This window comes from Heterodontus francisci, chromosome 11 (genome assembly GCF_036365525.1).
Source record: "Heterodontus francisci isolate sHetFra1 chromosome 11, sHetFra1.hap1, whole genome shotgun sequence".
Lineage (NCBI taxonomy): Eukaryota > Metazoa > Chordata > Chondrichthyes > Heterodontiformes > Heterodontidae > Heterodontus > Heterodontus francisci.
In genome coordinates this window covers 32,735,003-32,879,181 of record NC_090381.1, presented here as the reverse complement: position 1 = coordinate 32,879,181, position 144,179 = coordinate 32,735,003, and the positions used below count along the sequence as shown (strand labels likewise).

General features: G+C 44.6%; 2 protein-coding genes and 1 non-coding gene across 7 annotated transcripts in view; all 3 read left to right on the top strand.

The window, feature by feature from the left end:
• LOC137375181 (autophagy-related protein 16-1-like) overlaps window positions 1-20,179 on the top strand; it is a 112,380-nt gene extending 92,201 nt beyond the window's left edge. For all 4 annotated transcript variants that reach the window (XM_068041948.1, XM_068041947.1, XM_068041950.1 and 1 more), the window contains 8 exons: window positions 328-398; window positions 1,016-1,087; window positions 6,036-6,156; window positions 7,198-7,303; window positions 8,612-8,761; window positions 10,475-10,522; window positions 14,999-15,100; window positions 16,484-20,179. In XM_068041948.1, the coding sequence (XP_067898049.1) occupies window positions 328-398; window positions 1,016-1,087; window positions 6,036-6,156; window positions 7,198-7,303; window positions 8,612-8,761; window positions 10,475-10,522; window positions 14,999-15,100; window positions 16,484-16,577 (764 nt within the window). In that variant the 3' untranslated portion in view covers window positions 16,578-20,179. The remainder of the gene's footprint in view (window positions 1-327; window positions 399-1,015; window positions 1,088-6,035; window positions 6,157-7,197; window positions 7,304-8,611; window positions 8,762-10,474; window positions 10,523-14,998; window positions 15,101-16,483) is intronic.
• Window positions 1,589-1,850, top strand: LOC137375526 (small Cajal body-specific RNA 6). Its single transcript, XR_010976015.1, has one exon. It is a non-coding gene; the product is annotated as a small Cajal body-specific RNA 6 (non-coding RNA).
• Window positions 20,180-23,898: 3,719 nt separating the features above from the next.
• LOC137374834 (S-arrestin-like) lies at window positions 23,899-79,004 on the top strand. Of its 2 annotated transcripts, none has more exons than XM_068041377.1 (15): window positions 23,899-23,974; window positions 27,207-27,307; window positions 31,196-31,256; window positions 35,916-35,960; window positions 39,668-39,864; window positions 40,399-40,458; window positions 52,483-52,550; window positions 53,779-53,914; window positions 57,209-57,293; window positions 61,732-61,804; window positions 68,171-68,308; window positions 71,497-71,574; window positions 72,573-72,596; window positions 73,946-73,992; window positions 77,886-79,004. In XM_068041377.1, the coding sequence occupies exons 2-15, from the start codon at window positions 27,242-27,244 to the stop codon at window positions 77,987-77,989; spliced, it is 1,182 nt and encodes a 393-aa protein (XP_067897478.1). In that variant the 5' UTR covers window positions 23,899-23,974; window positions 27,207-27,241; the 3' UTR covers window positions 77,990-79,004. The 2 variants fall into 2 exon arrangements, with proteins under 2 accessions (XP_067897478.1, XP_067897479.1); XM_068041378.1 differs by lacking the exon at window positions 23,899-23,974 and adding an exon at window positions 24,750-24,809.
• Window positions 79,005-144,179: the final 65,175 nt, after the last annotated feature.

Sequence of the window (144,179 nt, the reverse complement as noted above, 5' to 3'; positions counted from 1 at the left end):
GAGTGTTCACAAGCTGCAGGATGACTGAATTGCCTGGCAGATCTTTAGCTCCCTAACCCAGGCACTGAGGCCAATTGAAGTGCACCAGTTCCTGGGACATCAAACAGAGAGTTTAACTCTGTATCGAATGCATGCTGTGTCTGGCCTGGGAATGTTTGATGCTGAGACTGGGTGTCCAAAATGGAAAGATTTCATTTCTAGCACTGAATCCCTCAGCATGAATACCGATGCATCCCAAAATATTAAATAGAGAGAGAGAAGTGTTCTGGCAGGATTCGGATGGGTTGTGATACTAAGTACTGATACATTGCTGTTTGTTTCATACAGGAAGGTGTGAATTGAAGGGCTCCCTGACTGGCAGTAATGCTGGAATTACCAGCCTTGAATTTGACAGCATGGTAAGTGGATGTTCATCAATTTTAATGATTTTTTCTCAATGCTTGCCAAAGCTACAAGTTTTTTTTTTTTTACTTTTTACAAAAAATGTCCCCTGCTCTCTAGATTTTATAAGAGTATTGCCAACTCTGCAGTACCTCAACTAAGTGGCCATTCTTCATGTGTGAGCCAAGAGAAAGTGAGTCTGCAGGTTGTTTTACCATGGGGGGGACATTACTGCTAAGCCTGATCCTTTTTACTTGTCTGCATTGGCATTCACCAAGATACTGATCAGGGCCATGAATCAGGGAGTACTTAATGAGACAGTGTAGATGGAGATCAGCAGCTGAATTTTGTGCTCCCGTCTAAGGCAGGTTCAGTGGCATGGGGTGACGGAGAATTGTCGTACCCCCGTGTACCGATTATGTCAGAAGCAGGCAAGTACCGTGACAGCATTGATGCCCGGACACGATAGCAACCTCATTTAAATTGCTGAAATGTTGTTTAGCATTAATTTGAATGTAATTATGTGCAATTTTACAAATAGTCCATTATTTTGTGGCTGACATGCGGCACTCTGTTTTAGTGACGTAGCTCAGTTTGTTTGTACAATACTGAAGATAATGGTCTTTGCTCTCAGGGTGCCTATCTGCTAGCCGCCTCCAATGACTTTGCCAGCCGAATCTGGACTGTGGATGATTCCCGGCTACGGGTAAGTTTAAGTGCTTGAACCTGCACTCAAACTAACCCTGTTCTTCTGACCTAGAGGCGTGGAACTTCCTCCGTACCCTCGTGTGTATAAGGTCTTGTGATGCTTTGTTAGCGATAAGGACTGAAAGTAGGGTTATGTTCAAGTGATAAACGTTTACCTAACTTCTAAAAGATAAAAATGCTTAACGGCCTCTGTTCCTACATGGCTCCGTTAGTGGGAGATGTTGAATTCATAATTTTTAACATCTTAGTTCACCTCTTAACCTCCTTTCTTCTAATGAAAAGGCCCAGATCCTTTAATCTCTCCTATAACTGAAGCCTGTCATCCCTGGCATCATTTTGGGATATCTTCTGCATCTTCTCCATGACCTTGACATCCATCCTAAAGCAAGGCCCAAAATGGAGCACAGTATTCTAACCATGGCCTAACCAATTATTTTGTAGGTTTTTTGTGACGGTTATTTTGATTGACAAATAAAACTGCAAAAAGCTGCTATACAGAGGTCGGTGATGATAGGTAAAAGGTCTGACTGCACAGGGCATTATCCCCACTCCTCGCTTCCAGGAAACTCTGCAGTTTCCATCCTGCTGCAGACGTGCTGTGATGGTACAGGGGTTCCTGATAGTAATTGATGCTGCTGCTTTAGTCTGTTTGAGAGATTTGGAGCATGTCTGCAGTGAGCATCTGACAATTATTCACTTAGGAGTGTTCGGTGCTGTGGGATTTGTCTCTGCTGCCTGACTGCAAACTGTAAACTGAGACCTCGCATCCTAAAATTAGCATCGAAGGGAATTCTTGCATCTATAACATGTCTGATGTGTGACTGCAATTTTTTGTATATATTTTATGTCATGTGTGTAGTATGTGCTTTTTGTAACACTTGCCCTGTCACTGTGTGCTGATTTTACTGAGCAAAATTTGTCTAATCAGTCGTCTAAATGTGTGGGCAGAGCACCCCATTGCTACCATCCTCCTTCAATGCCTCTCCACCATTGTCCAGCTGGGTGGGACTACAGTCGTGTGGTTCCATTCTTATCTATCTAATCCTAACCAGAGAATCACCTGCAATGGCTTCTCTTCCCACTCCTGCAATTACCCCTAGTGTTCCCCAAGTATCTATTCATGGTCCCCTTCTATTTCTCATCTAAGTGTTGTCCCTCAGTGACAACATCCAAAAATACGGCTCATTTTACACATGTAATACCCAGCTCTACCTCATCACCATCTCTCTCAATTCATAGAATCATAGAACGTTTGCAGTACAGAAGGAAGCCATTCAGCCTGTCATGTCTGTGTCAGCTCTCTGCAAGAGCAATTCACCTAGTCCTACTCCCCCACCTTTTTCACACAGCCCTGATTATTTTTCTCCAGATAATTATCCAATTCTCATCCGAATACCTTAATTGAATCTGCCTCCACCACACACTCAGTGCATTCCAAATCCTAATCAATCGCTGCATAAAAAAGTTTTTCCTCATGTTGCCGTTTGTTCTTTTGCCTATCACCTTAAATTGGTATCCTCTAGTTCTGGATCCTTCTGCCAATGGGAACAGTTTTTCACTACTCTGTCTAGACCTCTCATAATTTTGAATACCTTTAGCAAATATTCTCTTTGTCTTGAATCGTTCTCGTGAATCTTTTCTGCACCCTCTCTAATGCCTTTACATCCTTCCTAAAATGTAGTGCCCAGAATTGGCCACGCTACTCCTCCAGTTGAGGCCGAACCAGTGTTTTACATTGGTTCATTATAACTTCCTTGTTCTTGAACTCAATGCCCCTATTTATAAAGCCCAGGATTCTGTATGCTTTATTAACTGCTTTCTCAACCTGCTCTGCCACCTTCAATGATTAGTACACATATACCCCCAGGTCCCTCTGCTCCTGCACCCCCTTTAGAATTGTACCATGCACTATTCTGCATTAAATTTCATCTGTCACTTGTCTGCCCATTCCACCAGCCTGTCTGTGCCCTCTTGAAGTTTATCACTATCTTCCTCACAATTCACAATACTCCCAAGTTTTGTGTCATCTGCAAATTTTGAAATTGTGCCCTGTACATCAAGTCCAGGCCATTAATATACATCTAGAAAAGCAGGGGCTCTAACACCGACCCCTAGGGAACCCCGCTGAAAACCTTCCTCCAGTCTGATAAACAATCATTCACAACTACTCTGATTCATCTGCTATCTCTAAATTGTCAGACTTCTTGTCTGACATCCCAGTACTGGATGAGCAGAAATTTCCTCCAATTAAACATTGGGAAGACTGAAGCCATTGTCCTCAGCTCTGCCACATCCTTGTTTTTAAATCCCTTCACATCCTCGCCCTCACTATCTGCTTCTGGCCTCTTGTGTATCCCCTAGTTTAATCACTCCACCATTGGCGACCATGCCTTTGGTTGCCACGGCCCTAAGCTCTGGAATTCCCTTTCTAAACCTCCATGCTTCTCTTTCATTTAAAACGTCCTTAAAGCGTATCTCTTTGACTGAGCTTTTGGTCATCTGCCCTAATATCTCCTTAAGTGCATTGGTATCAAATTTTGTTATTGCTCCTGTGACGCACCTTGGAATGTTTTCCTACATTAAAGGCACAATATAAATACAATTTGTTGTTATGAAGCTGTGCATCTACCTCACAATGAGCAATGCCACAGGTCTGATAAATTTGCTTCAATCACCCTTGGCAATGTTTGCAGTGAGTTGGAGGATATGTTTTATTCCATGTAATGTGCAGTACATTTTAGGGGCCAGTGGTTTTACACTGATGCAAGGCAAATTATATTTTTAGTACGCACTTTTGCATCAGTGTAGGTATTTTGGGGTTCAGTGTGATCATGTTCATAGTTTGAGCAAGTTATAAATCTATATTAAAACAAGAAATGCTGGAAATACTTCATTAGAACTGGTCACTGACCTGAAACGTTAACTCTGCTTCTCTCTTCACAGGTGCTGCCAGACCTGTTGAGAATTTCCAGCATTTCTTTTTATTTCAGAATTCCAGCATCTGCAGTATTTTGCTTTTTATTATAAATCTGTATCCCTTATGATTGTTTATTTGCATATTGGCCCAGTTTTAGGTCATTTTTTTATTAAGTCCAGAAGATATATCAAGATGGTAGGAGAGATATTGCAGGAAGTTGAGAAGCGTGGGGAAAGAATGAGGGGTTTATGTAGTTCGGGAACAGAGAGAGAGAGATGGTTGGATTCAGGAGTGAAGTTGGGGTGGGGTGGGGGAGTGGAGGAGGTGGTGAGGGGGTGAAGGGAGTTACAGGGGAACTGGAACAAAGGGACACCAGAAATCCTAACAGTGGGATGTGATCACATTGGAAGAGGATGCAGGACTCCTGGGGAATGGGTACAGTGCAAGGAAAGCAGTTCTGGGTGCAGTTTATTTGGATCTGAAAGTAGAGAGTTGGATAACGGGGGATGCTGGGCTCTGGGAGCATGGGGCAGGCGAGTGCCTGGACATGGGCCTCCTGTGGGACAAGTGTTGGTGACTGGGACGATTGGTTGAAGGTGGATGAGGGGCGGGGTGGGTGGATGATATCTGGAAACAATGGGGTATTTGCAAAATGTAAGTGTACCAGGGTGAGGGGTGGTATGGTGGTCTGGGAGGATTGTGGAAAGGGCTTGTGAGGTCTAGAAGCATGCAGGGAATTTAGTAGGGCGGGGGGTGGGTGGGATTTGGAGTTTGGTGCCTGCTAGTAGCTTGGTTGGGGAGGAGGGGGTAATGAAGAACGATGGTTGCAAGCCTTTGTCATTTCGTTCCTGGAAGTCTTAATCTAACCTGGAAGATATTTAAAGGGTTTGCATTCTAATCACTACTTGGGCTCATGTAGAGAGGGATACCTGGGATTTGCACCTGGTGAAATGCTGAATTTTCACAGTCTTCAGGTGGCTGACGCTGTAGAGAATGGTGCTATCCTGCTTGGAGTTCTAAATCAAGAAGTTTATTGGAACAAGTTCTGGAGTCAATCAGGTGCAAAAAAAATGAGTTGATTAGATGCGCAATAAATTGGCTTGGAAATACAAAAGGCAAAATACTGCAGATCCTGGAAATCTGAAATAGGAACAGAAAGTGCTGGTGATATTCAGGTCAGGCACCATCTGTGAAGAGAGAAACACAGTTAATGTTTCGGATCTGTGACCCTTCGTCAAAACTAGAAAACTTTAAATAAAAGACTTAGAAAATGGGTAGTTTCGACTTGACGCAGATGCTGGTGGGAAAGTGTTGCAGGAAATAGTTGGTTTACACAAGACTTTATGCATATATTAGTTAGTCTCGTGGAGGATATCCTGTTTTAGAATAAGCATTATAGCATTGAAAACAATGTCGTCTGCTGAAGTGTAGGTATTGTCTTTAGTGTTTTTAAATGAGTGCAGTAGGGGTTTATTTAAAGGCAGTCTTGCTCCTGATCTGGCTTGGGAACCATTTGCAGTTCACCTGTCCTTTATAGTGACCTCCAGCAGAATTACTGCTCCACATGTCTCCAGACTTGCATTCACAGTCAGTACAATATTGACTGAGTTGGGATTTGGTGCTATCCCTCTTTTTTTTCCTATCCAGGAAAGGAGTGTTTTTGGTATCCAGGGTTATGCTAGCTTCCAAGTCAAAGAGCCCCATCAAAATAGCACTGAAGGTTTTGTTTTTGTTTTACCGTCCCATGGGGAAGTGCCTGACTTCCATACAAGAGTCCTTGGTATGACCAAAATCAGACTCTGCTGGAATCATGTGCTCGGTCAGTCCTGTGTCCCATCACTCCTGAGAGTGTCTTTTGAGTAAGACTTTGTCTGAATTTTGATTTTCAAGCAAAGCTTTTACAATGCTTTGGAGAAAAGGCTGTGTTCTATTATTGAGGGTAGAGCTGTGCTGGAAGCTGATTGCACTTTCTGTACCACATAGTTTAAGGTTGACTTCTTGCCTCTTGTGCCTTCTCTTTCCATAACAGCACACATTAACGGGACACAGTGGAAAGGTGCTTTCTGCGAAATTCCTTCTGGACAATGCCCGGGTAGTGACGGGCAGCCATGACCGAACGCTCAAGCTGTGGGACTTGAGCCGTAAGATCTGTAAGTAGGGGCGATGTGAAGGGAAAGCGACAAACAGTTTATAATGCAATGCTTCTCTTTCCTGTCCAGTGCAGCCGCAGGCCAAACTGTGTTCTGGTTTGAAAACGGCTTAAAATAGCTCATTCAGTGGCACTGTAACGCAGCCATAACCACCAGAGGGTCACAGATTTCATTCCCATTCACTGTTCAGCTAGCTAATTTCAGCAATTAGGGCCATACCTAATCTGTGGAAGGAGAAAAACAGCCATGGTCCCTATTTCTGATCATAGTTCAGTTACTCCAGCTAGATTGTGCTTGTGTGAAAATGAGTTGCAGGGCAGGATTGGGCTTGGCTGTAATGCTTTCTATGTTTCATAGCCCACTGTTGCTTGCTGTTGACATGCAAGTTATGGGAAGACCACTGGTGCCTGCGGAATGTTACCTCAGTAAGGAGTAACACCTTCAGTGGAGGAAAGAGCCAAATTAGAAAATAATTTGGGGGAAAGAAAGGAAATACATAGCAACCCACCATTGCCTGAAGAGAAAGCATTCCAAGCAAAAAGCCTTCAGTAGAACTCTAAGGGTTAACCCCCAAGTGCTAACCTTTTTTTCCCCTCATGGACATGTGTGCATGTCCAGCAATTTCTGTACAGATTTCTGGCACTTGTGCCTCCTTTTCACAAAATTGGAGTGAAGTGCCGGTTGAAGACAATCTGCCTTCCTTTCCTTCACTGCCCCACTCCCCCAGTCCACCATCTACAGGGCAGGAGAGTAAGACTCTCACTTGCACATCCAGTAGGCAGTTCATCAATGATTGGCAGATGCTTGTGAGCAGCAGATAGGGTGAAAGTAACAATGTGCAGTGCAATGATTTATAGAAAACAGTTGGCTGAACAGTGAAGTGCAGTTTGATGCTGACATGAGGAAGTGCTCTGTTTTTCAGCACCTTGAGGTTCACCAATGTTAACACACGATATTGGAAAAAAAATAAAATAGGCTCTTCAGGAATATTGCTGTATCATATTTCTGTCTCTTTACTCCATGTTGACCCTTCTCTTCTAGGTATAAAGACTGTATTTGCCGGCTCCAGCTGTAATGATATTGTTTGCACTGAGCAATGTGTTATGAGCGGGCACTTTGACAAGAAGATTCGTTTCTGGGACATCAGGTGAGATGATGGTGATGGATTTAGCTCCAGAATCACAGTGATACAGGTCCAACTCAAGATGATGTTTGATTTGGAGGGAAACTTGCAGGTGGTGGTGTTCTCATGCGTCTGCTGTCCTTGTCGTTCTATTTGGTAGAGGTCACAGGTTTGGAAGGGGCTGTCTGAGGAGGTTTGGCGAGATGCTGCAGTGCATCTTGTAGATGGTACATTCTGCTGCCAATGTGTGCTGGTGATAGAGGGAGTGAATGTTTACGGTGGTGCCAGTCAAGCAGGTTACTTTGTTTTGGATGGTGTCAAAGTTCTTAAGTGTTATTGGAACTAAAGCCTAGCTAGGGTATAAAATTAAAATTTAGTGTGCTTCTGAAAAGTTATCATTTTATGAGCCCAAATGCCACAAGGCAAACTGTTGTCGACTGGGCAATTTACGGACTGTTTACTCGGAATAAGATCTCAACGAGACTTTTCTCCAGGTCCTTGAAAGAGTAGACGGATTAAACCCTAAGAATATAGTTGAGTTTACCACAAATTGCAGAAGCAGGACCAAAGGCTTGGGCTTAGAACAAGGAAGTTGCACAGAAAGTTGTGCAGAGCTTGGTGAACATGTGGAGCAAACTGGCCATGGGGTTAGGTAGTGGGTGCAGATAGTCTGGAGAATTTAAATGCAGGTTTATTTGAGAACATAAATAGCAGCAGGAGTAGTCCATACGGCTCATCAAGCCTGCTCCACATTCAATATCATAGCTGAACTTCTGCATCAACTTCACTTTCCCACCCGATTCTTATATTCCTTGATTCCTGAGTGATCTCAGTCTTGAATATACTAATCAACCAAGCAACTGTAACATTCTGGGATAGAGAATTCCATAGCCCTCTGTTGAAGCAGTTTCTCCTTGACTCAGTCCTAAATTGCCAACCCCTTATCCTGAGACTTTAATCCCCTAGTTCTAGAGACTCTAGCCAGGGGAAACAGTGCCTCAGTATCTACCCTATCAAGCCCTCTTATAACTTTATACGTTTCCGTGAGATCAACCCTCATTCTTGTAAACTCCAGAGAATATGGATCTATTTAGATAGATATTTAAGGGAACAGCCAACTGAGAAGTATTAGTTTTGGTACTGGCAGAGTTCAAAATCTTTTCCAGTTCTGTACTTTCCCATATAATTGAACACATAACAATACAAGCTTCAGTACTGAATGAGCACAGTGTGAGACATCCGAGGTCCAAGAATAACCTAATGCTGATCTCCACAATCCTGGGACAGTATTAATTTTTGTGCATTATTTTATTTTGTGTCTACTCTTCCCAGGACGGAGAGTATTGTGCGTGAGGTGGAACTGCAGGGTCGTATCACAGCACTTGATCTCAGTCCAGAGCGCACAGAACTACTCACCTGCTCCAGAGATGACTTGTTAAAGATCATTGACCTGCGCTCGAATGTGATCAGACAATCCTTCAGGTAATTGTAAGGGTGTTTCAGGCTTCAGCTATTTATACCTGGCAATTGGTGTCTGCCTTCCTGTTTATATCTTTAAGCATTACAATATAAGACTGTTTACATTTAGGATCACTATGTTTCCATGTGTTTATATATAGGGATCAGTTCCCTTTTTTTTATTCTTTTATGGGATATGGGTATTGCTGGCAAGTCCAGCTTTATTGCCCATCCCTAATTGTCCTTTGAGAAGGTGGTGGTGAGCTGCTTTATTGAACCACGTGGTTTAGGTACACCCACACTGCTGTTAGGAAGGGAATTCCAGGATTTTGACCCAGCGAAAATGAAAGAACAGCGATACAAGTCCAACTTAAGATGATGCATGATTTGGAGGGGAACTTGCAGGTGGTGGTGTTCTCATGCGTTTGCTGTCCTTGTCCTTCTAGCTGGTAGAGGTCACAGGTTTGGAAGGTGCTGTCCGAGGAGGTTTGGCGAGTTGCTGCAGTGCATTTTGTAGATGGTACACTCTGCTGCCACTGTGTGCCAGTGGTGCAGGGTGTGAATGCTTAAGGTGATGAATGGGGTGCCAGTCAAGCAGGTTGCTCTGTTTTGGATGGTGTCGAGCTTCTTAAGTGTTATTGTATCTAAAGCCTGGCTCGGGTATAAAATTAAAACCCAACCCGGGCCTGACCCGACCACAGCCAACCCGAGCCTGAGTCCTTGAATTTTCTTCGCCCCTGACCTGACCCGACACGAATATCCTTCATCCATTCCGGCAGCAGGCTATTCCTTCAGATGGAGTGGTGGGGAATCATGGGTAAGCCTGATCCCATGACTTCCCGGAAGCAGCACTGTCCAGCCCACCCCGACCCGACCCAACCGCTGGACTCTGAATATAGACCTGACCTGACTTGAACCCCACACGTAGTTGGGTCTAGTCTGGTTCAGGTCGGGTAGCCAGGCTTTAATTGGAACTGCACTCATCCAGGCAATTGGAAAGTATTCCATTGCATCCCTGGCTTGTGCCTTGTAGATGGAGGATGGGCTTTGGGGAGTCAGGTGGTGTGTTACTCGCTAAAGAATTCCTAGCCTCTGACTTGCTCTTGTAGCCACAGTATTTATGTGGTCGGTCCAATTATGTTTCTGGTCAATGGTAACCCCCTAAGATGTTGTGGTTGATATGTGTCCATTTTTCTGGCCCCCTTTTTGTTTGGTTCATTCATGTAATGTGAACTTCTTTGGCAAGGCCAGTGTTTATTGCTGATCCCTAATTGCTGTTGAGAAAGTGGTGGTGCACAGCCTTATGAAGCACTGCAGTCCATATGGTGAAGGTGTTCCCTCAGTGACATTTTCGTAGTGGTTTGGTATAACTGAGCAGTTTGCTAGACCATTTCAGAGGGTAGTTAAGAGTCAACCACATTGCTGTGGGTCTGAAGTCACATGTAGGCCAGACTAGGCAAGAACGACATGAGTGAACCAGATAGATTTTTATGGCAATCCAGTAGTTTCAGGGTCACCATTACTGATCTTTTTTTTATTCCAAATTTTTATTTAATAAACTGAATTTAAATTTCACAGCTGCTGTGGTGGAATTTGAACTCTGGATCATTAGTCCAGGCCTCTGGATTACTGTGCCAGTAACATAATCACGATGCTGCTGTACCCCATTAACTAATGTGGTTGATTGGTGTCCATCTCTCTGCTGTTTTGACTCTGTACAATCTCTTTTCTGCACAGCTCACAAGGATTCAAATGCGGATCAGATTGGACAAGAGTGACGTTCAGGTAATTGAGCTCTAATATGCATTAATCTGTGAACAAGCAGACATTGATTGTGTTTTGGCAAAGGAAAAGAATGGAGGATAAAACACTGCACACACATTCCAGGTGTTTGGGGATGGGAGGGGGGTGGTGAAGGTTAATGGTGCTGGACAGCTCCAGATGTGTCGAGGGGTGCTGGATGATTCCAGGTGTGTTGGGCGGAGGTGGGTGGGTGATGGGTGCGTGCTGAGCACCTCCAGGTCTGTCTGGTCACTGTGGAGGATTTGATTTAGGGAAGGTTCATTTTTCCTTGAAATTTTCACAGTCCTGCAAATCTCTTATCTTAAAACTTCAATGGCTGTGTCAGAGCAACATTAAAGAGAGGGCATCTCTTAAATTTGTACCGGTGTTGGAATGACAAGTTATACCCTAGAGGTCCTCACCATTTGAAAGTTAAAAAAGCTTCTTGGCATTACATTAAATATCTGCTCCTGATGATTAGAGCACTGAACGGCAGCCTTTGGTTTAGTTGACCATTGCTCCTACTATGGAAAGCAGTGGTGCTTCACTTCCTGCCTCCAACCTAAGCTGACAGCTGGTGGCAAAGCTAAACAGGGCCTACTGGCATCTGATTGAGTCTGCTGTCTGAGATCCGAAGCATCAGCCAACCTGGCCAGATTGTGTTGTGCTTACTGCTGATGGCCTGCACAGACATTTCAACAGCTTGAAGTAAAGTGGTCAGAACCACTGGCGCAAGTAGAATTGATTTTGTTTTCTCATTGCTGTTATAAATGAATATAAAATAAATAAATTTAAATAGTCGTTTGGTAGTACAGAACTTGACTGTTGCTGAAAACAGAGACATTTTGTCAAAGCTTTTCATCTTGCACTCATCAGGACAATTCACAAGAATACCAATGTAAGGGAAAGCAACAAATTTATACTGTATGAGAAGAGAGTGCTGCTGGTTGGTAAGTGGACTGTGATTGGTAGAGGCATAGCCATGGAGAATGCACTAGTTTATGGTGACTGACAGTTAACTGCCAAGCTTTGTTTGATATTTAAACCTGGCAATTTGACTGAGTGGTCAAGGCATTGCCCTGAGGAATGAACCAGTGAATGGCTGTCACTTACTTTGTTTAACTGAAACAGGCTCAATGTGTGTACATGTTCTTTCTGTCTACAGAGAACAGGGCCCTGTGCGAGCCCGACTGACCATCTTAAATTGGTCGTCAGCGTAATTATTAGCACGCTGAGGATTATTTAGCAAATGTTGTCCAATCGCAGAATCACATCTAACGTTGAACACTTTTGTATTTTGCACGGACTGGTTGGGTACGGTCTGTACCTTGCCCATTGCGAACAGCGGAAGGGACATGCTGTTTGATACAATCCGCCAGTCTTTGGGACGTACGGCCTATATACCTAGCATCACACTGGCATTGAGATTCATATACCACATTACTCATTTGTGTGATAGGCAGAATGTCCTTTTGGCTTGATGGCAGTATCCTGTTAGTGGCAAGCACTACATGTGTTGCTGCTGCATAGTAGCAGCATGAAACAGCTAGTTTCACCTGTTTCTCAAATTTTGGGATCCATTATCCTTCTATGGTAAACTGAGCACTTTTCAGATCCGAAAATGATGGCCTTAGGCCCATTCATAAGTTTGTGCGATACACAGCGAGAAATAATCTGATCAGGGTAACCATTGTCACGCAGGATGCCTTTGATTCGCCCGATTTCAGCATCAAGCTTGCATGGTGAGCAAATGGCTCGGGCCCTATTTACGCGGTTGCCAATAAAGCCAATCTGATAGCACGTGGTAAAGTGTGTCGGGTTCAGGTCGGATCTCTCTTCCGAGTCCAGCATTTGGGCTCGAGTCGGGCTGGATGTGGATGGTGCTGCCTTGCTCCGGGAAGTAATCTTCAAATGAACATTCAAGACGTCAAGGTGGGAAACGTGCAGTCTGGACTCCGCACTCTGCATTTATGCCTGGCTACCTGACCAAACCTGACTACATTTGTCGGGTTCGGGTCGGGCATTTAAAAAAGTTAAAGGTCTCGGGCCCGGGTCGGGTTCGGGTTGGCTGTTGTTGGGTTGGGCCCTGGTCGGATTTCAATTTTATACCCGAGCCAGGCTTTAGTGCATGGAACTGTAAGAGTCCCAACGCATGTATTGACCAGTGAAGGTAGGCTTGCAGTAGACCGTGGTAGAAAACCCCCAAGCAGATTTCTCAATTAGTACGTCAAGCAAAGTACGTCAGCATTTGACTGCTCCATTTTAAAGGTGAATTTGAGCGCAAGATGGATCCCATTAAGACGTGTAAGGAAATTATTGAATGCAGCTGCGAATTCAAATATAGCAAACGTTTCATCTACATATCAGAAATATGCAAGAGGTAGGAGGTTCGGTGTCATTCCCTCGAAGACAAGTTTCTCATGGAACCCAACAAAGATGCTCGTGAAAGTTGGGCCTAGAGGGAATCCCATGGCAACACCATCTATTTGGGCATGCATGGTGTTGTTAAAACTGAACTCAACTGCACGAGTTCGTAAGTTCAATGAATACTGATTCACGCAATGGTGGCGGGTCTAGATCGCCACGATATAATGCAGCAGCGCAAGTGTCTATGACTTCCTTAAGTGGTACATTGGTGAATAAGCCAGCAATGTCAAATGAGCACAATGTCAGGTCATTGCTATTGATATGCAAATCCTGTATGGTCTTCACAAATGTGAAGGAATCCTGCACCGTGTGTGCGGAGAACTTGATCGAAACTGGTTGTAACAATTCGTCCAACCATTTGGCCAATTCATGTTGATTCTCGCTGTATATCGTGCAAACTTATGAACGGGCCTAAGGCCGTCATTTACGGCTCTGAAAAGTGCCCAGTCTACCTCAGATTACCCTGGAAGGGTAATGGAGCCCAAAGATTTGAGCAACAGGTGAAGCTAGCTGCTTCACGCTGCTACTATGCGTGGCGTTTGCCGTCAAGCCAAAAAGGCTTTCTGCCTATCTCACAAATGAGTGATGTGAGAAATTAATTTCAATGCCAGTGTGATGCCAGATATATAGGCCGTACGTCCCAAAGACTGGCGAATCGTACCAAACAGCATGTCCCTTCCGCTGTTCGCAACGGGCAAGGTACAGACGTACGCAACCAGCCTGTGCTTGCAAAACTTAAAACACAGTGTCCAACATTAGATGTGACTCTGCAATTGGACAATGTTTGCTAAATAATCCTCTGTGCTAAGAATTACACTGACGACCAGTTTAAGATTGTCATTTGGGCTTGCAGTGTAATGCATTTGCACATATTGACAGTTAAATATATTAATACACAGGGACCTGTTCTTTGCAGACAGAAAGAACATGAATGCACATTGCGCCTGTTTCAGCTAAACAAAATAAATGACAGCCATTCGCTGGTTCATTCGACAATGCCTTGACCAATCAGAGTCAAGTTGCCTGGTTTAAATTTCAAATAAAGCTTGGCAGTTAACTGTCAGTCACCATAAACTGGTGCATTCTCAATGGCAACGCCTGTACCAATCAGCACTCTCTTCTCATACAGTATAAGTTTGTTGCTTTCCCTTTCATTGGTATTCTTATGAATGCTCCTGCTGAGTGCAAGATGAAAAGCTTCGACAAAATGTCTCTGTTTTCAGCAATGTTTAAATAAATTTAATATTTTAGCAACAAAAGATGTAATCTAGTGCAGGCCAGTAATGTAATGGAGACATCACACTCGTTGAAGTTTGAGATGTGCGTGTGATCTGGAGATTCCTAGCCCATTTTTGAGTGTCATGGTGATGATTGATGGATACATGCTGAGTATATGACCAGCCTGTGACTCAACCAGCTGAAAATCGGCAACACAAGGCCATTATTTTCACCCACTTCCAACAGCCCCACTTACTTTTTTTCTTCTCTCTCGGTTGTGGGCATTGCTGGTGGATGTTGCCTGGACCCTTCAGGCAGTTAAAGACTCAGCCAGGGTGGCTTGAAACTGGAATTATATATGGGCCAGACTAGACTGGTAAGGGCAGCAGGTTTTCTTCCATAAAGAACATTAGTGAAGCTGTATTTTTTTTTTACATGGCTTCATGGTCACGTTTACTGATATCAGCTTTGTATTTGTAAAATTTGTTTAATTGAATTCAAATTCTCAAACTGGCGTGGCAGGAGTTGAATTTGCATTTTCTGGATTAATAAATATTCCAGTAGCATAACCACTACATTACTGTACCCCTTTCCTGTTGAGGTCTCCTGAGGCTTTCATTATACTACAGCTCATCAAAATAAACAGCTGTGTCACTGCTCAAATTGCATGACACCATCAGCAGAGCCTCTTGAATATCACTCTCATGTTTTCAGTCACTAACCCTGCAGTGTGGCAGTGCCCTATAAAAATGCGTGCAATGTGTATTCGGGGGGATCCAAGAGTTAACAGCCCTCTGAAATGATTCATCACCAATTCACACTCTCTCTTTCCAGCCCGGATGGGAAGTTTGTGGCTGCTGGGTCTTCAGATGGAACACTTTATGTGTGGAGTGTCGAATCTGGGAAGATAGAAAGAACTCTGGGAAAGCACCACAGGTTTGTTACAGACTAGCTGCTGAGCATGTGATGTAATTGTTGTTTATAATGCTGCGCTCACCTTCCCAAGTGTGATGATTGAGGGACCTTTCGCTGCCCTCGAGCGGTTTGTTGAGGGACCTTTCGCTGTCCTCGAGCGGTTTCAGGCTGCCATAAGTTCAGCTGTTTGAAGTGTTCATTCTGCACCATTTTATTTGTGTCCTAATATCCTGTCCTCACCTGAAAGATTCTGGCTTTCGCTGGGGGCCAGTGCCAGAACCTTGCCCAAGTGGCCATTCTTCATGTGTGGGCCTAAATTGCCAGTGTCCAGTAGAGTTTGAAGGGCATTACACCTGTGGCAGGCATTTGCCAATGGGAGTTGGTAGATATTGATTCAGAGGTGTAATCCTGGCTGATACTTAAATCCCATCCACACCCTCGCCCGCCCCACCAATTATTTTCTGAGGATATTACTGGAGTTTAACCACTTCAGACAGTGTACCGAGCATTAGTGACAGGCCTAGTCTTCCAAGTTCAATCAGAGAGCTAGGGTAGCTATCAGGAGCATCCAGGAGTACTGTGAACTTGCCTGGTTCAGGGGTAGGATTGCATGGGGTTCACATGTTCCTGATCTTCCAGCGCTAGGTCTGCCATGTTGGAGTAACCTGAACCCCAAAGGTATTCTGCTTACTCCTCCCTTCCCCTCACTCCCAAAGGATGATAGTCACTCAGTCATCAGAACATAAACCCAGCACCTAGGCGTGCTTATTTGCTCCATTTGCCCTGCACCAAAAAAAAAATGATCTAAAGGCGCTGTGCGGCAACATCACTGGTCAGTCAGAGAACAGCTGCAGAGCCCGCCTTTTCTCCTTGTGCCTTTCATCCCCCTCTCTTTGTCTGATTAATTATGCTGTTTACTGTAGGACAGATGGTGCTGCAGATATTTAAAGTGCAGTTTTCCCTCTTCAGTTTCTCATTATGCCAGCTTGGCTCAGTTCACGGCTCACTGACCTCTGAGTCAGATGGTTCTGGGTTTGAGCTCCAGTTCACGACTGTGTGCCAAATCTAAAATTAAGTCAATTGCCTGTGCTGCACTTGGGGAAATCCTGATGACATGAAAGGCATTATGAAATTGCAATTTCTCTTTCTTTTCTTTAAGTGCCATTTTTCAGACTTCCTCCCTTGCTCTCCTGAAGCTATTGGGGGACATTTAACAAGTGAACTGACATTTGGAGCGAGTTAGCATTCGGGCAGCAGAGTATTAGATGAGCTCAGGTTTATGGAGGGCATATGGTGGGAGACCAGCCGACTCAGCGTATGTGTTACAAGGGGTGATAAAGTGCTAAACAGAATCTCTGACCCTTGTTCATACTTTCCTTTTGTCCTCCTCCTCCTCCGGTTCAGCTCCTCCGTAAATGCAGTGTCATGGTCGCCATCTGGGGAGCATGTGATCAGTGTGGACAAAGGAAGCCGTGTGGTACTTTGGTCAGAGGCTTAATTTAACATGACCGGAAGACGGCCAGGCGGTGCCCTTGTACAGGCACACCTTCCAGCCACATACAGGACATCGGCCCATGGCACGCGGTGTGGCAGAGCGAGCCCTCCTCCCATATATTAGGGCCACCGGAAGGGCATTCAGACAACACGATCATTCATGAGAAGCACGCTCTCTACCTGCTGGAGTATATCGCTTTTGGAACTATATGGAAGGTCTGTGCTGTGTTCCAGCTGCTGTGATCAACTTTGGGACATGGAGCCATCCTACTTGACCTGGGTTAGCCACGGAAGGCTACTCTGCCCACTGCTTCCATTTTATTGCTGCCCCGTCAAATGGCGGGGGTTACTGGCATTGTGTCTGCTTTACCACCCTCCCTTGCCCCTCCCCTGACCTGGATAAGTATGTTGATCTTCATTTCTTTGGAAGACACGGGAAAAGAATGTTCTGATAATGTGGAGTTGTTACCGATGGTATATGTTTGATTATTAAGTTCTCTGATGAAGTAGCTTGAAGTGATGGATAGATGTGTTGTGATGGTGGAGGGGTGGTATTGTGTAGTTTATTTTGCCTTGAGGGAAGCTGTAAACCACTTGAGAATGTTCCCTGAAAGAGCAAGTTAATGCCTTAGGAATGAGAGAACAAGCATTTTCTTTTGCATTTGTTCTTTGCATGTGGGCGGCACTGAAAAGGCTACATTAATTGCCCATCCCCAATTGCCCTTAGCCTTGAATCGAGGCATCCATTGTGGGTGATGGTACTGCCACAGTGGTGGTAGTTCAGGGGCATGAATCATCCATCAGTGATCCCAACAAATGGGGAACTTATGCACAATTGCACTGATAGAGTTACACAATCCCCCTCTGTTTATCTTCAGTAATACACTGATAGACCTTGCCCCAATCTATTTAATCACACCCTCTATCTTCAGTAACCATTGATCAATTTCCTTCCTCACTCTCCTTAATCTTGCACTCTTTTTTTCATTAATTTGCCCTAAATTGACACTGTTTGCACTCGGAGTGAAGATCGAACAATATGTTACTGTTTATGTTTAGTAAGTCCATCTCCCCATTCTCTATTTAATTTGTACAGAGGGCCAGGTTCCAGGTTTTTGCATTTTGGAATGTGCATCTCTGGAGCAAGCCAGAGCAGTGTCTAGCCTTGTGTTCCAAATGTATCCTCCGAAGATACTGAGAGCACTGCCAGCATGTTGCTAAACTATACAGATGAGAAGGTCCCAGGGTGAATTCTCAGTTTGCACTCTTAGCCAGTATTTGAGGCATCGGTTTGGATCCTAAAGTTGGCCTTAGTGCCCTGGGCTAAGTAGAGGAAAGATCAACCAGATTTCCTGAGCCTGATCATTGCACAGTGACTCTGACTTGAAAGTATGAAAGTGGAGACTTTGGATGGGGTGGAGGGAGCATTTAGCTTCATTGCGATGATCCCATGATTTCTAGGCACACACATATTTAGGCTGAACACTAAATGAAGATACTGCAAGCTGCCTACGGGACTGAACCCCAGCAAGAAGTCGGCGCCTTGAAAAGAGGAGCAAAAGAAAGCTGTTTTTAAAATAAACGTACGCTAACTTCAAATACACATTATATAGATAATAAATATAAAACAAACTTGGACAGGAAGCTTCAGAAGATGCGCACTCATTATAACTTCATATGCCTCATTCTTAGATCCACATTTTTTTTGAACTGTGTAATCCACACCAGTATCACCTCTCATTACTAAGCCTATGCCAAACTGAAGAGGAACCAGCACTATGTCCTGTTAACTAACAATGTTTCCATTATTAAGCACCTGATTCACAGAGTATCCATTTTATAACAGCTACAGATTGTATTTTATAAAGATGCTCAATGATTGACCGAGATAAAAAGAGAAAGCTGCATATTCACAGCAGGGCCTACAGTGTCATAGAGGAAGAATGTGCTTGTTGGTCACTATAGACTCTATCATAACACACACAATTGTTGGACACTAGATTGTAGTCTGTGATGTGAACTTTTGGCATCTGGATTCCAATCTGGTTCTCACCAATGGGATGAGGGGTAGTCGAATGGGTTTTGTATAGAATGGCAGCCCAGCTGCTATTGGCTCTGAGGCCATAGCAGAATATTACCCATAATTTGCACTGAATTGACAGGTTGGGAAAAAGCTGATGTGAGACATGGGAAAACTCAGCAGCATAGTGGCGATACTCCATCCGAGATGGTAGTGGAATCATTTTGTTCACATCTAACCTGTGGGGTACCTGGCTCAGGAGTGTATGGTATCTGACCTGGGAGTGTTTGGGACAATGCAGTGGGATCTTTATTGTACATCTAACCCAAGTTGTACCTGATCTTGGAATGCTTGGGGCAATCTGCAGGGAGCCATACTCTATCTAACCTAGGAATGCTTGCTGTAGTGTAGCTTTACTCTATGCTGAACCTGAGCTGGTTAGGTACTCAGTTTAAATATGGTGTAAATCTCCCTCTGTTGTAGTGTGTTTCAGCTTTAGTCTTGATCTGTGCTAACAGCACGGGTGGAAGACCGTGCAAACTCATTTCACGAGTTTAAATTTTACAAAGGGACAATCTTGCAAGTTTTCATCCCATCAGTCCTGCTGGATTTGAACTCTGGTTAATATAGGCCAGTAGCTAATCTACTGCATCATCCAGTCCCCCAGTTCTGGCTTTTTTTTTTATATAGACGAATTGATCAAAATAAAACCTTCAACAACAGTCCCTATATATATTCACTAGAGGCGCCTGAAACTGCCAGCTCTGCTGCTTGCCCATCACGATGAGCATTGGTAAATTTTATGGGGCTTTCCATTCTGTGGGCATCAGCCAAGTAGCTCTGTTCCACGTGTAAAAAAAAAATGCTCACATCGAGCAATCTTTGAATCTGGTTTCTGGTCCCATCTTTGTTGCATTGCAAGCACATTTATGCCTGTTGAGAGGTAACCCTGTTGAGGTCGGGAATGGGGCTCTGGATGAGGTGGTGTGCTCGTTAACACCTGGAAGGTCAAGGCTTCATACTTTTCCCCCTTAGCTGCACATTAGATGCTCAAACATCTGGAAGTTCTCATTTACCATTGATCTGCATGGAAGAGTTCTCAGTATTGTTATGGGTGCCCATAGCCCGGGCAACCTATTGTCAGTGTGGCCTACTCAAAGTTGGGAAGAGAACAAACAAGTGTCTTCTGCCATAGTTGAACACACAGATCCAGTACATTCGTTGGCTACTACGATTTTACCAAATGTGCTATTAAGAATTTGCTTGCGCTGTGACTGCAGACTGTCCTAGGGTAGAGAACAACGATGGCAGGGTCCGACATTTGTTCAGTGTGTATAGTTAAGTGGTATGTTTCAATTACCTCAATTGTATCAATGCTTTAAGAGTGCTCTCCGGAAAGTCTTATTTGCACTTTATATTTTTTTCCTCAAGAAGGCGGCATTAAACTGTCTAGTTGCCTGGCTGAGATTCGGCTCACTCATCGCGGCTGAATCCCATGTAATTACCAACGACTTTGCTCTGTAAATCTGCCAGTGCTGCTTCGTTACAAATGTTTTTTTTAAATAAAGTGAATTCTAAAAGCTGCATCTGTGTCAAGTTCTGAATTGCCATCTCTCTTGCACAGCTGCGGATGAAATGCCACTTTTCAGATGAGATGTTAAAGCGAGGCGCAGTGTACCCCTGGATGGATGTAAAAGATCCTATAGCCCTATTCAAAGAAGAACAAGAGGAGTTTTGCTGGAAATCTGGCCAATGCTGCTGGTGTAATGTGATGGAGATTACAGATGGGGAGGGGGGGGGTGGGTATGGCATTGAGGCCATGAAGCAATTTAAACACGGAATGAGCAGGATTTGGTGCAGGAAAGAATACCCGCAGCAGAGTTTTGGATGAACTGAAGTTTGTGGAGGAGAGCCTGACCAGGAAAGCATTGAAATAGTGATGTCTGGAGGTGACAACAGCATTGAAGCAGCAGATGTGCTGAGATGGGGGTGGAGACAGTTGATATGGAGGTAGAAGTAGGCAGTCTTTGTGTTGGAGACAATGAGGTCAGAAGCTCAGTTTGGGGTTGAATAGAGCGTTGAAGTTGCAGTCTGGTTCAGGTAAGGATTTTTGAACGAGCAGGAAATAAAACCTGATCGAAAAAGTACTTCCTAAATTGAATTCCATGTTTCCACTCCCTTGTCTCCAGATGTGGATATCCCAATCAGCCCATTTCCTATGTGATAGCAAGCACGGCCCAGTTCCAGTTCTTTAAGTTGAGTCCTGCAGCTTGAGCCCTGATCAAGTTATTAAAAATTTCAAGCAACTTTATTTATTTGGCAGAGTATTTGTCAGAACTGGTGCCTTATATTCCCCCCCCAATTACACATCTTACATCATGAATTGCCATGTTACTCCTGGTGTTCCTACTTGTCTTCCAGTCACTTTCTTTCTATCCTGCCGCATTCTGGCTCTGTCTCCTCTCCTGTATTTTATGCTCTCTCTGGCTCTCACCATCCCCTTGTCTTTTACAGTGCGTGCCTCTTGTCTAATCCTAACGTCCTTTACATCCTATCTCTCTGCAGCTGCCACTTGCCTTTCTCTATTCAAGACTGATTCCCCCTCCTCTCCACATTCTCTCTTGGTTTGTTCATTGTTGCTCCTCTTCACTTCCATTTTACAAATGCCCATACCTCCAGTGCAGGACAGCACCAAGGATGAAAAGATACCAGGAAACAGTCTTTGTTCAGGACAATTGAAGGAAGAGTTGCACAGGTTGGAGGCCCTGGGAACAAATAAATTGGAGTAGGAGACAGTGCAGTGAGTCTTGATTGCAACATGGGAAATACAAAGCATATTAGGAAAATCAAGAAGGGAAAGTTCAGAGGAGCAGTGAGTATAGTCGCATTGATGAAATAGAAAGTTTGCACTGGGGAGAGGACAGCTTCTTTTAACAACGCTTATGTTGCTGCAGGTCTGTTTACAGTTGACAGGACTTTCTGTTCCCGGCAACGTGATGAATTAAAATTATTCCAGTAATACAGCGACTGATGAGTCAGGTAGATGCTGATTACATGCAGGATTATAGAGATTCTCAGCTTTACCAGATACGGATTTTGTTCTCTGATGGATCCCGATTCCTGGGAGAGAAAAAGAACGAAATTGATTTAATTTATCAAGCATTTTTAAATGCTGTTCAGCCCCACAGCCTTCTGAAACCCCTTGGATTTTTCTTTTCAAAATAGTGGGGAGTGAGTGAGGGGGTTAATTGCAGAAAATCATCAGAGTACAGAGATGCTGTGTTGAATTCCTTCAATCACTGCTCCGGTTTCCAAGCTCTCTGATGGTTCCTGACTAAGACTCCCACGTTTTACCATCCCTAAACTTGAGGCCATCCAAGCACCTGCTGTTTGTGTCCTGGCACTAAGTCCCATTCACTTATCACCTATGCTCACTGACCTACATTGGCTCCCAGTTAAACAATACCTCACTTTTAGTTTAGTTTTAGTTTAGAGATACAGCACCGAAACAGGCCCTTTGGCCCACCGAGTCTGCGCCGACCATCAACCACCCACCCATACCAATCCCACACCAATCCCATACTCCCACCACATCCCCACCTGTCCCTATATTTTAAAATGTTCAAATCCCTCCACTGCCTCGCCCTTCCCTATCTCTGTAATGTCCTCCAGCTCCACAATCCTCCGAGATAGCTGCGTTTATCTATATTCTGGCCTCTTGAACATAACGGATTTTAATTTCTCCACCACTGTGCCTTCAGTTGTCCAGACTCAAAGCTCTGGAATTCCCTCCCTACGCCCCTCTACCTTGCTTTCCTTCTTTAAGACAGTCTTTAAAACCTAATTCTTTGCCCAAGCATTTGGCCATCTGCCCTAATATTTCCTTATGTGGCATAGTGCCAAATTTTGCTTTATGATGTTCCTGGGAAGTGCCTTGTTTCTTTATATTCTTGTATTGTGGGCAGCGCTGGCGGCAAAACCAGCATTTGTTGCCCATCCCTCATTGCCCTTGAACTGAGTGGCTTTCAAAGCCATTTCAGAGGACTATTAAGAGTCAACCACATTGTTGTGGGTCTGGAGTCACATCTAGGCCAGACCAGGTAAGGATGGCAGATTTCCTTCCCTAAAGGACATTAGTGAACCAAGTGGGTTTTTACGACAATCAATGACAGTTTCATGACACCATTACTGAGTCTAGCTTTCAATTCCAGATTATTAATTAATGGGATTTAAAGCAGTTTACCATCTCCCCCGGTGCTACATAAGTACAAGTTCTTGTTGACTCTATGATCGGCTCATGGAGAGATGGGGCACCAGTTATACCCCTTTGAAGGGGGAACAATGAAGAGCAGACTGTTGGTGCACATAGTGGGTGCAAGATTCTGCATTCAGGACATAAAGCGCTATTCACCCATGTACGGCAAGAAGGAAGAGACTTTTCTGCGTTTGTTTTTTTTTTGTAAGATTGTTCATACTGTACAATGTTGAATAGAGGACTGGGATTCAATCACCTCCAAATTTTATATCTTTTCCAAGACCCATCCATATATGAAATACACCAATGGGATCTGACCAACCTCACCCCTTCCCCCAACTGCACTCCCTAACAAATCCTCACATATGTGTCTCCAACCCCTGCACTAAGTTTGCTTCTCACTCAAAAGTCTTCAGGCACTCTTGGAGGGAGACCTAGAATACCAGATTATCGAACCTTACAGCCCAGAAGATGGTCATTCAGCCCAGAATGCCTTTGCTCTCTCTGAAAGAGCTTTCCAATGCCCCTGATCCCCTGCTCTTTCTTCACAAACCTGCAAGTTTTCTTTTTCAAGTATTTATTCAATTCCCTTTACAAAAAATGATCCTAACCCTATCAGATCCACCATTATACCCCCAGGTTCAATCAAACTTTACTGTCAAATTACCCAAGTGTACAAAAAGTGCAGTCTCTACCAGCTGTACATTGAGGCAGCTACCGTGTGGACTGTGTAAGGACAAGGTGATTAAATGCACAAAGACTTCAGCAAATCTATGGATGTATATTTTCCTATGTAAAATAAAATGCGATCAATTAACATGAGCTCCATTAAAAACCAAACCACAAACTGCACGGGTTCCATTACAAACCAAACCATAAACTACATGAGTTCCATTACAGACTATAAACCGCAGGTTGCAAGAGTTGCATTACTATCTTAAACCCCAGGTTGTGGGAGTTTCCAATACACACTAAACCACAAGATACAAGATCTTGAATATATACTAAAACTAATTTTTCTCTGTTCCTCTCCAGCAGGTCCTGACTTACTGTATAGGTACAGTCCTATATCCCTACATCTTGGATACGCTTTGGTACCTCACTCAAGCAACCATTCGCAGACCAGGTGAGATAGTGAATGGTGGCTGACCTTTCACCTACAGTGTTCACCATAGCCAACCCTGAATTCATTCTTATCCAATGTCCACATGCACATACCTCCAACGGGAGGGGGGGGCGGGGGAGGGGGTGGTGGCGGCGGCTCCTGGTTCAGTGATTTCCCCTCCCTGACCCAATGATGGTCTGGCCAGTTGAGCCCCCTCAACTGATGCCTCACTGGGGACCAGTTGGCTCGGCACAAATAGGGGATCTAACTTGAAGCTGTCTGGTCTGGTCTGGTCGACATTATACCAGGTGGTGCAGTTACCAACTTGAGCCACCAGGAGTGCTGTACTGTTGTTTAATTGGGTGGACCCTGACCACATGAGTGACGTTTTCCTGTGATTTGTCAGGTGTTAATATATATAGTTATGTATGATGTTGTAAATCTATTGAAGGATTCGACAGATTATATGTACTTATTAAAAGATTTATCACATGAAGAGGTGTAACCTTGGTGAGAATCTGCTGTGCTGACAATGCCCTGTAATCTTCTCAGGCTGACGGCCTCCAAAGATTTACTAGACCTTGTCAAAAGATTTCAAAGCTTGAACACGTGAATGGGAAACACGAGCCTCCTTCCGACAGCTTAGGGATGGTCACAGCAAATCACTGGACTATAAATGATTCCAGCTCCCACTTGTGGATACCAGTGTTGGGCTCACACAGTGTGTTGAGAGGAAGATTTCCTGTTTGGGGTGTCGGCCGGCCAAGAGAAGCTTCTTGTCCGAAGGGATTGTCCAGGAGATGCTGAAGGATATTGACTAGTTGACATCTGTGTCTCAGTCCTGAGGCTCCTTCAGGTACTCACTCAAAATGCTTCCATTATTTATTTTCATTATTTTTTAATTTAAAATTATTGCTGTGACCAAAGCAGTTTTGGGGAAAAGCTCCCAGTAGTCAATTTGGTTTAAAAACATCACCTCATTTTGATAAGTCTCACTCTTAAAGATAAAACCAGCTCCCTGTGTTTAGTCATGTCTCTGATCTGTCTCACTCTTTCTGATGATAAATCTCACTCCCAACATTTCTCCGTGTCAACAACTTTATCTTCTATTTCTAATGCCGCAATGTTACTCTGCCAGTAATAGTGTTGAATTCTAATACAGCATTATAATGCAGCACAGAGGAGGCCTTTTGAACCATCGTCCCAACCAGTTTTTGCTGTTCAAGTATTTATACAATTCCCTTTTGAATGTTATTATTCCAAATGCTTCCACCACTCTTTCAGGCAGTGCATTCCAGATCATCATTTGCTGAATAAAAAAATATTCTCACGTTGCCTGAGTCTTTTGCCAATCACCTTAAATCTGTGACATCTGTTTACTGACCCTTCAGCCACTGGAAACAATTATTTACTGTATCAAAATCTTTCCAGAGTCTAAGCGCCTCTATCAAATCATTTCTTAACCTTCTCGGCTCGAGGGAGAACAACCCCAGCTGCTCTAGTCTCTTTACATACTTGTAGACTGAACTCTTTCATCCCTGGTATCATTCTAGTAAATCTCCTCTGCATCCTCTCCAAGGCCTTATCATCTTTCCTAAAATCTAGTGCTGAAACCTAACCAGTGTTTTATAAAGGTTTAGCATAATTTCCTTGCTTTTGTGCTCTATGCCAGGGATCCCATACTCTTTTTACGAGTCTTCTCATCTTGCCTTGCCATCTTTAAAGATTTGTGTAAATACATCCCCAGGTCTCTCTGTTTTGGCACCCCATTTAAAAATTGTACCATTTTGTTTACATTGGCTCTCCTCATTTTTCCTACCAAAATGTATCACTTCAGAAATAAAAACAAGAAATTCTGGAAATACTCAGCATCTGTAGAGAGAAGCAGAGTTAACATTTCAGGTCAGTGACCCTTCATCAGAACTGACAAATATTAGAAATGTAAAAGGCTTTAAGCAAGTAAGGGAGGGGTGGGGCAAAAGATAACTAGAGAGAAGGTGTTGATAGGACAGGGTCACGGGGAATAACTGACCAGAAGGTCATGGAGCAAGGCAAATGGTATGTTAATAGTGTACTGAAAGACAATGCGTTAGTACAGAGAGGGTGTTAATTGACTGAAAAATGAACAGTTCTGGCCCCAAACACAAACATGAAAAAAAAAACAGTGGATAGGCACAGTAGAAACAAACTAAAATAAAATAAACAAATAAAAAATAACTAAAAATAAAAATAAAATGGGGGACCCATCATGCTCTGAAATTATTGAACTCAGTGTTCAGTCCGGCAGGCTTTAGCGTGCCTAATCGGTAAATGAGATGCTGTTCCTCGAGCTTGCATTGATGTTCACTGGAACACTGCAGCACTCCCAGGTCAGAGATGTGAGCATGAGAGTTGGGGCGGGGGGAGGGGTGCGGGTGTTGAAATGGCCAGCAACCAGAAGCTCGGGATCTTGCTTTTGGACTGAGCGGAGGTGTTCCGCAAACCGGTCACTCCATCTGCATTTGGTCTCCCCAATATAGAGGAAACTGCATTGTGAGCAGCGAATACAGTATACTATATTGAAAGAAGTACAAGTAAATCACTGCTTCACCTGAAAGGAGTGTTTGGGGCCTTGAATAGTGAGGAGCGAGGAGGTAAATGGGCAGGTATTACACCCCCTGTGATTGCAGGGGAAGGTGCCATGGGAAGGGGACGAGCTGGTGGGGATAATGGAGGAGTGGACAAGGGTGTCGCAGAGGGAACGATCCCTTTGGAATGATGACGGGGGTCGGGAGAGGAAGATGCATTTGGTAGTGGCATCACGCTGGACGTGGCGGAAGTGGCAGAGGATGATCCTTTGGATGTGGAGGCTGGTGGGGTGGAAAGTGAGGACAAAGGAACTCTGTCGAGGTTCTGAGACTTCTGTGCATTAAATTTCATCTGCCATGTTTCTGACTATTTTCCCAGTCTGACTATGACCTCCTGAAGTTTGTTACTATCCTGTTGTTTACTACATTTCTGAGTTAGTGTCTAGTTCTAGTGCAGCAATGCTATGTGAAAGGACAGTGTCTGACCCACTGTCCCACCCAGTCCCAGAGTGTGAAAGGACAGTGTCTGACCCACTGTCCCACCCAGTCCCAGAGTGTGAAACTGGTTAATCAGTGTACAGTGCTGATTCCCAGATAGTCCATTGTTTTGTTATTTTGCTGTTCAGGAGATATTTTGTTCTAGATGGAGTCAATTAGTTTTTTTCTCTGCCTTCTCGTAAACCTAGGTCCCACACTTACTGACAACCCCACTGCAGAAAGGATGAGTGCAACCAGCAAGAAATCCAAGAAGGATGTTGTCTACAAAAAAGTGTCTCGTGACAAGTCGGTTCGTACTTTCTCTTTTCCTCTTCATTACTCCATTTCCTTACCAAGAAATCAGAGAACAAGAAAAGTTCTTACTCTGCCCACAAAACCTGTACAGTCTACCTTGTCATGATCCTTACCGCACTCAGTTCAGGTTCAATCCACCTTATCATGGACCCTATGTTGGCATAATTCTTAAAATCATTGAAAGTTTAATGCACAGAAAGAGGCCACTTGGCCCATCATGTCTGTGCTGGCCAAAAAACAATCCACCCATTCTAATCCCACCTTCCAGCATTTGGTCCATAGCCCTGCAGATTACGACACTTAAGGTGTATATCCAGACTCCTTTTGAATGAGTTGAGAGTTTCTGCCTCAACTACCCTTTCTGGCAGTGAATTCCAGACCCCTATCACCCTCTGGGTGAAAAATGTTTTCCTCATCTCCCCTCTGATTTTTCTACCAATCACTTTAAATCTATGCCCCCTCGTCACTGACCTCTCTGCTAAGGTGAATAGAGCCTTCACCTCCACTCTATCCAGGCTCCTAAAAATGTTGTACATTTCAATCAGATTTCCCCTCAGCCTTCTCTGTTTCAAGGAGAACAACCTCAGCCTATCCAATCTACATTTATGTCAAATCATTAATATATACCTGAGAAAGAAGGGGACCCAGTACTGAGCCTTGCAGAACGCCACTGGAAACAGCCCTCCAGTTGCAAAAACACCTGACAACAATTACCCTCTGTTTCCTGCCACTGAGACAATTTTGCATCCACCCTGGTGCATTTCCCTGGATTCCATGGGATTTTATTTTTTTAACCAGCCATGCAGGAGCTTGTCAAAAGCCTTGCTAAAATCCATGTGGACCACATCAGCTGCACTACCCTCATCTATCTTCCTTGTTAATACTTCAAAAAATTCCATCAAGTTGTTCCAACAAGATCTTCCCTTAACAAATCCATGCTGATTATCCTTGATTAAGTGCCTTTATAAGTGACAGTTTATCCTGTGTCTCAGAATAGATTCCAATAATCTACCCACTACTGAGGTTAGACTGACTGGCTTGTAATTATTTGGTCTATCCCTCGCTTCCTTTTTAAACAAAGGTACAATGTTAGCAGTTCTCCAATCCTCTGACACCACACCTGTATCCAGTGAAGACTGGAAAATGATAGTCAGACCCTCTGCTATTTCCTCTCTTGCATCTTTCAACAGCCTGGGGTACATTTCATTTGGCCCTGGTAATTTATCAACTTTCAAGGATGCGAATCCCATTAATACTTCCTCTATCCCTATGCTTATCACATCAAATATTTCACACCCCTCTTCCTTAACTACAATTCTTAACCTTTTTAATGACATTCAGAAAGCTAGAGACAACAAGATGACAATTAGCTACATTTATTATTGTTTCAAAACATTCACCGTAGATGACAGTAGATGCAGTGCTACATCTGGAAACCCGTGTACAAAGAACTTGCATGGAAAGCTTTTTGTTAGTGCCTTGGATGTGAATGTTGCTGGCAAGGTTAGCACTTGTTGCCCTTCCCTAATTACCCTTGAGAAGGTGAGCAATGCCTGTTCAGACCATTCACAGTAGCTCACCTTGAAGGTACTCAGAGTTCCTAGTGGGTGAAGTTTTGTATCTCTCTGTATACCATGTTAAAACAATCATACATTGTCCAATTTTTGCTGAGTTTTAACTTTGGTCAGTTTATAGCCCTTAGGTCATCGACAGATTGCTGATCACACAATCGTTGCAGGCCTCATATACTTCTCAATATCCTGTTACATTGTCTGAAGTTTTATGCTATAGCAAACAGGTATTTGACCTTGAGTGTCATTGTAATTAAGATCAGACAGTGTTCTGACTTTACTCTGTTTTTAATACAATGTAAAAACATATCCATACTCTTACATCCTTTATATATAGTCTCCCAAACATGCAGGGCACGCCAGGGCCCAGAGCGCAGGACACCTCAAGTGCATGGGAATAGCTACACGAAAAAGACCATGGTCCATCTAGTTCGCCTTCTGCCATTCTGGAATTGTATGATGCAATGATAATTGAGTTACTAACTAATCATGGCAATCATTGTCTATCAACTTGTCAATCAACCCAGACATGAAGCTTGGAAAATCCCAGTGTTGGGAACCATAGCTCCAAAGTTACTTGTTCCTCCCAAGCATGTTACACGTATCATACTTACAAATTATTCCTATGTTATATCCCTAAATACAATTTTCCAAAATAAATCATTCTAACTTGCAATTGAATGAATCCGTTCTAACTGCTTCCATCCTCTCCCAAGGGAATCCTTTCTGCAGATTGAGAAAAGACTCGCTGAAATAATGTTCCTGCACATTAGTTTTGAATTTATCCCCTCTGCAAACACAGGCTCTGAATCTACTATTCTGAACAAGGTGAAACAGGGCACAGATTGCAGGGCACCACATGAGCTACATTGCAAGGCAGGAAAGTGAAAAGATGAAAAGGGAAACAAGTAATAATTACGTGACCGTAAGCTTGGGTTTTCAAAGCCTAAGTGTACGAGGAAGGGCAAGTGATGAATAGGAGTTCTGCATTTTGCATGCTGTAGCAAAGAATGAGTTGGAGTGGGAGTTGATGCATTGCGTCTTGATTTATCATGTTGATGATGCAAAGGAGGGGTAAGGAGTGACTGGGATGGAGGATTTGTAGCCGAGGAGGAAGAAGAGAATCAAGAGGAATACCAACCATACTAGTTTCATATGAAGAAAGGAACATAATAGGACTAGGCCATTCAGCCCCTCGAGCCTATTCCTCCATTCAGTTAGATCATGGCTGACCTGTACATCAATTCCATTTACCTTCCTTTTCTACATATCTCTTGATCCCCTTACCTGACAAAACTCTATTGAACTTAGTCTTGAAAGCTCCAATTCACCCATCATCCAGAGCCCTTTGAGAGGGAGAGTTCCAGATTTCCACTACCCTTTGTGTTAAAAAGTGCTTCCTGATTTCACTCCTAAGTATGAAATTGAAAGATTGTGCTCCCCTTGTTCTGGATTCCCCCACCAGAGGAAATAATTTCTCCGTATCTACCCTATTGAATCATTTAATTTATCATTTAAAGACCTTGCTTAGATCAGCCTTCAACTGTCTAAGCTCAAGGGAATATAAATCAAGTTGATGCAATCTGTCCTCCTAATTTAACCCTTTAAGCCTCTTAATCATTCTGTTGAACGTGCGCTGTACCCACTCCAAGGCCAGCATAACTTACCTGAGGTACAGTGCCCAAAACTGGATGCAGTTCTCCAGATGGTGTCTGGCCAAGGCTCTATGCAACTAAAACATAACTTCCTCCCTTTTTGTATTCCAGCCTCCTTGAGATAAGCGACAACTTTCCATTAGCCTTTTAATAATTTCTCATACCTGTGCACTCGCTTAAAGTGATTTATATACATCAACACCTATAACCCTTTGCTCCTCCACAGTTGTACTCAATCTTTCTTAGAACCAAAGTGGAAGACTTCACACTTCTTCATATTGAACTCCATCTGCCATTGTTTTGCCCTTTCCCCATCTCCTCTTTACACGGTTAGTTTAACCTCTACACATTCCCTTCCTGCTCCTCTATATGTTGGTTAACTTAACCTTTACACTACCCCTGTCTCTATACATCAGTTAGTTTAAACTCAGCACTACCTCTGGATCTATACGCAAATCAATTTAAACTCTACAATGTATTTATTTTTCTATATTCTTTTGACATATCTTTATCTGCAATTTTAATAAATACACCTTTGGATTAATTGACAACAGGTTAAATGGTTGAGTTAAAGCGATGGGTCGAGCATGACAAGAAATTGTTCGATAATATTGACAATTATTTCTAGCTGTAATTTCTACTTTAAATCTTTCATAGATTGCTGCCTATTTGAGCAAAAGAGATTTTGTGGATCATGGCAGCCATATTGACCCAGTGGGTAAGTATGCATCACTGACAGTTAATGTACTCCTCACACAGTAAAGCTCACAGGGAACTGGTTTCTTTCCTGCCCCACAATAATTCTGCCATTTACATTTTTCCTCTGCTTTCGATCCCCATCATAATGGCAGTAAGAATTCCTCCTGTAGGAATCCAGTCAGTCTCCCTGCTCACAGACCTCACTCCACAGTGGCACAGTGGTTAGCACCACAGCCTCACAGCTCCAGGGACCCGGGTTCGATTCCGGGTACTGCCTGTGTGGAGTTTGCAAGTTCTCCCTGTGACTGCGTGGGTTTTCTCCGGGTGCTCCGGTTTCCTCCCACAAGCCAAAAGACTTGCAGGTTGATAGGTAAATTGGCCATTACAAATTGTCACTAGTATAGGTAGGTGGTAGGGAAATATAGGGACAGTTGGGGATGTTTGGTAGGAATATGGGATTAGTGTAGGATTAGTATAAATGGGTGGTTGATGTTCGGCACAGACTCGGTGGGCCGAAGGGCCTGTTTCAGTGCTGTATCTCTAATCTAATCACACTCTCAACCAGCAGGAGATACCAGAAAGCACCTGGGAAGTCTGAATCTCTGGAGTAGTGTCCCTTGCGCTGGGGTGTGACTCTGAGATAGTGTCCCTCACTCTGGGGTGTGACTCTGAGGACGTGTCCCTCACTCTGGGGTGTGACTCTGAGGACGTGTCCCTCACTCTGGGGTGTGACTCTGAGGACGTGTCCCTCACTCTGGGGTGTGACTCTGAGGACGTGTCCCTCACTCTGGGGTGTGACTCTGAGGTCGTGTCCCTCACTCTGGGGTTTGACTCTGTGAGTTGGTGTCCCTCACTCTGGGGTGTGACTCTGTGAGATAGTGTCCCTCACACTGGGGTGTGACTCTGTGAGATGGTGTCCCTCACTCTGGGGTTTGACTCTGTGAGATAGTGTCCCTCACACTGGGGTGTGACTCTGTGAGATGGTGTCCCTCACTCTGGGGTTTGACTCTGTGAGATAGTGTCCCTCACACTGGGGTCGTGTCCCTCACTCTGGGGTTTGACTCTGTGAGATAGTGTCCCTCACACTGGGATTTGACTCTGTGAGATAGTGTCCCTCACACTGGGGTGTGACTCTGTGAGATAGTGTCCCTCACTCTGAGGTCGTGTCCCTCACTCTGGGGTGTGACTCTGAGGTCGTGTCCCTCACTCTGGGGTTTGACTCTGTGAGGTAGTGTCCCTCACACTGGGGTTTGACTCTGTGAGGTAGTGTCCCTCACACTGGGGTTTGACTCTGTGAGGTAGTGTCCCTCACACTGGGGTGTGACTCTGTGAGATAGTGTCCCTCACTCTGGGGGGTGACTCTGAGGCCGTGTCCCTCATTCTGGGATGTGACTCTGTGAGGTACTGTTCTACACTCTAGGGCTGTGACTTATTGAAGTGACTGTGATGGTGCAATCTCATATCATAACCATGCCGATGCCCCAGTGGTTCACAAATACAGGGAGGTTCACTTTACCAGGATCCACTGGAGGATAAAATATCTCATTGTCAGGACCCAATGAAGAGGAAAACCTTCATCATCTGCCTGAATATCAGGGTCATTGAGAGAATGAATACTGGGCAACATGCAGTTAGGTGTTGAGTCCTGGTTTATTCTGACGGTTTTCTCTGGTGTCTTTGACTGAGACCTAGTCCATGGTGGTTGATGTCGGGTTGGGTTTTGAGACTAACCTGGGCTCCGAGACATTTCATCTGTTAATATCACACTATTCTGTTTGTAATGTCAGCATTTCCTCAAAGCTGGTTCAGCAGCATTCAGTGATCTGTGATCAGACTCTCTAACAGTCACATCCACGAGGGGCGTTCTCCCTGGGTGGAGAAACAGAGTTAATGTTTCAGGTCGATGGTGTTTCATCAGAACTGGAAAAAGTTGAAAATGCAACTGGTTTTACGTAAGTACAGAGGCAGGGAAAGAGGGGAGGGGTGGAAGAAGAACAATAGGGACGGTCTGTGATGGGATGAAAGGCAGGAGAGATTAAATGACAAAAGGGATGTTTGCGCAAGACAGAAGAGGGTGGTAATGGGACAAGTAAAGAAACAAAGGATGGGTCTGGAGTAATGTAAATGTGCAAAGCAGAATAATCACCAACAGCTACTGTCCGATAAAATAAAACCCCCAAATAACACGATAAAAGAAACAAAATGTGAACTGAGATTATGATCTGAAATTGTTGAACTCACTGAGTCGAGCATACTGTAAAATGCCTAATCGAAAGGTGAGATGCTGTTCCTTGTGCTTATTTTGAACTTTATTGGAGCAGTGTAGGAGGCCAAGGACAGAGAAAATGACAGGTGACCAGAAGTTTGGGGTCATGCTTGTGGCCTGAATGGAGGTGTTCCACAAAGCGGTCACTCAATCTTTGGGAACACGTCCATTCAGTCCACAAGCACGACCCCGAGCTTCCAGTCCCCTATCATTTTTTTCTCCATCCCAATCCCACTCTAACCTTTCTGTCCTTGACCACCTGCACTGTTCCAATGAACCTCAACGGAAACTCAAGAAACAGCATCTCATTTTACGATTAGGTACTTTACATCCTTCCAGACTCAACATTGAGTTCAACAATTTCAGATCCTAACCTCTGCCCCCAATTTTTTTTTTAATTTTCGGATGGCAGCTGTTGGTGATGATTCTGCTTTTCACAATTACACCTCCTCTAAATCCATATTTTGTTTCTCTACTTGTCCCATTACCACCCACTTATCCCTTGCACCATCATCCCCTTTGTCATTTAATCTCTGCTGTTTTATTTTTTTTTATTTATTTATTTAGAGATACAGCACTGAAACAGGCCCTTCGGCCCACCGAGTCTGTGCCGACCAACAGCCACCCATTTGTACTAACCCTACAGTAATCCCATATTCCCTATCACCTACCTACAAAGAACAGTACAGCACAGGAACAGGCCATTCGGCCCTCCAAGCCTGCGCCGATCTTGATGCCTGCCTAAACTAAAACCTTCTGCACTTCCGGGGTCCGTATCCCTCTATTCCCATCCTATTCATGTATTTGTCAAGATGCCTCTTAAACGTCCCGATGGTACCTGCTTCCACCACCTCCCCCGGCAACAAGTTCCAGGCACTCACCACTCTCTGTGTAAAGAACTTGCCTCGCACATCCCCTCTAAACTTTGCCCCTCTCACCTTAAACCTATGTCCCCTAGTAACTGACTCGTCCACCTTGGGAAAAAGCTTCTGACTATCCACTCTGTCCATGCCACTCATAACTTTGTAAACCTCTATCATGTCGCCCCTCCACCTCCGTCGTTCCAGTGAAAACAATCCGAGTTTATCCAACCTCTCCTCATAGCTAATGCCCTCCAGACCAGGCAACATCCTGGTAAACCTCTTCTGTACCCTCTCCAAAGCCTCCACGTCCTCTGGTAGTGTGGCTACCAGAATTGCACGCTGTCTTCCACACAATGTTCCCTTTTGTTCTTTCACCCCTCCCAGCTTCCCTGCCTGTGTACTTGCTTAAAATCTGTTGCATCTCTAACTTTTTCCCGTTGTGATGAAAGGTCCTCGACCTGAAATATTAACTCCGTATCTCCCTCCACAGATGCTGCCTTACCTGCTGAGTATTTCCAGCATTTTATGTTTAGATTTCAGATTTCCAGCATCTGCAATATTTTGCCTTGTATGAGTTTTCTCTGGGATTGGACCATGGTGTTTGCCCAATGGCTTATCCTGGAGGAGATTATGTTGCTTTCAACTGTTGATTAGCTGTCAAGGATATGAAAGCCCTAGAAAGGATGAAGAGGAGATTTACAAGAATTATACTAGGGATGATATTTGTTACGTAGAGAGACTGGAGAAGCTGGGGTTGTTTTCCTTAGAGCAGAGAAGGTTAAGGGAGATTTGATAGAGGTGTTCAAAATTTAAGGTAATTGGCAAAAGAATCAGAGAGGAGATGAGAAGATTTTTTTTTCCCTCAGTGAGTTGTTGCGATCTGGAATGCACTTCCTGAAAGGTAGGTGGAAGCAGATTCAATAGAAACTATCAAAAGAGAATTAAATGCATACTTGAAAAGAAAAACATTTTGCAGGACTATACAGAAAGAGTAGAAGACTGGGACAAATTGGATAGCTTTTTCAAAAAGCCAGCACAGGCAAGGTGGGATGAATAGCCTCCTTCTGTGCTGTAAGAGTCAATGACTGACTGACTGTTAACTTATTTTCTTCCTCTCTGAAAGCGCCAGCTCTTGCTGTGGTATGGGTTCCACTTCCACTGGCTGTCCTTCAGTATCTGACTCAAGTGGCTAGCCTTTACATGCAAACCTAGGCAGTGAGCGTCAGCCAAATATTCTGCTGTGGAGGGCGCCATAGCTAAACCTAATGCCGCCTTCCCCCAAAGTCCGCACACATGTTCTTTCCAGCAGGGGTTCACAGAACAAGACATCAATTGTGGGACTCTTTTTTGTGGCCTCAAATCCGACAGTATCTAGTGCTGGTGTTTAAATCCATTGGAGGTGCGTCAACTTGGCATTTGCAGTTTGCAGCTTTATCCTGGGTTGAGAAGAGCTGGTTCTGTGGACCTGTGGGAAGTTATAAATTGCCATTATGCAATGCATGGGTGGCATGTAAAATCGAGTAACCCAACATTCTGCTTCTTTCCATAGATGGTGTACTGTTGGTGGACACCGGTTACATAAAGGGTAGAAAAGGTGAGTTCTGTCCTGTCCGCAGTATGAAAAGAGCCCTCTCCTCTTCTGAAGGGAACCAGTTGACACAGTGATAACATCCTCACATCACCAATTATGAGTTCTTACAGACTTACTGTTCAGACTTCTTACTAAAAAACTTCTCCAAATAAAATTTAGTCCAAAAATGCTCAGCAGCCCTTTGAAAGTGGAGTGGACCAGATTTGGGTCAGGTTTCATTTTCATTAGAGAATGGGACCCAGAGCTCATGTTTCTGATGTTCAGGAGAAATATTTTACTCACTCACCCATTTTCCTTTCATCCCAGTTTAGTGGAAGTGTCGATCTATTTAAAATAACTCATTTTTTTCTTATTCATTCTCAAGATGTTGGTATTGCTGACAGGTCTGGCATTTATTACCCATTCCTATTTGCCCTGAGAAGGTGGCAGCAATGATGGGCCTTCATGAGGGAGTGCTGCACTATCAGAATGGATGAGATTTGACCTCGCAGATGGATGTAGAAGATCCCATGGCATTATTTCGAAGAAGCGTAGGCGAGTTATCCCTGATGCCCTGGCCAAATCTCTCAATCAAACATTGTGAAAACAGATCATCTGGTCATTTGTGGGACCTTGCTGTGCACATATTGGCTTCCCACGTTTCTTACATTACAACAGTGACGACACTTCATTGACTTTTAAGTGCTTTGGAACACGCTGTGTTTGTGAAAGTTGCTAGAGAATTTTTTTTTTTTGCTATATATAAATGACTTGAACCTTGCACTACAGAATAGAATCTCAAAATTTGCCAATGACACCAAACTTGGAGGTGTGGCAAACCGTGAGATGATAGGAACTGCCTGCAACAGGACATAGATAAGCTAGCAGAATGGGAAGAGAGGTGGCAGATGGAATTTAATACTGAGAAGTGTGAATTGATGCATTTTAGCAGAAGGAATAGGGAGAGGCAATATATACTTAATGGCACAGTTCGAAAGAGTGTGCAGGAACAGAGGGACCTGGGAGTGCATGTGCATCGATCTTTGAAGGTGGCAGGATATATTGAGAGAGTGGTTAGTAAAGCATATGGGATCTTGGGCTTCATAAATAGAGGCATTGAGTACAAAAGCAGGAAAGTTATGCTGAACCTTTATGAAGCTCTGGTTAGGCCCCAACTGGAGTACTGCATCCAGTTCTGGTTACCACACTTCAGGAAGGATGTGAGGGTGCAGAGGAGATTTACCAGAATCATTCCAGGGATGGAGGATTTTAGTTGCAAGGTTAGGTTGGAAAAACTGGGTTGTTCTCTTTGGAACAAAGGAGATTGAGGAGAAATTTAATAGAAGGGTACAAGATTATGACAGGCTTATCTAAGTTAGACAAGGAAAAACTGTGCCCATTAACTGATGGTATAAGGACCAGAGGACACAGATTGAAAGTCTTGGGCAAGAGATGCAGTGCGAATATGTGGAAGCACTTTTTTAATGCAGCGGGTGGTAATGACCTGGAACTTGCTGCCCACCAGGGTGGTGGAAACAGAGACAATCAATGACTTCAAGAGGAAGTTGGATGGCCACCTGAGAGAAATAGACTTGCAGGGCTAGGGAGATCGAGTGGGGGCGTGGGACTGACCGAGTAGCTCCGTGGAGAGCCGGCATGGACTTGATGGCCCAGTGGCCCCCTTCTGTGTCGTAAATGACTATGAATCTGAGTGCAGCTCCATCAGCACGCAAGAAGCTCAACACTATCCAGGACAAAGTAGCCCACTTGATTGGCACCCCATCTACAAACATTCACTCCCTCCGCCACCGATGCACAGTGGTAGCAGTGTGTACCATCTACAAGATGCACTGCAGCAACTTATCAAGGATCCTTCGACCGCACTGTCATGAAGACCCCCACCTGCCACAAATGAGGCATATTAATTTTGTCACATGAACATTGATTTTTAAACAGTTACTGGAATGAAGAAATGACTTGTTCAAAGAGATCAGCAGTGGCTGGAAAACATTTACGTACTAAGAGATAGTGCCATGAGACAATAGAATGGCTCCCTGATCCAATTAACCCAAATGGATTTTGATCACCAGACATTGAATGTGTAAGAGAGCCAGCATTCCAGGGTGTCTGCTAAGATGGAGAATCCACAAATGCAGGAGTTTGTTAAAAAAACAACTAGTCACATGACTAACCTGCTGACCCAGGTTTTTGGTTTTGAACTGCTCACAGGACAGTTTGGGTCAGATTGCAACTGAACTTGGAAGAAGAGAGCCTCTCTCCTGGCTAGCTCTCTCTCTCTCACGAATCTCCGGATCCACTGAAGTCACTTAAACATCAAGAAAGAAAAGACTCCTACATCGAAACAAGTTTTAAAGCGTGCACTGGGCCCCAACGAAACGACAAGACTTACTGGCAATCAAAGACTTTACATCGAACTCAAAGGACCGTAAATAAATCCCAGCTATTGCCTCAAATTTTTCCCCTTCATTCTTTCTACTCTTCTGTCTCTATCTGCGAGTGTGCTTATCGAGTATGCGTGCTAGCATGGCCGCATCGCGTGTTCGTAGTTGTTAACCAAATTGGAGTTTTAAGGTTAATAAACTTCCACCTTCCTAGTTTAAATCTAAGAAAACCTGTCTGGTTGATTCCTTTGCCTTACAATGGGAAAGCAGTGAACAATGATTCACTGAAGGGAAGCTAAAAACACAGTGTTTTTAAAGTTAAACCCTGTTACGGTTAAACTAGGCAAAGGGAACCCCTAGACCCCCCTTTCTCACCTGGTCGTAACAGCACCTTTGAAACCCGTGACCTCTACCGCCTAGAAGGACAAGGGCAGCAGATACATGGGAACATCACCACCTGCAAGTTCCCCTCCAAGCCACACACCATCCTGACTTGGAACTATATCGCCGTTCCTTCACTGTCACTGGGTCAAAATCCTGGAACCCCCTTCCTAACAGCACTGTGGGTGTACCTATACTCTAAGGACTGCAGCAGTTCAAGAAGGCAACTCACCACCATCTTCTCAAGGGCAATTAGGGATGGTTAATAAAAGCTGGCCTAGCCAGCGATGTCTACATCCCCCGAATTAATTTAAAAAAATTCAGAGGGCAGCTAAGAGTCAACCATGGAGTCACATTTACCCCAGACTGGGTAAAGATGGCAGGCTTCCCTCCCTAAAGGACATTTTTCCTTGACAATCATGATCACTTTTTATTGATTTTATTTCCAGATTGTTCGAAAACTGAGTTCAAACCGGGTATCTCTGCCAGGACAGGGGAAATCCAGGCAAACCCACTAAGGATTAAATGGTTCAATCTCATAGCGGAATTTCAGGGCTGGCATTTTTTTTTTCTCACACTACTGAGATATGATTAGCTTCACTGTAGAGTTCACAAGCGGATTACAATGAATAGCATATTTGTAGAAGCTGCCTCACCATTCAGAAATAATCCACACTTGTGTGTAAATTGCCCCACTCTTGGGATGCTGTGGCTTCAGGTAACAGTGCTGAGGAGAAGAACATGCAGGCAGGCAGGCAGAAAGTTTGGTCCTGGACCTCCGCCAGCAGCCATTTTGGAGGTCGCTGAAGAAAGTGAAGTGTTGCCGACAAAGACTGGCCCCACTTGTTTCCTGCAGATCCCAGCTGCCCTGCTGTGTATTTCCACATTATCACTTCTTACTTCAATTCTTCCTATCTTTCTAATCTTCTGCTTTTCCTCTATCCTCAGTTTATTGCAGACTGAGCTGCATTTTTCACTATGGACCTGAGGACATCGAGATGGTTGGACATGCATTTAAAAGGGACCTGTATGTGTCCACAATCCAGCTGTACCCTCCAACAGATGGGGAACCAAAATCCCTGACTAAGTCACAGGAACGCCTCGTAAGGAAGATTGGAGACAAAGCTTTGCCCTTCTGCTTTCAGGTGCGTTTTGCAACCTGCAGTAACAGCAGAAATGACTCTGGTTGAGAGTGGCACCGGGTGGGAGGTGTTGGTGGGGCGGAGGCTCAATTTTATCATGGTCATTCCTACTAAAATGAGCTCTGAACCTCTCCAACTGATCAGTACTGCATCCAGATTCCAGTCCAAAACTGCAGCCAGTATTGTGGACAATCACTGAGTCAAAAAGCTTCCCAGATATGGGAGCAGGGCCGAAGCTTCAGACACACTTGAGTTTTACAGAGAATCCTGAGTGATTGAGTGAAAAGTAGTGCTTGGCATAACGGCAACCGAGCATCTTTTAGGCAGCTTCAGTAATGAAGGAGGTGTGGGCATTCTATGTGAGGTCAAAGGAGCTTCACCAAAAATGTGACCGGATGAAGAAGGACTAAGGGTGAAGCATCAAAATAAGAGGGAGCAGTTGAATGAAGAGGAACAGGAATTCAGTGTGGTTGCTGCTTTGAGTGTTGCTGATGGTCTGTCTGCTGCAATTAATATTTCTGTCCTTTCCCTTAACAGTTCCCAAACCACCTGCCCTGTTCTGTATGTCTTCAGCCTAGTCCCAATGACCCAGAAAAGGTAAGATCTATAAGTTCTTCTTATGATCCAGAAGAAAATGATGCACAATGTGGTGGATACATATTCTACAGATAGTTTAAAGGAACTCCTTTTTGATGCCATTAAAATTATTTCTAATAACCTAACAGAAAAATCATAAGTAGAAGTTGAAGATAGTTCAGATTCCAGTTCTGGTTCTGATCTGAATTCTAGTTCCCATGTTAGTCTTCGTTCTGGTCCAAATTCTTTTCTGGACTTTGGTCATGAAAAATAGGCCAAATTCTAATTGAAAAGTTTGACTGGCCTACATGTAGAGTGAGTTACAGGCTGGTATCCAGTTGAAATGTTTGGGTGGTTTATATGTCAAGTAACAAGTACAGTGAGAGCAGAGAGAGTGAGCCTGAGGCCACAGTCAGAGTCAAACATGAACTGAACACAGAACAGTGATGAAGAAATTCAAAACTGCTGCGGAGGGAGTGGATTGGTGGTTAACTGGTAAGCGTTAGTTTGTTTCGTTGATGGTCATTTCCATTGTGTTTTAGATTGATAAATATCAATTCCAGGGTCTTTAGTTAACTTTATTATTTAATATCTCAGTCTTTAGAGGTCAGTCTCTTAGAGTTTTACAGTTAAGGGTCTCATTATCTTAGTTTTTTAGAGTTCTGTTTCAAGTGTTTTAGCGGTCAGGGGTTCAGTGACTTAGAGGTTAATGGATTGACTAGAGTTGCTTGAAAGAGGGTTTCTTATTGCATGCAAACCTTGGTCTGTGTGGGAACTCACAATGGAAACAGTTGGAGTTACTGTAGTACATCCAGAAGTCTGAGGATGATGACTCCTTGGAGGAATGCAGTAAGAATTAAACTGCCGGCACTGTGGCTGCTCAAAGTGGAAATAGAAAGGGTAGAAATGCAGTCGTCAGAGGGGATTCAATAGTTAGGGGCATAAACAGGCATTCCTGTAACTACATACATGATTTTCGAATGTTATGTTGCCTTCCTTTTGCCAGGGATATCACCGAGCGGGTTCAGGATGTACTACGAGGAAAAGGAGAACAGCCAGATGTTGTGGTCCATGTTGGAACCAATGGCAGATGTAGAAAATGTGTTGCGGTCCTTCAGGCAGAGTTTCAGGAATTTGGAAAGAGTAGTAATCTCAGGTTTACGCCCAGTGCTACATGCTTGTAAGTATAGAAGCAGGAAGATAGTACAGGTAAATACATGGCTGAAGAAGTGGTGCAGATAGGGAAGAGACAGTTCGGGGACAAACTAGACATATTCTTTTGAAGGGAAAAGGAACAGCATCCAAAGCTAATGTTCCCTGGATGACAAAGGCAATAAACTGTAAATGGTGGCTTATTCCAAATGTCAGGAGCAAGATTAGTTAATAATGAGGAAGATTATGAAAAGTACAGGAGGGAATTTGAAAATGTTAATATGGGTGCCAAAGAGAGGTTCTGAGAAAAGATTAGCAGGCATATTAAATTGAACTCTAAAACATATAAACATATAAAGTGCAAGCAGTTAAGTAGGGAAAAATTTGGACCTATTCAGATCCACGGGGAAATCTTCATACAGAGGACCTGACAAAAGTATTAAATGTTTACTTTGCATCAGTCTTCATAAAGGAAATATTTGATGTGGAGCTTACACTAAAAGAGGAGAGGGAAATTGTGGACAAGACAGTAATAGATAGAGAAGACATATTAAATAGATTAGCATTACTGAAAGTTGGTAAGTCACCTCGCTCAGATGGAATGCAACCTAGGTTGCTGAGAGAAGCAAAGGTAGAAACAGCAGAGGCATTGGTCACAATCTTTCAATCCTCATTGGATACAAGAGTAGTGCTGGAAGTCTGGAGGGTTACTAATGTTATACCACTATTCAAGGAAGGGGTGAGGGATAAACCAGGAAACTACAGACCAGGCAACCTAATATCAAATGTGGGGAAGTTACTGGAAACCATTATCAGGGCAAAATAAACTTTCATTTGGAAATGCATGGGTTAATCAAGGAAATCCAGCATGGATTTGCTAAAGGAAAATGGTGTTCTTTGAGGTAACAGAGAGCCATGATCAAAGTAGTCTAGAAGATGTATATATGGACTTTTGGAAGGTATTCAACAAAGTGCCACACTGGAGACTTGCTAAGAAGATGGAATATGAATTAGGAGAAAGTGGCAGTATGGATCCGGAATTGAGTCAGTGACTGAAAGCAATGGTGTTGGTGGATGGATGTTTTTCAGATTGGGAGGTGGTTTGCAGTGGGGTTTCCCAAGGGTTAATTTTGGGCTGGGGGGGTGAGAGGGCTGGTAAAATGGTGATGAAAGGCATTGGGAGGGAAGCCTGACGTCTTCCTGCCACCATGGGTATAGTCAACAGCAGCAGCTGCTCGGCTGCACGCTGACTGCAGGTAGATGGCCAATTAAAGTACTTAGTGGCCTATTAATGGCCACTTTACATCACCCAGCATTTTACCAACGATGAGACAGCCCACTTACCTCGTGGGGAGACTGCTAGGTACATTGAAGCAGCCTCCCAACGGATTGCTGGGGTGGAGGGGAGGCTTCCTTTAACAATGCTCAATGGCCCATGGAGGGGCCCCTCCAATGGCAATTGGCTTCAGATGTGGCTCTGATCCGCTGCTGGCGGGTTCACCCCTCTTATCGCGGGGCCAGCCTGAATGGCCCCGGCACATTGTAAAAACTTCTCTCCGGCCCTTTTGAGAGCATCTCAAGATGAAGGCACTCTCTTTTTCCCTGCAGTCTCAGCAGTGGCCACCTCCATCAGTGACTCTGACAAGGCTGCAGAGCTGTTGGTCCTCTGATTCAGCTGGCAGATCGGAGAGACAAGTTGCGGTCCTTAACGGGACAGCGGTCCCGCCGGTAGACTCTTAATCAGCCGTCATCGGTAAAATCCCTTGCCATGTCCTGCCATTCGCCCACGCGGATTTGGGACCCTCATTTGGTGCCAACTGTGGGACCTATGGCGTGCCGGTAAAATTCTGGCCTTACGGTCTATTACTGTTCAATTTTTATAAGTGACCTATAATCAGGTGTAGGGACCAGCATCATAAAGTTTTCAGGTGATATAAAATTTGACAAAGGAATAGATCGTGATGAGAATAGTTATAGACTTCAGGATGCCATAGACAGGGTGGTGAAATGGGCAGAAGCATGGCAGATGGAGCTCAATGCAGAAAAGTGTAATGTGATGCACATTACACACTGAAAGGCAGTATACTATAAATTGCATGAGCAGAGAGACCTTTGAACATATACACAAATCCTTAAAGGTGACAGAGCAGGTTGATATCTTGTTTAAAACAAACCCATATGGGCTACTTGTGTTTATAAATGGATGCATAGAATAGAGAAACAAAGAGATCATGCTGGAACTTTATAAAATACTGGTTAGGCCTCAGCTGGAGTATTGTGAATAATTCTGGGCATCACATTTCAGTGAAGGCCTTAGAAAGGGTACAGAGGAGGTTGATCAGGATGTTACCAGGGATGAGGAACTTCAGTTATGAGGGAAGGTTGGGAAAGTTAGCATTGTTCTCCATGGAACAGAGAAGGTTAAGAGGTGGCCTAATACAGGTTATAAAAATGATGAGAGGTTTCGATAGAGTAAATAGTGAAAAGCTAATCCCTCTGGAGAGTGGGTCAATAACAGAGGTCATAGATGTAAAATCATTGGCAAAGGATCTAGAGGGAGGTGGCAAAGGCTTTAAACTAGTAATATGGGGGGAGAGGAGGAATCTACAAGAAATGAAACAAGCTTAAGTGAGAACATGGGACAGACTAAACTAAGGGAAGACATAAATGAGCAGGGAATAAATAAAGTTTTAGATCTAGTGAGTAAAAAGATGGTCAGAAATAAAGCAAAAGGAACTTCTGTTAACTAGCGGTAATAATACATCATGAGCAACCAGATATAGTCGAGATTACTGAGACATTGCTAATAGAAAAATCATGACTGGAAATTCAGCATTGCAGGGTATAAGAGCAAAGTACTGTGAACTCTGAAAATCTGAAATAAAACCACAAAATGCTGGAAATGCTCAGCAGATCTGGCAGTATCTGTGAGAAATAGTTAACATTTCAGGTCAATGTCATTTTGTCAGAATATTGGCAAATAATGATGTAGAAAAGCAATGGTAAACATTTAAAATAGGTGTGCAACAGAGCTCAGGAAAAATATATTCTGCTTAAAAATGACACCATTGGATGAATGAAGACATAAAGGAAAAATGGAGGTTAAGGAAAGGAACATACACTAAGTGCATGCTGAGCAAGAGAGAACATGACAAGGGAGAATATGAAGAGCTGAGTCATAAAGAGATACAGCACTGAAACAGTCCCTTCAGCCCACCAAGTCTGTGCCGACCAACAACCACCCATTTATACTAATCCTACATTAATCCCATATTTCCTACCACATCCCCACCATTCTCCTACCACCTACCTAGACTAGGGTCAATTTACAATGTCTTTGGCTGCAGGAGGAAACCGAAGCACCCGGCAGAAACCCGCACGGTCACAGGGAGAACTTGCAAACTCCGCACAGGCAGTACCCAGAACCGGGTTGCTGGAGCTGTGAGGCTGCGGTGCTAGCCACTGCACCACTGTGCCGCCCCATAAATTTCGCCATCTGCCCTGGTCCCCAGAGCATTAGCCTAGGCTCTAGATTACTAGTCCAGTGATATCACCACTACACCACTGCCTCCAAGGAGAGAAGTCAAAAAAATAGGGAGGCAAAGAGGAACTATAAAATTAAAATATCAAGCAACATAAAACAAGATAGTAAAATATTCTATAGACTCATAAATAAAAAAAAAAAGGAAGGTTGGGATGGAAATATGCCGATTAAGGGATGGTCAGGATAAAATTGCAGGCAGCAATAATGAAATGGATTTTGGGTCAGGATCCCGAGGTCAGGGTCAAATGAGGGTCACAACCCTACACTGTTTGGGACATCTGGCTGTGATTTTCTCCAAATTGGCCAATTAATGGCCAGAGGCCGGGCTGGTCATTAAGAATGACGAACAAACTCTCAAAGCTGGAGGACCAACTAGAGGCCTTCCAGCTCGGAAGGAGGCAAAGCCTGCAGTTCAGGTAAGAGAGAAAGAGGCCACCTCCATTCTGAGGCACCCTCTCTCCAACTTTGAAATTTAAAAATGGAATCAGCAGCCAGGCCCCCATTATGGAGTGGTAAGCTGTAACCAAGCAGGCGGAGAGGGCCTCAAAGCCTGCCTGGAGCACTGGCCCCCCCTCCAAGTAGCTTGCCTAGTCTCCAGTGACTCGAGGGCCATATAACCCCCGAATTGACTACCTATTGCTTGCAGGCAAGCAGCCCTGCTGATCCCCATCCTGCCTCCAGCAAAATGGCCAGGGGCAGGAGGCTGCTGGCAAACCAGCATGCCAACAAGCAACACAAATTTTCATCCACCTCTGTGCTTGTCCCCAATGGGGGCTGAAAATCCTGCCCTTTGCTTCACTATTTACCGGGGAGATGGATTGGGTGGACATGACATCGGAAAGTGGGATTAAAAACGATGTAACTGCAATTCAAATAAATGGAGGCAAAATATTGAATAACCTCATCAAATTCAAAGAGGAAAAAGCCCTTAGTATGGACAGATTGCATTCGGGCATTTTACAAGAAACTAGGGAAGAGATAGCAGAAGCATTCATATACATATTTAAAAAGGTGTAATGCCAGAGGACTGGTGGATAATTAACATTATACCTAATTATATTTATATATAAATTATATTTGAGAAGCATGATAGAACATATACAGGGAACTATAGACCAGTCAGCTTAACATCTGTAATAGAAAAGGTAATGGAATCCTGACTAAAGGAGAAATAGAACAACATCTAGGCAACAAAAATATAATAGCAAATGGTCAACATGGATTCCAAAAGGGAAAATCTTGCTTGATCAACTTCATTGAATTCTTTGAAGTGATAACAGAGAGAGTGGACAAGGGTAATACAGTAGATGTAGTACATTTAGATTTTCCACAGACCTTTGATAAGATACCACATAATAGACTAATGAACAAGATTAGAGCATGCATTGTCAGGGAACAATTAGCAGAATGGATAGCGAGCTGACTGACAGACAGAAAGCAGAGAGTAGGGGTAAAGGGCAATTCTTCAGTGTGGCAGAGGGTGGGAAGTGGGATCCCACAAGGATTATATTAATGACTTAGACTTTGGATTCAAAACATAATTTCTAAATTTGCAGACGATACCATATTGGGAAGAATAGTCAATACTGAGGACTGCAACAAATTGCAAGAAGACAGTAATAAACTTGCAGAATGGGCATAAAATTGGCAAATGAATTTCAACATAACTAAGTGTAAGGTATTGCATTTTGGTAAGAAAAATAAAAGGGTCACTTATTACTTGAATAATAAGAATCTAAATGGGGTACAGAAGCAAAGGGATCTGAGAGTACAAGTGCATAAATCTTCAGAAGTTGTGACACCGGTTAATAAGATCTTACAGAAAAACAAACCAAGTATTAGGATTTATATTAATGGAATATAATTGAAAAGTAGAGAAGTTATGGTAAACCTGTATTGAACTTTAGATAGACCATACTTGTATCATTCAGGTCGCCATATTATAAAAACTGCCTATTGTCTTGTTAAAAAGAAAGAAAAAAAACATAGAGGGAGTGCAACAAAGATTCACCAAACTAATTCCTGGGATGGAGATATTATCCGATGAGGAAAGATTAAATAGACTGGGCCTTTATTCTCTGGAGTTTAGAAGAATGAGAGGTGATCTCATTCAAACATACAAAATTCTTACAGGGCTCGACAGGGTAAGTGCAGGAAGGATGTTTTGTCTGACTGGTGAGTCTAGAACCAGGGGACACAGTCCCAGAATAAGGGGTAGGCCATTTAGGACTGAGATGAGGACGAATTTCTATAAAGAACAAAGAACAGTACAGCACAGGAACAGGCCATTCGGCCCTCCAAGCCTGCGCCGATCTTGATGCCTGCCGATACTCAGAGGGTGGTGAATCTTTGGAATTCTCTGCCCCAGACGGCTGTGGTGGCTCAATCATTGAGTATGTTCAAGACTGATATCAATATATTTCTACATATTAAAAAGACTGCATTTGCTGACAACGCTACTGCTAGGGGGCGCTGTTGTGGCACATGCGCAAAAGCTGCCAGGACTAAAGATGGCACTGCTCAAATAATCACACGGAGGCAACCTAACAAACACATGTCAGCACACAATGGCTGGAGTGAGAGAGCGAACGAGCTGGCCGGGGCAAGGGCCGGGGAGGGAGGAAGGAAAGGGGGCAGCGGGCCGGGGAGGGGGGTAGCGGAGCGGTCGGCGAGTGGGCGAGCGAACGGCCCGGTGACGGAGGGTAGTGGAGCGGTCAGCGAGTGGGCGAGCGAACGGAGCGGGCCTGGGGGGAGCGGAGTGGCCGACGACTGGGCGAACGAACGGCCCGGTGACGGAGGGGAGCAGAGCGGGCCTGGGGGGAGCGGAGTGGCCGACGACTGGGCGAACGAACGGCCCAGTGACGGAGGGTAGTGGAGCGGTCAGTGAGTGGGCGAGCGAACGGAGCGGGCCTGGGGTGAGCGGAGCGGCCGGCGACTGGGCGCGCGAACGGCCCAGTGACGGAGTGAAGTGGAGTGGCCAGAGACAGCAGCGTGGGGGGGGGGGTGCGTTTTTCTACGCATGCGCCATAAATTTGCAACAGCAAAAGACTTACCCAACTTACCCGCACCCGGTGACACCAAGGTCTTCAGCCGCTCGCTCCCCGCGGCTCTCTACGGCCTCTCGCTTCCGGCCCCCTCCATCCGGCCGTTCTCTCCAGCTGCAGATCCCCCATCCAGCCGCTTTCTCCCCTACTTCTCAATTGTACTTCAGGCATTGCAGCTCTCTGGTCCACGCGATGACGTCGTCGGCGCATGCACTAACCAGTCCTGGCAAGCCGGAACGCAGCGCATGCGCAGAGAGCAGGAGACCGTCTGCGCATGTGCGCACCGTGGCGCAGCCTGATGACGTCAGTGGCATGCTGCGTTGTCAGGAATCATTTTGTATTAAAAATGTCAAGGGAAAGGGAGATAGTGCAGGAAAATCATATTAAAGTAGAATATCAGCCATGATTTTATTGAATGGCAGAGCAGGCTCGAAGGGCTGAATGGCCTATGCCTACTCCTATTTCTTATGTTATGTTCATAAAAGGGTATAGAGTCACTGGAGAGGGCACATAAAAGATATACAAGGATAATACCAGAACTGTGAGGTTATACCTATCAGGAAAGGATGACCAGGCTAGGTTTCTTGAAAAGATATGGCTGAGGGGTGACCTAATAGAGATCTTTAAAATTATGAAAGGCTTTGATACAGTAGACTCAGAGAAAATGTTTCCACTTGTAGGAAAAGCAAAACTAGAATTCATTAATGTAAGATAGTCACAAAAACTAACAAGGAACTTCTTTGCCTAGAGAGTGGTGAGAATGTGGGACTCGCTACTACACGGTAGTAGTTAAGGCAAAAAGTATAGATGCATTTAAGAGGAAGCTAGATACGTATAAGAGAGAAAAGGGGAAAAGAGGGTTGTGCTGATAGAGTTTGATAAGGAACGATGTGCGGAGGTTCAAGTGAATTACAAATGCCAGCACAGACAGGTTGAGCTGAATGGCCTGTGCCTGCGTTCTATTTAATTCTATGTGACCTAGAATGAGTCAGCATCCATGGATCTGTAACCTAGAATGGGTTAGCTCCCATGGACCTGTAACCCAGAATGGGTTAGCATCCATGGACCTGTAACCCAGAATGGGTTAGCATCCATGGACCTGTAACCTAGAATGGGTTAGCATCCATGGACCTGTAACCCAGAATGGGTTAGCATCCATGGACCTGTAACCCAGAATGGGTTAGCATCCATGGACCTGTAACCTAGAATGGGTTAGTTCCCATGGATCTGTATCCTAGAATGGGTTAGTTCCTATGGACCTGTAACCTAGAATGGGTTAGCTCCCATGGACCTGTAACCCAGAATGGGTTAGCATCCATGGACCTGTAACCCAGAATGGGTTAGCATCCATGGACCTGTAACCTAGAATGGGTTAGTTCCTATGGACCTGTAACCTAGAATGGGTTAGTTCCTATGGACCTGTAACCTAGAATGGGTTAGCTCCCATGGACCTGTAACCCAGAATGGGTTAGCATCCATGGACCTGTAACCCAGAATGGGTTAGCATCCATGGACCTGTAACCTAGAATGGGTTAGTTCCCATGGATCTGTATCCTAGAATGGGTTAGCTCCCATGGACCTGTAACCCAGAATGGGTTAGCATCCATGGACCTGTAACCCAGAATGGGTTAGCATCCATGGACCTGTAACCCAGAATGGGTTAGCATCCATGGACCTGTAACCTAGAATGGGTTAGTTCCCATGGATCTGTATCCTAGAATGGGTTAGCTCCCATGGACCTGTAACCCAGAATGGGTTAGCATCCATGGACCTGTAACCCAGAATGGGTTAGCATCCATGGACCTGTAACCTAGAATGGGTTAGTTCCCATGGATCTGTATCCTAGAATGGGTTAGCTCCCATGGACCTGTAACCCAGAATGGGTTAGCATCCATGGACCTGTAACCCAGAATGGGTTAGCATCCATGGACCTGTAACCCAGAATGGGTTAGCATCCATGGACCTGTAACCTAGAATGGGTTAGTTCCCATGGATCTGTATCCTAGAATGTGTTAGTTCCTATGGACCTGTAACCTAGAATGGGTTAGCTCCCATGGACCTGTAACCTAGAATGGGTTAGCATCCATGGACCTGTAACCCAGAATGGGTTAGCATCCATGGACCTGTAACCCAGAATGGGTTAGCATCCATGGACCTGTAACCTAGAATGGGTTAGCTCCCATGGACCTGTAACCTAGAATGGGTTAGCGTCCTTGGACCTGTAACCCAGAATGGGTTAGCATCCATGGATCTGTATCCTAGAATGTGTTAGTTCCTATGGACCTGTAACCTAGAATGGGTTAGTTCCCATGGATCTGTATCCTAGAATGGGTTAGCTCCCATGGACCTGTAACCTAGAATGGGTTAGCATCCATGGACCTGTAACCCAGAATGGGTTAGCATCCATGGACCTGTAACCCAGAATGGGTTAGCATCCATGGACCTGTAACCTAGAATGGGTTAGCTCCCATGGACCTGTAACCTAGAATGGGTTAGCATCCTTGGACCTGTAACCCAGAATGGGTTAGCATCCATGGACCTGTAACCTAGAATGGGTTAGCTCCCATGGACGTGTAACCTAGAATGGATTAGCTCCCATGGACGTGTAACCTAGAATGGGTTAGTTCCCATGGACGTGTAACCCAGAATGGGTTAGCATCCATGGACCTGTAACCCAGAATGGGTTAGCATCCATGGACCTGTAACCTAGAATGGGTTAGTTCCCATGGACGTGTAACCTAGAATGGGTTTGCTCCCATGGACGTGTAACCTAGAATGGGTTAGTTCCCATGGACGTGTAACCTAGAATGGGTTAGTTCCCATGGACGTGTAACCTAGAATGGGTTAGTTCCCATGGACGTGTAACCTAGAATGGGTTAGTTCCCATGGACCTGTAGAATGGGTTAGTTTCCATGGACCTGTAACCTAGAATGGGTTAGCTCCCATGGACCTGCAACCTAGAATGGGTTAGCTCCCATGGACCTGCAACCTAGAATGGGTTAGCTCCCATGGACCTGTAACCTAGAATGGGTTAGTTCCCTTGAACCTGTAACCTAGAATGGGTTAGTTCCCTTGGACCTGTAACCTAGAATGGGTTAGTTCCCATGGATCTGTATCCTAGAATGGGTTAGCTCCCATGGACCTGTAACCTAGAATGGGTTAGTTCCCTTGAACCTGTAACCTAGAATGGGTTAGTTCCCTTGGACGTGTAACCTAGAATGGGTTAGTTCCCATGGACCTGTAGAATGGGTTAGTTTCCATGGACCTGTAACCTAGAATGGGTTAGTTCCCTTGAACCTGTAACCTAGAATGGGTTAGTTCCCTTGAACCTGTAACCTAGAATGGGTTAGTTCCCTTGGACCTGTAACCTAGAATGGGTTAGTTCCCATGGATCTGTATCCTAGAATGGGTTAGTTCCCTTGGACCTGTAACCTAGAATGGGTTAGTTCCCTTGGACCTGTAACCTAGAATGGGTTAGTTCCCATGGACGTGTAACCTAGAATGGGTTAGTTCCCATGGACCTGTAGAATGGGTTAGTTTCCATGGACCTGTAACCTAGAATGGGTTAGTTCCCTTGGACCTGTAACCTAGAATGGGTTAGTTCCCATGGACCTGTAGAATGGGTTAGTTTCCATGGACCTGTAACCTAGAATGGGTTAGTTCCCTTGGACCTGTAACCTAGAATGGGTTAGTTCCCATGGATCTGTATCCTAGAATGGGTTAGTTCCCTTGGACCTGTAACCTAGAATGGGTTAGTTCCCATGGACGTGTAACCTAGAATGGGTTTGCTCCCATGGACGTGTAACCTAGAATGGGTTAGTTCCCATGGACGTGTAACCTAGAATGGGTTAGTTCCCATGGACCTGTAGAATGGGTTAGTTTCCATGGACCTGTAACCTAGAATGGGTTAGTTCCCATGGACCTGTAACCTAGAATAGGTTAGTTCCCATGGACCTGTAACCTAGAATGGGTTAGTTTCCATGGACCTGTAACCTAGAATGGGTTTGCTCCCATGGACCTGTAACCTAGAATGGGTTAGTTTCCATGGACCTGTAACCTAGAATGGGTTTGCTCCCATGGACCTGTAACCTAGAATGGGTTAGCATCCATGGACCTGTAACCTAGAATGGGTTAGCTCCCATGGACCTGTAACCTAGAATGGGTTAGCTCCCATGGATCTGTAACCAAGAATGGGTTAGCTCCCATGGATCTGTAATCATCGAGAATGATTCAGAGCCAGTGGACCTGCACCCTACCCTTCCCTCTGGATAACTGTGATTCCTTATCTTTCTGCTTTTTCTGCAGTTCTGTTCAGTAGATTTTGAAGTTGTAGCATTCTGCCTGGAAAATCTGGAGGAAAAGATTCATAAAAGGTAAATAAGAAGGAATATGCTACAATCTGTAAGGCAGTTGACCCTGATATATCCCTCATATTCTGTGAAAATAGTCTCTAACAACATTGTGATATCAGTAACACATTCACTGCAACACTAACACATTGCTACCCGTCATGTGCAGCTCACAAGGTTCCAATTGACTGCACCAATCTGTTCAATTGACTGTTCGAGCATTACCAGCTGATGGGTAGATACATAGAATTGTGAGCTGTCACTCAGTGAGCCTGTAGTGAATTCTTGATATAAACCTCCTGCTGCTACCAGTACAGTGTAAAGCACTCACCTTGAAGCTTCATCTAGTTACTGACTTAAAAGGGACTTGGTAGTACAGGGGGGTTAGACACTGACCTTTAACCACAGAGACTATGGTCAAATCCAGCCCAGGCTGAAATTGGGATGAAATTGTCCTTTTTTAGACAGGGTGTTAGTGTTAGTTCTGTTCACAGGAGGCAACAGCCCATGACACTAAACTGTCCCTAATTCAGTACCAACGGGCATTAAACTGGCAATTTTAAGAAGCCACATATAGTGATGTGAGAAATGGAAAGATATTACATTGGCCTCTTCAACATGTAGCTGAGTAACAGTGTTAGGACAGTGTAGCGAGAGCCTTACTCTGTATTTATCCCATTCTGAACCTGCCCTGGGAGTGTTTGATGGGACAGTGTATCTAAAGTGTGCGATTTTAATCTCTTCCCCCATTGGCTGTTATTCCATCAGCTGCTAAAGCCCTAAGCTATGGAATTCCCTCCCTAAACCTCTCTGCCTTTCTTCTTTCCTCCTTTAAGGCAATCCTTAAAACCTACCTCTTTGACCAAGCCTTTGGCATTTACCCTAATATCTCCTTATGTAGCTAGGTGTCAAATTTTGGTTGCTAACAGTACTCTGAAGCGCCTTGGTGATTTACTATGTTAAAGGCACCATATAAATGCAAGTTGTTGCTGCTGTTGTGCAGTTTAATTTAGCTTTTAATTTGTTCTTGGGATGTGGACATCTAAGGACATTAAGAGTCAACCACATAATGTGGGACTGGCAGATCAAGTGAGGATGGCAGGTTCCCTTCCCTGAATGACATCAGTGAATCAGTTTGGTTTTTATGACAATCCAGCAGCTTTTGTGGTAATTGTTTAAAATCTTAGTGTTGGTCAGGTTTTGTGTGAACTTCTTGTTGCTCACTGATTTTGTCCCCTCTTTCTTTTCCTAGAAGCTCTGTGCGTCTGACTATCCGCAAAGTACAGTATGCTCCAGATCGTGCCGGGCCACAGCCGACTGCTCATCTCAGCAAGCATTTCCTGATGTCAGACCAGCCACTCCACCTCAAGGCATCTCTGAATAAAGAGGTGAGGGAACACCTAATAGAAGCTACTTATTAAACAATTCTGTACTCTTTGAATTGTGAAGAAAATGTGTTTCAGAATCAAAGAGATACAACTAGGAAGATAGGATAAGGATTAGGCCAATTAGATCGTGGCTGATTTGCACCTCAACCTGATTTGCCATCTTTTGCTCCGACCCCTTAATATCATTTCCGAGCAAAAATTGATCTTAGTCTTGAAAGCTCCAATTGTCCTCGTATCCTCACTAGTTCCGGATTTCTACTACCCTTTGTGTGAAAGAGTGCTTCCTGATTTCACTTGTAATGGCTTAGCTCTGATTTTAAGATTATGTCCCCACTTTCTTGATCCCCACCAGACAAACCTAAATTGAACTCCCTTTGCCATAGTTTTGCCCACTCACTCAACTTGTCCGTGTCTCTTTACAACTTCCTGCTCTCATCTGCATTATTTACTGTCCCCACCCCCCCAACTTCACAGCAAGTCAAAATACAGTGTGATAAATTTTGATCAGATTCAGGGTTAATCAGTATAATTCATTTTTGTGTTATAACAAAAAATAATGAGCATGCTTCTACATAACAGTGCCTTAAACAAAATCTCCCCAAACTACTGTATTCTCCCTCTGTGCCTCGCCAGAGCTTGCCCTCACAGCTCTCTGAATAACTTGGTAACCTTTGTAACTGATTTCCTGGGTCTTGATCTCTGTCTCTTTTTTATATCAGCATTACCTTTCTTCACAGCCAAAAGAATCAGCCTTCCCAACACAATGGTTGTCAGGTCTTTATTGAATGTTGAGACAGGCTAATGAACTGCTTATAACTTGCAGCCTTTGAGAACATTATATCAAAGCCCAGCTCTCACAAGTATGTTAACTTTCTGTCACCTCAGTGCTTATATTAAAATAATATGTATGAATACACTTTCTTTTAAAACCCCCAAAAATTAACATAATTCTTTTCTTCACTAAAACCTTTCTGTGGAAAAATAATTTTAAAAAATCCCAAAAAGTGACACCCTCTACAATGGGTAAGATATATAGTACAGGTATATCAGGTACAGCATGGCTTAGATGCATAATAGAGCTTCTCCTACACAGCCCCAAATATTTAGCTCAGCTCTAACCTCGGTAAAGCTCTTCTTATTCCTTCAAGCGTTATAGTTCACAGCAGTCATCCTCTGCCCTCTTTGAGCGTGACAATGAGCAGCATCTTTTGATGCCCACATCAGAAGCCCCATTTGCAGTGGATGACTTACTGGGAAATTGTGGCAGCCCTTGATTTCCTTGATCAGCCAACTGCTGCATGCAAGGCCCTGTGTACTTCATACCAGTTTAGTGTCAAGTTAGGGGTGAGGGGAATTTTTGTGTTGTGGATCCATGTCCAGGGATAGGCACTGACATGTTGCACCACAGACATTTGACAAAATTATAGACTTAGCCACAGAGATGGGTGCAATTAATCTGTACATATAGTGTATAGCCAACCTATGCCATCTAAAAACATAGTCTGATTTAAACACATTTCTCCCTATTTAGTGAGATACCTGGCATTGTCTTTGCTTGCACAAGTAGTCAATGTCTTCCCGCACACTTGATGTGCGATGAGGAGAGTTCAGATACATGACATCTGTCAGCGGTTATCTGGATCTCTTTCTCTCTCTCTCCATCCTTCTTACCTCTCCCTCTCTTCTCTATGTGTCCATCGCTCTTCTTTCTCCCTCTCCTCTCTGTGTCCATCCTTCTCCCCTCTCCCTCTGCCTCCCCTGCACCCCTACCTTTCTATCCTGCATGCCTCCCTCTCCCCTCTGTCCCCCTCCCCCCACCCCCCTCTCCCACACCTCTCCGTCTCTCTCTCCCCCTCACTCTCCCCCTCTGTCCCCCAGCCCCCAATGCACCAGGAGCGGAAGCACATTGCTGCTCGGCACCAGCCCCACACTCTGCAAGAAACCAGGGCGTTTGGATAACTGAGAATGTGGATTGTCTGCCTAAAAAAAAAAGCTTGGTCTGACTCAAAGAAGTCTTCATTTTCCAGAATTATCATTGCTTTCCTGTGTGTGATCCTACCTGTTCCACTCACACCAACACTCCCCAGGGCTGATTCCGCAGGTCAGACACGGGCAGGGAGCACTTGATTGATGGTCCAGTCTTCCCAGGGAGTCCCACATCCCCTGCACTCCACCAGCATTGCCCCACTCCCATTGGTCAACACCCCGTGATTGATGGTCCAATCTTCCCAGGGAGTCCCGCCTCCCCTGTGCTCCACCAGTGCTGTCCCACTAGCACTGCCCCACTCCCATTGGTTGACACCCCGTGATTGATGGTCCAGTCTTCCCAGGGAGTCCAGCCTACCCTGCGCTCCACCAGCACTGCCCCACTCCCATTGGTCAACACCCCGTGATTGATGGTCCAGTCTTCCCAGCGAGTCCCACCTCCCCTGCGCTCCACCAGCACTGCCTCACTCCCATTGGTCAACGCCCCGTGATTTTAAAACACAAGTTTAAAGGCTTGGAGGAAGATATTTAAAATTATCACAGACCTCAAAAGTTTTACCACAGCCACGTTGCCGACCCCTGCCCAAGTCCTGACAATGTGTCTGCAACAATTATGACAGAAAGGACCAGCCTTCACCTTTTCTTCAAGATGTAAAGCAGAAGGAAGCCCAGAAGTCTGTCCCTCATACAGAAGGCTGCTTCCCCTCATTCTTCTTAGTTGAACTTTAATTTGGGTCCCATGCTGCACAGCAGTACTCTAACCTATTCTATCTCCTTCCATGTATTATACTTAGACTATAACTCACGCCCTTCCTTCTCGTCCCATTAAGAAAGGCGGCTTGACAAAGTGGTACTGACAACCAGTTCAATGTATATATGTGGCCTTGCTAGCTTGGTTGGTGAAGCCAACATCTAACTGAGCCACAAGAGGTCTCAGACTTGTACTGAGTTAGCTGATTTCAGACAGGGGAGTGGTTGGAGCACTATTAATTGGCCTGATTACCACTGGATTATGGAGGGAAGAATTCAGCTTGATTGCCTGCTCACAGTCACTTTCCAGTGATTCTTGCTGGAAGGTGTGAGCATGAGGCTCAGGCAAGAATAGGACTGGGCTTGGCTGGGATGCCCCAACAGTTGAATAGCCTAGAAACGCTCACTGGGCTCAGATATGAAGGGTGGGACTTGGATGAGGTACTAGAGGGCAGGCAGCATCTGGGAGCCATGTTCCCAGAAAGAGTCTGTGCTTCCAGAAGAGGAGGTTGAAACCAAAGGGCACTATTTGCGCTAATGATTATATTCCTTCCTCAGATGTACTACCACGGGGAGCCCATCAACGTCAATATTCAAGTGACTAATAATTCTAACAGGGCCGTGAAGAGTGTCAAAGTATCAGGTATGGTGGTGTCGTGGTTATCAACTAGCAACCCAGAGGTCATGAGTTTAAATTCCACCACAGCAAGTTGTAAAATTGAATTTGATAAATCTGGTCATTCGTGGGCTGGCATCAGGAAAATGACTGAGAGCTGCCAAATTGCAAATAATAACACAGCTGGCTCCCTGGGGAAGAAAACTTGTCACTCTAATTGGGTGCAGCCTACATTTAACTCCAGTCCCACACTACAGGGTTGAATTTTAACATCCTTAAAATGGCCTATCAGGGCACTCAATTGTACAAACAATTGCTAAGTCCAAGAAGAAGGATCACCACCTTCTCAAAGTGACTATGAGTGGGCAGTAAATCCAGCGTTGCCCATGTCCCAAGTACAAATTAAAAAAACAGCTGGATTATACAAGACAGGACTTGCACTCTGAGATTACCAGTCACTCTCACTGACTTTCAAAACACCCTCCCAAAGTTAAACATTTCTCCAACTTTGAAATATTGGGCTGGATTTTACCAAGTCCCTGAAATCGGGCTCCGTGGCGGGTGGGGGGCAGGGGGGCAGAAAGATAGTTGCGGCAGAGGCCCACCACGGAGCTTGACGCTGGGAGGCCTGGCCCAATCCTACCGGTGGCGGCGAGGCTCTGGGGTGGTCCTCCCGCTCTGGGCGATGGTACCTGGATTTAAATATTTAAATTAATGACATGCATAAATTTAAATCAATTTATCTTCAATCTTCCGGACCTGCCGCGATCATTGGTGTGGCGGCCAGCACTCCCGCGCCTTCAATTCCGCGTCCGGGGAAAGCCGTGTGACACTGGTGGGGAGGGGGGAGGAGTTAAGATTTTCAGTGCAGGAGTGTGGGGGGGGGGGAGAAACGGGGTCAAATAAATGTAAAGGGTGTAGGGTATGGTGGGAAGGGGTGAATTTTAAACTTTGTGCAGTCTTGGGGTGAAGGTCAGATTTAAAAGGTAAGTGTTTTGGGGGGGGGAAGGGTAATTAGTTAATGTAATTGTTATCGGAGGTGGAAAAGGGGCAAAAGAAACTTATTTGATAAAATTTTGGGACATAATACTTTAAAAATTCAAATTGACCGGCAGGACAGGCTGCCCTTTAAAAATGGCATCAGCACCTGCGCACAGGCAGCTGATGTCGTTGCTGGTGACGGACAGCCCGCCCCCTTCCATGTGATTGAGAGGGGCAGGCCACCCCGGCTATTTCAATGAGAAGTTCGCAGGAGATCGTGTGGCACGTGCGTGTGGGCCCTCATTTTTTGAACTCGCTGCCGAAATCAGCGGCAGGCTCTTAAAATCCAACCCATCATTTAGCAAGAAATGACATTGTGTGCAAAAGCCAAGCAACATTTAAGCATTTAAACCAAATGATTCCTTTAAGATGTGTCTGGGTAAACTGTGCTAACTAATGTGTCTCTGAGTAAACAGCGCTAACAAGTGAGTCTCTTGGTAAACAATGCTAACTATTGAGTTTCTGTGTAAACGTTGCTGGACTAGTGAATCTCTGAGTAAACAGCGCTAACAAGTGAGTCTCTGGGCCAACAGCGCTGTACATGTGAATCTTTGAGTAAACATTGTTGGAAAAGTGAATCTCTGAATAAACAGTGCTAACTAATGACTCTCTGAGTAAACAGTAAACCTAGTGAGTCTCTGAGTAAACATTTCTGCACTAATTACTCTCTGAGTAAACAGCACTAACTAATGAGTCTCTGAGTAAACACTGCCACTCTAGCAAGTGCTTTGATATACAGTATCATGTAGCAATCCTTGGGAGAAGAGGCTGACAGCAAATGCCAAGCTAGAATGGGTAAGCAGGTAGCAGTGCAGTAACTTCAGTATTGATTCACCTTGTCATGCAGACCCCCACCTGCCAAGAATGAGGCATATTAATTTCATCATATGAACATTGATTTTTAAACTGTTGCTGGAGTGAAGAGATGACTTCTTTGAAGATCACCAGATGCTTGGCTGGAAGAACATTTGCATACTAAGAAACAGTGCTTGGAGAGACAAAGGAATTGTTCACTGATTCAATTAACAGAGATTGGTCTGGGCAATGGTAACCCACATCTTGTCAGTAAGAGACAGCCCTACACCGCCCACCGAAAGCTTTGAAATCCACAAACGCAGGAGCGGTTAAGCCAGTCAGTCACATGACTAACCTGCTGGCCAGCTTGGAGCTTTGAATTGTGCCATACAGAAAGGAACAGAAGGCAGTTTTGCAACTGAAGCTGGAACAAGCAAGACGCTCTCTTGGCTGTCTCTCTCTCTCATTTTCTCCCAAGCCACCGGACCTACGGAAGACATGTAAACCTCAAGAGAGAAAAGACTCCGACATTGAAACAAGTTGAAGTGTGAACTGGGGCCCAATGAACAGCAGGGCTTACTGACAACCAGAGACTCCACATTGAACTCAAAGGACTGTAATTATAATCCCGATATTGCCTCAAACTTTTCCCCTTTATTCTTTTCTACTTTTCCTGTCTCTATCTGCGTGTATGTTTATAGCGTATGCATGCTTGCGTGGTTGCGTCGCATATTTGTAGTCATTAACCGGTGTAGAGTTTAAGATTAATAAACTTCCACCTTTCTTGTTTAAATCTAAGGAAACCTGTTTGATTTCTTTGCCTTACAATTGGAGCAGTAAACAAGGATTCACTGAGGCGTGGAGCTAAAAACACAGTGTTTCTCAAATTAAACCCTGTTATGGTTAAACCAGACAAAGGCTGAGAGGGAACCCTAGACCCCTTCTCACCTGGCTGTAACAACCTTCTAATTCTGGGCATGTGCTTGGATACAACCACTGTGGAATCCTGGCAGTTGGGAAATAGTCCATTTCAAACATAGGGATGCAATTCCCAATTCCTTCCTCCTTTTCGCGCATCCCCTTTTACATAGAACTACATAGTACTTATAGTACAGAGCAGGCCATTCAGCCCAGTAGGTCCATGCTGGTATTTATGCTCTAGGCAAGCCTCCTCCCACCCTTCTTTGAATAAACCCACCAACATATTCCTCTATTGTTTCTCCTTCATATGTTTATCCAGCTTCCCCTTAAATGCACCGATGCTATTTGCCTCAACTACTCCATGTGGTAGCAAGTTCCACATTCTTACCAGTCCTTGGGTGAAGATGCTCCTCGGAAATCCCTATTGGATTTCTTAGTGACTATCTTATATTTATGCTCCCTAGTTCTGGTCTTCCGTACAAGTGGAAACGGCCTCTCTACATCTACTTTAGCGAACCCTTTAATAAACTTAAAGACCTCGATGAAGCCAACCCTCAGTTTTCTCTTTTCTAGAAAGAAGACCTCCAGCCTGTTCAATCTTTCCTGATCGAATGAAACCAGAACTGAGAGGTTATACCTATCATTTGATGTCAGCCGTGGTTCAGTGCATAGCACTGTGACTCAGAAGGCAATGGGCTCAAATGCCACTTCAGGGACTCGAGCACAAAACCCTAAGCTGACACCCCAGTGCAGGACTGACAGAGTGCTGCACTGTCGGAGGTGCCACCCTTCAGCTGGGACATTAAACCAAGGCCCTGTCTGCCCTATCAGGTGTATGTAAAAGATCTCATGGCACTATTATGAAGAAAAGCAGAAGAGTTATTCCCGCCATCTGGCCAAGCTTTATCCCTCAATCAATATCACTAAAGAAACAATTATCTGATCACTATCACATTTGTTTGTGGGAGCTTGCTGTGTACAAATTGGCTGCCGTGTTTCCTACATTACGACAGTGAGTACACTTCAAAAAGTACTTAGTTGGCTGAAAATTGCTTTAGGATGTCCTGAAGTTGTGAAAGGCGCTATATGAATGCAAGTCGTTCTAATTCTAGAAAATCGTTTTTGCACCTTTTCCAGTGCCTCTATATTTTTCTAAAATATGGAGATCAGAACTGTGCACAGTACTTCAAGTGAGCTCTAACCAATGTTTTTTTTTTATAAATTTAACATAATTTCTTTCTTTTCACTTCAATCTCTCTAGAAATGAGCCCAAGTGCTTTGCTTCCTTGTTTTTAATGGCCTTATTAATCTGTGTTGTTACTTTTAGCCCCTTGTCTATCTGTACCTCCAGATCCCTTTGCTTTCCTACCCCATTTAGATTCTTATTATCCATGCAATATGTGGCCTCCTTATTCTTCCTACCAAAATGTACCACCTCACATTGAACTATATTGAAGTGCATTTGCCAAATATATACCCATTCTGCAAGATTATTAATGTTTTCTTGTATTTTGCCACTGGGTATTAACTATACCCCCCAATTTGGTGTCCTCTGCAAATTTTGAAACTTTCCAAAGGGCCCAATTTTAACTTACTCAAAACCCATTCACTTACACAAATCAGGCCCTTTGACTCGGTATGTTAAACATTTTCCCAACTACAAATGCTGTGTGTTCAGTAAGTCTGAATATCTTTTCTCTCTTCTCAGTTGAACAAGCGACTAATGTGGTGCTGTACTCGAAAGATACATACGTCGAGGAGGTTGCTGTGGAGGAATCAAAGTAAGTAAAGCACTTTGACAGCTCAAGAAAAGCCTCATTGGATGGCCAGGGATTCTAAGAATCCTGTAAAATGGCCTGAGCTCTGTGGGACATCCTAGACTCTACAGCATCATCAGGATGATAAGAGGCCTGTAGAATGGCTGGTGCCGAATACAGTAGCCTGGGCCCTCTGTATGGCTGGAGCCTTGTAGAGTGGACTTGGACCTCTAGGAATAACTGGGGCCTTTAGGATAGTGAGAATACAATAGATGATAAAAGCTCTACAAATCAGTTGTAGCTCTTTGAATTAACGGGGCCAGTGTAGGATGGCTGGAGTGCAACAGAGTGGCTACAGTAGCAGATCAAAGATCACACTCCACCCTATTCCCAGGTTAGTTTGAGGAGTTAAAAATCACAGGGACCTGATGTAACAGGGTGTAATATTTCTGCAGGGGTTCTCCCTATCTCTGGCTGGAAGTAACAAGTCAGGGTAGGAAGGGAATCATCTATGAAGCTGCATTTGTTTTACTGGCATGCCTGTACAGGTACCAGTGATTTGGACCAAAAGGGTAACACAGAGGAGGGTAACCATGAGTGACATTGAAGCAAAATTGGTTACGCAGATGGATAACAGAACTGGTGTTAAGAATAGGTGAGTGATGATTGTGGGGGTTTTGCAATTGGGAGAAAGAAAGTATCTCTCATAACATTTCCTGTGTCTGCCCCTGCCTTAGTCCAACTGCTGCTGAAGCCCTCATCCATGCCTCCAGACTCGAGCATTCCAATGCATTCGTGGCTGGCCTCCCACCCTGCAACCTCTGAAAACTTGAGCTTATCCAAAACTCTGTTGGTCCAAAGCTCGTACTAACTCGCTCGCTGACCGAGATTGGTTCCTGGTTCGGAAATGCCTTAATTTTAAAATTCTCATCCTTGTTTTCAAATCCTTCCATGGCTTTGTTCACCTTATCTCTGTAATCTCCTCCAGTCCTACAACCCTCCCTACACTCCTTCAATTCTGGCCTCTTGTGCATCCCTGATTTTCATTGCTGCAGCATTGGTGGCAGTGCCTTCAGCTGCTTAGGCCCAAAGCTCTGCAGTTCCCTCCCTAAACCTTTCTGCCTTTCAATTTGTTTGTCTCATCTTTAAGATGCACCTTAAAATTTACTTCTCTGACCAAGCTTTTGGTCACCAGTCCTAATATCCTCTTATGTGCATTGGTATCAATTTTTCTTTGATAGCACTCCTGGGATGTTTTATATGTTAATGACACTATATAAATAAAAGTTATTGCTGTTGCTACTCACATGATTCAGAGTATTGAATGATGTGTTCTTTCCCAGGTGACATGACAAAGCGAATACAGAAGCCTCTGAATGGGAGGACGAGCAGTCAGAGGTCATGGTTGTTGTGGGAACCAATGATATAGATAGCAGTAGGTTGGAGGTTCTGCAGACGGATTTCTGAGATATCAAGTTCTGGATTAAGGAGTGGAACCTCCAGGGTACTAATCTCTAGATTACTTCCAGTGTCACATGCTGGACCAGGCAGGGAGAGAAAGATTAGGATTGTCAACATCTGGCCGGAAGGATGGTGTAGAAGAGAGAGTTTTAGATTCCTGGGACCCAAGGAGCACTTTTGAGGCCAGAGAAGGATGTACAGATGGGGTAGCCTTTATCCAAACCAGAGAGGCACCTGCGTCCTTACAAAAAAGATAAATAGGATAGAGGGGAATCTGATTAAGAGGGTAGAAGGGAAAAATCCCACAGTACATCATGAAGTACGAGAAGACCAGCAGGACATATAGGCAGAGTGATAACTATTAAATTCTGTGCATAACTGGATGTAATATACAAAATGAACAGCTGAGTTAGAAGCACATTCAGCCAAAATGTATGATGCAGTTGTCGGTACAAAAACTATTGGCTATTAGTTGTACATGATTAGGAGATAAATATTCCAGGCTGTAAGATCTTTGAAAAGTACAGAGAAATTGGGAAAGGAGGGGGAGTATCAATATCGAGAAAATACACAATTGTAGTAGTAGAAAGAAGGGAATTCAGTAAAAGCGCTTAAGCAGCGGAAACTCTCCAGATAGTGTTAAAGAACAACAAAGGATGTTAGTCTCTGGTTGGAGTTGGCTATAGACCTCCTGATAGTAGTGATGTTGTGGGGAAATGAAAAATTTCAGGGAAGCATGTAGAAAAAAAGTAATGTGGTTATAATGGGAGATCTTAATTTTCACATAAGCTGGGATAAGCAGAACAGCTCAAGTAGTAAAGTCAATTCGTTGTAGAATGTGTTCAAGACAGTTTTCTAGAATAACAGCTCAGATTTTGCTGCTAATGACACTCACCGTTATTTATGTGTAAATAGTACAGAAACTTAAGGCAAGAGGCATATGTGAGGTTAGACCTCACCTCATATTCAAAAGTTGCTGAGCAAGTTGGTAATTGGTTGGGTTTGTAGACAGAGAGTAAGGCTATAAGGAACATATGGTGGGATATGACAAGTGGCGTTCCTTAGCCAACTGTATTGGGGCCTCAACCTTTCACCATATATATTGACTTGGGATTTGGGATGAAGGAATAGAGAGTTGTACATCCAAGTTTACAGATGACACTCAGTAAGTTGTGTTGAGTAGGAAACTATAAAGGGACATAGATGGACTATGGAGTTCCTCAGGGTAGTGTCCTAGGCCCAACCATCTTCAGCAGCTTCCTCAATGACCTTCCTTCCATCATAAGGTTAGAAGTGGAGATGCTCAATGATGATCGCATGATGTTCAGCACCATTCGCAACTCCTTGGATACTGAAGCAGTCCCTGTCGATATGCAGCAAGACCTGGTCAACATTCAGGCTTGAGCTGATGAATGACAAGTAACATTCGTGCTACACAAGTGCTAGGCAATGACCATCTGCAATAAGAGAGAATCTAACCTTGACAGTCAATGGCATTACCATCGCTGAATCCCCCACTATCAACATCCTGAGCTTACCATTGACCAGAAACTGAACATAAATACTGTGACTACAGGAGCGGGTCAGAGGCTGGGAATTCTGCGATGAGTAACCCACATCCTGACTCCCCAAAGACTGTCCACCATCTACAAGACACAAGTCAGGAGTGTGATGGAATACTTTCCACTTGCCTGGATGGATGCAGCTCCAACAACTCAAGAAATTGAACACCATCCAGGCCAAAGCAGCTCACTTGATCAGCATCCACCACCTTCAACATTCACTCCCTCCATCACCGATGCACAGTGGCAGCAGTGTATACTATATACAAGATGCACTGCAGCAACTCAGCACACCTCCTTCAACAGTACCTTTCAAACACGCAACCTCTTCCACTTAGAAGGACAAGGGCAGCAGACACCTGGGAACATCACCACCTGCAAGTTAAAATGAACATACGAATTAGGAGCAGGAGTAGGTCACGCGACCCCTTGAGCCTGCTTCACCATTCAATAAGTTCATGGCTTAACTGATTACTCCACATTTCCACCTACCCCCGATAACCTTCCACCCCCTTGCTTATCAAGAATCTATCTACCTCTACCTTAAAAATATTTAAAGTCTCTGCTTCCACTGCCTTTTGAGGAAGAGAATTCCAAAGACACTCAACCCTCTGAGAGAAAAAATTTCTTCTAATCTCTGTCTTAAATGGGCAACCCCTTATTTTTAAACAGTGACCCCCCCAGTTCAAGATTCTTGCACAAGGGGAGACATCTTTTCCACATCCACCCTGTCAAGACCCCACAGGATCTTATATGTTTCAATCAAGTCACCTATTACTCTTCTAAATTCCAGCAGATACAAGCCGAGCCTGTCCAATCTTTCCTCATAAGCCAGCCCACCCATTCCATTAGTCTAGTAAACCTTCTCCAATGCATTTACATCCTTACTTAAATAAGGAGACTAGTACTGTATACAGTACTACAAATGTGGTCTCACCAATGCCCTGTATAGCTGAAGCATAATCTCCCTACTTTTCTATTCAATTCCCCTCACGATAATCGATAACATTCTAATTGCTTTCATAATTACTTGCTGTACCTGCATACTAACCTTCTGCGATTCATGCACTAGGACACCCAGATCCCTCTGCATCTCAGAGCTCTGCAATCTCTCCCATTTAGATAACATGCTTTTTTATTTTTCCTCCCAAAGTGGACAATTTCACACTTTCCCACATTATACTCCATTTGCTAGATCTTTGCCCACTCACTTAACCTATCTATATCCCTTTGTAGCCTCCTTATGTCCTCACATCCTATGAAAGAATAAAATAAAAGTGAGAAGGCAAAACTGTGGCAGGTGACGTTCAATGTGGGGAAGAAAAACAAATAAGAATATTTTCTTAATGGGGAGAAACTAACGTTATGGAAGAACAAAGGGATTTGGGTGTTCATGTGCCCTGATCATTAAACACTAGTGCACAGGTCAAAATGTAGTCAAGAAAGCTAATGGAATATTGACCTTTATCTTAAGGGAGCTGGATTACAAAAGTGAAAATCTGATGTTTCAGTTGCAGAGAGTCTCTGTCAGGCCCCATCATGTCAGTTGTGTTCAATTTTGTGCTCTGAACTTCAGGAAAGATATGGATGAGATAGTGGAGGTGCTACCGCACAGATACACCAGAATGGTTTAGTTTAGTTTAGTTTAGTTTAGAGATACAGCACTGAAACAGGCCCTTCGGCCCACCGAGTCTGTGCCGACCATCAACCACCCATTTATACTAATCCTACACTAATCCCATATTCCTATCACATCCCCACCTGTCCCTATATATTTCCCTACCACCTACCTATACTAGGGGCAATTTATAATGGCCAATTTACCTATCAACCTGCAAGTCTTTTGGCATGTGGGAGGAAACCGGAGCACCCGGAGGAAACCCACGCAGACACAGGGAGAACTTGCAAACTCCGCACAGGCAGTACCCAGAATCGAACCCGGGTCCCTGGAGCTGTGAGGCTGCGGTGCTAACCACTGCGCCACTGTGTACTGGGCTTAAAGGGTTAAATGAGGACAGATTGTTCAAACTTGGTTTGTATTCCCTTGAAACTATTTCTTCTGGTCATGGAATCAAGAACAAGGGGCATAAACCTAAAATTAGAGCCAGGCCATTTAGGAGTGAAATCAGGAATCACTTTTTCACATGAAGAGTATTCGAAATCTGGAACGGTCTCCACCAGCACCCCCCCCCCCCCCCCCCCCCCAAAAAGACTGGGGTCAAATGAAATTTTCAAGACTGAGATCGATAGATTTTTGTTAGGTAAGGGTAATGAAACAAAGGTGGGTAAATGGGGTTGAGGTGTAAGATCAGCCATGATCTAGTTGAATAGTGGAACTGTCTCGAGGGCCGACTGATGTACTCCTGTTCCTTTGCTCCAATCTCCCACTGTAAGTTTGGTGGGAGATTGGCAGAAACCCCAAAGCAGCAATGCAAATGTCCAATTACTCTGTTTCTCTGGGATTTCTGTTGAAGTAACAACAGGAGATCAGGAGAACCCATGTGGAAATTCTACCCCACAGTATCATTTGTGTTCAGGCAACAGCCAGGTTGGACCAGTCAGCCTTAAGGCCCCAGTGGGCTGGGGAGGATAAAAATTAGCTGGGGGTCTAACCCCTGATCACCCTCCGTGACCGCTACTAGTGGGAGGTATATGGGCATCAAGTTTTGGCTTAGCAGTAATGCCCCCCACAGCTGAACAGCCCACTGATTGTATTATCTAAGATCACATATTAAAGTCCCATTTTATCCCTATCAGCCCTGTACAATCTGACGAGTGAGATGGATAAGATTGTGTTCCTTTGAGGGGATACAGTGCATCCTACATTTAGGGGTCAAACCCAAGATCCATGTGTCACATTCCCTACCAGAAGAGCACAGAGCTTCACCATTCACCTACAGTGCACTGTAAGATACCAGGCCTGGCCACATTAGGGTGACCAAAAGTCTGGTTTTCAACTGGATATCTCTTTTTGGTGATTCTCAGGTACCAAAGACAGTTTGAGGTGTCAAGTGCTGGACAGAATGAGGAAATCACGCACAGTGGGAATTTTTCTCTCCAATGTGCTGTCAATCATCCAAAGTCCCACCCATCCAGTTATGGACTGAATAGAAAGTGGTTAATTAAGGGACACAATTCTCTTATATCCTGTGGTGGAATAACACTAGTGACTGGAGTATGTCCGACAAACCTCTCAAGATTCAGAAGCAATGAACCTTATCAATATATTTCAGGCTGGTCAGCTCCCTCACACTTTGGCGGGTGGTATTCAGAAAGGTATTGGCTGAATGTGTTGTAAGGTGCAGGATATTTGGTTATCATTGATTAGTATCGTGTTTGTAAATATGAACATTTTGTTTTTACTCAGTGACCAGATTGTCTCAGGTTCCAGTTTCTCCAAGACCTACGTGCTCTTGCCATTATTGGCCAACAACCGCAACAAGCATGGCATCGCTATTGATGGCAGAATCAAACAGGAGGACACTAACCTGGCTTCTTCCACCATGTAAAGGAGTTGGGTTTGAATTGGGGGATGGAGGGCGATGGAGTTTGGGAGGGAGGGTGGGATGGACAGGGCAGCGGGAGGAAGGGAGATGGGTTAGAGAGAAGGTCTGAGGGGCGAGGGATATGGACTGGGGGAGGAAAGAAGATGGATGTGGGGTAAATGTGAGGGAGGGAGCTCAAGCAGCTCTGGGCCTAGATGGGTCAGCTTCAGATTTCACCATCTTGGCCTGGGTGGCAGCAGTCTGGGCTGGCTAGCTGACAAGCAACAGAAAGGGCTCTGGTGGAGCGGCAGGGGTGGGAGCACGAATGCTGTCATCCCGAGAGAGACATCCAGACATTGGGGGATGCTTCTTGTGGAAGCTGAGACATCAGTCATCACACATTGTATCACTGTTAACTCCACAGGTGTGTTGATGCAGGTGACCATCCATTCCATGTTGGAAAGGATGGGCTCCAAGCTCTGCACAAAGCCCTGCACCAAGTAGGTGTCCATGTTCCTTGACACTGAACACAGTCTTTCCGGCAGGCTTCCCAGTGTACCAAGCATTTGGGTATATACATCCATCAACCTTCTTCTGTAGCCTGGCCAATCCAAATCCTCATCTGAGTCTTCTGCAGCAGAACTCGTGTGTGATCTCGCCCTCTGGCAAACTGGCACCTGTGCTATCCTTTCTCCCAGCTTTGGCTCCAGTGCATTTGTGCCTGGTGTCTCCCCATGTGCAGATCCCTCCTCTACCTAATCATCTAAAATACATGCAGTGTCAGTGTCTGAGCTGGTGACTGCAATGGTGAAATTGAGTGATGGTGTCCCTTCAGCTTCACTGGCTTCTTGCTCTTCCTCCACTGCCTCAGTGGGTTCCAGTTCTTGAGTATCTGAAATGAAAAAGGGACAAGGATTGGTTTTAGGGAGAGGAGAAAAAAAGAACTGCATATTTACACCATCTGCAGCTTCTGAGTCAGAAGAGATTGAGGGATGAGGGAGAAGTGGGAGGAGAGAAGGATGAAGTATACAGATATCCACAGCCATGGCCTCAGCAATGCTCCATCTCGTATTGCCCAGCACTGTCTCCTCCATGGGGGTTAAAACATGCAGGCACTCCTTTTCCCCCTCCTGTTAATTCCTGCTGCCTCCTGTTGTGTGCCACATTCTCCTGACTGAGAGAGAGTGTCAGCGAGTGCCCTGCAATATGTTTGGTTGATGTTGCTGTGATGGTTGAATAACTGCCAGTGGGTGTGAGCTGTGATATGTGGGTGTGAGGCTTGCAGCAGTGCTAAGTGTGTGAGGGTGAGGTAAAGCAGGTTTGAGACCTAACTGATAGAGATAGCTGGTAGGTGAGTGATAGGGATGTGGTGAATTGAGCAGTGGTTGAGGCTAGTGGTGCAGGGATATAGCATTTGAAGATGAACTCACTGATTTTGACAACTGATATGAGGTCATTAAACTACTTCTTGCACTGCCTCCAGGTCCTTGGGGCTGCAATCCTGACATTAACCTCCTCTGCTATCTCTTGTCACTGCATTGCATTCTGAGCATGTTTTGGAGGGCCTCTGCCCGCACTACCCCCGCCCCCCCCCCCCCCCACCCCCTGCCCCCGAGGGGACAGGCTATCTCTCTTCTGTTCCATCTCTTCCACCAAGTCCTCTAGTGCAGCATGTAAAACAGGGTTGTCTAACATATGGCCCGCCAAAGGTTTCAATCCAGCCCTCGGATATAAACTGTACCCGGGGCTGTTCCTTATCCGCCAGAGAGAGAGAAGGGGGCTCAAAGGGGTGGACACAGAGAGAGGGGGGACACAGACTGAGGACAACTTTGGGGGGGGTGGTGGGGAACAACACAGAGAGGGGGGAACACAGGGAGAGAGAGAGAGACAGAGTGAGAGATCAAAATCACTCCTGACAGATGGAGGTCGATCTGGAATACTCCACATCGCTACAAGAAGTGTGCGGGCAAACGTTGACAACTTGTGCAAGCAAAAAAATGCTAGGTATCTCACTAAGTTAGTGTCCAACATAGTGAAGAGAAAGTAAGTCAATAAATTAGTCATCTCATTTAAAGCTTCTTCACAAAAATGTATATTTGTTGTTTTGATTAATAGTAAAATACATTTTTAATCCCTTTATCTTTCCGAAATTGTCTCACCGGCCCCCTATGTAAGACAAAAATTGTAATGTGGCCTCACCCACACAAGAAGGTTGGATAACCTTAATCTAAAATCTTGGTGTATGCTCTCCCCCATGTCAGCTGCTATTCTTGATTCTTCCACAGCACAATAATCAGAGTGATCTCAGCACCATGAGCAAACACAATGCACCTCTCCTTTAAGAGGTACAGTCTTATTTTGAATAGTGCTAGAAACTTAACATATTGGGCCCTCTGCTGATGGGTGCAGCCAATAAACAGCGTGGGGAGTGATGGCTGCATGCAGCAATCATGAGAATCAGCAGGCAGCACAAATTTGATGTGCTGCCTGCATTGCAGTCAATGGATGCAGGTTAATTACACATCATGATCCCTCTGCCAATTTAACACTATTTGTGTCCTCTCTGGGCTAGATTTGAATCCAAGCCCTAGAGGTAAAAGGCCAGTACAAAAGCCACTGCATATCCATTCCTCTCCCTCTGCATTTTCATTCTTGTGAACAAACTATTGAGTAGGATGAGAAAACTCATTTGAGTTCTCATTAGGTGAGCCAAACGTGATTTGTAATGTGTGCAGATTTAATATCCTAGGTCATGAGCAAATGGCACAGGGTATGACCTTCCTACTAGCACAACGACAGCACGTTGGGTTCAAGCCAAATGGCACTGGCAATGGTCTTGATTCACCACCAAAGAATTTCTGAAGACTGACAATAAAAAATTAAAAAGATATTTAAATTGGTGTTTATTATGGAAGATATCCAACTAATATTTTTGATTTATTTGCGTTCAATATTTGTTTTTGAGGGACACCAGGTGAAGGGGCAAGGTTCATAGTATATGGCACCCAGTGAAGATTAGAAGAGAAGATCACATAAATGATGGAATAGTGTTTGGATGCTCTGAAGCTTTGGTTTGAGAAGACTGTAGCAGGAAGAGAAGATTCAGGGAGATGAGGAGATCCCATATGTTTGAAGACCTGGAATTGATGGAGTGCCTCGGCGTTATACAGTGGAACACCCAGTGTAACTTGTCCTTTCTCTGTTTCAGTGTAAAGCAAGGAACTGACTGCGAAGTTCAGGGGATGTTGGTGTCCTATACAGTGAAAGCCAGCTTGTTGATTTCTGGGTGAGTGATGTGTACAAATACTTCTTTAAATTAGCACTAAATTCCCAGGACAATTTATACTCAAAAATAAAGATTGATCCTTATTATTTACAACTGTATCTGATCCCATGATCAGGCTTTTATTTTGATTGGTAGGCAGTTGTGTTTGTTAAGTTCATATCACAGAGCGATATCAGAAGTGTCTGAACCCACCCACACAGGAAGTGTCTGAACCCATTCCGGACAAAACATTAGAGTCTCAATGCGAATTTAGTTAAGCTGTAGTTACTGCTTCCTAAGGTATCACACTTGGTTCAGTGGTAATACCTCTGGCCTCTGACTCAGCCTGGGATCAAATCCCATTTCAGAAACTTGAGCACGTAATCTAGGCTGACACTTCAGTGCAGGATGAGACATTAACCTGAGGCACTGCCTACTCTCAGGTGGATGTAAAAGATCCCATGGCACCATTTAAAGAACAGGGGAGTGCATGTGGTGTCCTAGCCAATATTTAGCCAATGTCCTCAACCAACATCACTAAAAATAGATTATATATATGGTCATTATCTCATTGCTGTATGTGGGACCTTGTGTGCAAATTGTCTGTCATTATTTCCCAGACTAACTACATTTCAGAAGTACTTTAGTGGAATAATGAAGTCAAACCTTTAATTTAATGTTTTGTCTTAACATAAATTTCGTTAATTTCCCCGACCTATAGATAGTTACATAGGAATAGAGGAGTGTCCAGGACCAAGGGAGTCTATTGAGATGCATTTGGCTCTTCTATTTAGTAAATGCCACACTGCTCTGCCTCATATGTCTCTCAAATGCTGCTTTCATCAAAACACTCCCTGGACCCTCTTGACACTATTCACCCTCCGCTGTACCCCAAGCCAATCTGTTACCCACGTTCTTCACCCTGTGTGATGTAACTAAGAATGAACTGTCTGAAATGAATTCAAATATATTAGACACTTGTGCACAATATTAATTTTGCTGTTGTTCCCTTCTTGCAGCATGTTGGGTGACCTAACAACCAGGTGAAGTAATGTTACATGAATTTATCTATAGTCATAATTAAAGCTCTTATTTAGTAGAAATGTTTTACTGTGACGCAAAGCAAATGCAGTTAAGCAATAAGAAACTTAAACTTCCTAAATATTTGATATCCTGACTGTTCCAGTAAATGCTTCTGAGTTTTTTTGAGTGACTTATTTTAGTACTCACCATGTAGACATGGAATTATAGATGTTACAGCTCAGTTAGCCCATTTTTCTGAGCAAGTGCAAGCTCTTCAACTGGAGTTATCAACTGTCATCCCATGTGCATGACAGTTGCAAAAGATACAGGATAATAGCACAAGAAGTATTTAGAGAGGCATGAGAGCTCGGAACACATGGCTGAGGACAACACACACAATGTACATACGCAATGTATCCTATATTTTTTACTCACTGCATCTCCTTTACCTCCATTACTTTCAGATGGCATGGTCAAGTCAAAGCACTTTCTATGCTGAGTGTCACTAGAACAGTGGCATTGCTTATCATGTTGCAGTGTCTTGTGTTGCGGTGCCAATATTCAGTACCCCTTCACCATATGACGTTATCATGAAGCTCCCTAGTTGGCGAGTACAGTGGGTAATTAAGCCATATAAACCAGTGGTAGTACTCTTTCCTCTGAGACAGAAAATTGAGAGTTCAAACCCCTTTCCAGAGACTTGATGTAATTTATGCTTTAACCACCTGGGTGGTTATCTGGTGGAATGGATCACCCACCCTTTGTAGAACCTGCCTGATTTTAATCCTACAATTTGGTTCTACAACAGGTGGGCATTCAGCTTTGCCAAATTACTGCCCAGGCAGTGAAGATGAAAATTACCCTCTTGAGCACATAATCTAGGCTGACACTCCAGTGCAGTAGTGAAGGAGTGCTACACTGTCAGAGGATCCATCTTCCAGATAAGCTGTTAAACATTCAATTGGAAAAAAAAAAATCCCACAGCGCTATTTGGAGAAGAGCAGGGGAGTTGATTTGGTGTCCTGGCCAACAGTTTCCTCTCACCCAACATCATTAAAAACAGGTTATCTGGTCATTTATCTCATTGCTGTTTGTGGGATGTTGTTGTATGTAATTTGGCTGCAGCTTTTCCCTACATTATAACAGTGACTATCTTCAAAAATACATCATTGGTTGTGAAAATCTTTAGCAGATCATTAAAGGCTCTATATAAATGCAAATTTGTGAATTCGTTTAGTAGATAGAGGAAATTTGCACTCCAATCTACTGGTTCGATTTGATCCAAAGTGTGTAACCCCACTGCAATAACTAGTGTTTGTATTCAGTGATGTTTTAAAGCCTCATTTGCTGATACTTTTTCCTTCTGCAGCAATGCCACTGTGGAAATACCCTTCCTGCTCATGCACCCCAATCCTGGTGGGTATCAACTGTAAATTATACATTAATGTAAATAAGACAACTGTAAATAAGAATCATCTGACAGACCATGTCTCTAGTTTGCTAAGATGGCCTAGGTATCTTCCTGATCCAGAGCTGGCCATGTGGCAAGGCCTTGTACTGGGAATAAGGGCCGAAACAGGAAGTGCAAGTGAAGGCCTGAGAGCCTTCTGCCTAATACTGAAGAGCAGCAGTCTGAAGCCCCTGAAACCTGAAGACGGTGTTGGTGGGAGGAAAGGATGAGACGCTCATGTGCAGCTACCTTCTTTCTTCACGTTGGTCCTGGGACCTCTGCCGACCCTCCAGTCTTAGGAAGGTCCTGGCGTAAATCCCACCACCGGCTTTTTTGGTAAACCCGCATCCCCCCACACAGAATAGGAAGGTGTTTTTAGAGCTTGCTGATCGTAGATGGGATGGTCTTGGGCAGACTGCAATTCATCTCAGTGTCCCTGGATTAGGGATGGAGAAATATATCAGCAAGGGCTCAAAGTCCCAATCACTGTCCAGGCTGTGTTCAGAACAGGATCAGGCTCAGTTGTAATGCAAACCACATACAACTAGCATGGCAGAATTTACTGGTTAGACTCAGCTGTAAGAAATTGAGCAAGATACCAGATGGCACTCAGCATCTGTGGAACCAGGTCCCTGCTGTCGTCACTATCTTCAGGAAAGAGGGCACAGAAAAAGCCCACCAGAAATCACTCTGAAGTTGGTAAGGACTACTTGGTAGGAACCTGGCAAGCAGGTACTTAAAATTGTCCAGGAGACATCCAGATGTCTTCAGTTTTCACCTGCTCTTCTGAACAGGCACTGAAGACACCCACCTAAAACCACCAGGGTCTTTCTTTAAATGTGCAGATTGAGGTCTGATAATGCCATTGGGCCCCATATTTTAACTGGCGGGGAAGCCATTGTGACTTTCCCGTCAAGTGAAGAGATGGGATGAGGATCTGAGGCCAGAACTGGCCCAAAGAGATACCGTTTTTTAAAATTTCCTTGTGGCACCATGAAGAACCAGAATATTTCACCCTATCCCACAAGGAAAGTTTAGGACTCCTGTGCCCTGGGCTCCCACTTTCCAGATTGCGAGAACCTCCAGACGGCCTCCCCCCAACATCCCTACCACTTACCTGTATAACGGGAACCTTTTCTTCAGTCCTGGCCAATGGTTCCCCATTGCCTGACATTCTGCTCCCTCCTGCCAGCTAGCTGCCGATTCTCACCAGTTTAGGACAACCAACTGGCTGGAGTGTGTATATGTCTTGGTCTATATTTGTATATATGTATCTCTATGTGTGTATATGTGTCTTTATTTGTTTATCTTTCTTTGTGTGTGTCTCTGTGTCACTGTATGTGTGTGTCTGTATGTGCTGGTGTCCTTGTGTCTCTGTGTGTATCCCTATGTCCCTGTGGTTCCGTCTGTGTCTCTGTATGTGCATGTGTGTGCCTTTGTGTGTGTCTGTCTATGTATGTCCCTGTGTTTCTCTGTATGTGTGAGTGGTGTGTGTCCCTGCATATGTGTCTCTGTATATGTGTCAGTCCCTGAGTCTCTGTCTGTGTGTCTCTGTCTCTGTGTATATGTGTGTACTGCACTATTATTTGACTCACACTAATTCCTGTGTTTCCCTTTTTCTCTTTACCCATCTCGCTGGTTCTCTCACTATGGGATTCCATTGATAGAAACTAACAAGTAAGAACCTCTTTAAAAAAAATCCTTCCCCTTTCTTCTGGTTAGATGGAAAAACCCCTAAGCGGTTCTATAAAAAACGGATTTAAATAAGCTTTTTTTTGGCCCTGGTATTGTATGGGTGGGCTGTGTGTGAAACGCTGTAGAGTCCCTTAGAAATTAGCTTCCTCTTGTATTGTGTAATCAATTCTTTTACAATGTGCTGGATATCTGTCATCCTAGAATGTAAAATAAACTGGTGTGATTACAGTTTCTGACAATGCAACACTGGGTGGAAAAGTTAATTTGTCTGACGGGATTAGTCTTCATTAAATAGGATCTAGTCTTCAATCAGGAGGAGTTAGTCATCAATTAGTGGAAACTAGTTTTTACTGAATGGCTTTTGGTCTGTAACCAGTGTGATTAGGTGCTCGTTCTATGTGGTTTAATCTTCAAAGAATTGAATTTAGTCTTTAATGGCCAAGAATTATTAACCTTTATTGGCTAAAATTTGCTTTTCATTGAATGGGATTTAATTTTCATTTGGATATAGGCTTCATTGGGGATTCAGTCTCTATAGAATGGGATTTAATCAACAGTGAGAGGGGTTTAGTCTTGATTGAATTAGTCTTCAGTGGGTTTTCATTTAACGGGGTTCAACCATCAATAATGGGAATTATTTATTTGTTGTGATTTAGCTTCTCGTTTAGATTTGCTTTAGTTGGATAGATTTACTACACCTCCATTAAAATAGCTTACATAAGAATTTCATACCAATGTATTAAGAATATGTCCGTATTAGATATAATTTGAAGATTTTAACTTTTCATGGAAAAATGTTTAATTTTAATATTAATTGAGATTAACTGTTTGTTGGTTGTGAGTAACTCTTCATTGATTTGGGTTAATTCTTTGTTAGGAATGTATGCTGGGAATTACTTTACAGATTATCCCGATTGCCTTAATTTCGATGGAAAATCAATGGAAATCCTGTTCACACAAGAACAGGAGGAGGCCATTCAGCCCCTTGAGCCTGTTCCACCATTCAGTAAGATCATGGCTGATCTGTATCTTAACTCCATCCACCTGCCTTGGCTCTTCATCCTTTTATACCAGGGGTGTCCAACCCTTTTGCTTGAGGGGCCGCATTACAAATTTTGTTCTATACAGGGAGACGGTGAGCAAATTTCAGAAGGATAAAAGCATTAGAAATGTATTTTACTATTAATCAAAACAATCAAAAATGTGCACTTTTGTGAACAAGCTTTAAATGAAAAGACTAATTTACTATGTTGAACACTGATTCAGTCGTCAATGCCTGCCCGCACACTCGATGCAGAGACATAGAGTATTCCAGATAAGTGTCTGTCAGGAGTGATCGTGATCGCTCTCTCTCTCTCTCTCTCCCCCCCTCTCTTTCTGTCTCTCTGTGTCTGCCTGTCTGTCTGTCAGTCTCTCCATCTTTCTGTGAATGTCTGGCTCTCTGTTCCTCCCCCGGCTCTCTGTTCCTCCTTCCCCTCCACCCCTAGCTCTCTCTCCCCCACCACCCCACTCCCGGCTCTCTCTCCCCCCACCCCATCCCTGGCTCTCTCTCTGGCTCCACCTCCACCCCCGGCTCTCTCTCTGGCTCTCCCCCACCCCACCCCCGGCTCGCTCTCACACCTGGCTCTCCCTCTGGCTCTTCCCCTCTCTCTGGTCGTCTCTCGCTGGGCCTAGGTCTCAAGCCTCGGGCCCGCCTTCACTTTAATCTGCTGATCGTGACTACCATCTCTGTCGTGACCCTCTCCGCTCATTAACCTCAAGCGTCGCATCACCGGGCCATAGCCAATCGTCATGCAGCACGCAGTGCTTTCTGAGGGTTGTAGTCCCGGATTCGAGTTCCATCCATAGGGATCAGGGAGCAGGGCAACATTTCCCAGCAGGTGCTCACTCACTGAAAACAGCAGGGGCGGCTGATTGTAATAGAAACCTTCGGTGGGCAGGAAGAAATTTCACATCTCTGAAGCTGAAAGCAACGGCCGAGGTTTTTTGGTGGAGTGTACCCTTCACTGATTTTGATTTAGTCTTCTGTAGTGGTGATTTAATCTGCATGAGTTGGAATTCGTTGTTTAGTTGGAGTGTGCTGTACATCTCAGTTAGTAGTTGTAGGGAAGGAAGTTGTGAACGTGACTTTTCTAATTGGAAACTCTGGTGATTTTATCTTCAGAAATCCAGAGGAAGATGACATTGCTATTGAGGATGTCGCAGAGCTTTCACCAGCGGATGGGGAAGATGACGAATGACAGCTGCCACAGCCTGTCTATCATGTAGAGTTCACTTGTTCATTTGTAGCTCAATTAAATATGGCCGAGAACTGTTTAACTGCTTAGTGAGATAGGGCTTCCGATTTCTTCATGTGACCCAGGAAGGAGTCAGGAATGTTTCTTTCTCCTCTTCAGAATGTGGGGCCAGTAGATCGTGGGAAGAAAGTATTTCATGAAGCTCTTTTGGCTCTGACTTGATTTCAGTTTCACAGATGTGTTCAGATGCTATGAAAAGGATAAATTTATGGGAAAGTGTTGCACACAAAGATTAATTAAATCTTTTAAAATTGGGTCATTAACTTGGATTGAGGATGATACAAACTTACTATGTTATGGTAATTAACTGTGAATTATCACTTGATAAATTTGCATAGATTATGTGGCAATCGTGATTCCTTCAGAGTAAATGATGGCTAGTGTCAATGGCAGAGTGCAGAGGTTACTGTCAGCCATAAAACCCACCACAGAGAAAGTAAATGATTCAAAATGGAGTAAAACCACTCCCATAAATTCTATGGTATATATATTCTAAAAATTGGAAATGTGCATGTAAGAGACTAAACAAATATAGAGGTACAGGAATTATCATCATTCCCACAGGTTATAATGCCATTTGATCGAGTTCTACATTTGCTGTTCTCCATAAAAACATCTGACCCCCTCAATCAGATTCCAGCCTGTAACTCACTCCCAGGTATCTGTTATTCTATATATAAACCAGACAAATCCATTGATTAGATTCCAGCCTCTAACTTTCTCCCAGACATCCATTATTCAACACATAAATTATCATAACCCCATCAGATTCCAGTCTGTCTCTACCTCTGAAACAATGTTCGTATCAAATGTGTGACTAACTCTTCAGAAGGCCTGGTTAATATTTCTCCAATTAATCCTTAGACATCTCAGGCTGCTATGGTGTACTTAAGACACACAGTGATCATTCTGGCAGAAGTGAGGAAGCAGTTGAATAATCTGGTTGTGGTTTTATTAGCTATTTGCCGCAATTAGTTTGAAATAAAAATGCATTCAAAATACTTGTCTGTTCTTTCCTGAGTTGCAGTGTATTTGTAACAACTGCAGTCTTTCAGTATAAAATGTAATATTCATGTTTCAAAGCACTTTACATTTCTGTATTACAAATAAGCAAGACTGTAACATACCAACTCTAGGTACACCAGGAGTATTGTACTGTATCACCCATAGTGACCAGAGGAATTTTCTCAGATATCCCACTGTATAGCTTGAAGTTTATTAGTTGCCAGGAAAAGATTTAAGACAGTTTGAATTTCCCCTAAACTAAATGAGAAGAAAATACATCGAATAAGCTCAGAGTTTTTTTTTAAAGACAAGGTAACGCATGCATTGAGAAAAAGTGGCCTTGCTACTCCTATGGTGTCAATCACAGATAAGGCCATCTTTGATCACTTCCTTGTATCACTCTCCTTGAATCGACATCGCCTTCCCCCCCTTAGAGGAATATTCTTTTAAAACACAAAAACCCAACAGGAAAGGTGAATTAACCGTGGCTAACAAAAGAAGTTAAAGATTGCATTAGATCAAAGAAGGTGACTTATAAGGTCGCCAGTAAAAGTGGTAAACCCAAGGATTGGGCACAATTTAGAATCCACAAAGGAGGACCAAGAAACTGATAAAGAAAGGGAAAAGAGATTATGAATGCAAGCTAGCTGGAAACATAAAGGTGGACTGTAAAATCTTCTTTAAGTATGTGAAAACGAAAAGATTAGCAAAGACAAATGTGGGTCCATTACAAGCGGAGACAGGAAAATTTGTGGTGAAGAATGGGGAAATGGCGGAGAGACTAAACAACTACTTTGTGTCTTCACAGAGGAAGACACAGAAAATCTCCCAGAAATACTAGGGAACCAAGGGACTTGTAAAAATGAAGGACTGAAAGAAATTAGTATCAACAAAGAGGTAGTACTCGAAAAATTAATTGGATTGAAAGTTGATAAATCCCCTGGACCAGATGAGCATTGAAGATGACCCAGAGTATTGAACGAGATGGCTATAGAGATAGTGGATGCATTGATAGTTATCTTTCCAAACTCCTTAGATTCTGGAAGGGTCCCCACAGACTGGAAAGTAGCAAATGTAACCCCACTATTTAAGAAGGGAGCGAGAGAGAAAACGGAGAACTACTGTTCGTTTAACATCAGTAAAAGGGAAAATGTTAGAATCAATTATAAAGGATGAGATAACTGGACACTTAGAAAATAATATGACTGGGCAGAGTCAACATGGATTTATGAAAGGGAAATCATGTTTGACAAACCTGTTGGAGTTTTTTGTGGATGTTACTTGTAGCATTGATGTGGATGTACCAGTGGATGTGGTATATTTGAATTTTCAGAAGGCTTTTAATAAGGTCCCACACAGGAGGTTAGTAAACAAAATTAGAGCACATGTGATTGGGGGTAATATACTGCTATGGATTGAGAATTGGTTAACAGACAGAAAGCAGGGAGTAGGAATAGACGGGTTATTCTCATGATGGCAGGCTGTTCCTGGTGGGATACTGCAAGGATCAGTGCTTGGGCCACAGCTGTTTACAATCTGTATAAATGATTTGAATGTGGGGACCAAATGTAATATTTGCTGATGACACAAAACTAGGTGGGACTGTAAGTTGTGAGGAGGATGCAAGGAGGCTTCAAGGGGATTTGGATAGGCTAAGTGACTGGGTAAGAACATGGCAGATGGAATATAATGTGAATAAGTGTGAAGTGATCCATTTTGGTAGAGAAAACAGAAAGGCAGAGTATTTCTTAAATGATGAGAGTTTGGGAATTGTTGATGTCCAAAGGGACCTGAGTTTCCTTGTTCATGAGTCACTAGACGCTCATATGCAGGTGCAGCAAGCAATTCGGAAGGCAAATGATATGTTGGCCTTCATTGCAAGAGGATTTGAGTACAGGTGTAAAGATGTCATGCTGCAATTGTATAAAGCCATGGTGAGACTGCATCTGGAGTATTGTGTACAGTTTTGGTCTCCTTGTCTAAGGAAGGATATACTTGGAGTATACATAGAGGGAGTGCAGCAGATGTTCACCAGATTAATCCCTGGGATGAGGAGAGATTGCAGAAACTGGGCCTGTATTATCTAGAGTTTTGAAGAATGAGAGGTGATCGCATTGAAACTTGCAAAATTTCTACAGGGTGTGACGGGGTAGAGGTGGATAGGATGTTTTCTCTGGCTGGTGAGTCTAGGATCAGGGGACGCAGTCTCAGAATAAGGGGCAGGCCATGAGATGAGGAGGAATTTCTTTACTCAGAGGGTGGTGAATCTTTGGAATTCTCTACTCCAGAGGCTTGTGAAAGCTCAGTTATTGAGCGTGTTCAAGACAGAAATCGATAGATTTCTGGAAACTAATGACATCAAGGGATATGGGGGCTAATGCGGAAAAATGGCATAGAGGTAGATGATCAGCCATGATCTATTTGAATGGCAGAGCAAGCTCGACGGGCTGAATGGCCTACTCCTGCTCCTATTTCCTATGTTACCCCTCCCAAACCTACTTCTTTCTGTGTCTACCCCTGGAAAATACTCTCTCACAATTCACTTTGGTCAGCACATTCAAAATCCTAACTGTCTAGTCTTTGGCCCTCCATTCACCATGATATTTCTGCAGCTACTGATCTGCTCAACCACATCCTCACCCACCTTTGATGCCATAGTCCCCATTAAAACCATTACTTGCTCTATCCCCGGCATTCCTCTTGGTACAGCCTTCATGTCCACTCCCTTAAATTCAAGACTTGAATGGATATGGCAGACAACTAGTTTAGCCATTCACCACCAGATCTGGCTGGATCACAGAAAGCACAGTTGGATTCTACTCTCCTCTGCTAAAACTGCTCACTATTCCAGGATCATCCTGGAATGCAAAGATAATTCCCAGCTTCTATTCACTATTGCAAACCATTTTCTTAAACCCCTCTTCGCTGTCTCCTCCACCCTCACCTCCAACAACAAATGCAAGAAGCTCATGGAATTCTTTGGGAGAGAAATTTGTTTATGTAGCACTGCTTCTTGTATATTAATGAAGAACGCCACCTGGGCCGCTGCCTGCGCAGCCCATAGTGGTGCCTGGCCCCAGTTGATTTGACATATGTCTGCAACATGCCATGTGAATGAATTTCTCCCTCTTTGTTACTAAGATTGAGACCAATCGATCAGCTGCCTCTGCTGCTTCCCTCCCTTCCCCAGCCCACCAGGCCAAACTTCTTCTAAAGTTCCCTGCTGCCTTAGCCCTGAACTCAAATCCTTCTCTAGTTTCTCTCCTATCTCCCCTTATGTCCGTTCTGAGCTTGTCCTGACCATGAGGCCCACTGTCTGCTCAACCCTATTCCCACTAAACTGATGACCCAACATCCCTTCCTGGCTCTCATGTTAGCTAATATTGTTAACAGTTCTCTCTCCTCTGGTGTTGTCTCCATCCTCTTAAAATCTGCCGTCATCACCCCTCTCTTCATAGATCCAACCTTTGATGCCTCTATCATTGCAAATTGCCACACCATCACCAACTTCCCTTTCCTCTCCAAAGTCTTTAAATAGGTATACAAAATTATGAGGGGCGTAGATAGGAAGACATTTTTTCCCTTAGCCAAGGTGTCAATAATCAGGGGGTATAGATTTAAGGTAAGGGGCAGGAGGTTTAGAGGGGATTTGAGGAAAACAATTTTCACCCAGAGGGTGGTTGGAATCTGGAACACACTGCCTGAAGGGGTGGTAGAGGCAAGAACCCTCACAACATTTAAGAAGTATTTAGATGAGCACTTGAAACACCATAGCATACAAGGTTATGGGCCAAGTGCTGGAGAATGGGATTAGAATAAATAGGCTTGATGGCCGGAGCAGACATGGTGGGCCGAAGGGCCTGTTTCTGTGCTGTGACTCTATGTCACCTCCGAAATCCGTTCCATTTTTCCTAGAACTTCATGTTTGAATCCCTCCAATCAGGTTTCGCCTTTGCCATAAATACTGAAACAGCTCTTACAAAGAACAGTACAGCACAGGAACAGGCCATTTGGCCCTCCAAGCCTGCGCAGATCTTGATGCCTGCCTAAACTTAAAACCTTCTGCACTTCCGGGGACCGTATCCCTCTATTCCCATCCTATTCATGTATTTGTCAAGATGCCTCTTAAATGTCGCTTCCACCACCTCCCCCGGCAGCAAGTTCCAAGCACTCACCACCCTCTGTGTAAAGAACTTGCCTCGCACATCCCCTCTAAACATTGCCCCTCTCACCTTAAACCTATGTCCCCTAGTAATTGACTCTTACACCCTGGGAAAAAGCTTCTGACTATCCACTCTGTCCATGCCACTCATAACTTTGTAAAGCTCTATCATGTCGCCCCTCCACCTCCATCGTTCCAGTGAAAATAATCCGAGTTTATCCAATCTCTCCTCATAGCTAATGCCCTCCAGACCAGGCAACATCCTGGTAAACCTCTTCTGTACCCTCTCCAAAGCCTCCACGTCCTTCTGGTAATGTGGCGACCAGAATTGCATGCAATATTCTAAGTGTGGCATAACTAAAGTTCTGTACAGCTGCAGCATGACTTGCCAATTTTTATACTCTATGCCCCGACCGATGAAGGCAAGCATGCCGTTTGCCTTCTTGACTACCTTATCCACCCGCGTTGCCACTTTCAGTGACCTGTGGACCTGTATACCTAGATCTCCCTGCATGTCAATACTCCTAAGGGTTCTGCCATTTACTGTATACTTCCCACCTGCATTAGATCTTCCAAAATGCATTACCTCACATTTGTCCGGATTAAACTCCATCTGCCATTTCTCCGCCCAAGTCTCCAACTGATCTATATCCTGCTGTATCCTTTGACAATCCTCATCACTATCCGCAACTTCATCAGCCTTTGTACTGATCAGACCACCAAAGTCACAAATGACATCCTATGTGACTATGACAAAGGTAAACTATTACTCCTTATCCTTTTCCACCTATCTGCAGCCTTTGACATGGTTGTCCACACCATCCCCCTCCAACACCTCTCCGGTGTTGGATGGGACTGCACTTGCCTGGTTCCAGTCTTATCCATCCAGTTGTAGCCAGAGAATTGTCTGCAATAGCTACTCTTTCCATTCCTGCACTATTTCTTCTGATTTCCCCCAAGAATTGTTCCTGGCCCTCATCTATTTCTCATCTACTTGTTGCCCCTCAGTGACAGCATTTGAAACACAGTGTCAGTTTCCACATGTACACCATTGATGTCTTTGATGACACCAGCTCGACCTCACCACTACCGCTCTTGACTCCTCCACCTTTGCTAAATTATCAAACTGCTTCTGGAACATCCAGTTCTGAGTGAGCAGAAATTTCCTCCAATTAAATATTGGGAAGACTTTATCTTGTCAGCATATGGTTTTCAGAAAAATTAATTTATTGTTCTACAGTGTACCGAAATTATGCCTAAGGAATGATTTTACTGTTGGGTGTGAGGATCTGTATCTTTTTTTTATAAATAATTTAAACTCAGTTATTTATGAATAATTCATCTAAGTTCATCTGTGAATTTAGATTTCAGTCAAAGATACCTAGCAATTATATAAATCAGCAGTGCAGATTTGGTTTCTGTAGGTTCCCTCAAGCCTGTACTCTGTATTTCACCGTATTTAATGTGCTAGTAGGTTTGAATGGTGCATTTTACATTCTGGGATTACAAGTTCATTGTGTACAGTTTTGGAAATAACTTTTTGTAAACTTCTTTAAATAAACACTTCCAATCCTATTCATGAACTGATGTCCAGCATGCTGCATCAAACAGTGTTGTGTTGCAAAGGTTTTGCTGAGGTAGAGCTGGGCAAAAATGACAAAGATCAACCAAGTGCCAATGGCTCAGGTTTTATGTTGGTCCCTAAACTAAAGCAGAATGTTATGGTAATTTGAAACGTCACCATACAATGATCAAAACAATTCAAAGCAAACAGTGTAAAGCCATGATTTTGACTTCTTCAGTAACCACTGGTCTTTTTCTTTTCCCTCTTGTACTTATGACTTAATAACTTGAAGAGCCCATGACAATATTGACATTGAACTCTAACTGGAAAGTTGAACACTGGCAATTAAACAAAGTAACAATCGCTTCTGTCATGCAGGCCCCCACCTGCCAAGAATGAGACATTAATTTTGCCACATGAGCATTGATTTTTAAGCTGTTACTGGAGTAAAGAAAGAACTTGTTTTTAAAAAAAACAGACCCTTGACTGGAAAGTCTTTTGCATAGTAACAGACAGTACTTGGAAAGGACAAAGGGGCCACTCCCTGCTCCAATTTAATTCACAATGGACTTTTGATTACCAGATGTTGAAGGTGGAGAGGCTAGCATTCCAGGCTAACTGTTAAGATGGCCGAATACACTGGTCAGACCAGTTTAGTCACATAACTAACTGGCTGTTGGAGTTTTTTTGAATTTGAATTTACCACAGAGTTTTGAAACTGAGAAAGCTCTTTTCTCCTGGACTGAGAACATTTCTCTCCTGTCTGCTCCCATCTCTTTCTCATGGAACTGAAGACCCATGAACTCCAAGAGAGAAAAGTCTCCTACAGTGAACAAGGTTTAAGAAGAATACTGGGCCCCAACGAAAAGCAAGAATTACCTACAAAAGGACTACAGTGAGCTTGAAGCACAGTAACAAGAAACTCTTCTGATATTGCCTCAAACCTCTGCACTTTACTTTTCTTCTGCTTTTTTTCTGTCTGTATTTGCATGTGCATATCGTGTATGCATGCTAGCATGGGGCGCTGCGTGTATCCGTAGGCGTTAATCGAATTAGAGTTTAAGTCTAAGTTTTAATAAATTTCACTTTTCTTCCTTAAACCTAAGAAGGCCTGTTTGTGCTCATTTCTTTGTCTTATAATTGGAAAGCAGTGAATAAGGATTCACCAAAGGGGGAGCTCAAAGCACACAGTGTTTAAAACAAAACCTCATTACAGTAAGACCAGGTGAAGGCTGAGAAAGACCCCTAGACGTTTTTCTCACCTGTTCGTAACACTTCTATCAAATAAGCATCTTGTCTGTTCAGTTGCCCCTGAAAAGTACCTTGTCAATCTAATCAGCCTGAAACCATTCAGAATTTTGATAGGTTCTATTAGCTCCCCACCCAGCCTTCAGTGGAAAATGTCTGAATTTGTTGAGTGTTTTGTAATAACTATACCCTCTCATTCCTGGTATCTTTATAATGAAAACCTGTTATACCCTTTCCATGGCTCAGATATCTTTTTTATAACTGGGGTGCCCAGAACTGCCATAAAATACCAACAGTGGCTTATTCAACATCACCTCCTTGCTTTAGTATGAGGTGTCCCTATTATATATGCACGCACAGTCATTTTATACTGATCCCTGTATTTATCGGGGGACTTTCCTTTAAAATTTGAATCTTGAGTTTCAATAATAAATATTGCATGGAACAGGCTGACTATTTAATCTATTTTATTTCATACTCATCTCTACTGAAAGAATCTGAAAACAGGCATTAAACAATCTTTAACAAATATTCAGTTGGCTAGCGACAGGCAACAGTTTCTACAAATGACTGAGAAAGAACAGTCAGAGAAAGTCCAAAACCAGTGAAACGGAGCACTGACTATGTTAAACTTCAAACTTCAGAGGTTGCATTGATTAATGAAAAATCTACTCAGCCTCACCACAAAGAGCACTAGGTATCAAAGTTTCAACTTAGAAGAGGAAGTTGAGGAAGTTGGAAAAGACTCTTTGATCTAATGAAGTTGTCAAAATTATAAAGGGAATTAGCAAACCAGGCTCAGGCAAACTGTTCCATGTGGCGAAGGAATCAAATCTCCAAGGTCACAAGCTGTAAATGAGGAAAGTCAGGAGCAAGGGAAGCAAAATCAGGGGATCATCCCCCTCCCCCAAAAAAGACAATCGACTTGTGGAATAAAAGTTACAAAAACACATGGTTGATTGAAATGAAGAAGGCTCTTATTTGTAGGAATAGGAATAGGTTATTCAGGTCCTCTAGCTTGTTCCACTACTCAGTTAGGCCATGGCTGATGTGCACTTCAACTCCACATTCCTGCCTTTGTTCCATTTCTTCATATCCTCACCTATCAAAAATCTACTGATCTCAGTCTTGAAAATTTCAATTCACCCAACATTCACATGCTTTTGAGGAAGAAGGTCTAGATTCCCAATACCTTTTGTGTTAAAAAGTGCTTGCTGGCTTCACTCCTGAATAGCCTGTCATCTCTAATTTTAAGATTAAACTCCATAGTTATAGATTCCCCCACCAGAGGTAATAATTTCTCTGTATCTATCCTATCAAATCCCTTTATTATTCTAAAAAACTTAATTAAATCATCCCTCAACCTTCTAAACTTCAAGAGAATACAAACCAAGTTTATTGAACTTGTCCTCAATGATATCAATCTGATGAATCTGTGCTCTACCTCCTTCAACAGCCAATATATCCTTCCTGAGGTGAGGTGCCCAAAAGTGAACACAGTACTCCAGATGGTGTCTGAGCAAGGCTCTGTACATCTGAAAGATGACTTCCTCCACTTTGTATTCCAGCCTCTTTGAGATAATGGTCAACAGTGGACTAGTCTTTTTGATTACTTATTGTACCTGTGCACTAGTTTTTAGTGTTTTGTGAACATGGACACCCTTTGCTCCTTTACAGCTCACCATTAAGAAAATCTTCCATTCTTCCTGAACACCTCTCGCTGTGTCTTAAGAGTACATTTCTACTGTGTGAGAGCCAGGAGTTGCACTCGGGGTTCCAGAAGGTTAACAATATCTTGTTTATGTTGCTTGGCCTTTCCTTGGCTAGAACTCTCTCCTGTTCAGGACAATTCTGTGCATGACTTGGATACATGCGCGGGCAGGGATCTCTTCAACTGTCAGAAACTTAAATCTAACCCATGCTGTACCAAACCTGGGAGTACTGAGATAACTTACAAATTTCTTCAAAACTCAGGAACTAAAGCAATTACACTAATTAAACACTTCAATATATTTTGCTGAATTTCCTTCACCGATGCACAAATAGCTGGATCCTTGCAAAAGGTTAAGGATTAAATCAGGCAACTAAGTTGTTGGGGGGATGTTCCATCCCCTCCTTGAGATCTTCTGTTACTGCCATTGGGCCACCTCGATCAAAGTCTTCAAACTGAATGTCGTCTTCATCAACACTGAGAACAAAGAGAGTGAGGAAATAATTGTCAAAAACAAACAGTCTCATATGGTCAGTCGATACAATGTAATGGACAGCCACAGAATACATAATAAGCCAAATAACTATGGTTAGTGGATAAGAGATAGCCCACAAGGTGATGCATGCCACACACAGGAGTGTATCATATAATGAGAGTGGGCCAGAATTTGCTGTCAAAATAACGGTGAGGCTAAGGGCACTCGGCATTATGTGTAGATAAATGGTACAGCAACATCAGGCGAGGGGCGGATGCACAGTTAAATACGAATATCCAAAAGTTGCTGTCCAAATTGCACTGTTCACCATTAGCTTCCTGAATGCAGCATCTCGCTGTCCGGCTTCCCAGTGAAATGCATTGAATGGTGTAAATTCCTGTGGTTGTACAGTAGATACAAACTATACACACCACAGAAAGTTAAGTCTCATCATTCCAGTCTGAGTACTCTTAACAATGTGATGTGTTAATTGCTGCCAATCAACCTCTCCAGCACTGAAAATTAACTATCACCAGTATGATTCTCACTCCTTCAGGTTTTAAATGTTGTTGGAGATTTTAAAAATGTAAAATATTTTTTGAAGTTTCCTTTCTGTCTTTTTTTCTCTTATTATCTAATCTTTCTTTCCCTCTCTATGCCTGATTTGAGATTAAATTCACCCATTCTAATTTACATTTCCTTCTCAGCCCTTCCACCGTACAATCTGTTTGATTAAGGAAATACATGGTTGCATGCTCTGATCACAGGTCCCAGATACCCTGTTTCCCTCGCTGTGATGTTATCAGATCACACTTACAGCCACTTGCCACACAAAAATATTAAAAATCTAAATGTGCAACGGTCAGTCTAATTTACACCAGATGCCATTTAATCTCCTGCTACAGCAAAATATGGACCAACGAAGGAAATGAAGTTTGTGTAGTGATTCAATGTGATGTAGTGAGCAAAGTGGAGCTTGTGTGGTGATTCAGTGGGATATAATGAGGAGGTTGGTGTGTTGATCCAATCTGACAGTTGTGTAGAAGTTTGTATATCTTTATTCACTAATTTCTGCAGTTGGAATAAAATTATTGCAGTGAAAACTCTAGACTTCAGGACTACCTGTCAGGAAAATGTGCAAAGAAATAAAAGCAGGTACTTACAGGCTTCCTATAAATTGCAGATATGAGGAAGAAGAAATGAAATAAAGTTGAAGGTGTATTTAATTCAATGTCAAAATTCAATTATACAACACCAACATACAGAGACACATGTGGGATCAGTAGGTAATATGGCTCATTCACACACGAAAACACCTAGAGGGCACCAGAATCCATCAGGTTTTCAACCTCTAGTCACATTTAAATCCCCCCCCCGCCCGCTTCTTATTCATTCCCATTGTATAGAATGCAATACACTAAGTGTCTTCCCATTCACTCCCATTATTAGATTAGATTAGAGATACAGCACTGAAACAGGCCCTTCGGCCCACCGAGTCTGTGCCGAACATCAACCACCCATTTATACTAATCCTACACTAATCCCATATTCCCAACAAACATCCCCACCTGTCCCTATATTTCCCTACCACCTACCTATACTGGTGACAATTTATAATGGCCAATTTACCTATCAACCTGCAAGTCTTTTGGCTTGTGGGAGGAAACCGGAGCACCCGGAGAAAACCCACGCAGACACAGGGAGAACTTGCAAACTCCACACAGGCAGTACCCGGAATCGAACCCGGGTCCCTGGAGCTGTGAGGCTGCGGTGCTAACCACTGCGCCACTGTGCCGCCTACATTATGTAGAATGCCAATGGACCAAAGCACCTTATTTACTTCCACTATGTAGAATTCTAATGAACCCAAATCCTTCCCAAATACTCCTATTATCTAGAAATCGAATGCAACAAACTCTTTCCCATTGACTTCAATTATGTAGAATTCCGATGAACCAAACCAATTCATAGCTATTATGTGGAATTTAATGGAGAACCTTTTCTCCACTGAATCCTATTTGTAGATGTTCTATAATTTTACAATACATTTGATACCCACCAGCTTGGGGTTTGGGATGCATGAGCAAGAAGGGTAATTCCACAGCAACATCACTGCAAAGGAAAAACAAAACAAGAAAATTACAAACGCCGAGTTCCAGAAGGGCACAAAAAATACACACAGCACAAAGGCCGAATGAAGCTATTTTGATTTTCTCCAACTTCCCCTTCAGTTTCCCCCTCCCCCGCACTGAGATTTGGCTTGGGGTGCAATGGTCCTTCGGTATACTGCTCAGGTTTGTTTTATAGTGTTGAAGGGTATTCCCAAGCGCAGAGGCACCTGCAGTAAATATCATACTGTTTAAATGTTATTTGAGTAACTAGTGACATATAATCTTAGTGAACAATGAAGAAGTTGCAAGGCATCATGGGGCTGAGCCAACTTGACCACATTCCACACAGGAGCTGAGTGACATAAATTCAAACAAAGACTTATTCAATGGAAAGCAGATGTCCTTGTGGAATGCTGACAAAGATACCAGCCTGTAACAAGGTTAAGATAAGGTGGTGTGCGTACATGAGAACCAAGGATGGGGATTAGAAAGGAATGGAAAACATAATGAGTAATCCCCTATCTGTCTGTGGGTTGGTCATGCAGCCCCTTTCACGCCTGGTAACCGCTTCTATTGGTCTTTCATAATCAATGTATATAATCTGTAATCATTATGATTGGACCATGTCCAGCCGGGATGGGCTGAGTAACTGTTTGAAACTGTATAAGTATTGATGATTTTCCTTTGTTTGGTGGAGAGGCATCTGGACAGCCCAGTGACCCACTCCCCGCCGGCGTAACTTAAATAAACTGTTTGACATTGGAGCAGACCTGAGTGTCGAGTGATTCTTCTAGATTCATTCCCGCTAACAATAGTAACAGCAGCAAGATTGATACTACATGTGAAAGATGTGCCCAAAATCTACTGACCGGTGAGAGGGTTAAGGAGAACCTCAACTAGCAGTTCAAAATATTAAAGTAGAATAAATAAGTATCACTTCTACAAACACCAGGAAAACAGGAGCAGAGGAAATACATTTTAAGCAGTGAAAAGTAAATATTAAACATTCATCAGGGGAATTTTTTTTTACTCAAAATGAGAAATGTTTGCGATGATCTATGAAGCGGGAAAGCAATTATAAAAGCATCTCCCAGGTGTGTGAGATGCTTAAATATGAGATGGATAGGATACAAATTGAATATATTCTTAGGTTGAAATTGGTTTAAGTGCATTTTCAGGTGTCGAACAGGCTCGGAGCTCATGCCTGATCACCGGACAACTAAAGGCTCCAAAATGGCCTTCCTAATTAATTTAAAACAGGTGGGCTGCCAGCACTACACTATTAATAGTGTCGATATTGCACAATGCTGACACCATTTAAAGGTAGCCTACACTGTGGCTTCAAGCAAGTATAACTGATGATTGTGAACAATGGCAGGCACAGGAAATGTGGTAAGGGCCCCTCGAACTTCTGTGGGTGCGTTGGAGGTACTGGTGGAGGAGGGAAATCTACTATCTATCATCAGCAGGAAGATATCAAGGCAAGCTGCCCATCAGATATAGAAGAGTGGGTTAGTGCCAGACGTACTTGCTGTGAACTGTACTGAAGGACTCTACCCTAGCTGTCCAGACAGCAGAACCATTGTTTCAGGACACCAATGGTTTACTCAGAGTATGGCATGCATATTGGCACTCCACATATGTTCCCCAGTTCCTGAGAGGAATCATGAGCCAGTTGGTGAGGGGATAGCCCTTGTCCCTCAGTAGCCAGCCTGCATTCATTGGTCTGGATGGAACTGGGGACTGGCACAGTATCAAAGTGTCATGACTACTGAGGATATCAGGCACAGACTTGCATGACTCCTCCATGTCAACATTGAGCAAATGGAAACCTGTTTCTCCTGTAGAGAGACAGTGCTGGGCTGTGATGATAGCTCAGTTTGCGCACTGGCAGGGTACTGGTATTGCTCCATAGTGCTGTGCCAGTGTGGCTCCATTTGGACACTGGCAGGATAATGGTGTTGCTCTATAGTGCTGTGCCAGTGTGGCTCCGTCTGGTCACTGGCAGGGTACTTGTGTTGCTCTACAGTGCTGTGCCAATGAAGCTCAGTCTGGACATTGGCAGGGTACTGGTATTGCTCCACAGTGCTGTGCCAATGGAGCTCAGTCTGGGCACTGGAAGAGTAATGGTGTCGCTCTACAGTGCTGTGCCACTGTGGCTCAATCTGGACACTGGCAGGGTACTGGTATTGCTCCACAGTGCTGTGCCAATGTGGTTCACTCCAAGTGCAATCTTTTTTTCCCCAAAATTTCCTCCTGAAGGGGAAGATTCTCCAGAATTCATGCTCAGGTGTTGTCCCACAGTTACTTTCCAAGTACCCATTCTTTGAGCGAGCCTAGGTCACAAGTGCCAACAGGCTATTCAGCTGTGCAGTGCATCATAATCTAGTACTCCCTGAATACCCACAGATGGGTTTGAGCAGGAGTCAGTTTTCAGTGCTCATCAGTGTGGTCCCTGTCTTTATTTTGGCACTGTGTGAACTCAACACAGACCAGGAATCCAACCTCAGTCTGTATGACTGAACTACTCTGGGTTGTGCATTTAGCCACACCGGGCAGTTTTTAATAATGAGCACCACGCCAATTTTACATCCAAGTGGCAAGTTGAAAATCAAACTCTGATGAGTCTAATCTTCAGAAAGCCCACATTGAGGCAGGTGATTGATCTCATGTTTGAATAATTTAATATAGCAGCTTACCTGAACAAAACATCTCCCAGCATTCTGAAAGATAAAGAGATAATTTAATCAACAAGAAAATGGCAATCATGACATTTCTAAATGTCCAGTTAAAAATATTCTTAAAGGTGCCTTCCATCAGGTGATTGGTGGTTGTGTGCAAGCACACTGACCTTTCAGTCCTGGGTCATGAGGTCAAAACCAACCCAAACATATTGTGATACAACATTTCCTTCCTAGTGGGATGCCTGGGGAGAAGGAGTCATTGCACAAGTGACACAAAACCAGAGGTAAAGACAACAGCAATCAAAGCCTTGCACACCATGCTTAGAGCTGGGGCCTATCTATTGTGGGCGAGGTTGTTGCCAGTTTACTCCCCTGTTGTGCTCCCAGAGGGATGGACCTGTGCTTCCATATGGTGTCACTAGTGCTGGTCACCCTTCAGTGGCTTGTCCAAGTGAAGTCCATGCTCCAGGAATTAACCTAGACAGCAAGTGTTGGTCATTTATTGGTTGTGGGAAGGAAGCATCACAGCCTGACTTCACCAAACATCCACACACTCGTGCTTTCCTGTCAGTAGGACCAGGCAGTCATGAATAATCTGGTTCTACTTTCCTCTCCTTCCTGAGGTAATTGAAACACTGTTAGTGCTGTCCTGGGTGAAGTCGGATGGTCTGTGTGGCTCAGAGCCATGTTAGACAGAGCACTTACCCACTGGAGCACTGGTAAAGTTCCTCCTTTATAAAATACCTTATCCACCTGGTCAGTGGTCCTTCCTGGGCTGTTCCACTTCACACACCATTCCTCACCAAGGGTGAAAGTGGGCAGGTTTTACATCCATTGCAAAAGAACACAGACAACTAACTCTCCCTTTCTCTCCCCCAGCTTATATGGCAGTGCCAACCCTCCATTTAGTGCTTCGCCCAGCATAGATCAGTTAAGATCATAACTCGGCCTATGACCAATCACAACTGTAAACCTTTGCCGTATCCTGTGTGTTAGGGCTTCATCATCCACACTGCTCTTCTAGTTCATCTGCTGAATTTAGCAATCTGCAGCATTTATCTATCAGGAAAGCAGTCAAATAATGACTATATTCATGGGTTGCATTTCCCAAGAAACATTATAAGAAAATTATGGTTAAATCTGTAAGTACTGACATAAATCTCTCCAAAGCTGCTATTTTGGCTTTAGCCTGCAAAAAGTGATGTTGCTAGAAGAGGTAGCACTGTAAGAGTTTACCCTGCCCCATTCAGGAAAGTTGAAAGCAGCACAAAACTTGAAGCTGTGTCATTTCTGGACACATTGGAAGTGAAATTGATCTCCAGCAGTAGCCAAAAACAGCTGAGAGCAAATTGCTTTACAGTTTTGCAGTGAGCTCCTGTCTCCTTATGAGCTTGTTTTGCATGACTGGAGAGGACCAATTTTACTTCCACTGTGAGTGAAGGTCACTGGAGGAAGTGATGTTGTGTCTCACATGACCAGGGAGTTCTGGGTGTAACCCGACAGAGTGAGATGTGTTTAGATGTGGCTTGTGCAGTAGCTTATATATATGTGTGTGTGTTCTAGTTGTTATAATAAAAACCCACATTTTCTTTGGATATTACTTGCAGCCCTGTGAGTCTTACAATTGTTCACATATCAAAGCAACAAGTGATATTACAGAGGTTTCGCTTTTACTTGACTTTAAAATACATTTCAATCCCTTTCTAATGAAATAAGACATTTGGGTTTTAATCCAACTGTATTCATGAGTTGCCTGGATTTCTTCATAACAGGGAATCCAGGTTGAACAGTCATTCGGGAAAAAAGAAGAGCTCAGAAGATCAAGAAGGGGAATTCTGTGTGTGACACTTACCCAGATACAATCAACTTCACCCTTACTTTATAGGAGACAAGAATTCCCCAAACTTCCCGATCTATTCCTTCCTTTAAGCTGGAAACACAAAATGGCAGTGTTAGTTGCTCTGAGGCAGTGAGACATTGGAACATTTATAGAAACAGAAAAAGGCCACTAGGCTCAACAAGTCCATCCTGTTTTTAAATCAAGGGATAAATGTTTGCCTTTCCTCCACACAACTGATTCATAAACCCAGGACTTTTCAATTAGAATTTGATAGAGCTAAGAGCATTGATGGTGAAAATTGACCCTCATGTTCATCAGTCCCTTCCCACGGTCAACACATCTACAGATAAATTCACCAATCACTAGCTCTCAGTGTTGATTGGGGCCTGAAGGGAACATGGATCTGAGTTAGGACTGCAAACCAATTGATTTTGAGATTGCTGAATTTGCTGTCTATTTGTCTCTTGACTCCACTTCAATATGCTTTCCTGGTAATGTATTTCACAATTGTATAACTCTTTGATTTAAAAAAACAAACTTCCTGACTTCTCTTCTTACTCCTGACTTCCTTATTTTTAATATAATATAAAATAAAAACAAGAAATGCTGGAATCACTCAGCAGGTCTGGCAGCATCTGTGGAAAGAGAAGCAGAGTTAACGTTTCGGGTCAGTGACCCTTCATCGGAACTGACAAATATTAGAAAAGTCACAGGTTCTAAGCAAGTGAGGTGGGGGTGGGGAAAGAGATAACAAAGGAGATCTAGATTGGACCAGGCCACATAGCTGACCAAAAGGTCACAGAGCAAAGGCAAACAATATGTAAAGGCAAACCATTAACATATTGTTTGCCTTTGCTCCGTGACCTTTTGGTCAGCTATGTGGCCTGGTCCAATCTAGATCTCCTTTGTTATCTCTTTCCCCACCCCCACCTCACTTGCTTAGAACCTGTGACTTTTCTAATATTTGTCAGTTCCGATGAAGGGTCACTGACCCGAAACGTTAACTCTGCTTCTCTTTCCACAGATGCTGCCAGACCTGCTGAGTGATTCCAGCATTTCTTGTTTTTATTTCAGATTTCCAGCATCCGCAGTATTTTGCTTTTATTCCTTATTTTTAAACTTGAATTCCTTGGGATTTGTACCCTGTCAAGAAAGCCTCATATGCCAAATGAGAAATCGGTTGAAAACTTACATTAAACTTATCATGGAAAAAATCCTACAAGTTAACTTTTAAAAAACTAGCAGCCAAAATGGCCACTGTAATCTGCTTCTGAAATTCCAGGAGATTGAACTGGAGACAAAAGTCTAACAAGAAGCCCAGCTAAAACAATGCTTTGGCTAACTGAGTAGATTACCCAGATCATCCTCATTAGCGGGACATTTAAAGTCATCCTGAGGCATTCATAAATGAAGATGACCCTCCAGAGGGTAAACACTGACAATCCCACCCAAGATGAGTTTTGGGTTTTAGACTTTGGACCTCGTTAGAAACAAAGGGGATTACAAGAACCATGTGACTGTCTGTCCATCTCTGAAAAACTGGGAATTTTGTTGCACTGACAAGAGACAAGCAGCAACTGAGTGTGCAGCAGCAGTGAAGGCTGTGTGCTGCCCTTTCCCTCTCTCCAGAAAACATCAAGTTTGAAAACTGTCTGACTGTGGACCCTCCAAGCCTACAGACCACTACAGCTGGAGACCAGGGGAAGCGAGCCAACTACAACTCTGCCTTCAAGAAAACCGTGAGTAAAGCAGGCTGGCCATGAAGTGGAACTTGACCAATCAAGGACTTCAAGAATACAGCTTCAACCAGACAATCACCGAATCATCCACCCTCAAGCTGTGTATTTTACTTTTATTTAGATTGGACTTTAAGTCAACCAAAAACCTACTTTCCACTTTGTAATCTGTTTGTGTCTGTGTGATTCTTGTGTGAATGTGTGTGAACATGTAGCATATTTTATTATTTTTTAAATCGAGGTTAGATTGTTAAGTATAATAAACTTACTTCTTGTTTAAACTCAAGAAAACCTGTCCGATTGGTTCTTTCAAGATCACAGTAAAGGAAAAAGGTAAAACACTCAGAGGTGGTAAGCACAACCACTGTTTAGAAGGAATAAACCCTGTTGCGGTCAAATAAGAAGGGCAAAAGGGGAGCCTGAGACACCCTCCTCATCTTGCCGTAACACCTCCATCACCTGGTACAATTTGCCTCAATCAGTTTTGTTGATTCCCTTCATAAACTTGAAAACCTCATTCAGATCAATTTGGAGTCTCCTCCTATCAGATGTAAAGGCTTGATGTACAAAAAAGGCCAAAACTGTTGTCCAAGTTTGCTCTCAATCAGCCATTGCATTGCCTGCTAAATCACACAAGGAAAGTGACGGAGGATGGGTTGGAAATGTACCCACAGTGTTAGTAATCCAGTACTACTGAGTTTCCAACCAGCTGGATTGCTGTGGGGATCTGCTGAGAAGAACCAGGTATTCTCAACAGGAGAGAGGGAAATCTCAAAGGAAAAGTCACCTCAGATCACAAGCATACATTTCCTGTAAACCAGACCCTGAGTGACAAAGGTGGAAATTTAGGGACAGGCCCCTTGCCAACACTGTCCCTTAACTGCAGCATGACATTGTTGGAATGTTACACTAGTGGCATGTGACAAATGGTGCCAGGACATGAGGCAAAAATGCTGGTTCACTAATCAAATTTAAAGAGATCTATTACATCAGAAAGCCGTATGGTGGTGGGGTGGGCGGGGGTGGGGGTGGTGGGGGGGTAACAATCTCTTAAATATTACAATTACAGGTGGGCTTCTTCACTTTGGGCCTTGGCCTTATACCTAGACTTCTAAAAAGGCATTCTAAAATGTTGCAAATTTTTCTATCAAGGAACGTCCAGTGTTGTCTTGGCAGTACAACACTTAACGGAAGTACGTCAAGTAGGCAGTGCCTCATACTGAACATTATCTGCAATGCTAGCACATGTTTTATGTTAACAAACAGTGCCGCCATTCGTCAAGTCAGATATTCCCCACTACTATTCATGTACACAAATATCACAGCTGTACATGTATACAGATATTACAACTATACATGTACGTAAATATCACAACTGCACAGGGTCCCAATCCTGAGTGCAGCCCGCACTAGCGTTAGCTACCTCAACGCAAACCAACCTTGCATTGGGGGCCTCAAGCAGGCGTCAGGTACTTTGCATATGCAGATAAGGAGCCTAACATTTGTTGTTTCAGATGCGGGCATTGCACTCTGATTTTTTTGGCCTTTCCCGATATGGCAAATCTCACATTTAGGCTAGAAATGTGCAAATGCTTCCTGTCCACTATACTAGGGCCTTCGTAGGCCAGTTAGAGGCCAAAAAATGACCACAGCACAAACAAATTTAGAGACCAATTCCAACATTTATGTATAGGTTAGGTAGTTGGTTGAAGCAAGGGGGAATAAAGGGATACAGGAACAGGGCAGACACATGGGCTTAGGACAACTGCTAGCGTGGAGGATGAGCACAAACACTGACTGGTTGGGCCAGTTTCAGTGTTGTAATTTCGATATAATTGTGGATGTAACTAAACATCAACACAAATATCACTATAGATGCACGTAAATAGCATAATTGTATATGTACACAAATAGCAACACTGTATACATACATGAATATTACAACTTGCATGTACACAAATATTAAATCTATATTATATAAACACTACAATTTGTACATGCATCACTGAAATTCTGTGAACCCAGTGAAGTCCCCAACCCAAAAAAAATAATTGCATGAGTGAGGGTTCCATTGTGTGCCACTCCATTTTGCACTCTGAAATCTTTCTCCACCATCACTATATAGCTACACATGATTTGGGATGGATCCATTGCATTAAAGCAGGAAGAAAATTGTTGCTGATGACAAAATGAGGCAAATGATTGTGATGTGTGCTGCACATGCCCAAATCCCAGCAAAAACACAGGACCATTTTACATGTAAGAGATGGATCTTCGAAAGAAAATGTTGAACAGTTGTCCCATGAGTTATCCAGTTATAAAGCCTGCTTCGTCTTACATAGTAGTAGAAGCCAAGTTGGTATCCTCGTGTCGGATTTTTCCATCCAGCGCCACACCGTGCTTCTCACGGTTATTAGCAATTACAGGATAGAGCGTGTAGACCTTCTTTAGAGTGGATCCTGGAGTAACCTGTTCACTGAGTAAGAATACACTTATCAAAACAAGTGAAATGCAAATGAACACAAACTCCAAATACTACAGCCTGCCGGACTGAACATTGAGTTAAATAATTTCAGAGCATGACGGGCCCACCATTTTTAGTTATTTTCTCTTTTTTCATATTTTTTTGTGTTTATTTTGTTTCATTTTATCTTAGTTTGTTCAGTTTGCCTACCCACTGTTTTTTTTCATGTTTGTGCTTGTGGTTGTTCAGTTTTCAGTCCATTAACACCCTATCTGTACTAATGCTTTGTCTTTCAACACACCATTAACATGCCATTTCCCTTTGCTCCAGAATTTTACATGTAAGGCAGTTGTGATCACATTGATCGGTTATTAATGACCTTCAGTGAGCAGCAGTCATTGAAGCCTCACTCAAGTCTGTTTCTCATACTGATGCTACAATTATTTTAAATTCAGTTTAAAGGAGTTCAATTTAAGCCAACTGTAAGATCTGTGACCAGCAGTTATAGAAACCCCAGATGGGTCTATTTCTTCAGCTGCCTCAAGTACTTGAGCATGTTTTCTGTTTATAGAATCATAGAAAGATTACGACACAGAAAGAGGCCACTTGGCCCATTGTGTCTGCACTGGCCAAAAAAAGAAGAGCCACTGAGCCTAATTCCACTTTCCAGCATTTGTTCCGTAGCCCTGCTGGTTACAGCACTTCAGGTGCACATCCGGGCATCTTTTAAATGAGAAGAGGTTTTCTGCCTCTACCACTCTTTCAGGCATTGAGTTTCAGCCCCCATCACCCTTTGGGTGAAAAAAAATTTCCTCATCTCCCTTCAACCAAGCACTTTAAATCTATGCTGCCTAGCCACTGACCTTTCTGCTGAGGTAAATAGGCCCTTCACATCCACTCTATCCAGGCTCTTCACAATTTTGTACATCTCAAGCAAATCTTCCCTCAGCCTCCTCTGTTCCAAGGAGAACAACCCCAGCCTATCCAATCTTTCCTCATAGCTGCAATCTTCCAGTCATGGCAACATCCTCGTAAATCTCCTCTGTACTCTCTCTAGTGCAATTACATCCTTTCTGTAATGAGGGACCAGAACTGCACACAATTCTCAAGTTGTGGCCAAACTAGAGTTTTATATAGTTCCAGCTTAACTCCCTACTCTTAAATTCTATGCCTCGGCTAATAAAGGAAAGGGTTCCATATGCCTTCTTAACCACCTTATCAACCTGTCCTGCTACCTTCAGGAATCTGTGGACATACACTCCAAGGTCCCTCACTTCCTCTACACTCCCATTTGTTGTATATTCCTTTGCCTGTTTGACCTCCCCAAATGCATCACCTCACACTTCTCCAGTTAAATTCCATTTGCCACTTTTCTGCCCAGTCCATTGATATCTTTGTGAAATCTACAGCTATCCACCACACAGCCAATTTTTCTTTTCAGTTTATTTATTTTGAGATACAGCACTGAAACAGGCCCTTCAGCCCACTGAGTCTGTGCCAACCAACAACCACGCATTTATACTAATCCTACATTAATCCCATATCCCCTACCACATCCCCACCATTCTCCTACCACCTACCTACACTAGGGGCAATTTACAATGGCCAATTTACCTATCAACCTGCAAGTCTTTGGCTGTGGGAGGAAACTGGAGCACCCAGCGGAAACCCACACAGTCACAGGAAGAACTTGCAAAATACGCACAGGCAGTACCCAGAACTGAACCCGGGTTGCTGGAGCTGTGAGGCTGCGGTGCTAACCACTGTGCCGCCCTATTTGATATGTGATTAATTCTGTAATCTTGAAACCTCATTGGCCAAGTTCCAATCAATTACCATTAATAACGCTGATCTTGAAGATCAACTGAAGATGGAAGATTTTAGGTTTGGACTGATGCAAGTGAGTTTGAGTGGAAACTTGGGCATAATTTCACCTTTTCAACACCAGCGCAGTGACCAATGCATTCCAGGTGCATTTTCCTGATTGCGCCCCAGCGGAAACTCCAGGCCCTTCCATTTTTGATCACAATGACACACCAGGAGTAAGGCACTAGTTTGGGAGGAGCAAACATAGGAAGCAAAGGTTGCTGAGATGACATTGTAACAGGATATTGACCAGGATAGGGTCGTATGTCAGAACAATCTGTTCAATCACCTAAGGGTCATAAAGCACGCAACAAAGCTCAAACTCAACTAGAATTAAGCAGTACTGAACATTCTGCTCCCTACATAGTCTTAAGATGAATATTTTGAAACAAAAATAAATTAACTTAATTGTCAGATATATTACTGTCTCCAGCTTTTCAAATCTGTTATTATAAAGTATAAGATAACACCCTTGACCTATTGCTGGCCAGAAGCTCTTCAGGATGTGTACATTTGTTTTCTTTGTGTTCGGATAGTTAAACCGCTGGGAACTGCACTGGGATGTGCAAATTCTTCACTGTTTTTAATAACGAAAGAGGATAAAGCCACATACTGAACAAACTTGCTTGTTTCGCTTAAACTGATTGCTACTAGGAAACTGTGCTAAAGCAGGGTTCTAACATGAACTGAGTGGCTCACTTACTCCACTTCCTCTACAGCCACTGTCTGGCTGTATTTGTCATGCGAGTACAGCACCACTGACGCAATCTGATCAGCTGAGGGCAAAGATGACACAGTTGACAATCTCCGAACAGTTCAAAGACACACCATCATGTTTAGGAATAAAAACATTTCACTCTATGAAGAAAAAAGAGCTTGTATTTATATAGCACCTTTCACAACCACAGGATGTCCCAAAGTACTTTAAACCAATGAATTACTTTGAAAGTGTAGTCATTGATGCAGTGTAGAAAACACAGCAGCCAGTTTGCACCTAGCAAGGTCCCATATGGTGTTTTGCATGACCTGCTCTTTGACAACTATTTTATTTCATTAATTGAAAAGGGAGCATCAGAGCAGGACACATTAACATGGGGTAGATTGTAAACTTGATAGCAGGGCATTGGACTGGAGTAGTGGATCAATCACCAGAAACTGACTACTTTTCTTTTCCACAATGTACGATTGCTCAGTACAATTGAGCAGTTTGGGAATAGGCCTAAACTAGTATCCTCATAGCATGAACCTTTTGGATCTAAATGGCAGTATATTAGATTGCATTTTGCATTTCAACATTTTATTAACGTAGACAAATTGTTTTTCTTTGCTATAAGGCCTGTCTCCATAATGGAATGGTCGCACAGTGGTTATGTTAGTGGGCTAGTAATCCAGAGGATTGGACTAATGTTCCAGAGATCATGAGTTCAAATTCCACCATGGTGGCTGGGGAATTTAAATGTAGTTAATTATAAAATCTGGAATAAAAACTTAGGATCAGTAACAGTGACCATGTAACTACAAGATTATCATAAAAACCCATCTGATCTAGCAAGCCTCTAAGACAAAGTATACTAAGAATAAAACTGGACGGATCACCTGTCATCAACCTAGGCATCAAATTTGGAAGTGACAAAGACGCACCCATCCCAGTCGATGCTGCAAAGTCCAACTCACTAACACCTAGGGACTTCTGCCAAAATTGGGAGAGACGTCCCTCAGATTTTTCAAGCAACAATCTGATATAGTCATATTTACAGAATCATATCTTTCAGTCAACATCACAGACTCCTTGATCATCACTCCCATACCACTGCAAGACAGATCAATCAGAGGTGATGGCACAGTGGGAAACAGTTGGGAGGGTGTGGCCCTGGGAGTCCTCAACATTTACTTCAGATCCTATGATGTCTCATAGCATCAGGTCAAACATGGGCAAGGAAACCTCTTGCCAATTACCACCTACCACCCTTCCTCGGCTGATGAATCAGTACTCCTCCATGTTGAACACCACTTGGAAGAAGCACTGAGGGCAGCAAGGGCACAGAAAGTACTCTGGATGTGGGACTTCAATGTTCATCAATAAAAGTGGCTCAGTAGCTTCACTACTGACTGAATCCTGAAGTATAGCTGCCAGACTGGGCTTGCGACAGGTGGGGAGAGAACACAAGGAACAAACCTACTTGACCTCATCTGCCCATGACAGTATTGGTATGAATGACCACTGCACAGTTCTTGTGGAGACCAAGTCCTGTCTTCACATTGAGGATATCCTCCATCGTGTTGTGGGACACTACCACCGTGCTAAGTGGGATAGATTCAGAACAGAACTAGCAGCTCAAATATGGGCATCCATGAGGCGCTGTGAGCCATCAGTAGCAGCAGAATTGTATTCCATCACAATCTGTAGCCACATGGCCCAATATGTTCCTCACTCTATCATTATCATCAAGCCAGTGGACCAACCCTGGTTCAATGAGGAGTTTAGAAGAGCATGCCACGAGCAGCACCAAACATACATAAAAATGAGATGCCACCCCAATCTGGTCAAGCTGCAACACAAGACTACATGCATGCTAAACAGCAGAAGTAGCATGTTATACACAGAGCTAAGCAATTCCACTACCAAGAATCAGATCAAAGCTCCACAGTTCTGCTACACACAGTCATAAATGGTAACAAGCAATTAAACAACTGATCAGAGGAGAAGGCTGCATGCACCTCCCCATCCTCAATGATGGTGGAGACCAGCACATCTGTGTAAGTGCTAAGGTTCAAGTATTTACAACTATCATGAGCCATAAGTGTGAAGGGAATGATCCATCTTAGCCTAGGACATAGGAACATGAGTAGGTTATTTAGCCCCTCGAGCCTATTCTGCCATTCAATGAGAACAATGCTGATCTGCAATCTAACTCTTTGACCCATATCTCTTAATACTTTAGGTCAACAAAAATCTATCAATCTCAGATGTAGAATTAACAATTGAGCTCGCATCAAGTGCCGTTTGCAGAACAGAGTTCCAAATTTCTACCATTATTTGTGTATCGAAGTGTTTCCTAATTTCACTCCTGAAAGGTCTGGCTCTAATGTTTAGACTATGCACCTTAGTCCTAGACTCTCCAACGTGTGAAAATAGTCTCTATCAATCTACCCTATCTGTTCTCCTTATCATCTTGAAAACTTTGATCAAATCACCTTTCTAATTTCCAGGGAATAGAACCTTGGAGTCCAGGTATTGTTCTGGTAAATCTAAGCTGTAATCCCTCCAAGCCCAATATATCCTTCCTAAGGTGTGATGCCCAGAACTGCTCACAGTCCTCCATGTGTGGTCCAGCATAACTTTTACCCCCATCTACTCTAGTTATCTATATATAAAGGCCATTCCATGTGCCATTTTGATTACTTTCTGTATCTGCCCATGACATTTTAATGATCTATGTACCTGGACCCCCAAGTCTCTTTGAATCTTCACAGCTTATAGCTTTTCACCATTTAGAAAGTACCCTGTTCCAACCTTTTTAGGTCCAAAGTGGATGACCTCACTGTATTGTTAGATTGAACTGAGTTTGATGGTTTTGGCCTGTGTTCACTGGTTTGATTGCTTAGGTCTCCAGGTGGAACTAGAGAGACCAGAAGCTTCCGGAAATCAGACAGTTTTAGATCTGCTCTCACAGCCACAGGCTGCTGTTAAGATATGTGCCAAAATCTGTAATACCTTTATAGTTAGTGTTAATGTGCTTAAAATAAACCATTTGGTTATTTGACAGAAGTGTGATATCTGCATTGCTCAGAGTTAAATCGATATCGGAACTCAACCCAGTAATCCAGCATAAACATAACACTCACAATTGCCAACACTGAAATTCATTTGCTACAGTTTTGCCCATTCAATTAATCTATTAATATCTCTGTAATTGTATGCTTCCATCTACACTGCTTACAATATCACCTATCATGGTGTCATCTGCAAACTTGGATATGTGGCTTTCTATCCCATCATCGTTAATAAACTTGATTATAGTTGAGGCCCAAAACAGACCGCTGTGAGACACCACCAGTCACATCCTGCCATTTAGAGTTCCCACCCATTATCCCGACTTTGTCTCCTGCTGCTCAGCCAAGTTCCTAACCAGGTCAATAATTTACCTTTCAATTCCATGAACTTCAACTTTAGCTAACAATCTCTTATGAGAGATTTCATCAATTGCTTTCTGGAAGTCTCTATAAGTAACTTGTGTAGACATTCCTGTCCAATACTTTAGTCACTTCTTCAAAAGATTTAATCAGCTTCCTCAGGCATGACCTACCCTTTGTGAATTCATGATAGCTCTCTCTGATCAGCTGCAAATTTTCAAGTTGTTCAGACACTCTATCCTTCATAATAGAGTAATTTCCTGACAACTGATCTTAGGCTAACTGGTCTATAAGTCTTTGGTTTCCATCTCAGCTTTCTTAAACAATGGATTGAATTTGCAATTTTCCAATCTAAAGGAATGCTTCCTGAATTGCAAGAACTTTGAAAGATTTTAGTTAGGGCATCTGCAATGTCCTCATCTACTTTCTTTAAGTCCCTGTGATGGAAACCATCTGGTCCTGAGGATTTGTCATTCAAAGTGCCATTATTTTCCTCATTATGTTGATTCACTCCACGTGATATTAAGAAATGACTGAGTGCATTGGATACAATCAAGGCAATGGGCCATGGCAGCATCCTGGCAGTGCTGAAGGCTTGTGCTCCAGAACTAGCTATGTCTCTAGCCAAGCTGTTCCAGTACAGCTACAACACTGGCATCTGCCTGACAAAGTGGAAGATTGCCCTGGTATGTCCTGTCCATAAAAAAGCAGGACAAATCCAATCCAGTCAGATACAGGCCATTAGTCTAGTCAATCATGAGCAAAATGATGGAAGGTGTTGTCAGCAGTATAATCAAGCAATAACCTGCTCTCCGATGCTCAGTTTGGGTTCTGCCAGGACCACTCAGCTATAGACTTCATTACAGCCATGGTCCAAAGAGCTGAATTTCAGAGGTGAGGTGAGAGAGACTGCCCTTGACATCAAGGCAGCATTTAACTGAGTGTGGCATCAAGAAGCACGAGTAAAATTGAAATCAATGGGAATGAGGGGAAAAACTCTCCACTGGCTGGAATAACACTTAGCACAAAAGAAGATGATTGTGGTTGTTGGAAGCTGATCATTTCAGTCCCAGGACATCACTGCAGGAGTTCTTCAGGGTAGTGTCCTAGGCCCAACCATCTTCAGCTGCTTCATCAATGATCTTCCTTCAATCATAAGGTCAGAAGTGGGGGTGTCCGCTGATGATTGCATAGCGGTTTAGTTCCATTTGTAACTCCTCGGATAATGAAGCAGTCCGGACAACATTCGGGGTTGGGCTGATAAGTGGCAAGTGCCAGAAAATGACTATCTCCAACAAAAGAGTGTCTAAACACTTCACCTTGATATTCAATGGGATTGCCATCATTGAATTTCCCACAGCAACATCCTGGGGTCACCATTGAACAGAACATTAACTGGACCAGCCACATAAATACTGTGGCTACAAGAGCAGGTCAGAGGCTGGGAATTCTGTGGCAAGTTACTCACCTCCTGACTCCTCAAAGCCTTTCCACCATCTACAAGGCATAAGTCAGGAGTGTGATGGAATACTCTTTACTTTCCTGGATGAGTGCAGCTCCAACAACACTCAAGAAGCTTTTCACCACTCAAGATAAAGCAGCCCGTTTGATTGGCACCCTATCCACCACCTTAAACATTCATTCTTTTCACCATCGATGTATACTGGCAGCAGTGTGTACCATCTACAAGATGCACTGCAGCAACTCACCAAGGCTTCCTCAACAGCACCTTCCAAACCCGCAACCTCCAGCACCTAGAAGGACAAGGGCAGCAATGCATGGGAACGCCAGCACCTGCAAGTTCCCCTCCAAGCCACACACCATCCTGACTTGGAACTATATCATGGGGTCAAAATCCTGGAACTCCCTTCCTAACAGCAGTATGGAGTTTTTTTTTAGATTAGATTAGATTAGAGATACAGCACTGAAACAGGCCCTTCGGCCCACCGAGTCTGTGCCGACCATCAACCACCCATTTATACTAATCCTACACTAATCCCATATTCCTACCAAACATCCCCATCTGTCCCTATATTTCCCTACCACCTACCTATACTAGTGACAATTTATAACGGCCAATTTACCTACCAACCTGCAAGTCTTTTGGCTTGTGGGAGGAAACCGGAGCACCCGGAGAAAACCCACGCAGACACAGAGAGAACTTACAAACTCCACACAGGCAGTACCCAGAATCGAACCCAGGTCCCTGGAGCTGTGAGGCTGCAGTGCTAACCACTGCGCCACTGTGCCGCCCGAGTTCCAGGCAATTAGGGATTAGCCATAAATGCTGGCCTTGCTAACAACATCCACATCCATGAATGAGTTTTCCGTACCTGTTATTTTGACCTTCTTCACAGTTTTGTTGGAATGGTTGATCACCTCAACACTGACTTCAACCGGCTCACCATGGTAATAAATCTATAGAAAAGTGCATTTCAAATTAGGACAATATTTCACAAAGATCACATTTTGGCCCATTTAACTCATCTGTCCATTGCAATCTACTATCCTGTATTCACAAAGCCTAACAACCTGTTGAATGACCCCAGAGTTTTTGCTTCCATTACCTTATCCGGAGCCCATTCCATGTACTGATCATGCTTCCTGTGAAGAACTGCTTCTAGCATCAGTCCTGAGCTTGCAGTTTCTACCTACATGCCTTCATCTTACAATCATGGTTTAACTTTAAATAATGATTCAGGATTAACCTTAACCATTTCACTTGGTATAGTGGCACAGTGGTTAGCACCGCAGCCTCACAGCTCCAGTGACCTGGGTTCAGTTCTGGGTACTGCCTGTGCGGAGTTTGCAAGTTCTCTCTGTGTCTGCGTGGGTTTTCGCCGGGTGCTCCTGTTTCCTCCCAACTTGCAGGTTGATAGGTAAATTGGCCATTGTAAATTGCCCCTAGTGTAGGTAGGTGGTAGGAGAATGTTGGGGATGTGGCAGAGAATATGGGGTTAATGTCGAATTAGTATAAATGGGTGGTTGTTGGTCAGCACAGACTTGGTGGGCCGAAGGGCCTGTTTCAGTGCTGTATCTCTAAATAAAAAAAATAAAAACTTCTCATTTCCCTTTCTTTCAAAGGTGAAGAGCTCAAAATGATTGTGTAACTCAGTCCTCTGACACACGTGATTTGGGGGGTGAGGGGTCGCTGGGTGGTGATTTTAGTGTCCGGTATTCATCATGTGTGCGGTGGAGGGGTGGGGTCTCCACACTGTCAATAATGTCAAAGGGAGGCCCCATCCAGTTTTGTCACCAGGCTTCATAGTGAGCTGAAAGTATTGAATGAGCCCTGACAGGCAGCTCGCCAATCAGAACAAACTCTCCAGATAGCCAAGCCATAAGTTTTGGATTAAGGCAGTATTGTTAGAATCCTGTTCCCTTTCTTTTGTGGTCTAAAAGGTAGACCCAGATTCAAAGCAGAGGGATTGAGTGAACCTAATCTGAATTGCTGTTCTTTCAATCAAACAATGAATTTGTGCTTATTTAGCACCTTATCATTTCCTCAGTACATCCCAAAGTGCTTTACATCTAATTACTTCCTTTTCAAATAAGTTACTGATGTTATGTGCATAAATGTGGTAGCCAATTTGCACACAGCAAGTTCCCATAAACAGATGACTGACCAGATAATCCGTTTCAGTTGAGGGAGTAGGGGCCAGAACAGCAGGAGCCTCCATGCACTTCTTCGAATATTATTATGGGACCTTTTACATCTACCTGAGCAGGAAGATGGAGCCTCATCTCAACAACTGCGATTCAATTAGTCAAGCACGTTCTGTCATTTATAGATCCATACTGACTGTCTCTGACTGCTAGGATAGAACATGATTTACCAAACACTCACCTCTTTGTTAAGTGATGCTTCTAGGTGGAGAGGTTTGTCAGACATGAGGAACTGTCGGGATGTTTTAGCCACCGGCTGAAAAATTGGTTTATCAGGAGCATACTGCACCTTGCGGATAACCATGGACAAAGAACTCCTGGGAGAGGAAAGAATTGGGAAGTTGGATCACTCATGGCAACTAACTGTAACTGGGCCTGATTTTAGTAATGGAACAGTGTTTAAACTGGCCTATGATAGTCTGGGTTCCTTTAAGACAATATATTGTGCACACATCAGAAAACTATTGTGTATGTGTGAGAGGATATGTGAGCAGATCCATTGTGTGCACTTGCACATAAATCTATTGCAGAGATCTTTTGTGTCCACCTCTGAACAAATACATTACTTGCAAATACAAGTGGATCAAATGCCTGCATGCATTAGCAGATTCATTGTGTGCACACTGCTGCAATATGTACATGTATGAGCCATGCTGCAACACTAATGGAACACTGAGAACAATTACTTTCTGCTTGATTATGTGTCAGACTTATTGTCCTGCAGAAAGACATAAGAGGTCAATCACTCTCCAGGCATAGATGAAGGTCCATTTACCTTTTGGAGATTTTCTCATCGATGCTGAGAGACTTTGCACAGAATGCGTAGATTTGAAAGTCCACTCCACAACACTGTAGAGAAAGCAGAGCAACTCTGCTAAATTACACATATAACAGTGTGGAAAGGTCATTGTTCTCTGTTAAAACTTCTACTGGACAAAATCTACTCATCCTGAAGCTGAACAATGGCACTGAAATCAATAACTGAGTGTAAGCAGGACCTGTTTGCTCCTCCAGCCCAAATGAACATGCAGGAACAAGGCAAAAGATAGTAGGTGGAACATCAAGGGCAGGATACCTGCAATTTCCTGTTATATGTGGCTGGCAAGCAAGGCAGAGCAAACTCAGGCAATCAGCACTATCATCCTGAACTTTAAACATGCAGTGCACACATAGTAGGGGGCTGGCTTGACTACACTCCCATTCCCTGAAAAGACCTGAGAATGGAGCCTAAGACCTAATTCTCCAGCTCATTTCTTCTGGTCATCACTCAAAATGGCACTGCCCAACACTGGGAGAGGGAACTGATGTGGGAGGGCCGTTTACACCCTCTCATTTTCACGGTGGCACCTTCTTGAAGTTTAACCACTTCAACCATCTTACCCATTACTTCTTCATGGGTAATATAAAGGGGGCAAGCACCTGGTGGAAGTGTCTCCCCTCCCCCCCACTTTCTTCATCTGCCCAGAAAATTAGCACTCCCAGCAGAAGGGAAAGGAAACTTTGTCCCTAAATATCTAAAGCAACCTCCTCTTGCCATCAATGGACAACCAAATCGGTGTTGACTGCACACAGTATTTGTCATAACACAATCCTGAACATAAAGCAAGTGACCTTCTACCGGAGAAACCGCAGCAAAATCTCTACTCATCTACAGTTAGGTTCAGATTTCATCCATCCCTTCACTTTTATCCCATTTATCACTCCCAAAGCCATCGCACCTCTGCCCCCCCAAAAAATAAGGCAATGACTCCTGCTGAGTATAGCCTGTATGGATGGGAGCCACCCTCTGGTACCTCACTCAAATAGTCTGACTAAGTTGCTCAAGTACACGCAGGGGAGCATCACGATTGAGCGCACTGTTGAGCTCAACCGTTGTACACCAATATGCACTTTCCAGCAGAAGAGACAGGGTAACGATCAGGAGTGGGGATGCTGGACAATTTTATTCTTTCTTTCCATGCTGAGACCAATTGAAGCAGCCTAACCGATACCCTAGCATAGATCAGGGATTAATCTGAGACCTTCGTGACAGCTTCCATTTTTGTCATGAGACCATTGGGGAACACCTGTCCCTTCACTGCAAGGATTCATTATCTTGAGATTGACAATATTTAGTTTATTTTTCCTCAAATCAATTGAGTTCTGACATACAGACACAACAATATTTCTATATTGTGCAGTGTTGAGGTGCTGAGTGAGAGTGCCTAATGACATAATTATATTGTAAGTCACTTCAGTGCAGGTTTGAATCCTTAGTGTCTCATTGGGTGGGGCTGGCTCAGTTACACAGTTGCTTGTAGGTTAGCATCGCCAGTTTTTTCTGAATGTTGAGATTCATGTTGATGGATTCAGGTGTCTTTGAGCCAATGCACCAAGAACAAACAGTGGAGTGAGGGCAATTTCCTTCTAAACTCTGTCAGTGCTGCCTTAACACCAGCCAGTAAGACCTGCAAGCAAACAGTTCAAGGTGACATAAAAACAGAAATACTCAGCAGGTCAGGCAGCATCTGTGGAGAGAGAAGCAGAGGTAATGTTTCACGTCTGTGACCTTTCATCAGAACTGGCAAAGATTAGAAAAGAATTAGGTTTTAAGCAAGTGAAGGGGAGGGTGGTTGGTGGGGAAGAGAACAAAAGGGGAAGGTGTTTGATAGGGCAGAGGGCAGGAGAGATTAAATAAAAAAGCTATCATGGGACAAAAGAAAAGAGTGTGTTAATACTTGTGGTGAAAGACAAAGCATTAGTCCAGAGAGAGTGCTAATAGCAGAATAATGAGCAATGCTGTCCACAAGAAAAAACAGGCACATGGTTAAAAAATCAAATGAAATAATAAAAAAGAAAATTATTTAAAAATGCCAGTTATGCTCTGACATTGTTGAACTGAAGGTTGAGTCCACGAGGCTGTAGAGTGCCTAATTGAAAGATCAGGTGCTGCTCTTCGAGCTTGCATTGATGTTCACTGGAACCCAGGAACAGGCCAAGGGCAGAAATGTGAGCATGAGAGCAGGGGGGTGAGTTGAAATGACAAGCAACCAGAAGCTCGGGGTCATGCTTTCGGACTGAGCGGAGGTGTTCCGCAAAGCAATCACCCCATCTGCGTTTGGTCTCCCCAATGTAGAGGAGACTGCACTGTGAGCAGTGAATACAGTATCCTAAATTGAAGGAAGTACAAGTGATTCACTGCTTCACTTGGAAGAAGTGTTTGGGGCCTTGGATGGTGAAGAGAGAGGAAGTAAAAGGGCAGGTATTACACCTCCTGTGATTTTTTAAAAATTCTTTCATGAGAAGGTGCTGTAGGAAGGGGACGGGGTGTTAGGGGTGATGGAGGAATGGACTAGGGTGTCGCAGAGGGAATGATCCCTTCGGAATGCTGACAGAGGAAGGGAAGGGAAGATGTGTTTGGTGGTGGCATCACTCTGGAGCTGGCAGAAATGGCGGAGGATGATCCTTTGGATGTGGAAGCTGGTGGGGTGGAATGAACCCTGTCACACTTCTGGAAGGGAGAGGAAGGGGTGAGGGTAGAGGTGCGGGAAATGGGTTGGACGTGGTTGAGGGCTCTGTCAACCACAGTCGGGGGAGAATCCTTGGTGGAGGAAAAAGGAAGACATGTCATAGGCACTGTTGTGGAAGGTTGCATCATCAGAACAGATGCATCGGCAATGGAGAAACTGGGAGAATGGGATGGAGTCCTTACAGGAAACAGGGTGTGAGGAAGTGTAGTTAAGGTAGCTGTGGGAGTCAGTGAGCTTATAATAAATACTAGTGGACAGCCTAGCCCCATAGATGGAGACAGAGAAGTTAAGTAAGGGAAGTGTCAGGGACAGACCATGTAAGGTGAGAGAAGGGTGGAAATTGGAAGCAAAGTTGATGAAGTTTTCCAGTTTGGGGCGAAAGCAGGAAACAGCACTGATACAGTCATCAATGTACCAGAAAAAGAGCTGAAGGAGGGGGCCTGAGTAGGACTGGAACAAGGAATGTTCGACATATCCCACAAAAAGACAAGCATAACAAGGACCCATGCGGGAACCCATAGTAACAGCTTTTATTTGAAGGAAGTGAGTGGAATTGAAGGAGAAGTTGTTCAGTGTAGGAACAAGTTCAGCCAGGCAGAGGAGGGTGGCAGTGGATGGGGACTGATTGGGCTTCTGTTCAAGGAAGAAGCGGAGAGCCCTCAGACCGTCCTGGTGGGGGATGGAGATGTAGAGTGATTAGACATCCACAGTGAAGAGGAGGTGGTTAGGGTCCATCACCCCCGACACATCGTCCCCTTCCCACGGCACCATCCAATGCAATCGCAGGAGGTGTAATACCTGTCCTCTCTCCTCACTATCCAAGGCCCTAAATACTCCTCCCAGGTGAAGCAGCGATTTACTTGTACTTCTTTCAATTTAGTATACTGTATTTGCTGCTCACAATGCATTCTCCTCTACATTGGGGAGACCAAACGCAGATTGGGTGACTGCTTTGCAGGACACCGCCACTCAGTCCGAAAACATGACACTGAGCTTCTGGGTGCTTGCTATTTCAACTCGCCCCCCTGCTCTCATGTCCACATTTCTGTGCTCAGCCTGCTGCAGTGTTCCAGTGAACATCAATGCAAGCTCGAGGAGCAGCACCTGATTTTTTGATTAGGTACTCTACAGCCTTGCAGACCCAATCTTGAGTTCAACAATTTCAGAGCATGACTGGCCTTTTTTTTATATTTTTCTATTTTTTTATTATTTTGGTTTTTTTTAACCATGTGCCTATTTTTTCATGTGGACAGCGTTGTCCATTACTCTGCCATTAACACTCTCTCTGGACCAATGCTTTTTCTTTCACCACAAGCATTAACACGCTCTTTGCCTTTGTCCCATGACAGCTTTGTTATTTAATCTCTCCTGCCCTCTGCCCTATCACACACCTTCCCCTTTTGTTCTCTTCCCCACCAAATCACCACCCCCCACTCCCCCTCCTCCCTTCACTTGCTTAAAACCTAATTCTTTTCTAACCTTTGCCAGTTCTGATGAAAGGTCCTGAAACGTTAACTCTGTTTCTCTCTTCACAGATGCTGCCTGACCTGCTGAGTATTTCCAGCACTTTCTGTTTTCATTTCAGATTTCCAGCATCTGCAGTATTTTGCTTTTATTTTAGTTCAAGGTGGCACCTGATTTGATTTTACCCTTTCATGCTCCCTTGTTAGGGAGGCCTTCTAATTTTATTTGCTGCCTCACCAAAATTGTGACAGTGAGTGCAGATATAAATTCAGGTTCTACCACTCTGGTCACATATGTTGTTGCCTCAAAGTCTCAAAATTTAGGTTCGGCCTTATGGGCAGATGTCTGTGTGGTACTTTGGCTTTCCTTTCATACACCATAAGATGCTGCTGTACTGAGCCAGCATTCCAGCTCCTTAATACATCCATTCCTGTTTTACTCCCCCACAATGTAGTACTCATACTTTCCAGCATTACACAGCTTTATGACAGATAGTAACAGCATATTTTGCAAACTCCAAAGCACATCCATTCTTTAAAGAGCTGAAAACCAGTGAGTAAAATATCCACAGCCACTGGCACACCGCTAGTCCATGCAGCGTCTTAAAGACCTCACCTTATCAACTTCCTTTGAACCCAGCTGCAACGTTATAGAGCAGGGTAGATACTCTGGGAACTGTCAAAGAAGAAAGGAAAACCATTAACACTTTGAGGCAGGCCCTCCTTTCAGTGTTTTCAGTACAGACAATGCAGCACAAATCTAAGAAAAATAAGCTGTAATATTTCACAACTGTATTTTTTAAAATTTACCTCGGTTGTTTATGTCTCCTGCATCATATCATATTCACCAGAGAGGGTGCAGCCTGGTGACCTATTTCTCAAATCAGGGTGTCTTCCAATATCCTTTCTTTATGCGAACTGCAAATAACAGCTTCCATAGTCTGACCTACACCTCCTATTAATGGTAATTTATAACCAAGTGGACAAAGCATATACAAATGCCTCTCTGTAAAAAGACAGTACTGCTACTTCTAACCTGGTCATGTGTACTTGCATCCCTGCTTCAAGTATGTAGTATGCTTTCTGATGAAGGGTCGCAGACCTGAAACATTAACTTTGTTTCTCTCTCCACAGATGCTGCCAGATCTGCTCAGTATTTCCGGCACTTCCTGTTCTCATTTCGGAGATCCAGCATCTGCAGTATTTTGCTCTTATTATTATGTAGTAAACCTTGTTAGGCCAGTTCTATAATGGTTAATTCTCCTTCAAGGCAGAACATCAGTTCTTTAAACAAGAAACATTTACATAGGAGGCTATTCAGCCCATCGTGTACGTGCCGACCAAAAAGAGTTCAGCCTAATCCCACCTTCCACTTCTTAGCCTGTAGCCTTGTAGGTTACGGCACTTTAAGTGTTTTTTTAAATGTGATGAGGATTTTTGCCTGTATGCCCTTTTCAGGCAATGAGTTGCAGACCCTCACCATCCTCTGGTGAAAAAATTACTCCTCAGCTCCCCTCTAATCCTTCTGCAAATACTTTAAATCTATGTCCCCTGGTTATTGACCTCTCTGCTAAGAGCAATAGGCTCTTCCTATCCACTCTCTCTAGGCCCCTCATAATTTATACACCTCAACTAAATCATCCCTCAGCCTCCTCTGTTCCAAAGAAAACAACCTCAGCCTATCCAATCTTTCCTCATAGCTAAAATTTCCATTCCTGGCAACATCCTCATAAATCTCCTCTGAATCCCCTCTAGTATGATCACATGCTTCCTTAATGCGGTGACCAGAACTGTATGTGTTCTAGCATAACCTCCCTGTGCTTATACACTAGGCCTCGGCCAATAAAGGAAAGGATCTTGATCACCTTATTTACCTGTCCAGCTACCTACAGGGATCGGTAGACACATATTCCAAGGTCCCTCTGTTCCGCTACATGCCTCAGAATCCTCCCATTTATTTTGTATTCTCTTGCCTTGTTTGTCCTCCCTAAATGCATTACCTCACATTTCTCTCTGGATTGAATTCCATTTGCCACTTTTCTGCTCACCTGACCAGTCCATTGATACCTACATGCAGTCTACAGCTTTCTTTCTCACTATCAACCATATGGCCAATTTTCATATCATTTGCAAACTTCTTAATCATACCCCCGACATTTAAGTCTAAATAATTGATATATACCACAAACAGCAAGGGATCCAGCTCACTGCCCTGCAGAACCCTGCTAGAAACAGCCTTCCAGTTACAAAAACACCTGCCGACCGTCACCCTTTGCTTTCTACCACTGATCTAAATTTGGATCCAACCTGCCACTTTCCCTTGGTTACCATGAGCAATTTACTGATCAGTCTGCCAAGTGGAACCTTGACAAAATCCTTATGAAAATCCATGTAAACTACATCAAACGCACTCCCTTCCTCGACCCTGCTGCTGTGCCAAATAACCCATCCCCACATTAGCAGTACTCCCCACACAGTGGCTAATTTGCATAGGGAATACAACATTTCGACTTAAACGAGCGAGCCTCCTAAGGGAATGCTGTTTGTGAAGTCAATGTGAAGGGAATGAGTGTAGTAGCTGTCACACTGTGACAGAACCAGAAGTTTAGTCTTTATTTCTTAACCAAAACTAACCACTTTGTGTGTCCATCACTCTGCAGCCTCTCTGGCGATTTTTAAAAAATCATTCACAGGATTTGGGCATCACTGGCAAGGCCAGCATTTATTACCCATCCCTAATTGCCCTAGAGAAGGTGGTAGCGAGACTCCTTCTTTATTACAACTGAATAGCTTACAAGGCCATTTCAGAGGGCAGTCAACTACATTCAAACAAAGAACAAAGAACAGTACAGCACAGGAACAGGCCATTCGGCACTCCAAGCCTGCACCGATCTTGATGCCTGCCTAAACTAACACCTTCTGCACTTCCGGGGCCCATATCCCTCTATTCCCTTCCTATTCATATATTTGTCAAGATGTCTCTTAAACGTCGCTATCGCATCTGCTTCCACCACCTCCCCTGGCAGCAAGTTCCAGGCACTCACCACCCTCTGTGTAAAAAACTTGCCTCGCACATCCCCTCTAAACTTTGCCCCTCTCACCTTAAACCTATGTCCCCTAGCAACTGACTCTTCCACCCTGGGAAAAAGCTTCTGACTATCCACTCTGTCCATGCCGCTCATAACTTTGTAAACCTCTATCATGTCGCCCCTCCACCTCCGTCGTTCCAGTGAAAACAATCCGAGTTTTTCCTACCTCTCCTCATAGCTAATGCCCTCCAGACCAGGCAACATCCTGGTAAACCTCCTCTGTATCCTCTCCAAAGCCTCCACGTCCTTCTGGTAGTGTGGCGACCAGAATTACACGCAATATTCTAAGTGTGGCCTAACTAAAGTTCTGTACAGCGGCAACATGACTTGCCAATTTTTATACTCTGTGCCCCGACCGATGAAGGCAAGCATGCTGTATGCCTTCTTGACTACCTTATCCACCTGCGTTGCCACTTTCAGTGACCTGTGGACCAGTACGCCCAGATCTCTCTGCCTGTCAATACTCCGAAGGGTTCTGCCATTTGCTATATACCTCCCACCTGCATTAGACCTTCCAAAATGCATTACCTCACATTTATCCGGATTAAACTCCATCTGCCATTTCTCCGCCCAAGTCTCCAACCGATCTATATCCTGCTGTATCCTCTGACAATCCTCAGCATTATCCGCAACTCCACCAACCTTTGTGTCGTCCGCAAACTTACTAGTCAGACCAGCTACGTTTTCCTCCAAATCATTTATATATACTACAAACAGCAAAGGTCCCAGCACTGATCCCTGCGGAACTCCACTAGTCACATCCCTCCATTCAGAAAAACAACCATCCACTGATACCCTCTGTCTTCTATGACCGAGCCAGTTCTGTATCTATCTTGCCAACTCACCTCTGATCCCATGTGACTTCACCTTTTGTACCAGTCTGCCATGCAGGACCTTGTCAAAGGCTTTACTAAAGTCCATATAGATAACATCCACTGTCCTTCCTTCATCAATCATCTTCGTCACTTCCTCAAAAAACTCAGTCAAATTAGTAAGACACGACCTCCCCTTCACAAAACCATGCTGTCTCTCACTAATACGTTAATTTGTTTCCAAATGGGAGTAAATCCTGTCCCGAATAATCCTCTCTAATAGTTTCCCTACCACTGACGTAAAGCTCACCGGCCTATAATTTCCTGGATTATCCTTGCTACCCTTCTTAAACAAAGGCACAACATTGGCTATTCTCCAGTCCTCTGGGACCTCACCTGTCGCCAATGAGGATGCAAAGATTTCCGTCAAGGCCCCAGCAATTTCTTCCCTTGCCTCCCTCAGTATTCTAGGGTAGATCCCATCAGGCCCTGGGGACTTATCTACCTTAATGCTTTGCAAGACACCCAACACCTCCTCCTTTTTGATAATGAGATGACTGGGACTATCTACACTCCCTTCCCTAGGCTCATCTTCCACAAAGTCCTTCCTTTGGTGAATACTGATGCAAAGTACTCATTTAGCACCTCGCCCATTTCCTCTGGCTCCACACATAGATTCCCATCTCTGTCCTTGAGTGGGCCAACCCTTTCCCTGGTTACCCTCTTGCTCTTTATATATGTATAAAAAGCCTTGGGATTTTCCTTAATCCTGTTTGCCAATGACTTTTCATGACCCCTTTTAGCCCTCCTAACTCCTTGCTTAAGTTCCTTCCTACTGTCTTTATACTCCTCAAGTGCTTCATCTGTTCCTAGCCTTCCAGCCCTTACAAATGCTTCCTTTTTCTTTTTGACTAGGTTCACAATATCCCGTGTTATCCAAGCTTCACAAAACTTGCCAAACTTGTCTTTCTTCCTCACAGGAACATGCTGGTCCTGGATTCTAATCAGCTGACATTTGAAAGACTCCCACATGTCAGATGTTGATTTACCCTCAAACATCCGCCCCCAATCTAAATTCTTCAGTTCCTTCCTAATATTGTTATAATTAGCCTTCCCCCAATTTAGCACCTTCACCCGAGGACTACTCTTATCCTTATCCACAAGTACCTTAAAACTTATGGAATTATGGTCACTACTCCCAAAATGCTCCCCCACTGAAACTTCAACCACCTGGCCGGGCTCATTCCCCAATACCAGGTTCAGAATGGCCCCATCCCTAGTTGGACTATCTACATACTGTTTCATTCCTGGGGTCTGGATTCATATGTAGGCCAGACTGGAGAAGGACAACAGATTTCCTTCCCTAAAGGACATTAGTGAACCAGATGGGTTTTTACGACAACCCGGTAGTTTCATGGTCACCATTACTGATGCTAGCTTTTTATACCAGATTTTATTTAATTAATTGAATTTAAATTCCCCAGCTGGCTTGGTGGAATTTAAATTAATTTCTCTGGATCATCAGTCCAGGCCTCTGGATTACTAGTTCAGTAACATACCCACTATGCACCATGCCCCTAAATTATTGGCAGGCAGGAGTGGCCTGGTTCTAGCAACAGCTCAATTAATTTTAACAAAACCACAACTTTGAACTGCCCTGGGATCCAATGAAGAGTGCACAGTATTGAAAAGCAGCTGTGCCAGGTTAGCTCCTCCCCTGTGACGATTACAGCAGTGGCTCTATGACACTGAGAGACGCATACCTGAAAGCAGAATGGATAAGCTTTATCGCCAAATTTTCTTGCCAAACGTTCTTGCAACTTGGTTTGGGGTTTAGGCTTTTCTCCCAAGGGAGGAGGATAGACTTGAACTGTGGCCACATACAGCTCTCTTCTGAACTTCAACCCACAAACATCTATATCCTCTCGCCCATAGCGGAATGCACAGATAATTCTGCAAAAAACTGAAACAACGATCCAGAAATAATTGTGGGCAGGTGTCAGCAACAAATAACGTTCTTTATAATTTTGCAACTTGTACTACAAGGGTAAACCTTCCTAATACTGGAGGTTGTCTGAAGGTAGATCAATTCAAGTTAGATCAAGGTAATTCAATTCAATTAGTTATGTTTTACGAGTGGCTCAGTGACATGACTTATTGAGGCACCCCATCATCCACTGCAATTATGAAAGTGCTCTATTAAACCTTTAGAAAATATAGTTTAATATACAGTTTTTGGTACTGTTGTCAATACTGGGACAGTCCTCCCTCCATTGCCATCTGCTGTGAAGGAAAGCAAAAGAAAACATCTGTAAATCTCACAGCCTGTGAAAGGAGGAAGAGAGGAAAAGAGAAAAATGCATTAATGAGATGAAGGGACATGAGATAATGAGATAATTTCTTTGCTTAAGTTAAGCATCTTCAATAATCAAAGCCTTTACAACTACTGGCTGGCTGTGAACTGATCATACATGAAACTAATTGGGATGGTCGATTAGAGAGTCAGAAAATTTGCAACTTGAAACTATAAACATGGGGTTGTAAATTGAGTATCTTCAGTCTAATAGAACTAGACTGCTCAAAATCTCATTCCAAGCCCTGAAGGAACTCAAGTGGGGAAAAACTTGACTGCCCCTGTGATTGGGCCCGGCTTGGCGCTGCATGGCCAGCATATGCCCAAACCGAGAGACTGAGGATTGATACAAATGGCCAAGGACCTCATCTGCACTCCCAGAGTGAGCTGGTCATGCTATAACAGACAGCTCGCTTGGTGGGAAATGAGAATTTAGAGGCAATTGTCTCACAGGTATCGGCCCCCAGGTAAGTCCCAGGGGCTTAGAGCAAGCTACTGAGGAGGGGCAATCGGAACAATATCGGGTGAGCATTTCTGCTCCACCTGGCTCTACCTGAAGAGCTCAGTGTGCGAGGGTTCAATTTGTGAGGGCTCAAAGTGTGTGAAGGTTCAGTGTGCAAGGGTTCAGTGTGCGTGAGGGTTCAGAAATGAGGGTTCAATGTGTGTGAGGGTTCAGTGTGTGTGAGGGTTCAGCGTGTGTGAGGGTTCAATGTGTGAGGGTTCAGCGTGTGTGAGGATTCAGCGTGTGTGAGGGTTCAGTGTGTGAGGATTCAGCGTGTGTGAGGATTCAGTGTGTGAGGATTTAGCGTGTGTGAGGGTTCAGTGTGTGAGGATTCAGCATGTGTGACGGTTCAGCGTGTGTGAGGGTTCAATGTGTGAGGGTTCAGCGTGTGTGAGGATTCAGTGTGTGAGGATTTAGCGTGTGTGAGGGTTCAATGTGTGAGGATTCAGCGTGTGTGAGGGTTCAGTGTGTGAGGATTCAGCATGTGTGAGGATTTAGCGTGTGTGAGGGTTCAATGTGTGTGAGGGTTCAATGTGTGAGGATTCAGCGTGTGTGAGGATTCAGTGTGTGAGGATTTAGCGTGTGTGAGGGTTCAGTGTGTGAGGATTCAGCATGTGTGAGGATTTAGCGTGTGTGAGGGTTCAATGTGTGTGAGGGTTCAATGTGTGAGGATTCAGCGTGTGTGAGGGTTCAGTGTGAGAGGATTCAGTGTGTGAGGATTCAGCATGTGTGAGGGTTCAGTGTGTGAGGATTCAGCGTGTGTGAGGATTCAGCATGTGTGAGGGTTCAGCGTGTGTGAGGGTTCAATGTGTGAGGGTTCAGCGTGTGTGAGGGTTCAATGTGTGAGGGTTCAGCGTGTGTGAGGATTCAGTGTGTGAGGATTTAGCGTGTGTGAGGGTTCAATGTGTGAGGATTCAGCGTGTGTGAGGATTCAGTGTGTGAGGATTTAGCGTGTGTGAGGGTTCAATGTGTGTGAGGGTTCAATGTGTGAGGATTCAGCGTGTGTGAGGGTTCAGTGTGAGAGGATTCAGTGTGTGAGGATTCAGCATGTGTGAGGATTCAGCGTGTGAGGATTCAGCATGTGTGAGGGTTCAGTGTGTGAGGGTTCAGTGTGTGTGAGGATTCAGCATGTGTGAGGGTTCAATGTGTGAGGATTCAGTGTGTGAGGATTCAGCGTGTGTGAGGATTCAGCATGTGTGAGGGTTCAATGTGTGAGGATTCAGTGTGTGAGGATTCAGCATGTGTGAGGGTTCAGTGTGTGAGGATTTAGCGTGTGTGAGGGTTCAGTGTGTGAGGATTCAGTGTGTGAGGATTCAGCATGTGTGAGGGTTCAGTGTGTGAGGATTCAGTGTGTGAGGATTCAGTGTGTGAGGGTTCAGTGTGTGAGGATTCAGTGTGTGAGGATTCAGCATGTGTGAGGGTTCAGTGTGTGAGGATTCAGTGTGTGAGGGTTCAGTGTGTGAGGATTCAGTGTGTGAGGATTCAGCGTGTGAGGATTCAGCGTGTGTGAGGATTCAGCGTGTGTGAGGGTTCAGTGTGTGAGGATTCAGTGTGTGTGAGGATTCAGTGTGTGAGGATTTAGCGTGTGTGAGGGTTCAGTGTGTGAGGATTCAGCATGTGTGACGGTTCAGCGTGTGTGAGGGTTCAATGTGTGAGGGTTCAGCGTGTGTGAGGATTCAGTGTGTGAGGATTTAGCGTGTGTGAGGGTTCAATGTGTGAGGATTCAGCGTGTGTGAGGGTTCAGTGTGTGAGGATTCAGCATGTGTGAGGATTTAGCGTGTGTGAGGGTTCAATGTGTGTGAGGGTTCAATGTGTGAGGATTCAGCGTGTGTGAGGATTCAGTGTGTGAGGATTTAGCGTGTGTGAGGGTTCAGTGTGTGAGGATTCAGCATGTGTGAGGATTTAGCGTGTGTGAGGGTTCAATGTGTGTGAGGGTTCAATGTGTGAAGATTCAGCGTGTGTGAGGGTTCAGTGTGAGAGGATTCAGTGTGTGAGGATTCAGCATGTGTGAGGGTTCAGTGTGTGAGGATTCAGCGTGTGTGAGGATTCAGCATGTGTGAGGGTTCAGCGTGTGTGAGGGTTCAATGTGTGAGGGTTCAGCGTGTGTGAGGGTTCAATGTGTGAGGGTTCAGCGTGTGTGAGGATTCAGTGTGTGAGGAGTTAGCGTGTGTGAGGGTTCAATGTGTGAGGATTCAGCGTGTGTGAGGATTCAGTGTGTGAGGATTTAGCGTGTGTGAGGGTTCAATGTGTGTGAGGGTTCAATGTGTGAGGATTCAGCGTGTGTGAGGGTTCAGTGTGAGAGGATTCAGTGTGTGAGGATTCAGCATGTGTGAGGATTCAGCGTGTGAGGATTCAGCATGTGTGAGGGTTCAGTGTGTGAGGGTTCAGCGTGTGTGAGGATTCAGCATGTGTGAGGGTTCAATGTGTGAGGATTCCGTGTGTGAGGATTCAGCGTGTGTGAGGATTCAGCATGTGTGAGGGTTCAATGTGTGAGGATTCAGTGTGTGAGGATTCAGCATGTGTGAGGGTTCAGTGTGTGAGGATTTAGCGTGTGTGAGGGTTCAGTGTGTGAGGATTCAGTGTGTGAGGATTCAGCATGTGTGAGGGTTCAGTGTGTGAGGATTCAGTGTGTGAGGATTCAGTGTGTGAGGGTTCAGTGTGTGAGGATTCAGTGTGTGAGGATTCAGCATGTGTGAGGGTTCAGTGTGTGAGGATTCAGTGTGTGAGGGTTCAGTGTGTGAGGATTCAGTGTGTGAGGATTCAGCGTGTGAGGATTCAGCGTGTGTGAGGATTCAGCGTGTGTGAGTGTTCAGTGTGTGAGGATTCAGTGTGTGAGGATTCAGCGTGTGTGAGGATTCAGCGTGTGTGAGGGTTCAGTGTGTGAGGATTCAGGGTGTGTGAGGATTCAGCGTGTGTGAGGGTTCAGTGTGTGAGGATTCAGTGTGTGTGAGGATTCAGCGTGTGTGAGGATTCAGCGTGTGTGAGGATTCAGCGTGTGAGGATTCAGTGTGTGAGGATTCAGTGTGTGAGGGTTCAGTGTGTGAGGATTCAGCGTGTGTGAGGGTTCAGTGTGTGAGGATTCAGTGTGTGAGGATTCAGTGTGTGAGGGTTCAGCGTGTGTGAGGCTTCAGCGTGTGTGAGGGTTCAATGTGTGAGGATTCAGTGTGTGAGGATTCAGCGTGTGTGAGGATTCAGCGTGTGTGAGGATTCAGCGGGTGTGAGGGTTCAGTGTGTGAGGATTCAGTGTGTGAGGATACAGTGTGTGAGGATTCAGTGTGTGAGGGTTCAGCGTGTGTGAGGGTTCAATGTGTGAGGATTCAGTGTGTGAGGATTCAGCGTGTGTGAGGATTCAGTGTGTGAGGGTTCAGCGTGTGTGAGGCTTCAGCGTGTGTGAGGGTTCAATGTGTGAGGGTTCAGTGTGTGAGGATTCAGCGTGTGTGAGGGTTCAGTGTGTGTGAGGGTTCAGTGTGTGAGGATTCAGCGTGTGTGAGGATTCAGCGTGTGTGAGGGTTCAGTGTGTGTGAGGGTTCAGTGTGTGAGGATTCAGCGTGTGTGAGGGTTCAGTGTGTGAGGGTTCAGTGTGTGTGAGGATTCAGCGTGTGTGAGGATTCAGCGTGTGTGAGGATTCAGCGTGTGTGAGGGTTCAGTGTGTGAGGATTCAGCGTGTGTGAGGATTCAGCGTGTGTGAGGGTTCAGTGTGTGAGGATTCAGCGTGTGAGGATTCAGCGTGTGTGAGGATTCAGCGTGTGTGAGGGTTCAGTGTGTGAGGATTCAGTGTGTGAGGATTCAGCGTGTGTGAGGATTCAGCGTGTGAGGATTCAGTGTGTGTGAGGATTCAGCGTGCGTGAGGATTCAGCGTGTGTGAGGATTCAGCGTGTGTGAGGGTTCAGTGTGTGAGGATTCAGTGTGTGAGGATTCAGCGTGTGTGAGGATTCAGCGTGTGTGAGGATTCAGCGTGTGTGAGGGTTCAGTGTGTGAGGGTTCAGTGTGTGAGGATTCAGCGTGTGTGAGGGTTCAGTGTGTGAGGATTCAGTGTGTGAGGATTCAGCGCGTGTGAGGATTCAGCGTGTGTGAGGATTCAGCGTGTGTGAGGGTTCAGTGTGTGAGGGTTCAGTGTGTGTGAGGATTCAGCGTGTGTGAGGATTCAGTGTGTGAGGATTCAGCGTGTGTGAGGATTCAGCGTGTGTGAGGGTTCAGTGTGTGAGGATTCAGCGTGTGTGAGGGTTCAGTGTGTGTGAGGGTTCAGTGTGTGAGGATTCAGCGTGTGTGAGGATTCAGTGTGTGAGGATTCAGCGTGTGTGAGGGTTCAGTGTGTGAGGATTCAGCGTGTGTGAGGCTTCAGCGTGTGTGAGGATTCCGCGTGTGTGAGGATTCAGCGTGTGTGAGGATTCCGCGTGTGTGAGGGTTCAACGTGTGTGAGGATTCCGCGTGTGTGAGGGTTCAGCGTGTGTGAGGATTCCGCGTGTGTGAGGGTTCAGCGTGTGTGAGGATTCCGCGTGTGTGAGGGTTCAGTGTGTGAGGATTCAGCGTGTGTGAGGCTTCAGCGTGTGTGAGGATTCAGCGTGTGTGAGGGTTCAATGTGTGAGGATTCAGTGTGTGAGGATTCAGCGTGTGTGAGGGTTCAGTGTGTGAGGATTCAATGTGTGAGGATTCAGTGTGTGTGAGGGTTCAGTGTGTGAGGATTCAGCGTGTGTGAGGATTCAGCGTGTGTGAGGATTCAGCGTGTGTGAGGGTTCAGTGCGTGAGGATTCAGCATGTGTGAGGGTTCAGTGTGTGAGGATTCAGCGTGTGTGAGGGTTCAGTGTGTGAGGGTTCAGTGTGTGTGAGGGTTCAGTGTGTGAGGATTCAGCGTGTGTGAGGATTCAGCGTGTGTGAGGGTTCAGTGTGTGAGGGTTCAGTGTGTGTGAGGGTTCAGTGTGTGTGAGGGTTCAGCGTGTGTGAGGATTCAGTGTGTGAGGATTCAGCGTGTGTGAGGGTTCAGTGTGTGAGGATTCAGCGTGTGTGAGGCTTCAGTGTGTGAGGATTCAGCGTGTGTGAGGGTTCAGTGTGTGAGGATTCAGCGTGTGTGAGGCTTCAGCATGTGTGAGGATTCCGCGTGTGTGAGGCTTCAGTGTGTGTGAGGGTTCAGCGTGTGTGAGGATTCAGTGTGTGAGGATTCAGCGTGTGTGAGGGTTCAGTGTGTGAGGATTCAGCGTGTGTGAGGGTTCAGTGTGTGAGGATTCCGCGTGTGTGAGGCTTCAGTGTGTGTGAGGATTCAGCGTGTGTGAGGCTTCAGTGTGTGAGGATTCAGCGTGTGTGAGGATTCAGCGTGTGTGAGGGTTCAGTGTGTGTGAGGCTTCAGTGTGTGAGGATTCAGCGTGTGTGAGGATTCAGCGTGTGTGAGGGTTCAGTGTGTGAGGATTCAGTGTGTGTGAGGATTCAGCGTGTGTGAGGGTTCAGTGTGTGAGGATTCAGCGTGTGTGAGGGTTCAGTGTGTGTGAGGGTTCAGTGTGTGAGGATTCAGTGTGTGAGGATTCAGCATGTGTGAGGGTTCAGTGTGTGAGGATTCAGTGTGTGAGGATTCAGTGTGTGAGGGTTCAGTGTGTGAGGATTCAGTGTGTGAGGATTCAGTGTGTGAGGGTTCAGTGTGTGAGGATTCAGTGTGTGAGGATTCAGCGTGTGAGGATTCAGCGTGTGTGAGGATTCAGCGTGTGTGAGGATTCAGCGTGTGTGAGGGTTCAGTGTGTGTGAGGATTCAGTGTGTGAGGATTTAGCGTGTGTGAGGGTTCAGTGTGTGAGGATTCAGCATGTGTGACGGTTCAGCGTGTGTGAGGGTTCAATGTGTGAGGGTTCAGCGTGTGTGAGGATTCAGTGTGTGAGGATTTAGCGTGTGTGAGGGTTCAATGTGTGAGGATTCAGCGTGTGTGAGGGTTCAGTGTGTGAGGATTCAGCATGTGTGAGGATTTAGCGTGTGTGAGGGTTCAATGTGTGTGAGGGTTCAATGTGTGAGGATTCAGCGTGTGTGAGGATTCAGTGTGTGAGGATTTAGCGTGTGTGAGGGTTCAGTGTGTGAGGATTCAGCATGTGTGAGGATTTAGCGTGTGTGAGGGTTCAATGTGTGTGAGGGTTCAATGTGTGAGGATTCAGCGTGTGTGAGGGTTCAGTGTGAGAGGATTCAGTGTGTGAGGATTCAGCATGTGTGAGGGTTCAGTGTGTGAGGATTCAGCGTGTGTGAGGATTCAGCATGTGTGAGGGTTCAGCGTGTGTGAGGGTTCAATGTGTGAGGGTTCAGCGTGTGTGAGGGTTCAATGTGTGAGGGTTCAGCGTGTGTGAGGATTCAGTGTGTGAGGATTTAGCGTGTGTGAGGGTTCAATGTGTGAGGATTCAGCGTGTGTGAGGATTCAGTGTGTGAGGATTTAGCGTGTGTGAGGGTTCAATGTGTGTGAGGGTTCAATGTGTGAGGATTCAGCGTGTGTGAGGGTTCAGTGTGAGAGGATTCAGTGTGTGAGGATTCAGCATGTGTGAGGATTCAGCGTGTGAGGATTCAGCATGTGTGAGGGTTCAGTGTGTGAGGGTTCAGTGTGTGTGAGGATTCAGCATGTGTGAGGGTTCAATGTGTGAGGATTCCGTGTGTGAGGATTCAGCGTGTGTGAGGATTCAGCATGTGTGAGGGTTCAATGTGTGAGGATTCAGTGTGTGAGGATTCAGCATGTGTGAGGGTTCAGTGTGTGAGGATTTAGCGTGTGTGAGGGTTCAGTGTGTGAGGATTCAGTGTGTGAGGATTCAGCATGTGTGAGGGTTCAGTGTGTGAGGATTCAGTGTGTGAGGATTCAGTGTGTGAGGGTTCAGTGTGTGAGGATTCAGTGTGTGAGGATTCAGCATGTGTGAGGGTTCAGTGTGTGAGGATTCAGTGTGTGAGGGTTCAGTGTGTGAGGATTCAGTGTGTGAGGATTCAGCGTGTGAGGATTCAGCGTGTGTGAGGATTCAGCGTGTGTGAGGGTTCAGTGTGTGAGGATTCAGTGTGTGAGGATTCAGCGTGTGTGAGGATTCAGCGTGTGTGAGGATTCAGCGTGTGTGAGGGTTCAGTGTGTGAGGATTCAGCGTGTGTGAGGATTCAGCGTGTGTGAGGGTTCAGTGTGTGAGAATTCAGCGTGTGAGGATTCAGCGTGTGTGAGGATTCAGCGTGTGTGAGGGTTCAGTGTGTGAGGATTCAGTGTGTGAGGATTCAGCGTGTGTGAGAATTCAGCGTGTGAGGATTCAGTGTGTGTGAGGATTCAGCGTGCGTGAGGATTCAGCGTGTGTGAGGATTCAGCGTGTGTGAGGGTTCAGTGTGTGAGGATTCAGTGTGTGTGAGGATTCAGTGTGTGAGGATTCAGCGTGTATGAGGATTCAGCGTGTGTGAGGATTCAGCGTGTGTGAGGGTTCAGTGTGTGAGGGTTCAGTGTGTGAGGATTCAGCGTGTGTGAGGGTTCAGTGTGTGAGGATTCAGTGTGTGAGGATTCAGCGCGTGTGAGGATTCAGCGTGTGTGAGGATTCAGCGTGTGTGAGGGTTCAGTGTGTGAGGGTTCAGTGTGTGTGAGGATTCAGCGTGTGTGAGGATTCAGTGTGTGAGGATTCAGCGTGTGTGAGGATTCAGCGTGTGTGAGGGTTCAGTGTGTGAGGATTCAGCGTGTGTGAGGGTTCAGTGTGTGTGAGGGTTCAGTGTGTGAGGATTCAGCGTGTGTGAGGATTCAGTGTGTGAGGATTCAGCGTGTGTGAGGGTTCAGTGTGTGAGGATTCAGCGTGTGTGAGGCTTCAGCGTGTGTGAGGATTCCGCGTGTGTGAGGATTCAGCGTGTGTGAGGATTCCGCGTGTGTGAGGGTTCAACGTGTGTGAGGATTCCGCGTGTGTGAGGGTTCAGTGTGTGAGGATTCAGCGTGTGTGAGGCTTCAGCGTGTGTGAGGATTCAGCGTGTGTGAGGGTTCAATGTGTGAGGATTCAGTGTGTGAGGATTCAGCGTGTGTGAGGGTTCAGTGTGTGAGGATTCAATGTGTGAGGATTCAGTGTGTGTGAGGGTTCAGTGTGTGAGGATTCAGCGTGTGTGAGGATTCAGCGTGTGTGAGGATTCAGCGTGTGTGAGGGTTCAGTGCGTGAGGATTCAGCATGTGTGAGGGTTCAGTGTGTGAGGATTCAGCGTGTGTGAGGGTTCAGTGTGTGAGGGTTCAGTGTGTGTGAGGGTTCAGTGTGTGAGGATTCAGCGTGTGTGAGGATTCAGCGTGTGTGCGGGTTCAGTGTGTGAGGGTTCAGTGTGTGTGAGGGTTCAGTGTGTGTGAGGGTTCAGCGTGTGTGAGGATTCAGTGTGTGAGGATTCAGCGTGTGTGAGGGTTCAGTGTGTGAGGATTCAGCGTGTGTGAGGCTTCAGTGTGTGAGGATTCAGCGTGTGTGAGGGTTCAGTGTGTGAGGATTCAGCGTGTGTGAGGCTTCAGCATGTGTGAGGATTCCGCGTGTGTGAGGCTTCAGTGTGTGTGAGGGTTCAGCGTGTGTGAGGATTCAGTGTGTGAGGATTCAGCGTGTGTGAGGGTTCAGTGTGTGAGGATTCAGCGTGTGTGAGGGTTCAGTGTGTGAGGATTCCGCGTGTGTGAGGCTTCAGTGTGTGTGAGGATTCAGCGTGTGTGAGGCTTCAGTGTGTGAGGATTCAGCGTGTGTGAGGATTCAGCGTGTGTGAGGGTTCAGTGTGTGTGAGGCTTCAGTGTGTGAGGATTCAGCGTGTGTGAGGATTCAGCGTGTGTGAGGGTTCAGTGTGTGAGGATTCAGTGTGTGTGAGGATTCAGCGTGTGTGAGGGTTCAGTGTGTGAGGATTCAGCGTGTGTGAGGGTTCAGTGTGTGTGAGGGTTCAGTGTGTGAGGATTCAGTGTGTGAGGATTCAGCATGTGTGAGGGTTCAGTGTGTGAGGATTCAGTGTGTGAGGATTCAGTGTGTGAGGGTTCAGTGTGTGAGGATTCAGTGTGTGAGGATTCAGTGTGTGAGGGTTCAGTGTGTGAGGATTCAGTGTGTGAGGATTCAGCGTGTGAGGATTCAGCGTGTGTGAGGATTCAGCGTGTGTGAGGGTTCAGTGTGTGAGGATTCAGTGTGTGTGAGGATTCAGTGTGTGAGGATTTAGCGTGTGTGAGGGTTCAGTGTGTGAGGATTCAGCATGTGTGACGGTTCAGCGTGTGTGAGGGTTCAATGTGTGAGGGTTCAGCGTGTGTGAGGATTCAGTGTGTGAGGATTTAGCGTGTGTGAGGGTTCAGTGTGTGAGGATTCAGCATGTGTGAGGATTTAGCGTGTGTGAGGGTTCAATGTGTGTGAGGGTTCAATGTGTGAGGATTCAGCGTGTGTGAGGGTTCAGTGTGAGAGGATTCAGTGTGTGAGGATTCAGCATGTGTGAGGGTTCAGTGTGTGAGGATTCAGCGTGTGTGAGGATTCAGCATGTGTGAGGGTTCAGCGTGTGTGAGGGTTCAATGTGTGAGGGTTCAGCGTGTGTGAGGGTTCAATGTGTGAGGGTTCAGCGTGTGTGAGGATTCAGTGTGTGAGGATTTAGCGTGTGTGAGGGTTCAATGTGTGAGGATTCAGCGTGTGTGAGGATTCAGTGTGTGAGGATTTAGCGTGTGTGAGGGTTCAATGTGTGTGAGGGTTCAATGTGTGAGGATTCAGCGTGTGTGAGGGTTCAGTGTGAGAGGATTCAGTGTGTGAGGATTCAGCATGTGTGAGGATTCAGCGTGTGAGGATTCAGCATGTGTGAGGGTTCAGTGTGTGAGGGTTCAGTGTGTGTGAGGATTCAGCATGTGTGAGGGTTCAATGTGTGAGGATTCCGTGTGTGAGGATTCAGCGTGTGTGAGGATTCAGCATGTGTGAGGGTTCAATGTGTGAGGATTCAGTGTGTGAGGATTCAGCATGTGTGAGGGTTCAGTGTGTGAGGATTTAGCGTGTGTGAGGGTTCAGTGTGTGAGGATTCAGTGTGTGAGGATTCAGCATGTGTGAGGGTTCAGTGTGTGAGGATTCAGTGTGTGAGGATTCAGTGTGTGAGGGTTCAGTGTGTGAGGATTCAGTGTGTGAGGATTCAGCATGTGTGAGGGTTCAGTGTGTGAGGATTCAGTGTGTGAGGGTTCAGTGTGTGAGGATTCAGTGTGTGAGGATTCAGCGTGTGAGGATTCAGCGTGTGTGAGGATTCAGCGTGTGTGAGGGTTCAGTGTGTGAGGATTCAGTGTGTGAGGATTCAGCGTGTGTGAGGATTCAGCGTGTGTGAGGGTTCAGTGTGTGAGGATTCAGCGTGTGTGAGGGTTCAGTGTGTGAGGATTCAGGGTGTGTGAGGATTCAGCGTGTGTGAGGGTTCAGTGTGTGAGGATTCAGTGTGTGTGAGGATTCAGCGTGTGTGAGGATTCAGCGTGTGTGAGGATTCAGCGTGTGAGGATTCAGTGTGTGAGGATTCAGTGTGTGAGGGTTCAGTGTGTGAGGATTCAGCGTGTGTGAGGGTTCAGTGTGTGAGGATTCAGTGTGTGAGGATTCAGTGTGTGAGGGTTCAGCGTGTGTGAGGCTTCAGCGTGTGTGAGGGTTCAATGTGTGAGGATTCAGTGTGTGAGGATTCAGCGTGTGTGAGGATTCAGCGTGTGTGAGGATTCAGCGGGTGTGAGGGTTCAGTGTGTGAGGATTCAGTGTGTGAGGATTCAGTGTGTGAGGATTCAGTGTGTGAGGGTTCAGCGTGTGTGAGGGTTCAATGTGTGAGGATTCAGTGTGTGAGGATTCAGCGTGTGTGAGGATTCAGTGTGTGAGGGTTCAGCGTGTGTGAGGCTTCAGCGTGTGTGAGGGTTCAATGTGTGAGGGTTCAGTGTGTGAGGATTCAGCGTGTGTGAGGGTTCAGTGTGTGTGAGGGTTCAGTGTGTGAGGATTCAGCGTGTGTGAGGATTCAGCGTGTGTGAGGGTTCAGTGTGTGTGAGGGTTCAGTGTGTGAGGATTCAGCGTGTGTGAGGGTTCAGTGTGTGAGGGTTCAGTGTGTGTGAGGATTCAGCGTGTGTGAGGATTCAGCGTGTGTGAGGATTCAGCGTGTGTGAGGGTTCAGTGTGTGAGGATTCAGCGTGTGTGAGGATTCAGCGTGTGTGAGGGTTCAGTGTGTGAGGATTCAGCGTGTGAGGATTCAGCGTGTGTGAGGATTCAGCGTGTGTGAGGGTTCAGTGTGTGAGGATTCAGTGTGTGAGGATTCAGCGTGTGTGAGGATTCAGCGTGTGAGGATTCAGTGTGTGTGAGGATTCAGCGTGTGTGAGGATTCAGCGTGTGTGAGGATTCAGCGTGTGTGAGGGTTCAGTGTGTGAGGATTCAGTGTGTGAGGATTCAGCGTGTGTGAGGATTCAGCGTGTGTGAGGATTCAGCGTGTGTGAGGGTTCAGTGTGTGAGGGTTCAGTGTGTGAGGATTCAGCGTGTGTGAGGGTTCAGTGTGTGAGGATTCAGTGTGTGAGGATTCAGCGCGTGTGAGGATTCAGCGTGTGTGAGGATTCAGCGTGTGTGAGGGTTCAGTGTGTGAGGGTTCAGTGTGTGTGAGGATTCAGCGTGTGTGAGGATTCAGTGTGTGAGGATTCAGCGTGTGTGAGGATTCAGCGTGTGTGAGGGTTCAGTGTGTGAGGATTCAGCGTGTGTGAGGGTTCAGTGTGTGTGAGGGTTCAGTGTGTGAGGATTCAGCGTGTGTGAGGATTCAGTGTGTGAGGATTCAGCGTGTGTGAGGATTCAGCGTGTGTGAGGCTTCAGCGTGTGTGAGGATTCCGCATGTGTGAGGATTCAGCGTGTGTGAGGATTCCGCGTGTGTGAGGGTTCAACGTGTGTGAGGATTCCGCGTGTGTGAGGGTTCAGCGTGTGTGAGGATTCCGCGTGTGTGAGGGTTCAGCGTGTGTGAGGATTCCGCGTGTGTGAGGGTTCAGTGTGTGAGGATTCAGCGTGTGTGAGGCTTCAGCGTGTGTGAGGATTCAGCGTGTGTGAGGGTTCAATGTGTGAGGATTCAGTGTGTGAGGATTCAGCGTGTGTGAGGGTTCAGTGTGTGAGGATTCAATGTGTGAGGATTCAGTGTGTGTGAGGGTTCAGTGTGTGAGGATTCAGCGTGTGTGAGGATTCAGCGTGTGTGAGGATTCAGCGTGTGTGAGGGTTCAGTGCGTGAGGATTCAGCATGTGTGAGGGTTCAGTGTGTGAGGATTCAGCGTGTGTGAGGGTTCAGTGTGTGTGAGGGTTCAGTGTGTGAGGATTCAGCGTGTGTGAGGATTCAGCGTGTGTGAGGGTTCAGTGTGTGAGGGTTCAGTGTGTGTGAGGGTTCAGTGTGTGTGAGGGTTCAGCGTGTGTGAGGATTCAGTGTGTGAGGATTCAGCGTGTGTGAGGGTTCAGTGTGTGAGGATTCAGCGTGTGTGAGGCTTCAGTGTGTGAGGATTCAGCGTGTGTGAGGCTTCAGCATGTGTGAGGATTCCGCGTGTGTGAGGCTTCAGTGTGTGTGAGGGTTCAGCGTGTGTGAGGATTCAGTGTGTGAGGATTCAGCGTGTGTGAGGGTTCAGTGTGTGAGGATTCAGCGTGTGTGAGGCTTCAGTGTGTGTGAGGATTCAGCGTGTGTGAGGCTTCAGTGTGTGAGGATTCAGCGTGTGTGAGGATTCAGCGTGTGTGAGGGTTCAGTGTGTGTGAGGCTTCAGTGTGTGAGGATTCAGCGTGTGTGAGGATTCAGCGTGTGTGAGGGTTCAGTGTGTGAGGATTCAGTGTGTGTGAGGATTCAGCGTGTGTGAGGGTTCAGTGTGTGAGGATTCAGCGTGTGTGAGGGTTCAGTGTGTGTGAGGGTTCAGTGTGTGAGGATTCAGCGTGTGTGAGGATTCAGCGTGTGAGGATTCCGCGTGTGTGAGGGTTCAGTGTGTGAGGATTCAGCGTGTGTGAGGCTTCAGCGTGTGTGAGGGTTCAGTGTGTGAGGATTCAGCGTGTGTGAGGCTTCAGCGTGTGTGAGGATTCCGCGTGTGTGAGGATTCAGCGTGTGTGAGGATTCCGCGTGTGTGAGGGTTCAACGTGTGTGAGGATTCCGCGTGTGTGAGGGTTCAGCGTGTGTGAGGATTCCGCGTGTGTGAGGGTTCAGCGTGTGTGAGGATTCCGCGTGTGTGAGGGTTCAGTGTGTGAGGATTCAGCGTGTGTGAGGCTTCAGCGTGTGTGAGGCTTCAGCGTGTGTGAGGGTTCAATGTGTGAGGATTCAGTGTGTGAGGATTCAGCGTGTGTGAGGGTTCAGTGTGTGAGGATTCAATGTGTGAGGATTCAGTGTGTGAGGATTCAGCGTGTGTGAGGATTCAGCGTGTGTGAGGATTCAGCGTGTGTGAGGGTTCAGTGTGTGAGGATTCAGCATGTGTGAGGATTCAGTGTGTGAGGATTCAGCGTGTGTGAGGGTTCAGTGTGTGAGGGTTCAGTGTGTGTGAGGGTTCAGTGTGTGAGGATTCAGCGTGTGTGAGGATTCAGCGTGTGTGAGGGTTCAGTGTGTGAGGGTTCAGTGTGTGTGAGGATTCAGTGTGTGTGAGGGTTCAGTGTGTGAGGATTCAGCGTGTGTGAGGGTTCAGTGTGTGTGAGGGTTCAGTGTGTGTGAGGGTTCAGCGTGTGTGAGGATTCAGTGTGTGAGGATTCAGCGTGTGTGAGGGTTCAGTGTGTGAGGCTTCAGTGTGTGTGAGGATTCAGCGTGTGTGAGGCTTCAGTGTGTGTGAGGATTCAGCGTGTGTGAGGGTTCAGCGTATGTGAGGGTTCAGTGTGTAAGGATTCAGTGTGTGAGGATTCAGTGTGTGTGAGGGTTCAACGTGTGTGAGGGTTCAGTGTGTGAGGATTCAGTGCGTGTGAGGGTTCAACGTGTGTGAGGGTTCAGCGTGTGTGAGGGTTCAGTGTGTGTGAGGGTTCAGTGTGTGAGGATTCAGTGTGTGTGAGGGTTCAACGTGTGTGAGGGTTCAGTGTGTGAGGATTCAGTGTGTGTGAGGGTTCAACGTGTGTGAGGGTTCAGTGTGTGAGGATTCAGTGTGTGTGAGGATTCAGCGTGTGTGAGGGTTCAGTGTGTGAGGATTCAGCGTGTGTGAGGCTTCAGCATGTGTGAGGATTCCGCGTGTGTGAGGGTTCAGCGTATGTGAGGGTTCAGTGTGTGAGGATTCAGTGTGTGAGGATTCAGCGTGTGTGAGGGTTCAGTGTGTGAGGATTCAGCGTGTGTGAGGGTTCAACGTGTGTGAGGGTTCAGTGTGTGAGGATTCAGTGTGTGTGAGGGTTCAGTGTGTGAGGATTCAGTGTGTGTGAGGGTTCAACGTGTGTGAGGGTTCAGTGTGTGAGGATTCAGTGCGTGTGAGGGTTCAACGTGTGTGAGGGTTCAGTGTGTGAGGATTCAGTGTGTGTGAGGGTTCAACGTGTGTGAGGGTTCAGTGTGTGAGGATTCAGTGTGTGTGAGGGTTCAACGTGTGTGAGGATTCAGTGTGTGTGAGGGTGCAACGTGTGTGAGGGTTCAGTGTGTGAGGATTCAGTGTGTGTGAGGGTTCAGTGTGTGAGGATTCAGTGCGTGTGAGGGTTCAACGTGTGTGAGGGTTCAGTGTGTGAGGATTCAGTGTGTGTGAGGGTTCAACGTGTGTGAGGGTTCAGTGTGTGAGGATTCAGTGTGTGTGAGGGTTCAACGTGTGTGAGGGTTCAGTGTGTGAGGATTCAGTGTGTGTGAGGGTTCAACGTGTGTGAGGGTTCAGTGTGTGAGGATTCAATATACGAGGGTTCAGTCTGTGCGTTTGTTCAATGTACGAGGGCTCACTTTGTGCGAGTGTTCAGTGTGTGTGAGATTCAGTATGTGTGAGGTTCAGTGTGTGAGGTTCAGTGTGTGAGGTTCAGTATGTGAGGTTCAGTGTGTGTGAGGGTCAGTGTGTGAGGTTCAGTGTGTGTGAGGTTCAGTATGGGTGGTTCAGTGTGTTTGAGGGTTCAGTCTGTGCGATGGTTCAATGTGTGAGGGCTCACTTTGTGTGAGGGTTCAGTGTTTGTGAGGTTCAGTATGTGTGAGGTTCAGTGTGTGAGGTTCAGTATGTGTGAGGTTCAGTGTGTGAGGTTCAGTATGTGTGAGGTTCAGTATGTGTGAGGTTCAGTGTGTGAGGTTCAGTATGTGTGAGGTTCAGTGTGTGTGAGGTTCAGTGTGTGTGAGGTTCAGTATGTGTGAGGTTCAGTATGTGTGAGGTTCAGTATGTGAGGTTCAGTGTGTGAGGTTCAGTATGTGTGAGGTTCAGTATGTGTGAGGTTCAGTGTGTGAGGTTCAGTATGTGTGAGGTTCAGTATGTGAGGTTCAGTATGTGTGAGGTTCAGTATGTGTGAGGTTCAGTATGTGAGGTTCAGTGTGTGAGGTTCAGTATGTGTGAGGTTCAGTATGTGTGAGGTTCAGTATGTGTGAGGTTCAGTATGTGTGAGGTTCAGTGTGTGAGGTTCAGTATGTGTGAGGTTCAGTATGTGAGGTTCAGTATGTGAGGTTCAGTATGTGTGAGGTTCAGTATGTGAGGTTCAGTGCGTGAGGTTCAGTATGTGTGAGGTTCAGTATGTGTGAGGTTCAGTATGTGTGAGGTTCAGTATGTGTGAGGGTTCAGTGTGTGTGAGGTTCAGTGTGTGAGGTTCAGTATGTGTGAGGTTCAGTGTGTGAGGTTCAGTGTGTGTGAGGTTCAGTGTGTGAGGTTCAGTATGTGTGAGGTTCAGTATGGGTGGTTCAGTGTGTTTGAGGGTTCAGTCTGTGTGATGGTTCAATGTGTGAGAGCTCACTTTGTGTGAGGGTTCAGTGTTTGTGAGGTTCAGTGTGTGAGGTTCAGTATGTGTGAGGTTCAGTATGTGTGAGGTTCAGTGTGTGAGGTTCAGTATGTGTGAGGTTCAGTATGTGTGAGGTTCAGTATGTGTGAGGTTCAGTGTGTGAGGTTCAGTATGTGAGGTTCAGTATGTGAGGTTCAGTATGTGTGAGGTTCAGTATGTGTGAGGTTCAGTGTGTGAGGTTCAGTATGTGTGAGGTTCAGTGGGTGTGAGGTTCAGTATGTGTGAGGTTCAGTGTGTGAGGTTCAGTATGTGTGAGGTTCAGTATGTGTGAGGTTCAGTGTGTGAGGTTCAGTATGTGAGGTTCAGTATGTGAGGTTCAGTATGTGTGAGGTTCAGTATGTGTGAGGTTCAGTATGTGTGAGGTTCAGTGTGTGTGAGGTTCAGTATGTGTGAGGTTCAGTGTGTGTGAGGTTCAGTATGTGTGAGGTTCAGTGTGTGAGGTTCAGTATGTGTGAGGTTCAGTATGTGTGAGGTTCAGTGTGTGTGAGGTTCAGTATGTGTGAGGTTCAGTGTGTGAGGTTCAGTATGTGTGAGGTTCAGTATGTGTGAGGTTCAGTATGTGTGAGGTTCAGTGTGTGAGGTTCAGTATGTGTGAGGTTCAGTATGTGTGAGGTTCAGTGTATGTGAGGTTCAGTATGTGTGAGGTTCAGTGTGTGAGGTTCAGTCTGTGTGAGGTTCAGTATGTGTGAGGTTCAGTATGTGTGAGGTTCAGTGTGTGAGGTTCAGTATGTGTGAGGTTCAGTATGTGTGAGGTTCAGTATGTGTGAGGTTCAGTGTGTGAGGTTCAGTCTGTGTGAGGTTCAGTATGTGTGAGGTTCAGTATGTGTGAGGTTCAGTATGTGTGAGGTTCAGTGTGTGAGGTTCAGTGTGTGAGGTTCAGTGTGTGTGAGGTTCAGTGTGTGAGGTTCAGTGTGTGTGAGGTTCAGTATGTGTGAGGTTCAGTGTGTGTGAGGTTCAGTATGTGTGAGGTTCAGTGTGTGAGGTTCAGTATGTGTGAGGTTCAGTATGTGTGAGGTTCAGTATGTGTGAGGTTCAGTGTGTGTGAGGATCAGTATGTGTGAGGTTCAGTATGTGTGAGGTTCAGTATGTGTGAGGTTCAGTATGTGTGAGGTTCAGTGTGTGAGGTTCAGTATGTGTGAGGTTCAGTATGTGTGAGGTTCAGTGTGTGAGGTTCAGTATGTGTGAGGTTCAGTATGTGTGAGGTTCAGTATGTGTGAGGTTCAGTGTGTGAGGTTCAGTATGTGTGAGGTTCAGTGTGTGAGGTTCAGTATGTGAGGTTCAGTATGTGAGGTTCAGTATGTGTGAGGTTCAGTATGTGTGAGGTTCAGTATGTGAGGTTCAGTATGTGAGGTTCAGTATGTGTGAGGTTCAGTGTGTGAGGTTCAGTATGTGTGAGGTTCAGTATGTGAGGTTCAGTATGAGGTTCAGTATGTGTGAGGTTCAGTGTGTGAGGTTCAGTATGTGTGAGGTTCAGTATGTGTGAGGTTCAGTATGTGTGAGGTTCAGTGTGTGAGGTTCAGTGTGTGAGGTTCAGTATGGGTGGTTCAGTGTGTTTGAGGGTTCAGTCTGTGCGATGGTTCAATATGTGAGAGCTCACTTTGTGTGAGGGTTCAGTGTTTGTGAGGTTCAGTGTGTGAGGTTCAGTATGTGTGAGGTTCAGTGTGTGAGGTTCAGTATGTGTGAGGTTCAGTGTGTGAGGTTCAGTGTGTGAGGTTCAGTATGTGTGAGGTTCAGTATGTGTGAGGTTCAGTGTGTGAGGTTCAGTATGTGTGAGGTTCAGTATGTGTGAGGTTCAGTATGTGTGAGGTTCAGTATGTTAGGTTCAGTGTGTGAGGTTCAGTATGTGTGAGGTTCAGTATGTGTGAGGTTCAGTGTGTTAGGTTCAGTGTGTGAGGTTCAGTATGTGTGAGGTTCAGTATGTGAGGTTCAGTGTGTGAGGTTCAGTGTGTGTGAGATTCAGTGTGTTAGGTTCAGTATGTGAGGTTCAGTATGTGTGAGGTTCAGTGTGTGAGGTTCAGTATGTGTGAGGTTCAGTATGTGTGAGGTTCAGTATGTGTGAGGTTCAGTGTGTTAGGTTCAGTATGTGAGGTTCAGTATGTGTGAGGTTCAGTGTGTGAGGTTCAGTATGTGTGAGGTTCAGTGTGTTAGGTTCAGTGTGTGAGGTTCAGTATGTGTGAGGTTCAGTATGTGAGGTTCAGTGTGTGAGGTTCAGTGTGTGTGAGATTCAGTGTGTTAGGTTCAGTATGTGAGGTTCAGTATGTGTGAGGTTCAGTGTGTGAGGTTCAGTATGTGTGAGGTTCAGTATGTGTGAGGTTCAGTGTGTTAGGTTCAGTGTGTGAGGTTCAGTATGTGTGAGGTTCAGTATGTGTGAGGTTCAGTATGTGTGAGGTTCAGTGTGTGTGAGGTTCAGTATGTGTGAGGTTCAGTATGTGTGAGGTTCAGTATGTGTGAGGTTCAGTGTGTGAGGTTCAGTATGTGTGAGGTTCAGTATGTGTGAGGTTCAGTGTGTGAGGTTCAGTATGTGTGAGGTTCAGTATGTGTGAGGTTCAGTATGTGTGAGGTTCAGTGTGTGAGGTTCAGTATGTGTGAGGTTCAGTGTGTGAGGTTCAGTATGTGAGGTTCAGTATGTGAGGTTCAGTATGTGTGAGGTTCAGTATGTGTGAGGTTCAGTATGTGAGGTTCAGTATGTGAGGTTCAGTATGTGTGAGGTTCAGTGTGTGAGGTTCAGTATGTGAGGTTCAGTATGTGTGAGGTTCAGTATGTGAGGTTCAGTATGTGTGAGGTTCAGTGTGTGAGGTTCAGTATGTGTGAGGTTCAGTATGTGTGAGGTTCAGTATGTGTGAGGTTCAGTGTGTGAGGTTCAGTGTGTGAGGTTCAGTATGGGTGGTTCAGTGTGTTTGAGGGTTCAGTCTGTGCGATGGTTCAATATGTGAGAGCTCACTTTGTGTGAGGGTTCAGTGTTTGTGAGGTTCAGTGTGTGAGGTTCAGTATGTGTGAGGTTCAGTGTGTGAGGTTCAGTATGTGTGAGGTTCAGTGTGTGAGGTTCAGTGTGTGAGGTTCAGTATGTGTGAGGTTCAGTATGTGTGAGGTTCAGTGTGTGAGGTTCAGTATGTGTGAGGTTCAGTATGTGTGAGGTTCAGTATGTTAGGTTCAGTGTGTGAGGTTCAGTATGTGTGAGGTTCAGTATGTGTGAGGTTCAGTGTGTTAGGTTCAGTGTGTGAGGTTCAGTATGTGTGAGGTTCAGTATGTGAGGTTCAGTGTGTGAGGTTCAGTGTGTGTGAGATTCAGTATGTGAGGTTCAGTGTGTGAGGTTCAGTATGTGTGAGGTTCAGTATGTGTGAGGTTCAGTATGTTAGGTTCAGTGTGTGAGGTTCAGTATGTGTGAGGTTCAGTATGTGAGGTTCAGTGTGTGAGGTTCAGTGTGTGTGAGATTCAGTGTGTTAGGTTCAGTATGTGAGGTTCAGTATGTGTGAGGTTCAGTGTGTGAGGTTCAGTATGTGTGAGGTTCAGTATGTGTGAGGTTCAGTATGTGTGAGGTTCAGTGTGTTAGGTTCAGTATGTGAGGTTCAGTATGTGTGAGGTTCAGTGTGTGAGGTTCAGTATGTGTGAGGTTCAGTGTGTTAGGTTCAGTGTGTGAGGTTCAGTATGTGTGAGGTTCAGTATGTGAGGTTCAGTGTGTGAGGTTCAGTGTGTGTGAGATTCAGTGTGTTAGGTTCAGTATGTGAGGTTCAGTATGTGTGAGGTTCAGTGTGTGAGGTTCAGTATGTGTGAGGTTCAGTATGTGTGAGGTTCAGTATGTGTGAGGTTCAGTATGTGTGAGGTTCAGTGTGTGTGAGGTTCAGTATGTGTGAGGTTCAGTATGTGTGAGGTTCAGTATGTGTGAGGTTCAGTATGTGTGAAGTTCAGTGTGTGAGGTTCAGTATGTGTGAGGTTCAGTATGTGTGAGGTTCAGTGTGTGAGGTTCAGTATGTGTGAGGTTCAGTATGTGTGAGGTTCAGTATGTGTGAGGTTCAGTGTGTGAGGTTCAGTATGTGTGAGGTTCAGTGTGTGAGGTTCAGTATGTGAGGTTCAGTATGTGTGAGGTTCAGTATGTGTGAGGTTCAGTATGTGAGGTTCAGTATGTGAGGTTCAGTATGTGTGAGGTTCAGTGTGTGAGGTTCAGTATGTGAGGTTCAGTATGTGTGAGGTTCAGTATGTGAGGTTCAGTATGTGTGAGGTTCAGTATGTGTGAGGTTCAGTATGTGTGAGGTTCAGTATGTGTGAGGTTCAGTGTGTGAGGTCCAGTGTGTGAGGTTCAGTATGGGTGGTTCAGTGTGTTTGAGGGTTCAGTCTGTGCGATGGTTCAGTATGTGAGGTTCAGTGTGTGAGGTTCAGTGTGTGTGAGATTCAGTATGTGAGGTTCAGTGTGTGAGGTTCAGTATGTGTGAGGTTCAGTATGTGAGGTTCAGTGTGTGAGGTTCAGTATGTGTGAGGTTCAGTATGTGTGAGGTTCAGTATGTGTGAGGTTCAGTGTGTGTGAGGTGCAGTATGTGTGAGGTTCAGTGTGTGTAAGGTTCAGTATGTGTGAGGGTTCAGTGTGTGTGAGGTTCAGTATGTGTGAGGTTCAGTGTGTGAGGTTCAGTGTGTGAGGTTCAGTATGTGTGAGGTTCAGTGTGTGAGGTTCAGTATGTGTGAGGTTCAGTATGTGTGAGGTTCAGTATGTGTGAGGTTCAGTATGTGTGAGGTTCAGTGTGTGAGGTTCAGTATGTGTGAGGTTCAGTGTGTGAGGTTCAGTATGTGTGAGGGCTCAGTGTGTGTGAGGTTCAGTATGTGTGAGGTTCAGTGTGTGAGGTTCAGTGTGTGAGGTTCAGTATGTGTGAGGTTCAGTATGTGAGGTTCAGTGTGTGAGGTTCAGTATGTGTGAGGTTCAGTATGTGTGAGGTTCAGTATGTGTGAGGTTCAGTATGTGTGAGGTTCAGTGTGTGAGGTTCAGTGTGTGAGGTTCAGTATGGGTGGTTCAGTGTGTTTGAGGGTTCAGTCTGTGCGATGGTTCAATGTGTGAGGGCTCACTTTGTGTGAGGGTTCAGTGTTTGTGAGGTTCAGTATCTGTGAGGTTCAGTATGTGTGAGGTTCAGTGTGTGTGAGGTTCAGTATGTGTGAGGTTCAGTATGTGTGAGGTTCAGTGTGTGTGAGGTTCAGTATGTGTGAGGTTCAGTATGTGTGAGGTTCAGTGTGTTAGGTTCAGTGTGTGAGGTTCAGTATGTGTGAGGTTCAGTATGTGAGGTTCAGTGTGTGAGGTTCAGTGTGTGTGAGATTCAGTATGTGAGGTTCAGTGTGTGAGGTTCAGTATGTGTGAGGTTCAGTGTGTGAGGTTCAGTATGTGTGAGGTTCAGTATGTGAGGTTCAGTGTGTGAGGTTCAGTGTGTGTGAGATTCAGTATGTGAGGTTCAGTGTGTGAGGTTCAGTATGTGTGAGGTTCAGTGTGTGAGGTTCAGTATGTGTGAGGTTCAGTATGTGTGAGGTTCAGTATGTGTGAGGTTCAGTGTGTGAGGTTCAGTATGTGTGAGGTTCAGTATGTGAGGTTCAGTATGTGAGGTTCAGTATGTGTGAGGTTCAGTATGTGAGGTTCAGTATGTGAGGTTCAGTATGTGTGAGGTTCAGTGTGTGAGGTTCAGTATGTGAGGTTCAGTATGTGTGAGGTTCAGTATGTGAGGTTCAGTATGTGAGGTTCAGTATGTGTGAGGTTCAGTGTGTGAGGTTCAGTATGTGTGAGGTTCAGTATGTGTGAGGTTCAGTGTGTGAGGTTCAGTGTGTGAGGTTCAGTATGGGTGGTACAGTGTGTTTGAGGGTTCAGTCTGTGCGATGGTTCAATATGTGAGAGCTCACTTTGTGTGAGGGTTCAGTGTTTGTGAGGTTCAGTGTGTGAGGTTCAGTATGTGTGAGGTTCAGTGTGTGAGGTTCAGTATGTGTGAGGTTCAGTGTGTGAGGTTCAGTGTGTGAGGTTCAGTATGTGTGAGGTTCAGTATGTGTGAGGTTCAGTGTGTGAGGTTCAGTATGTGTGAGGTTCAGTATGTGTGAGGTTCAGTATGTGTGAGGTTCAGTATGTTAGGTTCAGTGTGTGAGGTTCAGTATGTGTGAGGTTCAGTATGTGTGAGGTTCAGTGTGTGAGGTTCAGTATGTGTGAGGTTCAGTATGTGAGGTTCAGTGTGTGAGGTTCAGTGTGTGTGAGATTCAGTGTGTTAGGTTCAGTATGTGAGGTTCAGTATGTGTGAGGTTCAGTGTGTGAGGTTCAGTATGTGTGAGGTTCAGTATGTGTGAGGTTCAGTATGTGTGAGGTTCAGTGTGTTAGGTTCAGTATGTGAGGTTCAGTATGTGTGAGGTTCAGTGTGTGAGGTTCAGTATGTGTGAGGTTCAGTGTGTTAGGTTCAGTGTGTGAGGTTCAGTATGTGTGAGGTTCAGTATGTGAGGTTCAGTGTGTGTGAGATTCAGTGTGTTAGGTTCAGTATGTGAGGTTCAGTATGTGTGAGGTTCAGTGTGTGAGGTTCAGTATGTGTGAGGTTCAGTATGTGTGAGGTTCAGTGTGTTAGGTTCAGTGTGTGAGGTTCAGTATGTGTGAGGTTCAGTATGTGTGAGGTTCAGTATGTGTGAGGTTCAGTGTGTGTGAGGTTCAGTATGTGTGAGGTTCAGTATGTGTGAGGTTCAGTATGTGTGAGGTTCAGTATGTGTGAGGTTCAGTGTGTGAGGTTCAGTATGTGTGAGGTTCAGTATGTGTGAGGTTCAGTGTGTGAGGTTCAGTATGTGTGAGGTTCAGTATGTGTGAGGTTCAGTATGTGTGAGGTTCAGTGTGTGAGGTTCAGTATGTGTGAGGTTCAGTGTGTGAGGTTCAGTATGTGAGGTTCAGTATGTGAGGTTCAGTATGTGTGAGGTTCAGTATGTGTGAGGTTCAGTATGTGAGGTTCAGTATGTGAGGTTCAGTATGTGTGAGGTTCAGTGTGTGAGGTTCAGTATGTGAGGTTCAGTATGTGTGAGGTTCAGTATGTGAGGTTCAGTATGTGTGAGGTTCAGTGTGTGAGGTTCAGTATGTGTGAGGTTCAGTATGTGTGAGGTTCAGTATGTGTGAGGTTCAGTGTGTGAGGTTCAGTGTGTGAGGTTCAGTATGGGTGGTTCAGTGTGTTTGAGGGTTCAGTCTGTGCGATGGTTCAATATGTGAGAGCTCACTTTGTGTGAGGGTTCAGTGTTTGTGAGGTTCAGTGTGTGAGGTTCAGTATGTGTGAGGTTCAGTGTGTGAGGTTCAGTATGTGTGAGGTTCAGTGTGTGAGGTTCAGTGTGTGAGGTTCAGTATGTGTGAGGTTCAGTATGTGTGAGGTTCAGTGTGTGAGGTTCAGTATGTGTGAGGTTCAGTATGTGTGAGGTTCAGTATGTGTGAGGTTCAGTATGTTAGGTTCAGTGTGTGAGGTTCAGTATGTGTGAGGTTCAGTATGTGTGAGGTTCAGTGTGTTAGGTTCAGTATGTGAGGTTCAGTATGTGTGAGGTTCAGTGTGTGAGGTTCAGTATGTGTGAGGTTCAGTGTGTTAGGTTCAGTGTGTGAGGTTCAGTATGTGTGAGGTTCAGTATGTGAGGTTCAGTGTGTGAGGTTCAGTGTGTGTGAGATTCAGTGTGTTAGGTTCAGTATGTGAGGTTCAGTATGTGTGAGGTTCAGTGTGTGAGGTTCAGTATGTGTGAGGTTCAGTATGTGTGAGGTTCAGTATGTGTGAGGTTCAGTGTGTGTGAGGTTCAGTATGTGTGAGGTTCAGTATGTGTGAGGTTCAGTATGTGTGAGGTTCAGTATGTGTGAGGTTCAGTATGTGTGAGGTTCAGTATGTGTGAGGTTCAGTATGTGTGAGGTTCAGTGTGTGAGGTTCAGTATGTGTGAGGTTCAATATGTGTGAGGTTCAGTATGTGTGAGGTTCAGTGTGTGAGGTTCAGTATGTGTGAGGTTCAGTGTGTGAGGTTCAGTATGTGA

Bases quoted from the DNA above. Each gene is read 5' to 3' on its own strand.
- LOC137374834 (XM_068041377.1), top strand. From the start codon at position 27,242: ATGAGTGCAACCAGCAAGAAATCCAAGAAGGATGTTGTCTACAAAAAA. The intron at 31,257-35,915 runs GTAAGTATGCAT...TTCTTTCCATAG, and splicing joins CAGCCATATTGACCCAGTGG to ATGGTGTACTGTTGGTGGAC. The intron at 68,309-71,496 runs GTAAAGGAGTTG...TCTCTGTTTCAG, and splicing joins AACCTGGCTTCTTCCACCAT to TGTAAAGCAAGGAACTGACT.